Genomic DNA, 144,179 nt, shown 5'->3' with positions numbered 1-144,179 from the left:
ACATCAAGTTGCTCATATAAAAAGTATTTAGTGACCAATCAAGTTCTATAATTTAGATTGACTGGCAAGCAATTTTTTAAAACAGGGACTTATATCCAAAGTTAACTTTTTCTTCTTTACTGTCTTACTAAATTGCATATATTCATCCTAATGGATGTTTGCATGTGTGCCCAGTTGTGCCTGTCTCTTTGCTACCTCATGGACTGTAGCCCTCCAGGCTCTTCAGCCCTGGAATTTTCCAGGCAAGAGTACTGCAGTAGGTTGCCATTTTCTCCTCCAGGGGATTTTCCCAACCTAGGACTCCAACACACATCTCTTACTCCTCCTGTACTGGCCAGCAAATTCTTTACCACTGAGTTGCCTGGGAAACCCATTCTAACGGGAATTAAAATAAAATGCAATATGGAATTATGATAATGTAGCAAAATATGAAAATTAATAATGATTCATGAAATATTTGTCATGATTCACAAGGAGATAAAGAGCTTGTACAAAAATGTAAATCGCTTTGCATTAAACACACCATGTATTTCAGCGGACATTTTTTTAATATCAAGACTTTCTCGAAAAAAGGAAGCAATGATTTATGTTTTCTCTCAAGTGCCTAGCTACTCTTGGACCAATAACCCACGGTTCAAAGTGCAGCTACTCTAAATAGCATTACTTCGTATAATTCCTAACATAGTCTTTAATTTAATGACATTCTGTCCAGCTAGATTAATTTGATGTAGTAAAAGACAAATTTATCAAAAGATCATTCTTAATTTATATAGATTTCCAAACTTCGTTTCTGTATAAGACCCCGTGAAGTGTTTTTAAAAAACAAACAAGAAAATGCCAGGAGCACTATTAGGTCAGCCTTAGGCAAAAAGTGGCTGATTCTGTCTTATTCTCTCCTAGGAAGTATATTGCAGTCACTAAATCTAATAACCTGAGGCGATGATATCAAATTCCTTAGGTTAGAAAGTTTCGAGAACAGTTTGTGTGAATTCATTTCATTTACAATTTGACAAAGATTTTGTTGTTTGTATATTTTAGTACTTGATTTTTAAGGAGTAATAACTATGTTTTAAATTGATGCTGTTATTTGAATACTGTTGGATAATATTACTAAAATTGGATATCCATTCATCCTAGGAAAAGGAAATTGCAAAAAGTAATGCTTTTTAGATCTGACTTCTTTGAATCATTGAAGCTTTAGCATAAATGCAACAGAAAAAATGATGTTCAAGTATACCATAATTTCTATAAATAAATTATATTACATGGGAAACCTAAAATACATTGGAATGACTAGAGTTCAATAAGATCTTGTTTTCAATTCAAAGTAAACTGTAAAGTGAATTATACATCTTCAGTTCAGAGATATCAGCATTCATGAAGATAACAGATAAACTAATTGTGTTGAGATTTCAGTGACATTAATATTGCACTTACCAAAGAACAATGGCTGATATTTCTGATTATGGATTCTTGATAAAATAATATACTCCCCAAAGAGGAGTAATATTGTGAAGTTTAATTGCTTGTTATTAATAATAAAGGATATAACAATCATTGTAAGTAGAGTAGGAAAAATATGACATCAGCAAGTGCATGTTTAAAGTGGGAAATGCTAGGAAAAATACCTTCCCATACTTCTCAAGTTAACACAACATAGTAGATCTAAAAATATTTCTTAAAATTATTATGTGTTAAATTCATTTTGGTAATTCTTTTTTACTTGAAAATTTAGGAGTTTAGGTATATGATAAAGATTGCACAAAACAATCTCAAGATTTTTTTTTTTTAATTCCTAATAAAGAACAAATCAACAGGGACTGTCTTTGTTCTGATTTAATTAACAAGTTGTCAATTAACTCTCCCATTTCATCACAGTATATCAGACATTAATAACTTTTTAATAGTCATACCCAATGCAGTAAATACCATCTTTCGGAGACAATGATCACAGACCAGCAAATAAACAAGAGAACTATAGTTTAAGCATCTACCTGCTCCAAATGGGACTATGGAAGACAATCTTTTGATCACAATATAGCAATGAACAGAAATCATTCATGATCTGTAATGAACCTATGATGAAGTAGAAGTAGTTGTGATATTAATTTACATAGAATCTTCATTAATTACATTGTAAAACAAATACAACATGGCAAAGCATAAGTGAATGATAGAAATGCTCAGCTCACACTCTTTAAATATTTTATTTTTATATGTGTAAATCAGTAGTTTAATAGTCAACCAGTATTCAATTTTTTATATTTTGAAAATTTTTCAAAAGTAACAAATCTAGCATCTAGAAAATATATCTTCTTGTAAAACAGTTTTGCCAGTGCCATAGAGAAACATCAAAGCAAATAATAAAAATAGTCAATACTTCACGATTATTATTTTGTCTACTTTATTTAATAAAAATATCATAAACATAACCTAAGAGCAGGATTAAATCAACTTGAAAAATTATTTTTCCAGAAATTATAATACATTAGTTTGGTGATTTATTCAAAACAATTATATTACAAGCTTTAGTGTTCTTGCAGTGAGTCCCACTTAATCAACAAATGAGTCAGGGAGCTTATTATTATTGAACTAATATAATACTGAATTTATTCAGAGAGAACATTCTTTTCTTAACATATTTCAAATAGTCTGCAAAAGGTAAAGTGGATCTAAGTAATCTTTATATAAGATTTGAAAGAAATATGTATCTTCTAAAGGATATGTAAAGTACCTTCTCTATGTAAGGTACTGTTCTGGGCTTTGTGGAGAACACAAGGAGGAGTCAGATGTGGTTCTTGCTTCAAGAAACATATACTATACTAAAGTTTAATAGACAAAGGAGCATCTTTTCTCTAAGAAAAATACTGTGCCTATTCTCTTTACTGAAATTTCACTGCTTTCATTCTCAACCATATTATTCTAGTAAATTCAACCTGCTATAATAGAAATATCACAGATTTAGAGGCTTAGAAACACAGAAATATGTTTCTCACAAGACTGAGACTAACAATTCCAAGGTCAAAGTATAGGTATATTTGGTTTCTGGTGAGAGCACACTTCTTTATAGATGGCTGTCTTCTCATGATGTCCTCATGCAGCAGTAGTGTGGGAACCCTCTGGGGTTGCTTTTGGACACTGATCCCATCCATGAGGGCTCTATCTTCATGGCCTACTCATCTCCTCAAACTCTCTTTTTAGTACCCTCACTTTGGGGGTTAGATTTCAAAATTTCAACATGTGAATTTTGGAAAGACACAAACATATAAATCATATACACATATAAGCAGGTCAAGACACAGAAACAACACAGAAACAAACAAAATTCTACTTTTAAATATCCTATTGTTTTCAACTGCAGAAAGATTGCAATTTAATTTTCCTCTTAAGTGATTCATTGGAGTAATTCATTCACATCCAATGCATCTAAACCCAAGACCATTCAGTGTAAAGTTGGTTACTCAACATATACAAAGAAGTATTTCTTCAGAATGTTCCATTTGTTTTATTCACAAAACTTAGTGCGGTTATTGGAGAGATATATATATATATATATATATATATATATATATATATATATACATATACATATACATATACACCCACAACTCCTTTGATAACTCCGATGGCAGAGCAGAGGACCTTAGGTGTTTAAAAATGCAGGAGATGTGGGTTTGATCCTTGGGTCAGAAAGGTCCCCTAGAGAAGGAAATGGCAACCCACTCCAGTATTCTTACCTGGATAATTCCAAGGACAGAGGAGCCTGGTGGCTATAATCCACAGAGTCACAAAGAGTAGGACAGGACTGAAGTGACTTAGCATGCATGCCTGCAAAGTTATTTAAATAAGCATCTGTGAGGCAAGTAATTTAAGTCCACTAAAAGAGTTGAAAATTTTCTTGGGTGTTCTTTGGAAGGAATGATGCTAAAGCTGAAACTCCAGTACTTTGGCCACCTCACGCGAAGAGTTGACTCATTGGAAAAGACTCATGCTGGGAGGGATTGGGGGCAGGAGGAGAAGGGGACAACAGAGGACGAGATGGCTGGATGGCATCACTGACTCAATGGACATGAGTTTGGGTGAACTCTGGGAGTTGGTGATGGACAGGGAGGCCTGGCGTGCTGCAATTCACGGGGTCACAAAGAGTAAAACATGACTGAGCGACTGAGCTGAACAAGTGAACTAAAAAATGAATTCCCTGAACTGATTATGTCCAGGTTGGTTTGTTTTGCTTTGCAGTTTGGTTTGGTTGCTTTGCACTCTACCAGTTAAAAAAAGAGAAATGTCTGGAATTTATGTATATCTTTGTTAAAAACATATTCATGTACTATTGTTTTAATACATTGTGAACACTATTAAAATAGATAAAATAAATCTAAATAGAAAGTTCTAGCTTGTTTTCTGTATCCTCTGGACTATCTTACAATATATACACCTTCGTTGGAAGAACACTGTCCTAGAGCACTATGTTATCAAACCATGGTATACAGAACAATCCCCTGAAATGTTTGTTAAAATGAAGATTCCAAGCATACACAACAGAGATTCAGTGAGTCTGGGATGAGCTCAGGAATGTGCATTTCAGCAATCATTCCAGGTGGTTTTGAAGCAAGTTATTTGATCCCCACACTTTGGAAAATACCACAAAACATGATAGAGACTATCTCTACCATGCCATGAGCATAGCAACACCAGCAGAAGAGGGAGATAAAACAATGCTCTGTTCTGTACGTGTATCATCCACAAACTCCGTTTTTCCAGGAAAATGCTAATTAATTAAAATATTGTTTCTATTAGAAAATGCATTCTAATTACTACAACGCTGGACTAAGAAGAAACAGTTGTCATCACCATACACCCCAAAACACACATAACTTATAGTACAATGGAATTCACCTATTTAAATGACATTGTATACAATGGAATATTACTCAACCATAAAAAGGAATGCATTTGAGTCAGTTCTAATGAGGTGAATGAACTTAGAGCCTATTATACACAGTGAAGTAAGTCAGAAAGAGAAAAACATATATCATATATTAATGCATATACATGAAATCTAGAAATATTGCATTGATGAATCTATTTGCAGGGCAACAATGGAGATGCAGACATAGAGAATAGACTTATGGATACAGGGGATGCAGGGAGGAAGGAGAGGATGGGACAAATGGAGAGAGTAACAAGGAAACATATACAATACCGTATGTAAAATAGCCAGTGAGAATTAGTTGTATGATTCAAGAAGTTCAAAGTGGTGCTCTGTCACAATCTAAAGGGGTGGGAGATGGGAGGAAGATTCAAGAGGAAGGGGAAATATATATACTTATGACTGATTCATGCCGATGTATGGCAGAAACCAACACAATATTGTAAACCAATTCTTCAATTAAAAATAAAGAAATTTTTAAAAAGAAAAAAAAAGAAATTTCTTGAATGTTCTGTTTAAGCAAACTGCATGCATTGTATTTTTTTTTAAACAAACAGTATCAGATCAGATCAGATCAGTCACTCAGTCATGGCCGACTCTTTGCGACCCCATGAATCACAGCATGCCAGGCCTCCCTGTCCATCACCAACTCCCGGAGTTCACTCAGACTCACGTCCATCAAGTCAGTGATGCCATCCAGCCATCTCATCCTCTGTCGTCCCCTTCTCTTCCTGCCCCCCATCCCTCCCAGCATCAGAGTCTTTTCCAATGAGTCAACTCTTTGCGTGAGGTGGCCAAAATACTGGAGTTTCAGCTTTAGCATCATTCCTTCCAAAGAAATCCCAGGGATGATCTCCTTCAGAATGGACTGGTTGGATCTCCTTGCAGTCCAAGGGACTCAAAAGAGTCTTCTCCAACACCACAGTTCAAAAGCATCAATTCTTCAGCACTCAGCCTTCTTCACAATCCAACTCTCACATCCATACATGACCACAGGAAAAACCATAGCCTTGACTAGACGAACCTTTGTTGGCAAAGTAATGTCTCTGCTTTTGAATATGCTATCTAGGTTGGTCATAACTTTCCTTCCAAGGAGTAAGTGTCTTTTAATTTCATGGCTGCAGTCACCATCTGTATAGATTTTGGAGCCCAGAAAAATAACAAACAGTATACCCACTCCAATATTTTGCCTGGGAAATCCCATGGACAGAGGATCCTGGTGAACCACAGTCCATGGGGTGCAAAGAGTTGGACATGACTGAGCACATACACATGCATACACACACCCACACGTGTATATAGGTATATATACTTTTTCTGTGTAATGATACCCATGTAAAGAAATTTTAATCTCAAGGAAAGAAGAAGCTTGTCTTGTTTGTTACTTAATATTCAGTTTTTAACCAAGATTCTGCCTTATAACAGAAAATTCAGTAAAAAGTTTTGGAATTCGTTAATGGACAAATAAACAAGAGAATAAATAGTTAATGGATGAAATTATCTATTCTGGTATGATTTTGTATTTTTGGCTAGCATCTTTTCCTCTCCTTTAAGCTTCCTTTGTTTTATTTTGAATCATTAAACAGAAATTTCCTGAATGATATGGACATTTGTCTCAAAATGCTTTGAACAACAGTATGAGATTGGGAATTGAGTCCAACAGAAAAAAATGTAGACCAGACCTTTTATCTTGTCTGTAACTGATGAATGCACAGTACTTCCACAGGTGCAGCTGTCTGTGACCATTGCTCCAGTTTAATTGTGTTTGTTCATATGTTTAGAGGTTGATAACACTATCCCAAACTGTAAAGGGTCTGAGAGTTATTTTCACTTAACTTGCAAGCTAAAAAATGAGTCAGTCATGGTTTCACAGGTGCTGATAAAAAACACAGTCTCCTGATTTTGAAATAAAAGACAATTTCTTGTTCACAGCAATAGCTGGAGTCCTAACAGTGTGTGTGTGTGTGTGTGTGAGAGAGAGAGAGAGACAGAGAGAGAGAGTTCTCTGAGCCCTAATTTCCACATGAAGACACAGAAAAGGCAGAGAATATCTGTAACACCATGAGTTGTATTAGAAGAGAAGGAAACATGCTTGTACTTTGACCTGAAGGAAGATACTGTCTTCCAAGTCTGTTCAGTACACAAACGTCCTTCAACAGATAGGATAGGACAAATAATAAGGGCAGAAACATAACAGGCCAATATAAATTGTCTCCCCAAAACACAAAAATTCTTAGAGATTCCCCATCTGGAACAGAGTTTGAAAATACTGCAGGATTGTTACTGACAGAGGAGGGGTCCTACTGCTTGCTGCTCAGAAGCCAATAAATAGGCCAGGTTGCTGGAAAGGAAAGTTTGCTTTATTTCAGATGCAGGCAACTGGGGGTGGGGGGTGGAGAGGGATGTGGGTATCTGTCCAAAGACCTACTCTCTCCACACTGGCAACCAATGGGGCAAGAGGTTTTATAGACAGAATGAGGGGGCTATATGCAGGAAACAGCACTGTCAGCTGTGACAGTCATCTTCAAATTGGTTATCAGTGGTCTGACCAGTGTCATCTCATTTGTTTGAGGTACAGTTAATCTTCAGTTCCAGGTTCTATTTGTTTGCATTTCGTTGAGGTTAATTCTCAGTGTTGTGGCAGCTTATGTCATGGGTACAGTCTGGTCATCATGTAATTAACTTCTTCACCCTGGTTTTTTAGTACCTATAAGACAGCTCACAGGATGTGGCTCAGAATATTACCTATAGCCCTTGAGAAAGAACTAAAGGTCCTTGACTATGCTTAATGACTACATTATTATTATTCAGTCTCCTTTGTCTGTTTTTGTTTGTTTCTGCTTTTCTCACTTATCTGATTAAACTTACTCTTTTACTAAAGTTTTCCACAGATGAAAGGCAGGCAGAGGACATGGAGTGGGGTTGAGGGGAAGCAAGGTCCTTGGGATCCTGCTCTGTTTCAAGATGTCACATGGATAAGATAAGATGGATCATAGCCTGCTAGGCTCCTCTGTTCATGAAATTTTCTAGGCAAGACAACTGGAGCAGGTTGCCACTTCCTTCTTCAGGGGATCTTCTGGAACCAGGGATCAAACCTGTGTCTTTTACATCTCCTGCATCAGCAGGTGGGTCCTTTTCAGTGCCACCTGGAAAGCTCTGATTAAGGACTGTGAGGGATCAAATCTTATTAGACAATTCTGGCATCCAGTAAACCTCAGCCAAGCTTTATAAAATTGAGACAAGAAGCCATCAAAATCTGAGCTCAACTATACAAGATGTGTGATTATAATTCTAGTCCCTGTGGGGCTACCCCCAGAGGCAGTTTCTCTAATTAAGTTGGAGTAGTTTCCTAAACAGCACAACCCCATTTACTCTAAAAGAGAAAATATATGCAAGAGGCAAAATGACACATGGAAGCATCCTGCTCTTTAGTCGAGTATAGAATTAATTCTTTTAGGATGGACTTATTCCACATTTGACTTCCCACTTGAGAGAAGACTAAAGTGACTCTGACCTAACAGAATTCCTGACCTAATTCCTAATAGAATTTAAATTGGAGATATGGCAAAAGGAAGATTACACAAGACTATAAAATCATGGGAAATTTCAATTAGACAAGCAATAAATTTCAAAGTACTTTTGTTCTTGTTAATATAACAGACTCTTCACCTAATCATAATTTTATTTTGATACTGTATGGTGACTTCAAATGCATTAAAAATTTAAGAATTTACCCTATCAGATCACAGGGAGTCTGGTAGTTAATGATGAAAATACTTTAAAAAGGATGCCTTACCAATTATTAATAAATTTGGAGTTGGTAATGAAACATGACAACACTTAGAACAACAGGGCAAAGAAGTAGGACAAAGCTGTAAAATACGATCAAAAGATAATGCTTTTAGGCCTGGTAAAGAAAAAGTCATTCTTTACAAGATGAACTTGTGGCTCTTGATATTTTATAACTAATTTTCCAAATAAGGACAGAAAGGATAACCTAAGCTGCAGCCAAAATCTTATACAAAGCAGCAGGAGAATGATCTTTTCCTACAGAGTAGATTTTTCTAAATGGCCATGTTAAAGGGTAGGATAGATGATTCATTGAGAGTCTCTAACTATAAGATTTATACACTGACTTACAATGTTTTCAAAATAATGGATATTAATCATTAGCTTTTATCACAGACAAGAAACAAAAATCATTAATGGGCTTTTTTTTTTTTAAAAGGAGGTAAACAACAACAAAAAACTAGGGAAGGCATATTAAAATAAAAGCAAAGATTGAACATAGGTATTGTTAAAGCATGAATACAGAGGATAGAAGTTCTGGTACAGAACGAGGGAAGTGTAGCCAGGTGGGAGAGTAGAATAAAACGAACTCAGTTAGTAAATTTAGAATTACTCATCATCCAGAGATTTTAAGGAGTTGGGAGTGGGCGTGGGGGATGGGGAGAGCAAGAGCGAGCAAGACAGATCTTAAAAGCAAAGATAGAAAACAGGTAGACCAAAGGAGAGTTTACAACATTTTAACCTCTAAAGGGAGAACTCTCAAGGCAGAATAGGAAAAGTAATAAAGATCTTCATATGATTAAACACAGATAAGTCACTTACTACCATAGGTGTCACTTCAAACTCACACAGAGTTGTAATGAGGAAAATTACCTGAAAATGAAAATTTTAAAAAAGTTTTTACTTTGTTTAATTAGTTCTACCAGATAGTAGATGGAAGTGAAGACAAAGCATGATGTCACACCAGGGAAGAATGTGATTTCCGTTTTAAAAAAGAAGGTGAATTGCAAGCTACATTACCTGGGATTGCCGCCCCCACCTTGATTCATATATGAATCTTATAGTTACAAATCCACAATGCATCATTTATTCTCTTATTTAATGCTACCATTTGGAAGGGTCCATGATTTAAGACAAGACTTATTTTCCTGTGCCTTTTAAGGATTGTCAGTTACTACTTAGCTTGCCCACTCTCCTCTTAATCATGACCTTCAAGAGTTGGGCCTACCTGGAGGAAGGAGTAGTAGAGGAAATCAGCAACTTTTCAGAATCTCTTTAAGAAGCAGGTTATAAAACAGTGATTTCTTTTTCTACAAAATAACAAATTCTTGCAAGAATGACATCATATAACTTTACACACTATAACAGCATTATCCTCCTGGACCCAGAATCACTTGCATTTTTTTTTTTTAATCACTGAATAATATAGTTATCTACACAACTGAAACCCAGACCTTTGATATAATGATTATTAACTAATGTCACCAACATTATTTCAAAGCCTCTTTAAGGCTTCTGAAATACCTCTGTTCTGCAGTTACTAAGCATCCTCTACCTACCAAACCCTCTGAGTCTCTACCTTGATGAAACTTTGAGTCTCAGGAAGATCCAGGCAATATACAAGGAAATAGCAATGCAAATAAAATAATTACATCTTTGATTATATATATAATCTATGGATGTCACAGTAAATTGATGTAAGAGCAATGATAAGAGTCTGGATTTCTTTATAAAGAATTCTGCCCTACATAGAAATTGACACTTAGGGAAAATGATTACTGGAAGATGTCTTGTACCATGTAAAAATATTCCACCACGGGGTGACCAAATGTTCCAGTTGTGATTATTTCTTTGTTCAATTGTCATGAATTAAGCCTGGGTTTTAGTCATTGTGTTAAAACCTGGTAATAAAAATAACCACATATACCTTCGCCCTTTCTTAACTTGGCTAATAAAACGTGTATATAAGACAACTGTTTCAAGTGTAGTCGATGTGAGAAAATTTTTACTTGAGAGCTTAAATTAACATTACGAGCTAAAGGTTAGAGCTCTTTGTGATAGTATACTTTTCTTACAATGTTAAACATCTAGTTCTGGGACGGTTATTCTACTCTGTGCCATTCACATCAGAAATGACTGCATTACTTGCTCTCGTCAATGTGTCATTTGGACAGAAGATTTGAGAGCCAACTTGTAGTTAGTCATGTCTTTTTCCTTTCTGTAATAGACTGTCAGTGTTCTAGACAGAGGTGATCCCTCAGGTTGGTCTTGGTGGGAGAATGGCATTAATGGATGGATACTTAGCATAAGTAAGGAAACAAAACAAACAGAACAACCACTAGTTGTTGCAATCCACTGAGATTTAGAGTTTACTTGTTTCATCAGTGTGGCATAGTATCTTTTGATTGATAAACTCTACATAAGCTTAACTGGCTTAAAAAATATTCCCCATATACTCCCTCTTGAATTCAGGCCTCTTGTTAAAAACAAATAGAAAACATATATAACCTTGGAAATTCAACTGAATAACTGAATTCTCCCTGACACTCTAAGCTTATTTAATCAACTAAACTCAACAAGTTTGTATTGGTTTCAACACTTCTAAATGATATTTGCATCTCAACCTAGACTATCAACTTCTTAAAGGTAAAAAACACAGTTTATACCCCCAGTAGTTCCACAGACATTCCTAACACTGTCCCTAATAAGCACTTTTTGATGTAAAATACTAGTAAATAAGTTTTTTCTAAAAAAATAAGAAGATATACTTAGTTGAAAAAGAAAGTAAAACATAAGACTATGTGGAATAATAAGTACAAAGATTATAGGAAGAGAAAATAATTAAAATAGATAAAATAGAATTTCCATTTAAAGGAGAAATGACTAAGACAATGAATTTAAAAAATTATCATGGGAGACAAGAAAAAAATAAATAAGGCATTTTTGGAAAATAGCAACAGATGAGCAGAAGGAAAATTAATGCTACCTCTGTAATAATGGTAGTTATTTTTGTGTTGTACCTTACTTATTTAAACTATTAAATGTACAATGGAGACATTTATATTTAGGATTAAGTTTTCAATATTTTTTTCTGCTTGAAAATGTGTCACAGAAAGAATGTCAGCCTAAAGATATAATGGAAATATGTACTAACCTACACTGTTCGAATGTCTAATTTGTAAATGCTGTTAAAGCAAACTTGTCAGTGGCTTTATAAGGAATTAAATATGTTCACTAATGAAGATTTGTTTGAAATTCTAAAGTAAATGGTTGTGGACACTTTTTCTAACTCTGCCAGCTCTTTCCAGCTCTTTTTCTTTTAGCTCCCCTTAGGAATAGTCTTTTTATTAATCAAATTAAATTTTGTTATTGTTTTGGTAGCTTTTGGCCTTTCTTTCCTCCTTTACTTTTTCCTTTCTTCCTCATCCTCTTCTAGCCTAAATACTTTCTCCAATTAAGTTTTCATTTAGCAGCCAAACTGTCACTGCCCCATTATGAATCTTTATCAACAATTTGCTTACCCAAGATATGAGACTGTATCAATATAATTTAAGTATACATTTAAAAAATTTGTTGAAGTATAAATTAATTGAATTTAGATATTTATAAAATTGATCCCAGATACTCAAGCTTTCAACATCTTCAGAACACTTATTTTTGTTCAGTGCGCAAATTAAAACATGGTTATTTTTAAAATAATAAAGAAATGTGAAGAAAAATTATACCATTGCTTTTAAGTTTTGAAATTTATTTTATTGATTAAAAAATAAAAACTAACTTAACATTTTGTCTTAAATGACAACAGTGGAGTTTTCTGAGTTGTGTTTCATTAAAAGAACAATGTGACCTCAGTTCTTTGTTTAAATTATCAGCTTAAAGGGTAATCATGGGAAATAGTGAACCTTTGAATTAGTTATGAATGTATCAGTTATTAATGCATCATATGGTCTAAGGAGTTCCATATGGAGTTGCTCCTTCTTTTTGGTTTTGTTTTGTTTAGTGAGCAGTAGCCAACTATACAAAGGAAATTAAACCTAAGAACTTTCACAGAAATTTTTAAGAATTTTCTGAGAAGGCAGCAAGGGCAAGAAAAACTTCAGCAAGGCTAATTACAAGTTTAAAATGGTCACCCCTTAATTATGAGAGGTTTTAAGTTCAAGTAATACATCTTTTTATAAATCTATCATATTTTATTAATTACCCCAAACTTCTCTCTTGAAATCATGGATTACCACTTAAATTCTTTTCACATAGTTCATATACTTAGTACTCAAAATGACCATTATGATTTATAGGTAAATGTATTTTACTAATTGGCTTATTTATATGTATATATAAATAATTGTGTAAATTATATGTTTATATATGCAAATTCTGAATATACATGTGTATGTATTCAGTAAAAAGTCTTCTTAGGTTAACATTTTAAACCTACTATACTTGTTATAAAAAGACACAGACTTTATGGACTCTACAAATCTCTGATTCTCAAATTCATATTGCATTGTGAAATCATCAAACTAAATACATCAAACATAAGTCCATCATATAATAATGATTAATGCACTACAGAACATGTATAGGATGTTTCAGCCTCAAGCGTTGTGGACTGTGTGTGTGTTAAGTTGACTCAGTCATGTCCCACTCTTTGTGACCCTATGGACTGTAGCCCACCAGGCCCCTCTGTCCATGTGGTTCTCCAGGCAAGAATACTGGCGTGGGTTGCCATGCCCTCCTCCAGGGGATCTTTCCAACCCAGGAACTGAACCCATGTCTCTTATGTCTCCTGCATTGGCAGGTGGGTTCTTTATCACTAGCACCGCCTGGGAAGCCCTAATTGTGGATTACTGAACTCAAATTTCTATTCCAGTAGTGTTTTGTATGTGTCTGTGGTTTATATGCCATGATCAAGTGGAAATGTTCTTTTGCTCAAAGCTTCCAGATGAATATATGTGCATGACAGTTTCAGAATAGGTAATCTATAGACTGGTGACATAACATTATAGTTTAATGTGTAGAGCACTATAAATGTTGCTGCCATTTTACTTTGCTTAGTAAAACATCTCTTCCTTCAGTTATCAAGTATTTTATTTATACTGAAGTGACAGAGTAATTTTATAGAGTAAAAAACATAGCATAAATCCCAGAAGGCTTGATCATTTTGTTCTGTCAATTTTGGAACATAAAATTAAGGTTTAAATGCAATATTAGTGGCAGTTGAAGAAAAGCTAATTAAGAATTTGCTTTAGTTTTAACACTTTAATAAGGTGATGAACAGTAGAAATCAGTGAAAATAGGGAGTTTACAATGAAAACAATAATCTTAAGTATATAATGACCCACAGTGTCTTAATAGAGTGTGTGTGTGTGCGCTCAGCAGTGTCTGACTCTCTGCAGTCTCATGGACTCTAGCCTGCCAGACTCCGTTGCCCATGGAATTTTCCAGGCAAGAGTACTGGAGTGGGTTGCCATTTCCTACTCCAGGGAATCTTCCTGACCCAGGGATTGAAGCCCTGTTTCTTGTGTCTCCTGCATTGGCAGGCAGATATCTTACCACTAGCACCAAGGAAAGTATCAATAGGATCTGCTCAGTTCTGTGCCCATTGGATTAAGGCTTATCCACATTGTCTCCTGCTCTACAGTAAATTATCTAACCAGATTTGCAAAAGCTAAAGATAATATGATGGGAACAGTGGAAACAGTGTCAGACTTTATTTTTGGGGGCTCCAAAATCACTGCAGATGGTGACTGCAGCCATGAAATTAAAAGACACTTACTCCTTGGAAGGAAAGTTATGACCAACATAGATAGCATATTCAAAAGCAGAGACATTACTTTGCCAACAAAGGTCCGTCTAATCAAGGCTATGGTTTTTCCAATGGTCATGTGTGGATGTGAGAGTTGGACTGTGAAGAAAGCTGAGCACTGAAGAACTGATGCTTTTGAACTGTGGTGTTGGAGAAGACTCTTGAGAGTCCCTTGGACTGCAAGGGGATCCAACCAGTCCATTCTGAAGGAGATCAGCCCTGGGATTTCTTTGGAAGGAATGATGCTAAAGCTGAAACTCCAGTACTTTGGCCACCTCATGGGAAGAGTTGACTCATTGAAAAAGACTCTGATGCTGGGAGGGATTGGGGGCAGGAGGAGAAGGGGACGACAGAGGATGAGATGGCTGGATGGCATCACTGACTGGATGGACGTGAGTCTGAGTGAACTCCGGGAGTTGGTGATGGACAGGGAGGCCTGGCGTGCTACAATTCATGGGGTTGCAAAGAGTTGGACACGACTGAGGGATTGAACTGAACTAAAAGATAATATGATATTGGCTAAAGACAGGGTACAGAATCTAAGATCACTTAGTACTGAGTCCTTTTTATGCTTTGCTCCTTCGCCCAGCTCTCTTGCTCTTCTATGCTATGCTATGCTAAGTCACTTCAATCGTGTCCGACTCTGTGTAACCCCATAGACGGCAGCCCACCAGGCTCCACCGTCCCTGGGATTCTCCAGACAAGAACACTGGAGTGGGTTGCCATTTCCTTCTCCAACGCATGAAAGTGAAAAGAGAAAGTGAATCGCTCAGTTGTGTCCAAATCTTAGCGACCCCATGGACTGCAGCCTACCAGGCTCCTCTGTCCATGGGATTTTCCAGGCAAGAGTACTGGAGTGGGGTGCCATTGCCTTCTCCAGCTCTTGCCCTTCTAGACATATAGTTTTTCTCTCTTCCTCTGAAAATGTGATACATTTCTCTCTCCTCATGTGTTTTCTTGTCTTCAGAAAAATAAAATCTTGCTTTACCAAAGTGAATTTATATTTCTCTCCTACTATTAATGGATTTTTTGGAACTTTAAGCACTTCTTCCATGCCACTTTAGGGTACTAGAAAGAAAGCAGAATGGTAAAAGAAGAATATTCACAGATTTGTAGCTTTGGATGTAACTGTGCCATAATACAGAATAATGTAATTAAATCAGAGTATTGCATATTATAAGTTTTTAAATACTTGCTGGCATGTTGTAGACAATGTTTTTATTTCAATGACTTCAATATTAACTATTTTCTATTATTTACTGATCGTACAAAAACATCTCAACAAAATACACAATACTATGAATGGATATTATGCTTTTCCAATCACACCTTGCAAAATAAGCTCTTAACAATTAGAATTTATTTAAATCATAAAACATGACTAAATCAAGATTTCAACTTAGATATAAATAATTTTTATGGCATAATTCTCTCCACTTTGATCCTCTGCCTCTGACAGCTTTTCATTTTTAATTGAGGGTAGGAGGTACCATTTAGTTTGCTTGGCAAATTTCTGTTTCTTTTGTCAAATAATGATAACCTTAGTTGACTTTATGATAGTAATATCACAAAGACCATATCATTGAAATAGAATTACCAACAACTGTTGTATTGCTATATGTAACAACTAATTGTAGGAAGGATTAGTTTGTTGCTGATATTGGTATATTAACTTATAATTTTTTATTGTCCAGATACTTTTTTTCATCCCTCTTGGTCTTGGTCTTGGCTGTTGTTTAAGAAGTTTCTTTATACTCAATATAGATGAAATTACCAATCACAGTGCCTTACCTTTGAAGAAAATGTGGACTTAAAACACATACAGATTTTTTTTTTTTTATCTACATGATAAACCAATGAGATTCTTCCCTGAAACATCTTAAATAAACTCAGTAGAAAAGAAATGTTAACTTCCTCTTTGACAACAATAACATTAAACACAATTTACCTTAAACTTCTGTGGTTGTATTGCTGGATTTCAAGGAGAAAAAACAGCTATAAGAGAAAACCGGTATACAGAGGGAAGGAGAGACTGATGAAAGGCTCTGAAATGACCGTCTAAGGCACTACATGCATTTGTTCCTGAAGTCATTCCTTGGGCATAACTGGCAAATTCCTAATTTTTTTGTCTAAATTGCATTGTATTATTTTGCCACAGGTAACTGAAAGAATTTTGATAAATATAGAAATCATTTTTTGAAAGTATGCTTTTTTTTAAATTTTATTTTATTTTTAAACTTTACATAATTGTATTAGCATGCTTTTAAAGTGACAGTACATAAATATGGTATGGACTAGGTGGAATTGAGGACAGAGAAGGTCTCTCTAATTCTCATTGAAAGTTAATAATCTTCACATAATAATTAAGCAAATGGTAATTTATATTAATGTATGATGCCTTTTGGGATTCAGACTTTCTCAAGCCTGAAATTTTAGAAAAGTAGCAAAAAGTATCTGAATATAGGAGTGGGATGATTATTTATGAAATTCTCTTTATGCAAAATAATAGAGACACATGGAATTTGTGTTCAGTTTCTTTTAGCTTTGTATTTGGGGAAAAAATGGAAAAGTACAGATGACACTAAATTCTCTCAGGGAAGAAAATACCAAATTCATTAGAACAAATAATATGAAGAGTTCTCGACTCTGCAAGTAAGCAGAAAAGTGATTTTCATTGATTTTGAGATGTACAAGAAGTGTAAGATAATTTATCTAAGAACAAAATTCACATTACAATTTTTTTAAAGGCCATAAAATAAAATAACATAGTAGCTGACTTTATCAAGCTGCTTACCTAGTCCAGAAAACTTCTTTTATATCTGCTGTCGTATTTCTGCTGAATGGACTGCATTTCACAAACTTCCTGTCCTGGAATTATAAGGGTTAAAATAGGTTAAAGAGAAGGAGGTAATGGGCAGTTGGTGGTGAAGTTGAATTTACAGTTACACTTTTTGCTTTAGGTTCTTTGCTATACCCTTGATTCTTTAGTTTCATTATTTTTTACATAAGTCAACTACATTAGATTTTGATTATATACAGTTTGTCCCAGCTGGATTGATCAGTTATCAGAGGCATAAAATGACACTACTTGAGTCTGAAATTAATGCATTCTTGGTTTCATCAAATTACCACTTTTCTTTAATGGTTCCTTCATTTTAAGTGTCTAATATTCTTTCACATTTCTGCTAATTTTATATCTTTTTTAATTTTAAATTCCAAATTTACTGAGAAAATTTTAAAAGTCATAAAAATAAAAATGTACTGTGATATAACCCAACAGAGATAATTAGGTTATTAAAGTCTCTTGATCCTTCCTCTCATATATATGTCCTACTTCCATTTCCAAATTAGGATCTACTGAGATTATGATGACTATCCTCTTAGTCAAGAACATTTCTGGCTATAAATACTGCTTACACTAGAACAACAGGGTATAAAATATAAAAGATATTTGATCTACAAAAAAATGTCCTTTAAGTTTGGTCTTATCCAAAACTACCATGAGCATATTTGGTCTATGCCTAACGGTTTTGAGTGGGAGCAAATTATCAAGGATATTTTGACATAGATGAATTATCCAAGGATGTTTTAGCCAGAAGTAAATTGTCCTGCCAATATCAAGGACCCTTTGGCATGGACCAAATGCCCTACTGACCAAATATTCCGTGGATCAAGTGTCTTATAGATGTTTTGGAATAGATCAAATGTCTCTGTTGTTCAGTAACTCAGTCTTGTCTGGGTCATTGTAACTCCATGGACTGCAGCATGCCAGGCTTCTCTGTCCATTTCTGTCTCCCAGAGGTTGCTCAAACTCATGTACATTGAGTCAGTGATGCCATCCAACCACCTCATCCTCTGCTGTCCCCTCCTCCTCCTGCCTTCAATCTTTCCCAGCATTAGGGACTTTTCTAATGATTCAACTTATCTCATCAAGTGGCCAAAGTATTGGAGTTCCAGCAACACTCCTTCTCTGGATTAATTTACTTTAGGATTGATTGGATTGATCTTCTTGCAATCCAATGGACTCTCAAAAGTTTCCCCCAATATCACAGTTCAAAAGCATCAATTCTTTGGATTTCAGCTTTGTTTATGGTCCAATTCTCACATCCACACATGACTAACAGAAAAACCATACCTTTGACTATATGGACATTTGTTGGTAATGTAATGCCTCTGCTTTTTAATCCACTATCTAGGGAAGTCCCAATGCATTAAATCTTGAAATTTCTAAGTTACCTGGAGATCCAGATGAGGATAATAATTTTAAAGGTCCTCAAATGTCTTTATACAATGTGATTTGCTCATTCCTAGACATTTCATCCTGATCGGTGTTTAAAGATTGCAACATACTGGTAGTAAAGATTTAACTGAAAGCAAACAATCAGAGATAAAGATATATTCTTCATCTTAAGAGTCAAAGATTTTTAAAGGTAAAATTCACAGAGTGATAAATGTAAGAATTACTGCAAATATTGAAACCAGAAGATCGAACATGGACCCTATAGAAGACACCATCAAGTGTTATTTTAGTTTTCTCCAGTGAAGTTCTATAAAAGACTAAAATTTTTTATTATTAAATAAATTTATGCAATAAATAATACAGAAAAAAATTAATGAGTTAGAAAAACATAAATATTAATTCAATTCAGTTCATTCACTCATTCGTGTCTGAAGCTTTGGGACCCCATGAACCGCAGCACGCCAGGCCCCGCTGTCCATCATCAATTCCTGGAGTTCACCCAGACCCATGTTCATCGAGTTGGTGATGTCATCAAACCATCTCATACTCTTTCCTCCCCTTCTCCTCCTGCCCTCAACCTTTCCCAGCATCTGGATCTTTTCAAATGAGTCAGCTCTTTGGATCAGATGGGCAAAGTACTGGAGTTTCAGCTTCAAAATCAGTCCTGCCAACGAACACCCAGGACTGATCTCCTTTAGGATGGACTGGTTGGATCTCCTTGCAGTCCAAGGGACTCTCAAGAGTCTTCTCCACTCCACAGTTCAAAAGCATCAACTCTTCATCACTCAGCTTTCTTTATAGTCCAACTCTCACACCCATACATGACCACTGGAAAAACCATAGCCTTGACTAGATGGACCTTAGTTGGCAAAGTAACGTCTCTGCTTTTTAATAGGCTGTCTAGGTTGGCCATAACTTTCCTTCCAAGGAGTAAGCATCTTTTAATTTCATGGATGCAAGCACCATCTGTAGTGAATTTAGAGTCCAGAAAAATAAAGTCAGCCACTGTTTCCCCATCTATTTCCCATGAAGTGATGGGACCAGATGCCATGACCTTAGATTTCTGAATGTTGAGCTTTAAGCCAACTTTTTCACTCTCCTCTTTCACTTTCATCAAGAGGCTTTTTAGTTCCTCTTCACTTTCTGCCATAAGGGTGGTGTCATCTGCATATCTGAGGTTATTGTTAGTTCTCCCAGAAATCTTGATTCCAGCTTGTGCTTCTTCTAGCCCAGTGTTTCTCATGATGTACTCTACATATAAGTTAAATAAGCTGGGTGACAATATACAGCCTTGATATACTCCTTTTCCTATTTGGAACCAGTCTGTTGTTCCACGTTCAGTTTTAACTGTTGTTTCCTGACCTGCATACAGGTTTCTCAAGAGGCAGGTCAGGTGGTCTGGTATTCCTATCTCTTTCAAAAATTTCCACAGTTTCTTGTGATCCACACAGTCAAAGCCTTTGGCATAGTCAATAAAGCAGAAATAGATGTTTTTCTGGAACTCTCTTGCTTTTTCGATGATCCAGCCGATGTTGGAAACTTGATCTCTGATTCCTCTGCCTTTCCTAAAATGAGTTGAATATCTGGAAGTTCACAGTTCACTTATTGCCGAAGCTTGACTTGGAGAATTTTGAGTATTACTTTACTATTGTGTGAGATGAGTGCAATTATGTGGTAGTTTGAGCATTCTTTGGTATTGCCTTTCTTTGGGATTAGAATGAAAACTGACATTTTCCAGTCTGTGGCCACTTCGGAGTTTTCCAAATATGCTGGCATATTAAGTGCAGCACTTTCACAGCATCATCTTTCAGGATTTGAAAGAACTCAACTGGAATTCCATCACCTCCACTAGCTTTGTTCGTAGTGATGCTTCCTAAGGCCCACTTGGCTTCACATTCCAGGATGTCTAGCTCTAGGTGAGTGATCACTCCATCGTGATTACCTGGGTTGTGAAGATCTTTTTTGTACAGTTCTTCTGTGTATTCTTGCCACCTTTTCTTAATATCTTCTGCTTCTGTTAGGTCCCTACCATTTTTGTCCTTTATTGAGCCCATTTTTGCATGAAATGTTCCCTTGGTACCTCTAATTATCTTGACGAGATCTCTAGTCTTTCCCATTCTATTGTTTTCCTCTATTTCTTTGCATTGATCACTGAGGAAGGCTCTCTTTTCTCTCCTTGCTATTCTTTGGAACTCTGCATTCAGATGGGTATATCTTTCCTTTTCTCCTTTGCTTTTCACTTCTTTTCACAGCTATTTGTAAGGCCTCCTCAGACAGCCATTTTGCTTTTATGCATTTCTTTTTCTTGGGGATGATCTTGATTCCTGTCTCCTGTACAATATCACGAACATCCATCCATAGTTCATCAGCACTCTATCAGATCTAGTCCCTAAATCTATTTCTCACTTCCACTGTATAGTCATAAGGGATTTGATTTAGGTCATACCTGAATGGTCTAGTAGTTTTCTCCACTTTCTTCAATTTCAGTCTGAATTTGGCAATAAGGAGTTCATGGTCTGAGCCACAGTCAGCTCCCAGTCTTGTTGTTGCTGACTGTGTATAGCTTCTCCATCTTTGGCTGCAAAGAATATAATCAGTCTGATTTCAGTTTTGACCATCTGGTGATGTTGATGTGTAGTCTTTTCTTGTGTTGTTGGAAGAGGGTGTTTGTTTTCTATGACCGTGCGTTCTCTTGGCAAAACTCTATTAGCCTTTGCCTGCTTTATTCTGTAGTCCAAGGCCAAATTTTCCTGTTATTCTAGGTGTTTTTTGACTTCCTACTTTAGCATTCCAGTCCCCTATAATGAAAAGAACATCTTTTTGGGGTGTTAGTTCTAGAGGGTTTTGTAGGTCTTCATAGAACTGATCAACTTCACCTTCTTCAGTGTTACTGGTCAAGGCATAGACTTGGATTACCATGATATTGAATGATTTGCCTTGGAAATGAACAGAGATCATTCTGTTGTTTTTGAGACTGCATCCAAGTACTGCATTTTGGACTCTTTTGTTGACCATGATGGCTACTCCATTTCTTATAAGGGATTCATGCCCACAATAGTAGATATAATGGTTATCTGAGTTAAATTCACCCATTCCAGTCCATCTTAGTTCTCTGATTCCTAGAATGTCGACGTTCACTCTTGCCATCTCTTGTTTGACCACTTCAAATTTACCTTGATTCATGAACCTAACATTCCAGGTTTCTATGCAATATTGCTCTTTACAGCATGGAACCTTTTTTCTATCACCAGTCCCATCCACGACTGGGTGTTGTTTTTGCTTTGGCTCCATCTCTTCATTCTTTCTGAAGTTATTTCTCCACTGAGCACCAGTAGCATATTGGGTACCTACTGAACTGGGGATTTCCCCTTTCAGTATCCTATCATTTTGCCTTTTCATACTGTTCATGTGGTTATCAAGGCAAGAATGCTGAAGTGGTTTGCCATTCCCTTCTCCAGTGGACCACATTCTGTCAGACCTCTCCACCATGACCCGTCAGTCTTGGGTGGGCCCACATAGCATGGCTTAGTTTCATGAGTTAGACAAGGCTGTGGTCAGTGTGATCAGATTGGCTAGTTTTCTGTGATTGTGGTTTCTGTCTGTCTGCCCTCTGATGCCCTTTTTCAGTGCCTTCTGTCTGACTTGGGTTTCTCTTACCTTGGATGTCGGGTATCTCTTCATGGCTTTTCCAACAAAGCATAGCCACTGCTCCTTACCTTAAACTTGGGGTAGCTCCTCTCGGGCACTGCCCCTGATCTTGGACATGGGGTAGCTCCTCTCTGCCTTGCTTCTGAGCTGTCCAATATAATGTAAATTATATCAGTGATTAATAACCAATATTGGTTGTTGTTTAGTCACTAAGTCATGTCTGACTCTTTGCAATCCCATGCCAAGCCCCTCTGTCCATGGAATTCTCCAGGCAAAAATACTGGAGTGGATTGCAATTTCCTTCTCCAGGGACTATACAATGTTACCTTATACTAAAATCAATAAAAAGAAAAAGTTGATATATATTGAGGTTACATAACAAACATGAAAAACACTGAATAAAAGAAAATTATTATGAAAATGAATCATTTCCAAGTCACAAAATATACCATCAACTTTATTTTTATTGATTTATTTTATTCCTTTTTACTGATTCATATGGATTGTTTTTATTCTTCAAGCATAATTCCTCCCTGGATTCTATAAGGAAAAATTTTAATAAAATGTTATCACCTGAAATAAATATTCTAAAACTGACTTGAATGCTGAATCTATTTGAATGTATTTCAAGTCCAGAGTCTGTGAATAATAGGCTACATCTTTAAGAATTTTTTGAAAGAAAACTGGCTTTCAGTGTAGGTTTTCATCAACATCAAAGAGAATAAAACCATATATATTTTAGCATTAAAGGAGAAGTGTGAGAAATCTGTACTATAGGCAAATTTAGCACATATTTTACATATAAATTTAATTTAGCTGTTATAATAAACTAAATCAGAATGCTGGTAGTCTGTGATTAAGCATCAAATATGATACATTCATGTCTGGTAAAGAAAAAAATTGATTAGCTAATAAGGTATCTCTCTCTTCACACATTTAATCATTGATCCCTTTTCTGAAATGTTTACTTAGCTTTTTCCTGAATTTTGAAGTACTAATTTCTTTATAACTACACAATATGCTCTCAAAATCTTTATTAAATATAGATTTGGAAAACTAAAGCATAATTGTATCTCTTCTGTAGTTGAGTTTTAAAATAATTTTAGATCATTTTGCTGAGGACAATAAAATATAATATTTTTTAGTTTCATATTGTCTCTATAGAAAATTACCACAACTTGGCTTGAAACAACATAAATTTGTTACTTTATGTTGCTGAAAATCAGAAGTCAGAATGGAACTCACAGGGCTAAATTTCTTTCTGAAGCCATTAATGTTGAATTCATTTCTCTCCTTTAACAGCTTCTGAAAAGCATTCCTTAGCTGCTGGCTCCTTCCTCCAGCTTCAAAACCAGCAATGACCATTGGAGGTTTTCTCACAGTGTCAGCTCTGTTTCTGATTCTTCTGCCTCTCTTCCCAGATTAAGGCCCTTTCAGATAATTTTAAATAGTTTTTTTACCCTAAAATCAGTAGATTAACAACACTGATTTGATTCTGTGACCTTAATTCTCTTTTTCCGTGTTCTATAACATTTTCATAGGTTCCATTGATAAGAATATGGACAGCTTTAAGGTGTGAAGTAGCATTATTTTTTCTCCCTCAATTCTCATTATAAAAATGTAAATCAATTATTATGTTTGTTATTCATTAAAAATACTGATTATCTACAATGGGCAGGGCACTATGATAGGTGTTGATGATAGATTAATAACATGGTTCTTACTCACAAGATATATGGTACATAATGAGAGAGTAAGGGTTGTTAATAGACCATTAAATGTGCTAAGTTGCTTCAGTTGTGTACAACTTTTTGCAGGCCCATGGACTATAGCCCACCATGCTCCTCTGTCCATGGAACTTTCCAAACAAGATTACTGGAGTGGGATGCCATTTCCTATTCCAAGTGATCTTCCTGATCCAGGGATCGAACCACACTTCTTGCATCTCCTGCATTGGCTGGAAGATTCTTTATCACTAGCACCACCTAGGAAGCCCAACACCATTAAATATTATGTATTAAAAATATATTGAGAAGGGCAAGAAAATACACCAAAGAGGTCCTCATTATCCACTAGGGATGACATTTTCTTGCTGAAGATGGTGTCTTTTAAACTGAGGTTCTGGAAAAAATATAAATATCCCATGCGTACCTATGTGCATGGATATGTGTATATGTACATGTGTGGCTATACATGCTTGTAATGCATGTTCATGTAAATGAAGATTTTGTGCAATGAAACTGAGGTGGAATGGCACAAAAGACAAATTTTAGGAAATAAATTATAGAAAACCTCTATATTAGCATACAGGAAATAGATGATATTGTTGGTGGTAAACACGGGGATTAAGAAATAAATCAAATGGGTAGGAACATTTTTGTCTGTATAAAGAGATCAAGAATATCTTTAACTCTGAAAACCTGATGGAGAATTAATTTCATCAGACCTGTATTTAAGAGGATTATTCTAACTGCTATTGGAAAATTAAACGGAGGTTGGCATAGAATTATGAAGGATTAATGACAAGCTCACAGTTTGTTGCAATTATCAAGAGAGAAGAGAATGAGATACTCCAAGTAACTGAAGCAACCTGTTATGTGAAACAAGCAGGTTCGTTTTAACCTGTGAAATCTTTAGTGTATGAGTGCCTATCAACAGTTTCCCAGCGTAGACACATCCACCTCTTCATGGAGAGATGCTCAGTCCACAAGAAAGTGCAAGGTTTTATGTCATATCATATTATACAGTCTGGATTTTCAAAGAAGTGTGAAGTGCAATACTTATAAATGTATCTGTTCAACTCATGTCTGCCATAGGAAAGGTGGTTTTTAGTGTCCACAGCTCAGAAATTTCTAGAAACTTCAGTTAATGTATGTGTAACATATATATAATATATATATTTAAATTTTTCCTAACTGCATATGTGGACACTGCCTTCATTTTCTGAGCCAACATTTCAGTAGCTCCTTGCCCCAAACAAGCTTCTACAGCTAAACCGCATGCTAAATTATTTAGCAATTAACCTATTGAGACCATTTCCCCCATTTTCTCTAGAGAATCACAGCACTTTCAGAGAGACAGGACAGTTATTTTTATTGTTATGGATATCAAAGGCTTACAACACTCAACACAAGAATTCAACTTCATTATTTTCTCTATTAAGTGCAATCTCCTTTCTAATTTACCTTTAATGTATTAAGGGAGGGTTCTCATGTTAAAAAAATAATAATCATGACATAAGTAAACAGTTAATATGTCAAGATTTTATTGATAAACAGATGGCATTAGCATCATAAAAATGGATTTCTGCCAGATTTTGGACAAAATTGTTAAGAAATGAATACAATAGTAGAATGAGTAAACCACTCTAAAGTTACCAAGAAATATGTTCAAGCCATGTACTGCAAATCCACCAAGCAGGAAAAGAGGAGGTCCACTGAAAGGGCAGTCAGATTTCACATAGGGAAGAAGTTGGAATGGTTGTTCTGTGAAGATTTTTTTTTTTTAATTTAACTCTTGGGGCTTCACCGATAGCTCAGTTGGTAAAGAATCTGCCTGCAATCCAGAAGAACCTGGGTCAGGAAGATCCCCTGGAGAAGGGATAGTCTATCCACTCCAGTATTCTTGGGCTTCCCTTGTGGTTCAGCTGGTAAAGAATCCACCTGCAATGTGGGAGACCCAGATTAGTTCTCTGGGTTGGGAAGATCCCCTGGAGAAGGGAAAGGCTACCCACTCCAGTATTCTGGCCTGGAGAACTCCATGGACTGTATAGTCCATGGGGTCGCAAAGAGTTGGACGTGAATGAGTGACTTTCACTTTCACTTTAAAAAGAGAGATTTGCTTTTAAGGCACAGTGAATTGGGTCAGGAGAGACACAAACTCACAAAAAAATAAAATGGGAGGAAAGATGAAAATCATAAGAATGGAAGCTTGAGATAGGAAACATGACTACTGAATTGCATTTGATATAGCATAGTACCAAAGGCTAATAGAAATGAGAACTATCATGAATTGATCTTGAATAGTAGAATCAAAGAAATTTTTTTTTCCAGTTAGCAGCTGAGGTCTTCATGTAGGTTTTCAAATAGAGCATTGATAGGAAACTGTTCAATGCATTTGAGGATTATGCCAATAATGACACAACATTTTTATTAATATTACAGATAGTTCCCAACTTATGATGGCTCCATTTAAAATTTGTCAACTTTATGATAGTGTGAAATTGATACACATTCAGTACAAACTCCACTTTGAATTTTGAACTTTGATCTCTTCCCTGGGCTAGCAATATGTACTAAGGTACTAGAGCCTCAGCTTGCAATCAGTTATATTATTATGAGCATGAATAACCAATACACTTAACAACCTTTCTATACCCAGACAACAATTCTGGTTTTTACTTTCAATACAGTATTCAATAAATTACATATTCAACACTATAAAATAGATGGTGGTTTGATTATTTTGCCCCAATTGTAGGCTAATATAAACATGTTCTGAGCATGTTGTAGGTAGGTAGGCTATGTATGCTGTGCTTAGTCGCTCAGTCATGTCCAACTCTTTGCGACCCCATGGCTGTAGCCTGCCAAGCTCATCTGTCCTTGAGGATTCTCCAGACAATAATACTGGAGTGGATTGTCATGCCCTCCTCCAGGGAATCCTCCCAACCCAGGATTGAATCCAGGTCTCCCACATTACAGGTGGGTTCTTTACCATCTGAGCCACCAGGGAAGCCCAAGAATGTTGGAGTGTATAGCCTATCCCTTCTCCAGGAGAGCTTCCTGACCCAGGAATTGAATCAGGGTCTCCTGCATAGGTTAGCTCTTTTGTATTTCCCTACAAATTGATGAATTTTCTCTTCTTGAAAAAAATCTGATTATAGTAGGATTTTGTACAATGTTGAAGATATTTTGTATGATGAGACTGGCAATTCAGGATTAATATTTTCATCTTGGCAAGTATATTGGTCAAATGGAGGAGGATGGAACTCAGAAAAGGCTTCTAATTGATTGTAGGCACATAGACTTCTCTGTTTAATGACATGACACTGGTAAAATTTAAGGGCTATAAATTTGGAACTGATTGGAGGAAAACCTTCCCATGGTGTGGTGACCACTGGCAAAATACTCTGTATCAGGAAATCAGAAAAATACTATAACTTCCCTTTAAAATGGACTATATAATTTTATGGCTGGTGTAACATGTGTAGCTATGAAAGTTAAAATAATGATGGGTAAAGTAAAAAGAGGTAATTAAATATCACACTTCAGTGCATTAACCATTTATCCACAGGGACAAAAGAAGTGCTTCTTCTCTAATTGATGCTAGTAAAATATGTTTGAGTTGCTATGCTTTAATAAGATCTATTTTATTTTGCTATTGCTGAAACATCATTTATGGTTTTGTGTTAAAAATGGATTGCTATTTGGAAGGACATGGTGTCTATTACAACACTTGGCATAGTACAGATATTCAGGCAACTTGTAGCCTTCCTTTGTATTTCAGATCATAGCAGCTTGGGGGTATAAAATGGTTTACAATCTCACTTATATCCTCTGTTTCTCTCCATTATAAATCTTTTCAATACTTTCAAAATTTCATGCAGTTTTCTTTTTCTGAGAGCAACAAGTGATTATATAATCCTGATATAAATTATGACCAATCTTAGGAAGTTTTCAGAGTATAATTAAAAATTGTAATTTAAAAGAAGCTCTACTTTTGCTTTTTAAGGCCTCCAGTTATGAAAATAAAAGGGAAAGTGTTTGAAATACTGTAAAACTAGTCTGAGAATAGGTAATGAAGTTGGCCCAACACTAGGCTTTCAGTCAGCCTCTATTATTTCATGTAACATTGTAATTCAGGATGATCTTAACAAAATTTTTAATGCAATTGTTCAATCAATTTTAGGATCAATTTTCCTCTCATCTTTTCAGATTCTTCTGGTTGGCCTGATAATTAACTTGACATGGAACAGATCAAAGGAAAAATCAAACAAAAGTTTAGTAATAGGTGTACATGGAAGTGACCCTCCAAAATTGAGTAATTCACTAAAATGTCTGAAGCAATTACCTTAAAATTATCTTTGGCAAAAGACAAAAGATGTTGGGGATAATGGTTTTGGGTCTCAAAGGTGAGGAAGGCAATTTATATAATAAAGCAAATGTTTGGTAAATGAAAGTTTGTTGAGCCATGCAGAAGCAATAGGACACAAAGTAGACTCTGATTTTTAAGCCCTGCCAAGTTTTTCCCACCACACCTAGCCTATATTTTTTGCAGATATCTCAACTAATGGCTCTACTTCAGGAACAGATCCTCCATCTAAATTCTTTTACACAGTTCGAGGGAAGGTTAAAATTTCTTTCTCAGTCTTTTGAGCTTTGATTGTTTTCAGCTTGAAATAATCTGCATGCTGTAGAGACACATTTCAGGGTGGCAAATTTTAGTTCCCTAGAAATATAAAATAAAATCATTTAAAATTAAAATTACATGTGACAGTTAAATAAATAATAGACTAAATTGAATAAACTGTATCTCTGGTGTGTCACTAAATTAGCTTCAGCAATGAGTTTATTATCTCTCTTATGACTGGTTATTGCACTATTTCAAAAACATTTTATAATTGCAATTTTTCTATATTGAATCCTAGTTTTATGTGAGAAGCTGTATTTGATAATATATATGATTAACTCACTTAATTACCACAATACATTTCCATTATCAATATATTGCCTTAACTTTATAGTTAAGTGAATTAAAGCAAAGAAAGGTAAGATCACTCAGAGATCACCAGTTACTTCAGGGGAAATCTGGGATTCACTCTCAGATTGGATTCAAAAGCTCTTATTCTCAGTTGCTGTGTTTGAAAACCTATACCAAAATTACCTCACTGTGATACAGTTCATGTGTAGACACAAGTATCACAAAGTAGTCATTAAATTCTTTAACAAAAGACACTACAATTTGCCCAACTTTATATGCCTGTTATCAATAACAGTTGTTCATATATTGTGCTTCTGCCACTTGTTGGCTGTGCAAGATTGGGAAAGTCAACTTACTTCACTCCGCCTCAGCCATCGGAAAAGGCAATGGCCCCCCCCACTCCAGTACTCCTGCCTGGAAAATCCCATGGATGGAGGAGCCTGGTAGGCTGCAGTCCATGGGGTTGTGAAGGGTTGGACACGACTGAGCAACTTCACTTTCACTTTTCACTTTTATGCATTGGAGAAGGAAATGGCAACCTACCAGTGTTCTTGCCTGGAGAATCCCAGGGATGGGGGAGCCTGATGGGCTCCGTCTATGGGGTCGCACAGAGTCGGACACGACTGAAGCGACTTAGCAACAGCAGCAGCAGCATGGGATGAAGATGACGCCTAACCGCCCCCACATATTCTGTGAGGTCAAATGGCCCCCCGTGGGAGTAGGATGGCCACCAGAGAACAACATGAACTTAAAAATAATGGAAGCAGTCTATACAGTAGTACAGGAGAGTCAGGAAACCTGGATCAAAATCCATATATTGACTCATGGCTAGGGTTAGCTCAAGACCCTCTTATTTGGACAAGATTCTGTATCCAGAAGGGAAAGGGAAAAATATTAATGGCACAAAAATTGACTAGTGGTAAAAAAGGAAATTCTACAGGATTTGGACGGGGATGACCTTCCCCCTCCCCCATACTGGATAATAACGGGCTGCCTAGTTCTGCACCAGGACTGGAGGCGGGCTTAATGCCTGATCCACGGCCAGATGAAGTCCTGCGGCAGCTGCTGCTTCTCTGCCAGCTCTCCCAGAGGTCGTAGAGCTGCCACCTCGGCAGGCTCCAATCCCAGTGACAGAAGCCTCTGACCAACACTTCCAGGATCCGGCTCCAGCTGAACAGCCCAAGTTATACCCGCCTCTCCGGTGAGTACTGACAGAAAGTGGAGGGAGACGTTGAAAGTAAGCAGAGACTGTGCTCTGCTAGAGAGCCAGAGGGAACAAAAGAGAACAGACAAGAGACTTACAATGCTAGCTACTGCTCTGGGAAAGTCTATCTCAGGCCCTCCAGAAAACCTTCTCTGCCCCAAGGACAGGACAGTCCTTCAACCAGTCCCACCGGAAGCCCTGGACCCCGTTACAGCCAAACCAGCGTGCCCGGTGCCAAGGTTTTGGCCACTGAAATAATGAATGCTCTAAGGCAAGGAAGGAGAAGGAAGCTCCCACAGTTGTGGGGCTTGCTGACTTGCAAATCAAATAGGGTTGCCGTGGCTCAGAGATATTAGGTCCCTGAGAACCCATGGTAACCTTAAAATGTGGGACCAAACATCCTTGAGTGACCCCTGTTGGGAAGAGACTTGCTGTCCATACTAGGAGCACAAGTGACTTTCTCCCCGGAGGAGAGGCCCACCTTCCAGATGGACACTATGACTTATTTGCTCTCTCAAGATGAGTGGAGGTTGCATGAGCCTCCGAAAGAAGAACCAAGTGGGCCAGAAGAGCATGAAAGAGAGCTAACTCAATTATTCCCTGAGGTCTGGGCAGAAAACAACACCCCGCCCACCCCGGCCTCAACTAGGCTGGCTAAATAGAGGCCTGAGCTTGCATATCACCCCACATCAATAGATTGAAACAAGCAGGCATTCTGGTAGAGTGCCAGTCGGCTTGGAATATGCCAGTCCTGCCATTCAAAAAGGAAGGAGGATAGGACTATAGACCTGTACAGGATCTCAGGCTAGTCAACCAGGCTACTATGACTTTACACACCACTGTTCTAAACCCCTATACCTTACTTAGTCTCCTCCCACCGAGGACTAAAGTTTATACTTGCCTAAATCTCAAGGGTGCCTTCTTCTGCATACGCCTCACCCCAGTGTCACAGCCCATCTTTGCCTTTGAATGGGAAGATCCAGTCGGGGGCATCAAACAACAGCTCACCTGGACTCCCCGACTAGGGTTTAAGAATTCCCCAACCATCTTTGGGGAAGCCTTGGCTTCTGACCTGAACTCATTCCACCCGGAAAAGTACAGATGTTGGCTCCTACAGTATGTGGATGACCTGCTTCTGGCTGCCGAGACCAAGAAAAAATGCTGAGAAGGGACAAAAACACTGCTCCAGCTGCTGATGGAAGTAGGTTACCGGGTGTTGAAGAAGAAGTCACAGATTTGCAAGGAGGAGGTAAAATATCTGGGGTTTGTTTTAAAGAAGGATACAAGGTTCCAGACCCTAATTGGGTTCTATATACTGATGGCACTAGCCTGATAAAACAAAGACAATGGCTGTCAGGTTAGCCAAAGTGGAATTATTGGTATTGGAGGAGCTGGCACACACTCTGGTAAGCCAAACACACTGGTAAGCGACCCACCTAGGCCATACTGCCTCCCCACAGGTTAATGCTGCCTCTCAGGTATTCAGACAAAAACCTCTGGGTATTTAGCTGAAAGGCACGCTGCCCTTTGAACACCTGGGAGTGGACTTCACTGAAATGAAACCTCACCGACACCACTGTTACCTGCTGGTCATGGTATGTACGTTCTTCGGATGGGTAAAAGCTTTTCCTACCTGGACTGAAAGAACATCAGAAGTAGCCCAGTGCCTGCTTAGGGAAATAGTTTCCAGATTTGGATTTCCTACTAGCATTAGACCAGACAATGGCCTGGCTTTCATAGCTAATTTAGTACAACAAGTAAGCAAAACTTTAAACATCAAATAGAAAATGCACACTGCATACAGGCCCAGAGTTCTGAGATGGTGGAATGAACCAACCGGACACTTAAAGAGACTGTCCAAATGGATCATGGAGACTGACTGCTCCTGGGTGGACTTGCTTCCGATGGCTCTTCTCAGACTCAGGATGACCCCATGGTCCCAAGGCTATTCTCCATACGAAATTGTGTATGGGAGGCCCCCTACCATAATAAAACACATGTCAACAAATTTGCGTCAGGTAAGGGGAGATGGGATTTCACAGCAGATGGAACTGGGTAAGGTAATAAATCGGGTAACTAAGTTTGTACAAGAAAGGGTACCGTTCCGCCTTGGGGAACAGATTCACAAATTTGTGCCTGGGGATCAGGTGTGGGTCAAGGACTGGAAACATGACTCCTTGGCCCCACATTGGAAGGGTCCATATACTGTTGTTCTAACCAGCCCTACTGCAGTTAAAGTTGCAGGTGTCACTCCCTGGATCCTCCATATGAGGGTGAAGAGAGCATACCACGCAGACCTAGAAGACGCTGAGTGGACTATACAAAAGGACCGCACTGATCCCCATGAAACCAAGATCATCTTAAAGAAGAAGAGGTGAAGCTCTACAATTAACTGCTGCTACGAAGACTTGCCAGTATCATCTTGAAACTAACCATAGTTTCAGCACAAAGAGGGACCTGTGCTATAATTAATGTTGAATGTTGTGTATATATTCCTGATTTATCCGGCAACATATCAGCCACCCTAGGTGACATGAAAGGTCAGGTAAAAGCTATGTCTGATAATGATCTTTCTTTTTAGACTTCAGTCCTATCTTGGGTGAAGGGTGATTGGTGGAAAACTATGTTTACCATTGTTAGAGTTGCCTTGATAGTTCTGCTTTGTGGATCCTGTATTTTACAATGTATTATGAACTTTGTAACCCAGAAGTTGGTGTCGTTCTCCCAAATTGGCAGTCAGAGAGCCAGGGTGCAATATATCCCTATGAGTGATGCTCATACTATGAATTAAGAGTATCAAGAGGCGGGAATGAAGGAGGAAACAGACAGAACAGGCTCCATCTTGAAAGCAGGACTCCATCTTGAGCCAGACTATGGACTTTGAGCTATATGCTCAGTATCTATGGAAACAACATACCAACTGGAAAACCAGGCCCCCCAGATGGAAGAACCTGAGGGCTCATACCTAGACTCTCCATTGCCTAAAAGAATACCCTAATTATCTGTGTAACAAAATAGAATCATAAATTCTATTATGCTTATTGGGGTATGACCACAGGCCTATTGATAATTGTCCACTGTTAACTACCTAGGCTTAAGGCATATGAATCACGGGTTAACTTTGATTGTATCTTTCTCTTCCTTTGTTCAGACTAGTTTCAGGGAATTTGGGGAGGTGGGTTTGGGCACACACACTTAGGTATATAAGGTTTTCACAAAAACCGGTTGGGGTCCTTGGCTAAGAGGAGACTCTGCCTTGGGCCCGCCGGTGTAATAAACTGCACTTCCCTATCTGCATTGTCCTTCTGAGTGAGTTTGTTTCCTGGAATGCGTGGCTACAACACTATTGTTTGTGTAAAAAAGTTACCATAAAATTAGTGGCTTACACAATACAAATTTACTATCTTAAATTCTGAAGGTCAGATGTTCATAATGTATCTCTAGTTTAAAATCAAGGTGTGGGCAGGTCTGTGTTCCTTCTAGGGCCTAGGAGAAAATCTTCATCTTTTCTAGTTTCTTGAGGTTGCCCGCATTCCTTGGCTTATGACCCATCTTCTCCCTGTTTTCAAAGCCAGCAAAATTTGGCCAGGTCCTGCTCATGTGGTAATCTCTCTGGTTTTCCTCTTCTTCTTATCTCTTCTCCTTTTAAGGATTGTTTGGGGTTATAGTGGGCCCACTGAAATAATTCAGGATAATCTCCCAATTTTAAGGTCATATTATTAGCAACACAAATTCCACGTACAAGAGAAAGTCATTTTCCTTTTCACACAACCTCACATATGCACAGATACAGGCCTTAGCCTCTTTGGGGACAAATTTTTTGGACATCTTTGGAGACTACTATTCTGCCTACCATTGAGTAATACTCACATGTTGAAAAACTGCTTTGAAATCTATCCTTTCTATTTTAAGAACTAAAAATATGCTCTCCAGTGCTGAGATACCAAAAAAAAAAAAAAAAGATTTAAAATTCACAATACAGCATGGTCTTTTAAAGTCAGAATTTTTAATTCCTTAGGAGAGTTTAATTGTGTGGAAATCAGGGAAGTATGATTGCTCCTTTCTTAGCACAATTGTTACTACAGACAAATGATTTAAATGAAAGATCAAACTCATTATATTTGTAATTGCTTGATTTGCTTTTGTACAGTCGTTCTAAGATATTTGACTAAATGATGAAATCCTGAAAACATCAAATTTGCTATGGTCTTGGAAATAAAAACAATAAAAACATTTGATCAGCATTATTTTTGTTAATCTTGACTATTAACACTTCAGTTTTATTGTGTTGGTTAGTAATTCAAGAAGAAAATCCTTTACAAGGAAGGAGGGGATTAAATTTCAAGAAACTTCTTTAACTCTATTCATTTATGAGTTCTGACAATTTGTCAACTCCATTTATGCTGAAGGTACACAATGCTAATATTTGTCATGACATGTACAGAAGAAAAGTGCTTAGTGATACATTTTCCATATAATTTTAATACTATTTTTTAAGAGATATGAATTCACAAGTTAAATGTCTAGATGTATAATCTCAATCTTTTTAATAGACATATTAGTTTTCCAGAATTGGATGCTTCTGAGCGACTAAATTGACTGAATCAATTAAGTCCATTGAGGCTATGGCAGAGGAAATATTTTTAAATGTAAATGCAATCACAAATGTGTAGAAAATAGTGAAAAAAATATATTGAAAATATTTCTTTACCCACTAGCAATATTAAAAATGTAAGGTTTTTATTCAGACCTGAGTAAAATTCTTTCCAAAAATTGGGTAATTAAATATTCAAAGACACATTAAATGAAACTAATACATGCAAATATAGTTGCTGCTAATATGATTTAAATTTGACTAAATTAACAGTATTAGTGGATCAGCAAGTAAATTGGTGATAGAAATAAAGGCTACCTGATTTTAATCAGAAATTATGTTTTCTGTATGTTGGTGAACAATTACTTTGAAAGATAAATGTGTTTAAAGGCAGCATATTTTAGGAAGTTTATTTACTTCCAGTTTAGTCATAGATTTGCATGTCTGTTTCCAAAAATACCCTCATCTATGGTTTAAATATTTAATAGAATACTCATCAACTCTAGGGGCTTCCCAGTTAAATGGTAAAGAATCTGCCTGCAATGCCGGAGACACAAGAGACATGGGTTCAATCCCAGGGTCAGGAAGATCCCCTGGAGTAGGAAATGGCAACCTACTTCAATATTCTTGGACAGAGGAGTCTGGTGGGCTACAGTCCATGGGTCACAAAGAGACAGACACAATTGAGGGACTGAGCATGTGCGCGTGCTCACACACACACACATACACACATCAACTCTAAGACTTCTCCCAATAGTACTCACTGGAGTGCTTTCAGAGTATATTACTAAAATATTCAGTAAAGGTAAAGACATGCATATCCTATAACCCAGTTACAGGTTATATAATTATGTAAACACAGAGAAACATGGAGGCTTGTAATAAAAAGTTCAGTTCAGTTCACTTCAGTCGCTCAGTCATGTCCGACACTTTGTGACCCTATGAATCATAGCACGCCAGGCCTCCCTGTCCATCACCAACTCTCGGAGTACACTGAGACCCACATCCATCGAGTCAGTGATGCCATCCAGCCATCTCATCCTCTGTCGGTCCCCTTCTCCTCCTGCCCCCAATCCCTCCTAGCATCAGAGTCTTTTCCAATGAGTCAACTCTTTGCGTGAGGTGGCCAAAGTACTGGAGTTCCAGCTTTAGCATCATTCCTTCCAAAGAAATCCCAGGGCTGATCTCCTTCAGAATGGACTGGTTGGATCTCCTTGCAGTCCAAGGGACTCAAAAGAGTCTTCTCCAACACCACAGTTCAAAAGCATCAATTCTTTGGCGCTCAGGCTTCTTCACAGTCCAACTCTCACATCCATACATGACCACTGGAAAAACTATAGCCTTGACTAGATGAACCTTTGTTGGCAAAGTAATGTCTCTGCTTTTGAATATGCTATCTAGGTTAGTCATAACTTTCCTTCCAAGGAGTAAGCGTCTTTTAATTTCATGGCTGCAGTCACCATCTGCAGTGATTTTGGAGCCCTAAAATATAAAGTCTGACACTGTTTCCACTATTTCCCCATCTATTTCCCATGAAGTGATGGGACCAGATGCCATGATCTTCGTCTTCGGAATGTTGAGCTTTAAGCCAACTTTTTCACTCTCCACTTTCACTTTCATCAAGAGGCTTTTTAGTTCCTCTTCACTTTCTGTCATAAGGGCGGTGTCATCTGCATATCTGAGGTTATTGATATTTCTCTCGGCAATCTTGATCCCAGCTTGTGCTTCTTCCAGTCCAGCATTTCTCATGATGTACTCTGCAAATAAGTTAAATAAGCAGAATGACAATATACAGCCTTGACGTACACATTTTCCTATTTGGAACCAGTCTATTGTTCCATGTCTAGTTCTAACTGTTGCTTCCTGTAGGAGCGATAAAGTGAGGGAAGGGGGACTAAGTTCACACCAGTGGAATAGGTAAGCATACTGTAGAATATTTATGCAGTAGAATAGTAGACTGAAGTCAAAATAAAAACAAACTGTAGATGTAGCCACTGGCATAAATAAGCATTAACAAATTAGAAGTGAAGAAAGTTTAAAATAGAGATATAATAAACTTAGATAAAAAATGCAAACAGTGCATATTAATCAAGGATATATTAAATTCATTAGGGATGAATTTAAATGAATAAAATATGAAGATATGCATGAAAATGCATTGGAATAAGGGTAATCACTATTTCTTGCTTCTTGGATGGCTCAGCAGTAAAGAGTCCACTTTCAATGCAGGAGACACAGGAAGTGCGAATTCCATCCCTGGGTTGGGAAGATCCCCTGGAGAAGGAAATGACAACCCATACCAGTATTCTTGTTTAGAGAATCTCCAGGGACAGAGGAGCCTGACGGGTTACAGTTTAAAGGGTCGCAAAGAGTCAGACACAACTGTGACACTAAGCACATATTTCTTGCCAGACAGGAGAATTCATTCAGGAAAGGAATATATAAGCCTTTCAGTATATTTGTAATGGGTGAATTCTAATGTTGGATGCTGACTACATCAGGTTTTCTAAAAATGCACTTCAATACATTTGAATTGTATAAATTGTCATATAAAGCACCCTTCCATTGCACAAATCTGATCTGTTAGTTCATACTTTCTGTGGTGCCACTTGTCTGTGTATGTATAACAAAACTCTGGAAAATAAAGTTAGTAGGGATATTCCTTTCCAGAGGTTTTTGCCTCAAGCAGAATCTCCAAGGTGCCAATCCTGATACAACTTGTAGGGTGATTTCCTTTAGAAAATAGGCCAAATTCCGTCTCCATCTCCCTTAGATACTGATGAGGGAATGTGGCCAGCAGTACATTCACAAAATGGAAAGAGTTGGGTGTTGGCTGTCCCTTAACAATTTACAGTCTGCTCTCTCTGAGACAGACACTGGCCTCTTAGCATACTAGAAACTCTAATTCCTCTGCAATCAGGTAATTTGGGAACAAAAATTGTCACTCAAAGTGTGACATTGAAAATCACTGATCTAAAAGATTCTTACCAGAATGTTATATTGAGGTCATAGCAAACTCCTTCCCTAAATACCAGCTTCTATTATTTCTATTAGCAGTTACATTGTCACTGTATTTCTCATTTCTTTGAGTCCCACTGTTATCTATACATATGTGAAAAATTCTTTTGTATGCAACAGATTTTTTTTTTGTTTATTTCTAAGTATGTTTAGTGAATACTGGATGAATAAATAAATAGGAACCTCTGGAGAATAAGCTTGTCTACTTTGAGAATCCCTGGTGCCAAAACTGAATATAGTTACTAGATTCTATCTTAGGTGAGATTTCAACACAGGAACATACTTGTCTTAGTCTATTCAGACTTCTATAACAGAATACCATAGGAAAGGTAACTTATAAGCAATAGGAATTTATTTGCCATAATTCTGGAGTCAGGGAAGTCCAAGGTGTACTGATACGGTTAGGTTGTAGTGAAGACATTTTTCTAGGTTGTAGACTTCAAACTCCTCACTGTTTCCTCACTTTGTGGAAAGGGCAGGAGAATTCTGTGGTTTTTTAAAGGGTAATAATCCCACTCATGAGGGCTTCCTTGGTGGCTCAGTGGTAAAGAATCCTCCTGCCAAAGCAGATGACAGATTTAATCCATGGGTTGGTAAGATCATCTGGAGGAGGAAATGGCAGCCCCCTTGAGTACTCTTGCCCAGAAAATTCCTTAGACAAAAGAGCCTGGCAGGGTATAGTCCACAAGGTCCCAAAGAGTTGGACATGACTGAACAACTAAACAAAAACAACAATCCCATCAATGAGGACTTGACCCTCATAACCTAAGCACCTCCCAGAAGACTCACCTCTTAATAACAATACATTGGGCATTAAAATTTAAACATGTAAAATTTGGGAGTATACAAATATTCAAGCCATAACAACCTTTGTATGATGATACCAGGAATAATAAGCATCATTGCAAAATTATGTATCAACTTATATTTATGAAATCATTAACTCAAAGCCATTGTCAATGAATCAAAAGTTGTCTTATAAGCATGTAGTTATATGTATTATAGTACATTTAGAATTTGGACCTTAAAAACTATATAAAGTTGGTATGGTAGACCTTAATGATTAGGCTGTAAATAATTTCAGAGCAAAAATACTTTATGTTGTAACTACTCTATGATATAACTCTGCTAAGACAGAATTGATGTAGTAATAGTACATTGTATTTTTTCTTGATGTCATTACTCGAAAACACAAAACAGTTTCCATTCCTTGTCCTCTTCCTCCACCTCTTCCTACTAATCTTTCATTTACTTGGACTTTAAGAACAGTTAAATCAAGCAAAACGAATATTATCAAAGATTCATTCCATGTTTTATTTGTCTTTGGTTATAAATATTTGAAAAGGAGATGAAAATGTAGTACAGCAATATCCATTCTGTTATATAAAGATGTTCAGAGAAAAAGAGATCTCTTTTTCTCCTTGAATCAACCAAGTTACAACTGAGAATTAATTTTAAATTACTTTTCAATGTAGCATTGCTTTTTCAAGATAATTAAAATTCATTATATTATGCACAATACTTAAATACTATGCTTTTCTAAATCTCATAGGATAAATAGAAAGTTTAATAGATTGACTACAAAGTTCTTTTGATTGTATAGCTATCCGATAGAAAAATCCAATTTCGTATTCTAACTGCATTTGTTGAAAAACGCAACAATGATTTCTTTAAAATTCTTCCTGGGATGACTACAGGCACCCAAATTCCATTCTGAAAAGGCTATAGTACTTGTTCCTTGACATTTGCAAAGTTCATGTGATCCTGAGAAATGATTAAAGGTTATCTCTAGAGCATATTGTTGATGACAGTTTCCTTAGTTTGCTATAGTTCATAGGTAGCAAAGAATGCATTGTTTTAAGAATTTTTATTTTCTCTTTTACTCCATCCCTCAAGACACAGTTTAAGCCATTCATTGTTCCATAAGCTGATGTAGACTCCTATTCACTGGGATAGTATATCACCTACAGTGATACAAACACATAATTTGAGTCTTTAAGAAATCATTTTATTTCTATCACTCTCTTTGATGTTCCATGTAAATGATGTATTACTCCTTTACCATAAACAAGAAAAATAGAACCCAAGAATAATCTTGTAATAAATTACCAGTTGTTTTATTTGTACAAAGGCTATATAAAAGAAAACTAATGGAATATATTTACACTAGAGATGCTTTCATTCTTAACATGCATTTTTATTCTATTATAAACTTGTTTGCTTTATTAAAGCTCATTTAAAAATCAGATGATAAATGTACATAAAGTTGATTAATTATTTTAAATTTTAAACTAAGTACCTATAACACTAAATATGTTAATGTGAATAGAATTTCCAGAATTTTCTTCTCTAGCCCAAGGAGTGAAATGGTTCCTACTTTAGAGACCACCAATCAATGGTCTCTTGTCAATTTGCAACTGTTAACTATTGTTTAATCAACCCCAAGATTTTATGCTCTGCTTAGTTAATAATTGGTGTGGTTGTTTAGTCATTTTTTCTGACTCTTTACAACCCTAGAAACTATAGCCTGCCAGGCTCTTTGTCCATGGGATTTTCCAGTCAAGAATACTGGAGTGAGTTGCTGTTTCATTTCCTTTTTCAGGGGATCTTCCTGAACCAGGCATAGAGCCTGCATCTCCTGCACTAGTAGGTAAATTATTTCCACTGAGCCACCAGGTTATCCCTAATTAATAATTGTATTTATTAGTTGCTCAGTTGTGTCTGACTCTGTGTGACCTGGAATTATCCAGGCAGGAAAAGTGGAGTGGATTGCCTTTCCCTTCTTCAGGGGATCTTCCCAACCCAAGGATTGAACCCAAATCTCCTGAACTGCAGAAACTCTTTACCATATGAGTCACCAGGGAAGCCCAATAAATAATTAATATATGTTAATTCTCTCTTTCTCTTTCATACTTTCAAATGTGAGTTTTCAAGAGAAATAGTCTCTTTAGCCCATGGAAATACTGTGGCAATATTTTTATTACATAGTAAATTCAGCAAGACAGTTTTTAAAATATTTTACACTCAGATATCTGCTGATCTTTTTTTTTTTTTTTTCCATTCTTTCTCTCCTTTCTCTTATCTTACCCTTTGTTATATGATGCATACTTTAAACTGTTCTCATTTTACAGATGATATAGCTGAGGCTGCTGCTGCTGCTAAGTCACTTCAGTTGTGTCCAACTCTGCGACCCCAGAGACGGCAGCCCACCAGGCTCCCCTGTCCCTGGGATTCTCCAGGCAAGAACACTGGAGTGGGTTGCCATTTCCTTCTCCAATGCATGAAAGTGAAAAGTGAAAGTGAAGTCACTCAGTCGTGTCTGAATCTTCACAATCCCATGGACTGCAGCCCACCAAGCTCCTCCTTCTTTACATTTTTAATCATGCACTCCAATACAGTTGTCTTAGATTCACTTCCCCCCATCTTGCTTACCTTCTTCAACCTTCTACTTTTCCTTTTTGTTCTGTCTATGAAGTTCTTGTTACCCTATGTATTTCTGGTAGTTCCACTCAATGAAACACTTAAATTGCCATTCCGCCTCCTTCCTAATTGGGGTGAGAAGAGCCTTACCTGCTAGATCCCAAAGTGAGAAGGGGGATCAGTGTGTCTTCACCTGACGGTCAGCATGGCCGAACCAGAACACCACATGGTCCAAGACTGTTTCTCCCTTAACTTTCAAAATCCATTCTGCTTTGGTGGACTTGACCAGGTGCGGATGAAAACACAGATGGGTTAAATATTCCACGTCCTAGGCCATCTCCAGAAAAGCCAATTCGTACTCACTTATGTATCCCCTTCCTTCTGGCCTGACAATTCCAAGGGGGTCAAGAATTTCACAGCAGATGGGACACCTCCTGGGGGAGCACACAAGGAGCACACAAGGACCAAGTTTCTTCCCCTAAAAATCCCCTGGCAATTGCTTAGTAATAATTTTCCCCAAGATGGCATGGACAACATCTCCTAAATGACCTTCACAAATTTCCTTCCTAAGCCCTAACACACTCATCGACCTGTGCACCAAGTAACTGCCACCTGTCTATTCCAGGCTTCTGTGGGTCCCCACTCCTTCTAGTCCCTCCCAGGGGGGTGATCAGGCCCTCTCTTCCACCATGACGGGTGGGTTCCTCCTCACCTGAGCACCCAGTTCCCTTGCTGCTGTTCACTACCTGCCAAAGCGAAGAAACTGGGTGTTGAAAGGCTGAATTCTTCCAAAGGGGTGAGGCGCCTTCCCTGCTTTAGGAAATTCAAGCCACAAAGCCTTGGGGTGGCCTCAAATGAGACCTGTCTCTTCAAAGTGAGGAGTTTCCCAGCCAATGCACCAAATGTAGCCACGCATTCCGGGAAACAAACTCTCTCAGAAGGACAATGCAGATAGTGAAGTGAGGGCCCAAGGCAGAGTCTCCTCTTAGCCAAGGACCCCAACCAGTTTTTGTGAAAACCTTATATACCTAAGTGTACGTGTCCAAACCCACCTCCAAATTCCCTGAAACTAGTCTGAACAAAGGAAGAGAAAGATACAATCAAAGTTAACCTGTGATTCATATGCCTTAAGCCTAGGTAGTTAACAGTGGACAATTATCAATAGACCTGTGGTCATACTCCAATAAGCATAATAGAATTTATGATTCTATTTGGTTACACAGATAATTAGGGTATTCTTTTAGGCAATGGAGTGTCTAGGTATGAGCCCTGGGGTTCTTCCATCTGGGGGGCCTGGTTTTCCTGTTGGTATGTCGTTTCCATAGATAGTGGGCATATAGCGCAAATCCACAGTCCGGCTCAAGATGGAGTCCTGCTTTCAAGATGGAGCCTGTTCCATCTGTTTGCTCCTTCAATAGGAAACCAGCTCTACCCCAGAAGATATTTAAGGTTTTTCATGTGTGTAATTCATGGTATTTCAATGAATAGAATGTCAATCTACAAATATTTCATATTTTGGAATGTATATATGCGTCAGGAAATGTATCCCACTTTCAGTCAAAATTCACAGACATGTTTTACTCAGAAGCTTGGATTACCAAATAACTATCTAAATTAAAAATAGGAAGCACATTAATTCTGGGTAAATCTATCTTTTGTTTTTAGCATTTCTTTGTTGATGCTTCTTTTAGGTAGATAGAACTCACTTGCTGCTCTGATATTCTCTAATTCTTTTGCTTTGTGTGTGCCACTTTGATATAACTTTCCTTCAATTATTCCTACCATTTAGATTTAAACATTTCTACACACTTATCTTATTTCAGATTGTAAAGCTTGTATTTTATTTTCTCAAGGATCGCTTTTTTGCTACTAACCACCAAATCCAGGATAAGGCAGTAGTAAGAGCAAATCTTTTTTTTTTTTTTTTTTCTGTGATTAGATACGAACACTGTTTCTTCAAGTAAGTTATTCAAATTCAGCCAGCATTGGTTCGTGTATAAAGAGTTCATTCCTGAAGAAATAAGTGTCTTCTGCTGCTTTTTTTGAAGGGAGTTAAAATTTTTGTTTTTTATTTGAAGTATAGTTGATTTACAGTGCTGTCAGTTTCAGGTGTACAGAAAAGATTCATTTTTACACATATATTTATCTGTTCTTTTTCAGATTCTTTTCTATTATAGGTTATGATAAGACATTAAATATAGTTACATGTGCTAAAGAGTAAGTCCTCATTGCTTATCTAATTTAGGGGGATTTTTATTAATTAAATTGATTAGTTCAGGAAGGCTGACCAATTTCATCTAATCTTGCACATTTCTGAGTCACTTCAATCTACTTAGTCTTTTTTTTCAGTGGCTATTTTACACAGATGTTTTCTCTCATTGTCATGTCAAATGGTTCATTTGCCTGTTAGAGAGCCATGGATTTCTTTTATGTTAATTCTGACTATGTTAATTCTGACTTTGGTCGAGTGGCTAATGCTTCCTGCTGCTTAGAACTACCTTTAACTCATTCTGGAGAATTTACCTAGCACTGGATTGCACTCCTAGAAGAGATTGGTTTTCCTTGCTCCTCCTATTAAAAAAAAAAAAAAATTATAAGAGTATAGTTGTTTTACAAGTTTCCGCCGTACAGCAAAGTGAATCAGCTATAGTTAGTGTTAGTCACTCAGTCATGTCTGACTCTTTACAGCCCCATGGACTGTAGCCCATCTGGCTCCTCTGTCCATGGAATTCTCCAGGCAAGAATACTGGAGTAGGTTGCCATTCTTCCCCACTCAGGGATTGAACCCAGGTCTCCTGCACTGAGGCAGATTGTTTACTATCTGAGCCATGAGGGAAGCCTGAATCAGCTATACGTGTATATACATATATTTACTGGTGTTGACCTGAAGATCCTGGCACACTTGAGCCAGGTAATTGTAGTCTTTCCATGAACCTCCTACAACACTGTACCGAATCGTGTTGGATGTGTCTCTAAGACTAGGAAATGTGAGCTGAAGAAGAGTCTTTTTAGGGAAAATGAGCTGCAAGCCTCCCTCCATCGAGGCGGGGGAGGGGGGGGGTGAGGGGGCAGGGAGTAATCAAAGTAAAATGAAACTTTAAAAGAAAAAAAAATAAATTTCTATGATTAAATGGATTATTTATTTAAATAAAGGAAACAGTGTTTTTGAGTTCTGTGGCTTCAAATAAATCATTTATCTTCTTAAATAGGAACATCTCATTAAATCTGTTGGGAAAAAGTGAACTAATCAAGGATGGCGACCTGGAAACAGGCAACTCAGCAGACCTGGGTTGTAAAAACCAAACACATTCCAAAGAAAAACCTGTCTTCAGAACGAGCCCTTGGCTATATCTGAACCTAACCTCTGATCTCTTAGGATGCTCTGCTTGGTAAGATTATTATTAATTTTTTAATGCCTGAGGCCTTGGACCAAGCCTTACCAGTCTGACCAGATAAATTTATCCTAACGGTGTGATTTGTGGTGAATGCCTAGTTTCTCTTTGGCATTCATCAAACATCCATGAAGTCTGGATGCAGTCTGAGAAACTGAAGTCAATCACGTCAGTACTTCATGTATACTATCACTGCTGCTGGGAGAATTAAATCTATGCCTTTATGATTCCACTGGTCATGGACACCTGAAAGCTTGTACCTGGTTTCTTTGGCCTTCTCCCCATCTGCCTTTTCACTTTGCTGGTTTTGAACTGTGTCCTACATTATGTAATAAACTGTAACCATGGAAATAACAGATTTATATGACTAGTAAAGTCTTCAAGTAAATTATGGAGGCTGAGATGAGTCTTGGGACCCTGATATAGATGAGAAAAAGAATGTTATTGTAGAAAAATACATCTTGTTTAATAAAAGTCCTAGACTCCAATTACAGTTGCCATGAAAGTATTAGCACCAGTCAAAATAAAATTAGCAATAACAAAAAATTAGGCAGTGCATTTTCCTAGTTCTTTTTGTTATATAAACAGCAAAGATGATCCTATTTACTCAGAAATAGAAACATTAAGGAAATTAGGGCTACAGAGTCTATCTGCCTCTTATAGTTTACGATTTGATATGATTTTTTTCTATTATTCACAAAAATTCATCTTTAATCATATAATTTAAGTAAGTGAAATCAGGGTCTCATATGTTTAATTTTGATTTATAGTAAACTTTACAAAATATGGTTAGAGATATGACAGGTATGTAATATGTATTGATGCTTAAGATGTAGTTGAATTTTCTTTTAGCATGCATTCGTATACATGCATGCTTAGTCACTCAGTCGTGTCTGACTCATTGCAGTCCCATGAACTGTAGCCCACCAGGTTCCTCTGTCTGTGGGGATTATCCAGGCAAGAATACTGGAGTGGGTTGCTGTTTCTTCTTCCAGGGGCTCTTCTCGACCCAGGAATGGAAACTGCATCTCCTGTGGCTCCTGCATTGACAGGTAGATTCTTTTCTACTGAGTCACCTGGGAAGCCCACATTCATTTACAGAAGATGCTGAGGATCTGAAATTATTTCTCAGATGTCTTTGCAGCTAATTTTCTGGATATACTTTGGTTACTCAAATAGTATAAATTTAGATTTGAATTACTGGAACAGGGAGGTAGGAGTTGAGATGTCCCTTGTATTGACACAGATGAGGAAAGAAAAACAATGCAGTTAGGTCAACTCTGCTTTCTAAGTTTTTTTAATTTTTATTATTATTTTTTTTCTACAGTGGAGCTTATGATCATGGTAGAGGCAGTTTTATTTGGAAGTGAAATCAATCCTGGAAGTGTGGCCAGAACGTTTATTTTAATATACTTCTAATGATTTTGTATCCTCCTAATGGCCAAATTGAAGTGAAAGCCACTCAGTTGTGCCTGATGCTTTGCAACCCCATATACTATACAGTCCATGGAATTCTCCAGGCCAGAATACTGGAGTGGGTAGCCTTTCCCTTCTCCAAGTGATCTTCCCAACCCAGGGATCAAACCCAGGTCTCTTGGCATTGCAGGCAGATTCCTTACCAGCTAAACCACAAGGAAGACCCAGGGATACTGGATTGGGCAGCCTATCCCTTCTCCAGGGGTTCTTCCAGATCCAGGAATCAACCCTGGGTCTCCTGCATTGCAGGAGGATTCTTTACCAGCTGAGCTATCAGGGAAGCCCTAATACTGGCTAATAAATCCCTTTTGATTTAAATTTGCCAGAAAATGTTCAGTTGCCTGAAAATGAAATCAAGGGATTCAATAAAGGGAGGAAAAGAGTCACCTTTAATTTATGATGCTTCACAGCTTTACTTGAAAAAAGTTTTCAAAAAAGAACATCAATATTTCACAGAATTTTCATGTTTTCTTTTTCTTCAATAGAAGACAACCATTGCAGTGTCAATTCACCTAATAAATCCCCAACCTACCAGAGTGAGCTCTTCTCACATAAAAGGCACTGTCAAAACCTTTGTTCTGAAAGGCTCTTTATATTTTAGTTCAAGTATGCAGGAAACAACATAAAAATGATATTATTAACTGGATATAGATAGTTTTCTGTTAAAACCATAAAATGGTTATGCCAACATGAGAGTCACTTTTAATATACTCACCTCAAATCATTTATTTCTTCATCTCTGTCAGAATCTCTGGAGAGTATCAATATCAGTATGTAACAAATGCATCTCATTTTCTGTAGTTGACAATAAAGAAATAGCCGGGAGCACATGCTGAATCATAGCCCAACAAAACTTGTGCTATTCACTATAACTCCTCCATGCCCTAGGTGCCTCCTAATCTAGAATTCTGAGTGAAGGACAATTATCACTCATAATTTCTCTTCAGGTATCTCAAAGAATTTAAGAGCTAAGTAAAGTTAACAGCTAAGTAAAGTTAAAGAGTCTCAGTCTCCAGAACTTTTTGTTTGCAAAGTTATTTACATTTCTGTGCCTGTAACCTGTAAGTAAAACTGAAGAGTCACTTAAAGAAAATCACATTGTCTTGGGAAATTATTTTACAAAACAGACACAAGAGAGACCTGAAGGATCCTTACCATATTCTAATGTGTTTATAATCTTTGTTGCAAAGGAAAAAACCTTCTTGGTATTCTGTCCTTTACTTATATAAGAATTATTGTTAAAATTCTATTCTGAAAATAATAAACACAAAGCTTTAACCTTTTATAAATATTTAATTCCATTGAAAAATGCAAAAAAACACATACGTAAGAAGTAAATGTAGTTTTAGTTACCAAATAGTGAAAAATGGTAACTGTACCAAAAACTATAATCAAAGCAGTGATAGCAAGTAAAGCTGTAATCTTCTAAATAACCCAGGTAATATATGTGTGTAAGTTGAAAGAAATAGTAGTGGTAAAATATTTTGAAATACTGTTTCAATTGTAAGTTTGTGCCTCTAAATAATAAAAAAAAATGTAGGAAAATTATAATTGTGCATATTCTCAACTCTAAGAAAAAGTATATGTGTGGTCTTTCTTAGTTCTCAGTCATCTGAGTCATACTGTAAATACCTCTCACCCCCATGTAAGTTTCATTTAAATGACTATAAAAATCACTCGGGTACTTTTAATTTGGATCTCCCTGAAGAATTTAAGGAATTATAAAGAATTGACCCTTGAGGAGGAAATGGCAACCCATTCCAGTATTCTTGCCTGGAAAATCACATGGACAGAGGAACCTGGCAGGCTACAGTCCATGAGGCCACAAAGAGTCAGACATGACTGCACACACATGCAATAGATGAATAGATTAAAAATGCCCTCTCCTACATAAATTTCTCCTCTACTACACTTTGTGTTTTCCGATCACATAACAAGAGTTCAATTTTGGCAAGAATCCTGCTAATGCAATTTGGAGAGAATTTTCCTACCCCTGTTATTAGATCATCCTCAACATCTAATTAAATTCTTCTGTCCCACATCATCTCCTAGGTGATACCTGATCACCATGACATACCTTCAAGGAAGAATTGTGTTAGGTCAGTTTACAGTGAATCTCTCTACTATTTATGCTTCCTCTCAGTAATTTCCCATCTAACAAATCACCTAACAAATCCCATCTAACAAATCACCTCTCCCTCCCTCCCCCACCACACACACCAAATTCTCCTTGGCGATTAACCCCTATTTTTCTTTTTTGTTTTTAAAGTTGAGCCTGATAGCTCTCCCCTACTGTGATACTCTTGACACCTATGGTGATAGGCCTTACTTTTTTAACAGACATCAAAATAAGTTTTTCTTTAACCCCGCTACCTAAACAAAACAACTAAAAACTATCTTTCTGTTTCTTACTTTGGCAAAGTTCCTCATGGGATAGTCTACATTTGGTCTCAAATTCTTCTTTACCACTTTTCTTTTCAGCCCACTTTAATCAGCATTTTACACCTAATATTCCACCAAAACTGTCTTTGTCAAGATCACTGAGATGGAGACATTTGATCAAAGTCTTAAAGGAGGAAACGGAGAAAAACTACTCAAAACTGCGGACCAAGAAAAACAAAGGAGACAGTAAGGCTCAGTGTAGTAGAAGATGTGTTCAGAAAGGAAAAGATCTTAGATGGAGGAAGGATTGTAGGTCATGAAGATAAGGTCAGCTCTACACTGCCCTTAGAGAATTTGAAATAGAGCACGGATAGGGTAAGGAGATGGGCTTCCCTGATGGCTCCATCAGTGAAGAATCTGCCAGCAATTCAGGAGACATGGGTTCCATCCCTGGGTCAGGAAGATCCCCTGAAGAAGGAAATGGCAACCCACTCCAGTATACTTGCCTGGAGAATGTCATGGACTGAGGAGCCTGGTGGGCTACAGTCCATGGGGTTGCAAAGAGCTGGACACAACTGAAGTGACTGAGCACACATGCATGGTAAGGAGATTACCCTGGCTATGGTGCTGGTGCTGTCAACAGACAGAAAAGGAGATGACTGGAAGCAGGGAAACCACTTAGGCCATGAGAATAACCAAGGATCTAGATAACATTGCCTTTGGTCCCAGTGTTTGTGGTGGATGAGAGCAGTAAATTGCTGATAAAAATTGGAAGTATTTCCAGGGTTGAGTCGACAAGATTTGCTGAAGAAATTGACATAGAGTATGAGGAAATGAATCTAAGATAATTCAAGGATCTCATTGTTATCAATGAAGAATACAGTATTCTCATTTTCAGTCCTATAAGGGGATTGGATTTATAGGGAGACTTGAGATTTCAGTGTGGGAAATGTGAAGACAAGAATGATATGAAGTTGGGGGAGGTAGCTTTTTCTAAGAAATTGAAGCATGCTTCATGCTGAGGATAAGGATTCAGTTAAAAAGGGTGGATGGGGGAGAATGAATCAGAAGAGAGATGGGAATATTGCCTGAGAAATATCACTGTGGAGGAAAGTACAGATGGAATGTAATGTATAAAATATGAGTTTTGGGCTTGAAGAAATGCACAGGAACACAGTAAGGGGCTGTGTTTTCATCTTAATTGCTCTTTCTGGAGCACTTTTCTTAGAATGTCCTTATTGAAATATCTTCCCAATGCTTTGCTTTGTTGAGATATATGTTGCATACTTTGAAATCAATAGATATTAAATATAAGTACTATATGCTTTGGTAAATGCATATATCCATGCAGAATGTGCTTTTATTGAAATATAGACATAACTCCCTTTATCTCAGTTTCCAATCAATAATGTCTTCATTTTGACTAAATCATTGGAAGCAAATTCTCTTCTGCTTTTTTTCACCATAAAATAGCTTTGTCAGGTTTAAATTTCAGAAATATGTTGTTCAGTTGCTAAGTTGTGTCCAACTCTTTGTGATCCCATGGACCACAGCTGGCTAGGTTCTTCAGTCCTTCACTATCTACCTAAATTTGCTCAAATTCATGTCCACTGACTCAGTGATGCTGTCTAAACATCTCATCCTCTGCTGCCTCTTCTCCTTCGGTCTTTGATCTTTCCCAGTATCCGTGTCTTTTCCAATGAGTTGGCTCTTTGTATCAGGTAACCAAGTACTGGAGCTTCAACTTCAGCATCAGTCCTTCCAATGAATATTCAGGGTTTATTTTCCTTAGGATTGATTGATTTGATCACCTTGCTGTCTAAGGGACTCTCAAGAGTCTTCTCCAGCACCACAGTTCAGAAGCATCAATTCTTCTATGCTCAGCTTTCTTTATGGTCCAACTCTCACATCTGTACATGACTATTGAACAAACAATAGCTTTGACAATATGGACCTTTGTAAGCAAAGTGATGTCTCTGCTTTTTAATATGTTATCTAGGTTTGTCATAGCTTTCCTTCCGAAGAGCAAGCTTCTTTTAATTTCATGGAAGCAGCCACTGTCTGCAGTGATTTTGGAGCCCAAGAAAATAAAATCTGTCACCATTTCCACTTTTTCCCCATCTATTTGCCAAGAAGAGATGGGACTGGTTATCATTATCTTAGTTTCTTAATGTTGAGTTGTAAGCCGGCTTTTACACTCTCCTCTTTCACCTTCATCAAGAGGCTCTTTAGTTCTTCTGCCATTAGCGTGGTATCATCTGCATATCAGAGATTGTTGCTATTTCTCCCAGCAATCTTGATTCCAGCTTGTGATTAATCCAGCCCAGCATTTCACATAATGTAATCTGCATAAACGTTAAGTAAGCAAGATGACAATATGCAGCCTGTCATACTCCTTCCTTTTAAATTTCAGAAATATTGAATGATAAACTATGAAGTCCTCTGCTATTGTGAATTTTAATGTTGTGGATTTATAATGTTATGTGTGTGTTAGTCACTCAGTCATGTCCAACTCTTTGCAACTCCATGGTCTGTAGGCTGCCTTGCTCCTCTATTCATGGAATTCTCCAGGCAAGAATACTGGAGTGGGTTGCCATTTTTTCTCCAGGGGATCTTCCTGACCCAGGGATCAAACCCAGGTCTCCAACATTGAGGGCAGATTCTTTACTATCTGAGCCACTAGGAAACCTGTATATTAGAGTTGGACATGACTGAGCAATGCACACATAACATTATAAATCCCACAACATTAAATTTCACATTAGCAGAAGAATTCATATTTTATCACTCCATATTTCTGAAATTTAAAAGAAAGGAGTATGATAAGGCTGTATATTATAAGGTTATAGGAATCAGTAATTTGTCCTTTTTAACTCCATAGTTGTAGTACATTGTATGAATATATATATTTATACCAGATAAGAGACATTTAGGTTGTCTTCTGTTTCATGTTTGATTATGAATAGATTTGCCAGAAATCTTATTGTAAAATTCTTTATGTTGGCATTTGATTTTATTTCTCTTGGATATATGCTTAGTGGTAAAAATGTTGAGTTATAGAAAAGGTATATTTTTAACTGTATAATAAGTTACCATATTGCTTGCTAAAATGATTGTTTTACACTCCCTCAAGCAATGTAGAGTTCTGGTTGTTGCATTCCTTACCATCATTCAGTTGGATGTGGTGCTCTGTCTCATTATGGATTTAATTATATTTCATTAAAGGTGTTGAATATTTTTTTCATATGGTAACTTACTTATTTGCCATTTTCCTCCATAAAATGTTTCTTCATGCTATTTTAATTGTTCATTTTCTTGTTTGTATCTTTAACATCAGAGTTATTTTGTTTAAACTTAAATATTTTGGGATTCACATGTATGTTATAAACATTTCTACCAATATGTTACTTGCCTATTCTTTAAATATATATATGTGTGTGTATATGTATATATATATATATATATATATATATATATATTTATATATATATTTGACTGGATTGGGTTTTAGCTGTGGCACACAGGATCTTTCTTGTAGTGTGCAAGCCCAGTGATTGCCACATGTGGGGTTAATTGCCTAGTCCATGACATCTGGGATCTTAGTTTCCCAACCAGGGATCAAATCCATGGCCCCTGCAGTGGAAGGTAGATTCTTAACCATCTGATCACCAGGGAATTCCCTCCTTAGTATTCCTTTTTTTTTAATGTAAATTTAAAAATGATTTTTTTTTCTTTTTATACCTGATATTTCATTGGTAGTATAAAGAAATGCAAATTGATTTCTGTGGTTTAATCTTCTATCCAGCTACCTTAAGGAATTTATTTATTGAGTTGGAGTAGCTTTTGTATGGAGTCTAAAAATAATCATGCCTTTAAAAGAGCATTTCTCTATGACCCAATCTTAAGGATGCTAGCCAATTTAATTTTCTGTCTCCGAACAGTATTTGTCTCAGTATTCTATGTTCTAAAAAGCAGTTAACATGCACTTTAAAATATTTATTTTCTTGATTATTGACCCAGCTATATCTATACTTCAGGGACTATATTTGTCATTTTCATCTTGGTAGTTTCCACTCTCCATAAAATGTCTGGAATATTTTAGTCACTTCATAAATAATTTTAAAGCCAAATCATACACTAAAAAATTATTATTGCTGTATTATGTAAGCATTCAAATGATCACTACTGCAGTCTTAAAAAAATGGATTTAAATTGTAGCTTAATGGAAGAGTGAAGCTTAAATGACAAAATGGAAAAAAGGAATTTCAAACATGCTATATACACATACACATTCTAACTTTAAATCAGTGTAGATAGGAGAATAGATCATGTCAATTATGGTATATGGGGAATAATGTCTGAAGTTTAGGGGAGAAACAAAAATAATTAGTAGGGATAAAATTAGATTTGAAGAGACTTATGAACATGCAATATTATGTTGAATGGAAACACATAATTGTTCATTTATTCTAAATGAGTTTATGTTAATACAGATAATTATATCATATCAACTATGTGATTAGAATCAGTCACCTTTTTTCCTCACTTGTCCTGTGTCAACACTGTATGTGACATAACTTAATTGATGGAAGTATACTCTATCTTAGATAATTTTTCATAACTTCAGTATCTGATATGATGTTATGGATCTTATATTTACATTTCCTCTTATGCTTGAAAGATGTCATTTATAGTTTCCCTTTCTTTCATGACAGCACATTTTATTATCAAAATGAGATTCAGATTATGTGATATGATATATTGAGTTCAGTTCAGTTCAGTCGTTCAGTGACGTCCGACTCTTTGTGACCCCATGAATTGCAGCACACCAGGCCTCCCTGTCCATTACCAACTCCCGAGTTTCACTCAGAGGCTCATGCCCATTGAGTCAGTGATGTCATCCAGTTATCTTATCCTCTGGTGTCCCCTTCTCCTCCTGCCCCCAATCCCTCCCAGCATCAGAGTCTTTTCCAATGAGTCAACTCTTCACGTGAGGTGGCCAAAGTACTGGAGTTTCAGCTTTAGCATCATTCCTTCCAAAGAAATCCCAGGGCTGATCTTCAGAATGAATTGGTTGGATCTCCTTGCAGTCCAAGGGACTCAAAAGAGTCTTCTCCAACACCACAGCTCAAAAGCATCAATTCTTCGGCATCAGGCTTCTTCACAGTCCAACTCTCACATCCATACATGACCACTGGAAAAACCATAGCCTTGATTAGACGGATCTTTGTTGGCAAAATAATGTCTCTGCTATTTAATATGCTATCTAGGTTGGTCATAACTTGCCTTCCAAGGAGTAAACATCTTTTAATTTCATGGCTGCAGTCACCATCTGCAGTGATTTTGGAGCCCAAAAAAATAAAGTCTGACACTGTTTCCACTGTTTCCCCATCTATTTGCCATGAAGTGATGTGACCAGATGCCATGATCTTAGTTTTCTGAATGGTGAGCTTTATGCCAACTTTTTCACTCTCCTCTTTCACTTTCATCAAGAGGCTTTTTAGTTCCTCTTCACTTTCTGCCATAAGGGTGGTGTCATCTGCATATCTGAGGTTATTGATATTTTTCCTGGCAATCTTGATTCCAGCTTGTGTTTTTTCCAGTCCAGCGTTTCTCATGATGTGCTCTGCATATTAGTTAAATAAGCAGGGTGACAATATACAGCCTTGACTGTATATTGTTAGGGTTAGGGTTGGGAAGATTCCCCAGACAAGGGAATGGCAACCCACTCTAGTATTCTTGCCTGGGAAATCTCATGGTCAGAGGAGACATCTATAGCCCATGGGGTCTCAAAACAAGTACTCCTTTTCCTATTTGGAACCAGTTTGTTGTTCCATGTCCAGTTCTAACTGTTGCTTCCTGACCTGCATATAGGTTTCTCAAGAGGCAGATCAGGTGGTCTGATATTTCCGTCTCATTCAGAATTTTCCACAGTTTACTGTGATCCACACAGTCAAAGACTTTGACATGGTGAATAAAGCAGAAATAGATGTTTTTCTGGAACTCTCTTGCTTTTTCAATGATCCAGTGGATGTTGGCAATTTGATATTTGGTTCCTCTGCCTTTTCTAAAACCAGCTTGAACATCTGGAAGTTCAGGGTTCACGTATGGCTGAAGCCTGGCTTGGAGAATTTTGAGCATTAGTTTACTAGCATGTGAGATGAGTGCAATTGTGTGGTAGTTTGAGCGTTCTTTGGCACTGCCTTTCTTTGGGATTGGAATGAAAACTGACCTTTTCCAGTCCTGTGTTACCACCTGCCAATTGAGTAGACATGGGTTTGATCCCTGGGTTAGGAATAGTCCCCAGACAAGGGAATGGCAGCCCACTCTAGTATTCTTGCCTGGGAAATCCCATGGACAGAGGAGACATCTATAGCCCATGGTGTCTCAAAACAAGTCAGACATGACTTAGTGACTAAACAACAATAATAACATATTGAGCTATCTCCATATAAATATGTGTGTGCTCAGTCATTCAATCATGTATATAAATTCAATAGACACATGATATTACAATACTTAATTTTCTTAACTTGTCTAATTTAATAAAGAAACTTAGGTCATGAAACCACAGAAGTTTGGATCTGGTGAAACATTAAAGAAAGTTTATGCTCAAAGATGCTTTAAAACATTGATTCTTAAGGTAATTAGGCCCCAGTACAAAGCTCTACTTTTTAATTTACTAATTGTATGACTTTGGCCAATGTAGTCTTTTTGACTCAGATTCCAAATATGGAAACTGGTGATAAAACTCCCTCTGTCATGTATTAATTAAATAATTATTAAAATTAATTTTAATTAAAATTAAAAGAAATAATATACATAAAAATTTTTGCCCAATGTGTGATATGTAGTAGGCCTTGGTCAATGGTTTTCATTAATATTCAAAAAAATCACTTCACTATAGTATCATTTTTTCCAGTTATTTCATTCATCTAAAATCTTCCATCGTCTAGAGGGAGTTTTGAATCCTGTGCTTTAGAGCAAGGCTATATATTATTATACTAAAAGAGTATTTTCATTACTAAAAGTTGTATTTTTCAGAGAACATAGTGTAATCATTGATTTTCTATAAACAAAGTTGCTAGGTGCAGTGAAAATTTAACATTTGAAAATGCAGGCTACAAATAACCAGTTTTGCCTCAACAAGGCACATCAAGTTGGCTAATTTAGTTTGCACTGACCTTGTGCCTTTGTGTTTCTTTTCCATTCTCTTCCATCAAACTGACAAACTCATTCACACTCAATATATTTTTTTCTGGAATTTATATATAATGATTTTTAAAATATTAGGTAAAACACACTAGAATACCAAACTTAGACTAAAGGCATGTGTGTGCTCAGTGGCTCAGTTGTTTCCACCTCTTTATGACCCCAAATGGGATTTTCTAGGCAAGAATACTTGACTAGGTTGCCATTCCCTTCTCCAGGAAGAAAAGGTATAATTCCTGACAAAACTATAGAAAAATAAGGACAAAATGTTGAGAAAAATACATCATATAACTTCAATAGTTTTCTTGGCACTTCCCAAAATATTATTACATAGAAGACTGCTGGTTCTAAGCACAAGTAACAGAAGACTAGAAGGAACTTTTGTATTGATGTCTACATTATCTACTTAATTGTTTTACTATACATTAACCTACTTCAACCATATAATGATTATATCTTAATTATTTAATATTTAGATTGTCTGGATTCTATAGAGCTAATATGTTCCATTTAGAATCTTTGATAACAAGTGCTTAATATTCAAAGATATTAATTAAAAAAGTTGTCTTTGGTAAAAGTTTTTCTCTAACATGTATTTAATTTGTCTGTGTGACCATAATGATTGCCTTCTGAAATCGGGCAACTTTTATGAGGAGTCCAAAGTAATCAATGCTTACCTTGAATATTTTGCTCTTTTGTTGACCCTGGTTTTACAGTATCAAATGTGACTACTCAGCATCACTCATTAAGTATGCACTTATTTTAATAACATATTTCAATAACACTTATGTGGTAGAGACTTTTATTATTTTTTCTTTCCTAATTACAACTGTGTTTCTTTGCATTTAACAGAATACGTTGCAATTATTAAAAATGGTACTGCTTATTCAGCCTGCATCTTCAATCATGTGTGAAGACTGTCACAGGGGAATGAACAAATTACTTAATTAAAGTTGTTTTATATAAACCACTTTTATGAATGACTTTTAATTTCTGAAAATAATAAAAGTTGTATGTATTTAAAAATATATTGCATACTAAATTAACTTATAATGGTCTTGTCAGATCCTAGAATATTGGAAATATTTCATACATGTTTAATGGGCATGAGCTCATGACAGGTCACTAATGGAGCCCATTTAATGTATGACTTAGGAGTATATATATACATATACTTCATATAAATCAACCTCAAATTAGATATGTTTCCCTATGATTAGTCATGGAGAGCAAGCATAACTAAATTAGATGGGTAAAAACAGGTTATGTTTACTCTCACATAATATTATCTACATATAAATTATAATCAATGTGTCCCAGAATACTATCCTTTTACTTTAGGAGGGAAAAATCTTAAAAAGGTCTTCTTCATTATCAACCTCTGCTCTCCCCAGCCACCATAGTTTATAAACTGGTTATTTTTAGAGGGAGAAACATATGAATTGAGCAATTAAACACTGATTCAGCTTCAGTTCAGTCACTCAGTCATGTCCGACTCTTTGCCACCCCATGGAATGCAGCATACCAGGCTTCCCTGTCCATTACCAAAAGCCAGAGACTACTCAAATTCAAGTCCATTGAGTCAGTGATGCCATCCAATCATCTCATCCTGGTGGGCTGCCATCTCTGAGGTTGCACAGAGTCGGACATGACTGAAGTGACTTAGCAGCAGTAGCAGGCATATTGAGTGCAGCACTTCCACAGCATCATTTTTTAGGATTTGAAATAACTCAACTGGAAATCCATCACCTCAGCTAGCTTTGTTTGTAGTGATGCTCTTAAGGCCTGCTTGACTTCACATTCCAGGAAGTCTGGTTCCAGGCGAGTGATCACACCATTGTGATTATCTGGATCATGAAGATCTTTTTTTGTGATTTTTCCTACTTTCTTCAATTTAAGTCTGAATTTGTCAATAAGGAGTTCATGTTCTTAGCCACAGTCAGCTCCAGGTCTTCTTTTTTCTGATAGCACAAAGCTTCTCCATCTTCGGATGCAATGAATATAATCAATCTGATTTTGGTATTGACCATCTGGTGATGTCCATGTGTGGATTCAGCTCATATTGGAAGAGGGTGTTTGCTATGACCAGTATGATCCCTTATAAAACTCTCTTAGCCTTTGCCCTGCTTCATTTTGTATTCCAAGGCCTAACTTGCTTGTTTCTGCTTCTTGCCTGTTGCCTTTTTTTTTTTTTTGCCAACCCAAAAAAGGCAATGGCAAAGAATGTTCAAACTACTTCACAGTTTCACTCATCTCACACCAGCAAAGTAATGCTCAAAATTCTCCAAGCCAGCCTTTAACAGTATGTGAACTATGAACTTCCAGATGTTCAAGCTAGATTTAGAAATGGCAAAAGAACCAGAGATCAAAGTACCAACATTCATTGGATTATAGAAAAAGCAAAAGACTTTCAGAAAAACATCTACTTCTGCTTTATTTACTATGCCAAAGTCTTTGACTGTGTGGATCACAAAACTGTGGATAATTCTTAAAAAGATAGGAATATCAGACCACCTGGGCTGCTTCCTGAGAAATCTGTATACAGGACAAGAAGCAACAGTTAGAACCAGACATGGAACAACAGACTGATTCCAAATCAGGAAAGGGGTAGGTCAAGGTTGTATACTGTCACCTTGTTTATTTAACTTATATACAGAGTACATCATGCAAAATGCCAGGCTAGATGAAGTACAAGCTGGAATCAAGATTGCTGGGAAAAATATCAATAACCTCAGATACGCAGATGACACCATCCTAATGGCAGAAAGCAAAGAACTATGAGACCCTTGATGAAAGTGAAAGAAGAGAGTTAAAAAATTGCCTTAAAACTCAGCATTCAAAAAACAAAGATCATGGCATCCAGTCCCATCACTTCATGGCAGGTAGATGGGGAAATAATGGAAATAGTGAGAGACTTTATTTTCTTGGGCTCCAAAATCACTGAAAATGGTGACTTCAGCCATAAAATTAAAAGATGCTTACTCCTTGGAAGGAAAGTTATGACCAACCTACATAGCATATTCAAAAGCAGAACCATTACTTCATCAACAAAGGTCAGTCTAGTCAAGTCTATGTTTTTTCCAGTAGTTGTGTTATGGATGTGAGAGTTGGACTATAAAGAAAGTTGAGTGTCAAAGAATTGATGCTTTTGAGCTATGGTGTTGGAGAAGACTCTTGAGAGTCCCTTGGACTGCCATGAGATCCAACTTGTCAACCCTGAAGGAAATTAGTCCTGAATATTCATTGGAAGGTCTGATGCTGAAGCTGAAACTCCAATATTTTGGCCAACTGATGGTAAGAGCTGACTCATTGGAAAAGACCCTGATGCTGGGAAAGACTGAAGGCAGTAGGAGAAGGGGATGACAGAGGCTGAGATGGTAGGATGGCATCACTGAACTGATGGATATGATTTTGAGCAAGCTCAAAAGTTGGTGATGGATAGAGAGGCCTGATGTGCTCTAGTCCATGGGGTTGTAAAGAGTCAGACACGACTGAACAACTGAAATGAACTGAATTATTTTACTAAATTAACTACAGCAAACCTTTTCAAATTAGAAATTGTGTGTTAGTAAGCATTAGTTCTATGTATCCCACAAGAGGTAGCTTGTTAATTATCAGGAAATAGTTTAGAGAAGAAAGATATTTAAATTGCTGATTAATTAATTAATACCTCCATCTCCCTCCACCAAGGAAAACTAGTCACCTCTAAAATTATATGTGGTATGTGAATTTTAATTTGTTTTATGCAATGTAGATTTTTATAATGTTATTTAAGGTTCAACTGGAAAATAATATTTGAGTACTAATTAAAATGATTAGATGAAATTTTAGGTGTGGTTTCACACAAAATGGATAAATTTATTTACTGTGTGATAAGTACTTAATTATGCCTTATATGGTTGTTCAATATGTTCCTGAATTCTTAATTCAGCAGTAATTATGAAAATGATAACTTGAATTATTGTACTCTTGGAAAATATTTCATAACTTTTGATAGCATATTGTTTGCTATTTAGTTATTTTAGAGTAAACCCAACAGTGAGTTTGTCACTTTTTATACATTCCATACTTGGCTATTTATCTAATTTAAAATTATAGGTAGTGTAGACATACATGTACTGGATCCTCCATAAATAAAAATAAAAATAGGCTTCATATTATAAAGTTATAAAATGATATACATTCTCTTGCTGTCCTCACATTTATGGTTGGATATAAGATTTGGAATATCAGTTTTTATTGTGAATAGCAATAATCTTAAAAGAGTTTTTACTTTTAAAAATATAACTATATTAGAGATATACTGTAAATATTGTACAATTTTTAAGATATCTGAACTTGAAGACACCTATAAGATCATCAAGAAGTCCAACCAAAATTCAAGATACAAATTAAGATGTTTTTCTTTGCAAATCTAATGAACTGATTTGGGAAACTAACTCTTTTCAAACTTTGTTTCTTTTGACTTGAACTTTTACTGCTCTGCACTTTAAGATTCATCCTCATGTAACAAAGTGGTAGGAGTTTACAGTTTAAAAAATATCAACAGTGAAGGAAAAAAAGAAAAAAAAAAAAAAAAAACCTCTAGCCAATCAATCAAATACTCTTTAAAGGAAAATGGTAGTAAGTGTTCTGAATTTGAGCCAAAAGCAATAAAACAAATAAAGTGAAGTAGTGAAGTCACTCAGTCTTGTCCGACTTTTTGCTGCCCCATGGACTGTAGCCTACCAGGTTCCTCCATCCATGGGATTTTCCAGGCAAGAATACTGGAGTGGGTTGCCATTTCCTTCTTCAAAGGCTTTCACTAATATAAACATATTTTCTGTAACTAAGAAAAAGAATCCTTGTTTAGGTCTACAATACCTCAGATAATGCCTGCAAAGACCAGTTCTTAAACCTTTGCACATAGATTAATTATTATAATCTAAATATACCTAGAGTCATAAGCAGCCATATATTTATGTATCAGAATAATAGAAGAATATTCAGAAGTGGAAGAGTAATAAGTGTTTTTTTTTTTTTTCAGTTCGGAGTCTAAAAGCTTGATTTATCTTATATGAGAAAACTCAGGCAACCAGGCCACCTATAAGTTAAGCCCCTTTTACTACCCTTCATTTTGCTCTTTTTAATGTAATTTCTATCCTTAATCAGCTATGTGAAATATAAAAAAGAAACGTTTTCCAAGCTTCAGGCTGCTGTATTAGCATCTCATTTAAAGTAGCTCTTTCATCTCCTTAAGTCAGCGTGGAGTAACTTTTTTATTATATGAGTTTCACATTATTAAGAGAATTCCCCACCCAAGCATAGCTACATTGAGTAGAAAGAAAATCAGTTTAATAGAGAAATTTGTTTCTTTCTAATCACAGGTTGCAGTCCTTGGGGTCACAAAGAGTGGGACATGACTTGGTAACTGAACAGCTACAACATCCACAAATATTGGTATACCATATATATATATATATTTTTTTATTCTATCACTTGTATGAGCTTTATTTAAAGTAACTCAAGTTACTCCTGTGAATGTGAAAGTAGAATATGAGGCATGGAATGTGAAATTCAGTAAAATGTAAAATTCAGTTCAAAAATCACATATTTATGCCAAAAATGCACGAAAGGATTGAATGAAATGAAATGATCTTGTGGTCTGTTTTACCTACTAATAAAATTAAACAATGTTGCGATTCCTTCAAAAAATTAGACCATGTTACTCAGAAGCTTATGCAAAGCACAAGATAATAATCCTTTCAAGAACTCTGAGCATATTAATTGCAAATAATATTCTGTAATCCTATCATCTAGTTTGGGCTTCTCCAGTGGTTAAGCAGTAAAAAATCCACCTGCCAATGCAGGAAACACAGGTTTGATCCCTGGGTGGGGAAGATCCCCTGGAGAACAAAATGCCAACCCACTCTAGTATTCTTCCTGGGTAATCCAATGGACAGAGGAGTCTTGTGGGGCTACATTTCTTGGGGTCGCAAAAGAGCTGGACAAGACTTAGAGACTAAACAACATCTAGCTTATTTACAGTATCTACAAATCTGGGATCATACTACAAGAGCTCAGCCTAGACATGACCACCTCTTTACCTAATATATTAGGCAACTAACAACTAATTTTAGCATTCAATTCTCATTTCCCTGATTATAATATGAGAATATTAAACTTTGCCTTGAGTATTGTGAGAAATAATCATATAATGTTTATAAACTTCCTTCCAGCTCCAAAGTAGAAAAGTCACAGATGTATTTCTTATAGTCACAATGGATGTTCTCATAAATGCAAATCAGGAAGTGTTATTTTTAACTATAATCAAAATTTAAAAATGAGAATGAGAAACAGAGTCAAAGATAAAGATGATACAGTGCACAATGTATATTTTAGCTGTTAGAGGAGTGAGTTTCCATGTTTTATAATTTTTACCTCCAGCCATGCTAAATAAAACAAATGTAAAGAATGTGTCAGATGGTCTAACGTACAGTTGAGTAACAGTAGTCCCTCCTTATCCAAGGATTTCCAAACTGAAGGCTTCCAAGACACAGATTCAACCAACCTAGGATTTGGGGTTGGTTGAATCTGTGAATGGGGAAACTTCAGATAGGATAGGAAAGGCCAAATGAAGTATTTGAGGACTTTGGTATTCCCTGGCATCCTGGAATTAGCATTGCAGATAAGGATAAGGAGGGATGATGGTACTTCTGTGAAACTGGAATCACTCAATGAAAACCAAATTAAATTGAGTCACATAATATAACTTTACAATGGACACCCGTGCAAGTTAGAATCTGTCAGAGGGCGACAGGGAGGCTTATCTGGACAGGGTTTTAACTACATTTTGGGGGCTTCACTGATAGCTCAGTTGGTAAAGAATCTGCCTGCAATGCAGTATATCCCGGTTTGATGGGTTGGGAAGATGTGCTGGAGAAGGGATAGGCTACCCACTCCAGTATTCTTGGGCTTCCCTTGTGGCTCAGCGGGTAAATAATCCTCCTGCAATGCCAGAAGACCTGGATTTGATCCCTGGGTTGGGAAGATCCTCTGGAGGAGGGAAAGGCTACCCAGACCAGTATTCTTGCCTGGAGGATACCATGGACTGTATCTTCCATGGGATAGCATAGAGTCAGACATGACTGAGCAACTTTCACTTTCACATTCATACCAAATAAAGTAATATTATGATACTCTTTCTTACCATTATGTTATAGAGAGAAAAGTAATACAATTGAAGTAAAGACAAGGAAAACTAAACACAATTCATATTTTAATAGTTCTCCAAATTCAAAATATATTAGAAATTTTGAAAAACAATATATAGAATTAACATATGTATTTGGGCTATGCCAAAATTTGGTGAGTTGATAAAAGTTTTAACCTTTCTCCTTCAACCTTTCTATTGGTGAAATTGGGCTATGTTATCACATTGAATTTTTGGAGTCATAAATTTAAGAATAATCAATAATGTGAAGCCTGTAGTGCTAATCTCATTGTTCTTTCAGAAAGATTGATAGAAAGGCCTGGCTTTAAAACACTAAGCTGTCCAGTTTTGGCCCATGACAAATAGCATCAACATGATTATATCTGCAATAAGAAAATAAAACTCCTCCCAAAAGCTTAAAGTCTGTGCTAAATAAAACACTGGGAACCATTCAGCATTTTGTGTTCCTAAATGACTAAATTTTACTTAAGCAAAATTGATGAAAAAAGGAAACAATGGCAATTTTAAAAATCTGATTTAATTTAAATGGCTTTTGATCAAATATCCAGCTTTGAGCAGCAAATATTCCCTACTTAGTAACTTTGCCAAATATCTTGCTTTGTGTTTGGCCACTGCAACATAAAAGTGCTTATGTTGGCCGTAAAACTAAAGGGGATTAATTAAGCTGTATAAACAAATATAAATGTGGTATTATAGTGCTTCAAGAAAATCAAGTTTTGTTTTATTTTTCCCATCTAACCCTGGTCTCCAAAACTGCCTATTAGAAGTACATATATCTTACATAAATTAAACATTATGAGCTGGATCTTTTTTTTTAAACTAAGCTATTTGAAAATCAATTTACTTGCCTCATTTTTCTTTTAAAAGCCCAACTAGAAATAAGTAAAATTATATTTTAAAATTTTAGATATAAATGACAGAAACATAAATTAAAACCTCCTGTGTGTGTGCTAAGTCACTTCAGTCATATCTGACTCTAGGATATGTAGAGTGTAGCCTGCTAGGCTCCTCTGTCCATGGGACTCTCCAGACAAGAATACTGAAATGGGTTGCCATTTCCTCCTCCAAGGGATCTTCCTGACCCAGGGATTGAACCCACATCTCTTAAATCTCCTGCATTAGCAGACAAATTCTTTACCACTAGCTCCACCTGAGAATCTCCAAACCACCTGAAGTTCCCTAAATATAGTGTACTACTTCTTTGAGTAAACTCTAACCAATACATATTGGGGCTTTCTTTGGCAAGGATTCTGTGTAAATATTAAATTAATACTAAATATTTTGTCATTTTATTGAGTTTTTTTGAGACTGAGTATTTTTGTTGTTTTGTTCAGTCACTCAATTATATCTGATTCTTTGCAACCCCATGGACTGTAGCATGCCAGGCTTCCCTATCCTTCATCTTTTCCCAGAGCTTGCTCAAACTCATGTCCATTGAGTCAGTGAGGCCATCAACTCATCTTGTCCTCTGTCATCCCCTTCTCCTCCTATCTTCATTCTTTCCCAACATCAGGGTCTTTTCTAAAGTGTTGGCTTTTCGCATCAATTGTCCAAAGTATTAGAGTTTCAGTTTCAGCATCAGTCCTTCCAATGAATATTCAGGGTTGATTTCCTTTAGGATGGGCAGGTTTGATTTCCTTGAAGTCCAAGGGACTCTCAAGAGTCTTCTCCAACACCAGAGTTTAGAAACATCAATTCTTTGGTGCTCAGTCTTCTTTATGGTCCAACTCTCACATCCATAAGTGACTACTAAAAACCCATAGCTTTGACTATACAGACCTTGGTTGGCAAAGTAATGTCTCTGCTTTTTAATATGCTGTGTAGGTTTGTCATAGCTTTTCTTCCCAGTAGCAAGCATCTTTTAATTTCATGGCTCCAGTCGGCATCTGCAGTGCTTTTGGCATGTAAGAAAATAAAGTCTGTCACTGTTTGCATTTTTTATCCAACTATTTGCCAAGAAGTGATGGGACTGGATGCTATGATCTTTATTTTTTGAATGTTGAGTTTTAAGCCAGCTTTTTCACTCTCCTCTTTCACTTTCATCAAGAGGCTTTTTAATTCTTCTTCAATCTCTGCCATCAGCATGGTGTCACCTGCATATCTGAGGTTATTGATATTTCTCCTGGCAATCTTGATTCCAGCTTGTGCTTCATCCTGTCTGGCATTTCTCATGATGTACTCTGCATAGAAGTTAAATAAGCAGGGTGACAGTAAACAGCCTTTACATACTCCTTTCCCAATTTTGAATCAGATTGCTGTTGTGTTGCTTTCTGACCTGCATACAAGTTTCTCAGGAGGCAGATAAGGTAATCTGGCATTCCCACTTCTTTAAGAATTTTCCACAGTTTGTTGTGATCCATACAGTCAAAGGATTTAGCATAGTCAGTGAACCAAAAGTAGATGTTCTGGAATTCTCTTGCTTTTTTGATGATCCAGCAGATGTTGGCAATTTGATCTCTGGTTCCTCTTCCTTTTCTAAATCCAGCTTGAACATTTGGAAATTCTTGATTCACATACTGTCAAAACCTAACTTGGAAAATATTGAGTCTTGTTTGCTAGCATGTGAAATGAGTACAATTGTGCAGTAGTTTGAACATTCTTTGACATTGCCTTTCTTTGGAATTGGAATAAAAACTGACCTTTTCTAGTCCTGTGGCAGCTGATGAGTTTTATACATTTTAGATACAATTTATGTATTCAATATATGCTTTGCAAAAATTTTCACCCAGTCAGTGTTTGGTGTTTTCATATTTTCATTCTTTTAACAGTATCTTTTAAAGAGCAATCATTCTTATTTTCCCTCTCTGTCTCCTCTTTTTGTTGTTGTTGTTTTTTCCCTTGATTGAAAACTGGATTGTGCTTTTGATGTCTTGGCTAAAAAAAATTTCCCATAATCCAAGAACACATTATAGTTTTGTTTTGCATTTCTTTAATAATTATTGATGTTGAGCATCTTTTCATGTGCCTCTTAGCCATCTGAAAGTACAGATTTTTTTTAACTCCCCAAAAATTAAATATTTTGAAGACACAGTTCTGGTATAAATATCCACACTTTTGAATACTCTGAGTTTGCAATATTAGCATATTAAAATAATTATGTCATAAAATTAATGATAGTATATCATGTTTCATAGAGAGAACAAAATTTTATTAGGTAATTTTATCTAAGATTAAAAGTAACATGGAATTTACAATGAGAATGTAAATAGCAAATGATGACTATCTTAAACTTATATAAATTTTAATGCCACTCTTACACAGTTTCTTTGACATATTTTGTTAATAGTATGAAATAATTAGTGAAAAGAGAAAGAACATTTTAGTATAAATGTTAAAGTACAAAATATACTTGAAGCATATACTATTATGTATGACTTTTCAATATTTATTTTACAAAGACTGACTGTAAAATGAAAAAATAATGACATTTTATGAAAATATTCAGAATTTTTATGTTAAGACAAGAGAAAAGGGAAAGTTGGTTTTTTTTTTTTTGGTGTGTCTATTGTATTTTCAAGTACTATAAATAGAATATCAAAAATAAAAAGAAGAATTTTAAGAAGCACAGTAAAATATAGAACTTACCTTTTTTTGTTGCTAGAATGCTTGGAAGTTATAACTGAAAGAGCTCTTGACCTTATGAGCACCTCCATCTTTTATGAGAGCAAAAATATCTCAAGTGGTACAATGCTTCTCTTTCTACCCCTAGTTTCATTAATTTAGATATACAGTAAATGTTCTTTTTCAGTATTCTTGTTTGGTCAAATCAAAAGAAACCGTAATAACTGTGGGATCACAGGGAAAATGATGATGGATTGGTCAAAGTAAAGTAAATTGGTTGCAGTATTGTTCCGTCAGTAGAGATGAGTGAGGATACAGCAGCCTTTCCTTTTAATTTTTTTTTCCCAAAAAAAAAAAAAGAATTTTATCCTTGAAGCAAGTACTGCCTCCAAACTACTATTGATCTTATTCACTGTTAATAGAAACATACAGTTCAGGAAATTCTAGAAACTAAGTGTATATTTTAAATGTTTTAGTTAAAATGTATTTGGTATATATTTCAATGGGAAAATCAGAGTGCTTGCACCCTTCCCTAAGTTCATAAAAGTTTGCTAATGCATTATTTAATAAGCATATCCTGCCATACAGAAAAAAAGCTAGATAGGTACCTAACCACGATTAAGTTGTTATTTTGAGGTGAAAGTAGCAAGGAAAATAAGCCACCAAATTTTACTTTTACCTTTAATTGACTAACTACTAGAAAATAGGTTTTTATTTCCTTCAGCTAGCTCTACAATTCTGTTGTCATTCTCTTTGGTTTCTACTATTAGCCCTAACACAAGAAGGAGATACAAAATAAACAAATCTAAGTTCCTAGGGGCTTCCTCATGGATGGCTCAGCAGGTAAAATCTCCTCCTACAGAGCCAAATACCACTGAACACACAAGTTCCTAACCTCTCCAAAATATATTAAATCTCTCAAAATTAAATTAGCAACCAGACTGTGCTCAAATTAATAACCTAAAAAGAATACAGGACTTTTCTTTTCTTTCTTTCTTTTTTTTTTTTTTTTTTTGGTAAAGCATTTTGAGAGCATATGCAAAGTTTCTGAGTGGTCTGTTCCTCAAAGAAATAGGTTTTTTGCACTTTGTCACTGATTTACAGCTTTGCTTACTTTAAAATTTTTTTCTAGCTTTATTGAGGTATAATTGACAGTTTCCACTCCAGTACTGTTGCCTGGAAAATCCTATGGATGGAGGAGCCCGGTGGGCTACAGTCCATGGGGTCGCTAAGAGTCCGACTTGACTGAGCAACTTAACTCTCACTTTTCACTTTCATGCATTGGAGAAGGAAATGGCAACCTACTCCAGTGTTCTTGCCTGGAGAATCCCAGGGATGGGGGAACCTGGTGGGTTACCATCTATGGGGTCGTACAGAGTCGGAATCGATTGAAGTGACTTAGCAGCAGCAGCAGCAAACATTGTATATATTTAAGTGTACAACTTGATGATTTGATACACTATATATAGTAAAATATTCACACAGCTAATTAAGATACCCATAAGTTCACATAGTTACTTTTTCCTGTTTTTTGTGTGTGCAGTGATAAAATTTTGATCTACTCCCTTAGCAGATTTCAAGGGTACAGTACAACATTGTTAATATAGTCACATGGTTGTCCATTAGATCTCTATGACTTATCTTCTTACATAACTGAAACTTTGTAGTTTTCCTTACTTTTTAACATGCCAAGAATTTTTAGTTTTTCTGAGTCTAGGAGTAAGATAACTAAATGAAATGGGAACTTTAAAACTGAATCAGGCTTCATTGGCCTTTCACTTAATGCCTTGAAGATTTAACATACAATGGTCTCTACTAAAATGCTAACTACATAAAAAGATGGAAGAGAATAATAATTAATCACACTGATAAAAATTTTACTTTTGACTTTATTTTACTTAAGAAGTCCAATTCTTAAGATTTAGATAAATTGTCTCATATTTCGTTTAATGTTTGAAGTTTTCCATGTGCAATGAAAGTGATCATTTGACATAAGAAAGGAAGAATACTATTCCTGGAAACTGTTGTAACCACTTTCTCAGAAGAATAAAGAATCTGACTAGTAGTGAAGAGTCTGCCTGGTCAAACCGTGCTAGTTAGTAATCGCTTCACCCATCTAATACTATCTTAACTTCAAAACGCTGAAGCAGATTGGTTCTGGAAAAAAAGAAAAGTGACTTGAATAAGTATGTACTCACCATTCATTTTAACTCTATTGGATTTGGAGAGTTGATGTATGGCAATTTTGAGCAATTGCCCAATTTAAGAGGAATTATTTCAGATAGTGTTCACTGTAATTTTAAAGTTCCTGTCTTTTCTAGAGGTTGCTATATCATTGATAACTGAAATTTTTCTCAGAGCTCTTCCATTGCAAATAAACAATTTGAGCTTCACTTTATTATTTATAATTCAATGATGTCAGGAACAATGAAAGAGATATTCATCTACTTGGCAGATTTCATAGAAACATGCATTTATGAAATACTGATGCTATATCTGCACTGCATAATGGCAATATGTACTCAAGAATAACCTGTTTGGAAGACTATTGTATTATAATCTCAGTCCTCTGGGGAGTTATTTAATCAAAATAGCTCTGCTCAAGTGCACTACAAGAGGAGACATGAAAAAAATGTCAGAGGATCAAGGAGAGACAAAGGACTAGCAATTGTAATACTAAAAGTAATTTAGTGCCTTGAGGAATGGTAATTTTTTTTTCTTGAAGTGGAAAAAGCTCTGATAAGTCAAGAATGTCAGAGCTCCAACTGAGATCTCAGTGAATGGCAAAGTAAATTCTCATACCCGTGAACAACTAAACACCTAAAGAAAATGTGTTAAGTGGAAATGGAAATGTAAGTCACACTGTGCTCCTTAATAATCAGTGTTAGTGAAACACTAATTGGTATCATATGATGATAAGCAACCATATTCGATCGTATTCCTCTATCTTCTTAACTCTTTTTTGCACAGCATAACTTCAAGTAGGCTTTCCAGTAATTCTATGAGCTAAATTCTAGCAATCCTCATGAGTTATAATAAGGAGTTAAAGAACACAATGTTTTTGTATAATAAATCGAGTATTAAGATATACACTCTTATCTTACTGTAGAAATCTATGGTAATTACTCTATTAATGAGTAGTATGTGTTTAACTAACATGCTTAATTATCTTAAACTTTCATTATTGAGGATAAAACAATATGGGAGGTACAGAACAGTACAGAGAGTTTAACTGCTTCTATTTATTTGTTTTTGTGTATGAATTCATTGTCACCCTTCTTCAGTCTAAATGCATCACGTCAAAATTTCCTCCAAACTATCTTCACAGAGCTTTCCTCCCATACTACAATACCAGTAATTTTTCCTCCTCCTTAGTAGTCAGTATTTTAGCATTATACAAGTATTGATATTACCATATTAATCTTTTTTAAAGTATTCTAGTTTATAGCACATGCTTGTGCATGACTACCTTTTTGAAAATTTGTCTTCTACTTCAAAGTAATTGAGATTAATGCTTTGTTGATCTTCTCTATCTCTGGCATTAACTGTTATTACTGAGCAATATATTTCTACAAATATCTCCAGATACTGTTGGTGGTAGGTGAGTTTTAAAACATAAATTTTGAATACAAATTTGACCCTCTATTTCTGGCAGGGTTTATTTGCTTGGTGTTTGATAAATAACTTGCTTCAATATATTCCATGTGTGCTCCCATCATTGCTCTGATTTCAAGAGCATTATCCACCTTTCATACAGATTAGTGTGTAGCCAGTGTTTCAACCAAACATGATTCAAAGCTTACCTCTTTTGAGAGGGTCCTACAGTCATGAATGGTCCTCCTTATGAAAAAAATCCATCCAATACTGATCTACTCCCTTTAGATATGTTTTTATATTTCACTGTTTGAAGGAAGACTGACTGTTTAATTCAAAATGTCTTTAAATGTCAGTGATAATGATATTAATAATAGACAGCATTTTTGAGTATTTATTAATTTCTAGAACCTGTGCTAAGTTATGCATATGAAATATCTCAATGCCATAATACTAAGAGATAAGTTTAGCTCTATTAATTTTTGGCAGATAACATAGAACTGGGATCTAAATTATGTCTTAGAACAACATAGATGATGGCCTACAGAAAGAAATCTTAGCTCAGTTCAAATGTTATTCTCTCTAGGAGGTCTTTCCTAACCACTGTATACAAATATGATCTCTGCCATTATCACAGCCTGCCTTCTTCGGCACAGGTAGCTATAATCTATCTTCTGTAGACAGTGAAATGTGACTGAGTTTTCTATTTATCATATTTGAGCAGGAGAATTTAAGAAACAATGTGAAGTTGGCTTAATCCCTGAAAGGCAACGTGTCTGATGGTGAAGGCTCCATCAACTCCTAGAACAAGATTGGGGTATTTAGCCAATGCAATAAATAAAACTTTATTATAAATCACCACAATGCTGGGGTTTCCTTTTTTGAAATCAGAGGCTGATTTCATTGTGCACTATTAGTTCATGTATCCATTCATTCAACAAACCACAATGCTGGGGTTTCCTTTTTTGAAATCAGAGGCTGATTTCACTGTGCCCTATTAGTTCATGTATCCGTTCATTCAACAAACCACAATGCTGGGGTTTCCTTTTTGGAAATCAGAGGCTGATTTCACTGTGCACTATTAGTTCATGTATCCATTCATTCATTCATGTGTGTACCTACTATGATTAGGAACTGTTCCAAGTACTAAGAGCATTATAGTAATCAAAACAAAAATCCATGTCTTTGAAGCTTGCTTTCAGGAAGAAAGACAGATAAGGGAGAACAAGGACAACAAATAATACTGTTTTTCAAAATTATCTGTTAATGATGATAAGTGCTGTGGGGGAAAATATGAAATTGTCATAGGGAGGGATGCTGTTGGTGAAGGAATGAGTTGCTAATACAATGACATGTGACCAAAGGGCTGAAAAAGACAAAAGAAAGCCTGGCATACAGTTATGTTGAAAAAGAACTTTCCAGGAAAAAGGGACAAACTTCTGTCACTGAAGGACAGCAAGGAAACTAACATAGTAGGAACAGAATGACTGAAGGGAAGTATAGTGAAGGCAAGATGACAAGCGCATAGGAGGGCCTTGTGAGCTCTTCAGTTTTCACCTGGTGTAACTTACTCACTGTGAACAGTGCATGGTTGTTGAATAAATGAAAGAACAAACTCTATAATGATAGGATTTGGGTATTCTGCTTCATTCCACCATAAAAGAAAAAAAAAAAAAAATCGCAGTTGAACTGACCAGGTCCACATCAAACAAATGCACGTACTATGAACCAACATAAGTAGGTATATCCTAATGACACTTCTCATTGGCACAAAATCTTAATGAAAGAAAAAAATTTAAAATATATAGTGATGCCTATAAAAATGAGTTTCATTAGTTTTAACTTAACCACTTATAATAAAGAACCACTGGCTAATGTTTTATTTACAGGGATATTACAGATTTTTTTCCACTAAATAGCTTCTAAAAACTATCTTTACAAAAATTGTTATAGAAGAAGAATGAGATTATCAATAAACATTTTGTACGAAACAACCGTGTAGCTCAAATGGTAAAGCATCTGCCTGCAATGTGGGAGACCTGCGTTCAATTCCTAGGTAGGGAAATTTGCCCTGGAGAAGGAAATGGCAACTCACTCCAGTATTCTTGCTTGGAGAATCCCATGGACAGAGGAGACTGGCAGGCTAAAATTCAGACTATAGTTCATGGAATTGCAAGAGTCGGACTTTTTCTTTCTTATTCTTTGAAGTAGCCAGCTACACTTTGAGATATTTTCTTTCATGATTCTTAACAATTTTGTTTCAGTTATCTAATGTTATGTAGATACAACAATGGATCACCAACATTAGAACAAATCATCTCCAAACTTAGTTTATTATGTACTCACAAAATGTGAGTCAGAAATTTGAGCTGAATTCAGCTGAGAGTTTCTTCCAACTTGTTTATAACAGTCCTTAGATGGAATGGATCCTGATTTTCCACACACCTTTTCATCCTCTAGATGCTAGACTGCTGCTGCTGCTGCTGCTAAGTCGCTTCAGTCGTGTCCGACTCTGTGTGACCCCATAGACGGCAGCCCACCAGGCTCCCCTGTTCCTGGGATTCTCCAGGCAAGAATACTGGAGTGGGTGGCCATTTCCTTCTCCAATGCATGAAAGTGAAAAGTGAAAGTGAAGTCGCTCGGTCATGTCCGACTCTTAGTGACCTCATGGACTGCAGCCTACCAGGTTCCCCCATCCCTGGGATTTTCCAGGCAGGAGTACTAGATTAGTCTTTTTTAAATGTTTGTAAAAGCATTCAGATGTTGCTGTTTAAAGACAATTCCCCATGAATCCCTTATGTTTCTACATGGCTAGGCATTTATGGACAATTTAAGAATATTTGTAAAAGGAGTTATGGCAACTTAGTACTTTGTTATCAGGGAAGACTTCCTTACATTCTAGAGTAATACATACAGTATCTCCTTTGAAGCAAACTTTAGGCAAGTTTTTAGCCTCACCTAAGAGTCTTCTCCAACATCACAGTTCAAAAGCATCAATTCTTCAGCGCTCAGCTTTCTTCACAGTCCAACTCTCACATCCATACATGACCACAGGAAAAACCATAGCCTTGACTAGATGAACCTTTGTTGGCAAAGTAATGTCTCTGCTTTTGAATATGTTATCTAGGTTGGTCATAACTTTCCTTCCAAGGAGTAAGCATCTTTTAATTTCATGGCTGCAGTCACTCTCTGTAGTGATTTTGGAGCCCAGAAAAATAAAGTCTGACACTGTTTCCACTGTTTCCCCATCTATTTCCCATGAAGTGGTGGGACCAGATGCCATGATGTTTGTTTTCTGAATGTTGAGTTTTAAGCCAACTTTTTCACTCTCCACTTTCACTTTCATCAAGAAGCTTTTGAGTTCCTCTTCACTTTCTGCATAAGGGTGGTGTCATCTGCATATCTGAGGTTATTGATATTTCTCCCGGCAATCTTGATTCCAGTTTGTGTTTCTTCCAGTCCAGCGTTTCTCATGATGTACTCTGCATGTAAGTTAAATAAGCAGGGTGACAATATACAGCCTTGACGAACTCCTTTTCCTATTTGGAACCAGTCTGTTGTTTCATATCCAGGTCTAACTGTTGCTTCCTGACCTGCATACAGCGCCGAAGAATTGATGCTTTTGAACTGTGGTTTTGGAGAAGACTCTTGAGAGTCCCTTGGACTGCAAGGAGATCCAACCAGTCCATTCTGAAGGAGATCAGCCCTGGGATTTCTTTGGAAGGACTGATGCTAAAGCTGAAACTCCAGGACTTTGGCCACCTCATGCGAAGAGTTGACTCATTGGAAAAGACTCTGATGCTAGGAGGGATTGGGGGCAGGAGGAGGAGGGGACGACAGAGGATGAGATGGCTGGATGGCATCACTGACTCGATGGATGTGAGTCTGAGTGAAGTCCGGGAGTTGGTGATGGACAGGGAGGCCTGGCATGCTGCGATTCATGGGATTGCAAAGAGTCAGACACGACTGAGCGACTGATCTGATCTGATCTGAAGAAATTGGGTGTTTCCTATCCTTGGGGTTCCAAAGCTGGATGCATATTAGCTGTGTGTTTAGAATTCCCCTAGGCCCATGTTAAACTGCCCCTATGGGACTTGCAAGGTAAGAGAAATAATGAAAGCAAGAAGTTCAAGCTGCCTGCTCTACTAAACATTATAAACTGTCCAAAATCATTTGGTCTGACTGTCTCCTTACTAAGTCTGTGGAAGTGTGACATGTTGACCAAGCAGCTGCTTGCAGTTTAGGGGCTACTTGATTGCAAGGCTTTCCAATAGTAGACTTGAAAATAAAAACAGTATCATTTTTGCACATTCTATTGGTCAAAGAGTGCCCCAGGGCCATACCAGATTCAAGCCTTGAGGGACTAAACTCTGCTCTGATGAGAGGAGTGGCAAAGATACATTAGAAAGATGAATGTGTAATTGTAGCATTCTCATTTTCTTCTACATATCTTGTAAACTCTTATTCATAATTTTATCTCTTTGAATCTCTATGCTGTAAACTCATAATTACTTAAATTCATATTTATTCTACTAATCCTCTTCAGCTCTATCTAATCTGCTATAAACAAGTTCACTGAGATTTCCAACTTCTAACTGAAATATAACAAATGTATTAAAATGTGCATAAATCACAAGTATAAACAGCTTAATGAATTTTTACAAATTACCAATTGCAAGTAGAACCTTGATCAAGAAGGAAAATATCACCAGCATTGTCAAAATCTCCATTATGCCTTCACCTAGTCACTACATACTCTCCAAGGAGAAGCAATAGTTTGGCTTGTTTTAAACTTTATATATGAATGGAGTCATAGGTATGTTTTATCTTGTGCCTGTCTGACTTACTTCTATAGTACATTTGCTGTTGCTCAGTGGCCCAGCTGTGTCCTACTCTTTCTGACTCTATGGACTGCAGTGAGAATCATCTATATTAAGATTCAGTTTACATTCTCTGGACACAATGCTATTATGCTAGAAAATATATCTAAAAGTTAAGATATTTCAAATACATTTTTAAAAATTTAAAACACATTAATAAATAATTTATACAAAAAAAGAAAGAACCTATACTTGAAATTAGAAAATCTTTATACTTAAATATACAAAAATGTTAACTTCTCAAAACTTATGAGATGAAGCTAAATTATTATTATATAGGAATATAAATATGCTAATGTGTAGGAAAAGAATAATAACAGCCAATTAAGTAGACCCTGAGGACTCAGACAGTAAAGAATCTGAATGCAACATAGGAGAGCTGGGTTCAATCCCTGGGTCAGGAAGACCCCTGGAGAAGAGAATGACTACCCACTCCAGTATTGTTGCCTGGAGAATTCCATGGATAGATGAGCCTGGCAGGCTGCAGTCCGTTGGGTCACAAAGAGTCAGACATGACTGAGAGACTAAAACTTCAAGTAGATAAGCATCAGACTTGACTATTACTAAACTATTAAAATATCCCAAAACAACTATATAAAGAAAAATTTAAAAATAGGACAGAAATAAAAGACATACAGACATAAAATTGTTAAGATTGTCAGAGACAATTCAGTTCAGTTCAGTCACTCAGTCGTGTCCGACTCTTTGTGACGCCATGAATTGCAGTACTCCAGGCCTCCCTGTCCATCACCAACTTCCAGAGTTCATTCAAACTCATGTCCATCGAGTTGGTGATGCCATCCAGCCATCTCATCCTCTGTCATCCCCTTCTCCTCCTGACCCCAATCCTTCCCAGCATCAGAGTCTTTTCCAATGAGTCAACTCTTCGCATGAGGTAGCCAAAGTACTGGAGTTTCAGCTTTAGCATCATTCCTTCCAAAGAACACCCAGGACTGACCTCCTTTAGAATGGACTGGTTGGATCTCCTTGCAGTCCAAGGGACTCTCAAGAGTCTTCTCCAGCACCACCCTCTTCAAAGATTTACACATGTAAAAATATACCAAAATTAATGAAAAAAATTTCAATTTTCAAAAAAATGTCCCAGATCCTGTTTACTTCCTTGTGACTATTCATTTGATAACATATAACATGGCATTGTAACTTTAGAAGAGTTGGACCTTATTTCATGAACCTTTAAATGTGGGCTGGCTTTGTGATTTGCTGTGGTCAATAGAGTATGAAAGAAGTGCCAGTATTCCATTTCCAAACAAGACATCAAGAACGCCTGTGTTCTCACTTTTGTTTCTCTAACTGTACTCTGAGAACAAGTAAATGTGAGCCAACCTGCTAGACAATTAAAAAAAAAAATCTAATAATTTACAGTCCAGCCAGGACAAACAGAACCACCTAGTTGCCTGCTGCTAAATATAGATGTGCAAGTGGGTATCTCTGGGCCCTTAGAGACTAGGTGATCCCCTAGCCAACCCATACACATGTGAGCCTAAAAGAGCTTATTGTTTTAAGCATATAGGCTTTGTGTGTTATTTTTTTTAATAAATATCTTATGATTTTATTTATATAATTCTTATTGCTTGCTTATTACTTATCAATATAATTATTAAAGTTAAGAGATTTTTACTTATAAAATATATTCTTTGGAAATATATGCTGTTATAATGGATTAAGTGCAATTACCTACTGCCATTATAAATTTGTGTAACCAGCAATCACAATCATGCTTGGACCTAGAGTGTGTCATACAGAGTGAAGAAAGTCAGAAAATAAAACAAATATGGTATATTAACGCATATGTGTGAAATGTAGAAAAATGGTAACAGATGAACCTATTTACAGGGCAGGAATAGAGATGCAGATGTAGAGAATGGGCATGCGGACATGGAGGGGAAAAGAGGAGGGTGGGATAATTGAGAGAGTATCATTGGCATATATATATATATATATATATATATACTGCTGCTCCTGCTGCTGCTGCTGCTGCTAAGTCGCTTCAGTCATGTCTGACTCTGTGCGAACCCATTGACGGCAGCCTACCAGGCTCCCCCGTCCCTGGGATTCTCCAGGCAAGAACACTAGAGTGGGTTGCCATTTCCTTCTCCAATGCATTAAAGTGAAAAGTGAAAGTGAAGTCGCTCGGTTGTGTCCGACTCTTAGCGACCCCATGGACTGCAGCCCACCAGGGTCCTCCATCCATGGGATTTTCCAGGCAAGAGTACTGAAGTGGGGTGCCATTGCCTTCTCCGATATATATATACTACCTTTTGTAAAATAGATAACTAGTGGGAAGCACAGGGAGCCCAGATCGGTGCTCTGTGTTGAAAAAGTGTGAATGACCAACAGGAAGAGGGCCGTGGATGGAACTGGGAGTCCCTAGAAATGACTCAGTCCCACTCCAACTTTGAGCAAGGAATAGTCAAAATGATGAAGTAAAAGGGGAGCTGGGATATGACCGTGGATATGTTAGACATGGGGCCCTCTCACTACAAGAAGTGCAAAAAAGAATAGGGAAACAGATGAAGAAACAAAACCAATCCTGTGCAGGCAGGAGAAGTACGATTTTATTGATGACCTTAGGCTGAGTAATGACACTCAATACATGCCTGAGCAGCTACCCTAGGGCTGTGTGGTGTTGGTTTAATCGCTAAGTTGTGTCCGACTCTTTGCAACCTAAGGGACTGTAGCCCACCAGTTTCCTCTGTCATTGAAATTTTCTAGGCAAGAATACTGGAGTGGGTTGCCATTTTCTTCTCCAGGAGATCTCCCCATCCAATCAAAGCTGGGAAGCCCATGGTGGCTGACCCACTTGAGCTGGCTTTTTAAGGAAGAGAATGGAGAATCAGATGTTAAAACCTGGCTGGCCCCAAGGAAGAGGACTTGGAGGTGACGTGCCTCCTGGGAAAATGAAAGAGAAGCCATGAGATGAGAAGAAGGAGACCAAGATGAAGGCTCCCCTAGAGTAGCAGGAAGATCTCTGGCCTCCCAAAGGATGGATCTGCCTCAAGGCTGCTCAGGAAGCTAAGCCTCATGCAGGAGGAACAGTTGTTGTTCCTGCAGCTGCCAGACTGGATCCCAGCCAGCTGCCTCTTCAGGACATCAAGACAAAGGTGCCGAATAAGGATGGACAGATGGTGGTTATAAAGCAGGATGAAAAGCAGGAAGCCAGGTTGCCAGAGAATGCTTGTACCCTGGCTGACCTGACAGAGTGTCAATGATAAGTCGCTCACCCACACATCAGGGCAGGGGCAGTACCTCCTGGGCAAAGTCACTCTGGATGTGATGATGGGGACAATCTGCTCTTTCCTGCAGGAACTGGTGGCCATGGGCTTTGGAGACAATAGAATGAGTGAGATGACAGTCTTGGGATATGCAAAACACAAACTCATCTGCTCTCCCAATTTTGAATCCCTGTTGGATCACAAACACCAGTAAAATGAGCAGATGGAGAATGGTGGTGACTGTGCCTGTGATTGCTGCCTGCTCCAAACGTTATGTTCTCATATCTGTTCCACCCAGAAGTGGCCTGTTTAGCCCGCCCACTCTAGCCATTGTCCCAGTTTGCTCTACCCCATGTAGCTCCCTCCTACAGCAGTTGTGAACAAGGCATAGCCTTCCCATGGCAACTGTGAACAAGGCATAACCTTCCCAAAGCATGCACCCTCACTGCTGGAGGGCTTGTCCCTGCTATTTTCAACAGGCTGCATCCTCCCAGGTGGTGAGGTGTCTGTGGGAAAGAACAGGATCCTTCTCTTGGGGTGGTTCCCAGGTAGGAAAAGTAAGAAGGGCTGCAGCATCTTTGGCTCCCTCATCCCTCCTGAGAGATGACAGAGAGTCTCTTGAGTATCTTGAGGGAGAGAGCAGAGGTCTTTTGAGTCTGAGACTCAGTCCCTGCTCTCTCTGTTACTAAGTGTGTAATTGGACAAACTCTGTAAACTTTCTGAACTTCATAGTCCTCTTCTGAAAAAAAATGAGGATGATATCTACCTCATCAAGTTGGTATGGGGATGAAATGGAATAATCTCAATGAAAACTCCTTGCTGAAGCCAGACATACAAGTAGGTGCTCAATTAATGTTAGGTTAGTTTCTCTTACCACCCCCCCCCAAAAAAAATAGGTGATGTGTTATCAGTAGTTAATAATTCAAATATTCATAGAAAATTTCTATTGTACTTTACTTAAAATCAAAATACTGAGCAGTATGAATGACTTTTGGGAATTCATTGCTGGGATATATGATCATTCTTTATCTGAAATATTTAATATCTCAAGTAGCTGAAAGAAATTTAAGAAATGGTATATATGTGGTCAAAGGTGATCAACAGTACAAAAAAAAAAAAAAAACAAATTGTGCCTTTGTAGCCCTGTCTATGCATATAGTCTGCAGCCCAAATAGCCAAGATAGAAAGAAACTGAATTTTTGATGGCAAAAAAACAAAACAAAACATGCAGTTAGAAATATAACTTGTGCTTACCACCAAAATAAAAATTGAAAATATGACTTGATAATGTGACTGACAGTGTTTAGGAGTAGAATTTAAAAGTCACAGTAGTGATCAACTTATCAAGATGAGTGTTTACTGATAATAAAATATTGTTGTTGTTCAGTCTCTCTGTCATGTCTGACTTTGCAACTCCATTAAATGAAGCACGTCAGTCCTCCCTGGCCTTCACCAGCTCCCAGAGCTTGCTCAAATTCATGTCCATTGAGTTGGTGATGCCATCCAACCATCTCATCCTCTGTTACCCACTTCTCCTCCTGCCCTCAATCTTTCCCAGCATCAGGGTCTTTTCAAATGAGTCAGCTCTCCACGTCAGGTGGCCAAAGTATTGGAGTTTCAGCTTCAATATCAGTCCCTCTAGTGAACACCCAAGACTGATCTCCTTTAGGATGGACTGGTTGGATCTCCTTGCAGTCCAAGGGACTCTCAAAAGTCTTCTCCAACACCACAGTTCAAAAGCATCAATTCTTTCGTGCTCAAGTTGACTTCTTTATAGTCAACTCTTTATAGTTCCACATCCATACATGACTTTTGGAAAAACCATACCTTTAACTATATGGACCTTTGTTGGCAAAGTGGTTTCTCTGCTTTTTAGTAATGTTGTTTAGGTTTATCATAGCTTTTCTTCCAAGGAGCAAGCATCTTTTAATTTCATGGCTTCAGTCAGCATCTGCAGTGATTTTGGAGCCCCCAAAACTAAAGTCTGTCACTGTTTCCACTGTTTCCCCATCTGTTTGCCATGAAGTGATGGAACCAGATGCCATGATCTTAGTTTTTTGAATGTTGAGTTTTAAGCAAGCTTTTCATTCTAGCCTTTTCATTTTTAGTTCCTCTTTGCTTTCTGCCATAAAGGTGGTGCCATTTGCATATCAGACTTTATTGATATTTCTCCCAGCAATCTTGTGTCCAGCTTGTGCTTCATCCAGCCTGGTATTTCACATGATGCACTCTGTATACTTTAAATAAGCAAGGTGACAATATACAGCCTTGACATACTCATTTCCCAATTTTGAACCAGTCCGTTGTTCCATGTCCGGTTCTAACTGTTGCTTCTTGACCAGCACACAGATTTTTCAGGAGGCAGGTGAGGTGGTCTGATATTCCCATCTCTTCAAGGATTTTTCAGTTTGTTTTGATTCACACAGTCAAAGGCTTTGATGTATTCAGTGAAGCAGAAGTAGATGTTCTTTTGGAATTCTCTTACTTTTTCTATGATCCAACTTATTTGGCAATCTTATCTCTGGCCTTTTATAAATCCAGCTTGAATATCTGGAAGTTCTCAGTTCACGTACTGTTGAAGCCTAGCTTGAAGAATTTTTGAGCATTACTTAGCTAGCATGTGAAATGAGTGTGGTTGTGTGCTAGTCTGAACATTCTTTGGCACTGACTTTCTTTGGGATTGGAGTAAAAATTGATCTTTTAGAGCCATGTGATTACTACTGAGTTATCCATATTTGCTGTCACATTGATTGTAGCACTTTCACAGCATCATCTTTTAGGATTTGAAATAGCTGGAATTCCATCACTTCCACTAGCTTTATTTGTAGGGATGCTTCCTAAAGCCCACTTGACTTAGTATACCAAAATGTCTGGCCCTAAGTGAATGATCACACCATCATGGTTGAGTACAGTTCAGTCTGCCTCTTTATGACTCCCATGGACTGCAGCACGCCAGGCTTCTCTGTCCATCACCAACTCCTGGAGTTTACTCAAACGCATGTCCATCAAGTCAGTGATACCATCCAACTGTCTCATCCCTGTCCCCTTTTCCTCCTACCTTCCATCTTTCCCAGCATCAGAGTCTTTTCCAATGAGTCAGTTTTTTTAGGTGGCCAAAATATTGGAGTTTCAGCCTAAGCATCAGTCCTTCCAGTGAATATTCAGGACTGGTTTCCTTTAGGATTGACTTGTGGTTATTTGTGTCATTAAGATCTTTTTTGTATAGTTCTGTGTATTCTTGCCACCTCTTCTTAGTATCTTCTGCTTTTGCTAGATTCATACCATTTCTGTCCTTTATTGAACCAATCTTTGCATGAAATGTTCCTTTGGTATCTCTAATTTTCTTGAAGAGATCTCTAGTCTTTCTCATTCTTTTGTTTTCCTCTATTTCTTTGCACTGGTGACTTATGAAGTCTTTCTTATGGTTTCTTGCTATAATAAGCAAAAGAGATAGGATATTTCTAATTATTTTTCTGTTAAGCTATGGGTTTCATAGGTTGACATAGATTATTATACGCTCCTGAATAAAATGGAAACATTCCCACTGACAAAATTAGGTCAAGATTTCTAATATGAAAATAAATTTTCCCTTTCATACTTGCCTTAATAAATGCTCTTAGGAACTTTACTTGCAAATTTCCATTGTTTGTCTCTGCTAAATACAGGCTTTATTTTCTTGGGCTCTAAAATCACTGCAGATGGTAACTGTAGCCATCTGCATGAAATTAAAAGATGTTTGTTCCTTGAATTAAACCTATGACAAACCTAGACAGTGTATTAAAAAGCAGAGACATCACTTTGATGACAAAGATCCATATAGTCAAAGCTATGATTTTTCCAGTAGTCATCTATGGAAGTGAGATGACTTCTCACCTATGAAAGTGAGAGTTGGACCATAAAGAAGGCTGAATGCCCAACAATTGATGCTTTTGAACTATGATGTTGGATAAGACTCTTGAGAGTCACTTGGACTGCAAGGAGATCAAACTAGTTAATGCTAAAGGAAATCAACCCTGAATAAATTGGAAGTACTGATGCTGAAGCTAAAATTCTAATAATTTGGCCACCTGATGTGAAGAGCTGAGTCATTGGAAAAGTTTCTGATGCTGAGAAAGAATGAGGGCAAGAGGAGAAGAGAGTGACAGGATGAGATGGTTGGATGGCATCATTGACTCAGTGAACATGAGTTTGAACAAAGAGAGTGAAGGACAGGGAAGCCTGGCATGCTGCAGTCCCTGGGATCTCAAAGTGCCACACATGATAGAATAACTGAACAACAGAAAATTCAGTCTCTTTGATGCTTTCCAGGAGAGCAGGAGCAAAATAAAAATAAGGAAGTTTTTATTGTTGTTTCTATCTTGCTATATTTCAGACACTATCTTCTTCAAAGTGTAGTATTTTTTGGATTAAATGTGAAGGTTGAGTCAAGGACCTAGTTTATAGCACAGGGAACCCTTCTGAATAGTCTGTGGCAGCCTGGATGCAAGTGGAGTTTGGGGGAGAATGGATACACATATATGTATGGCTGAGTCCCTTTGCTGTCCACCTGAAACTGTCACACTGCTGTGACTCAGATATACGCCAATACAAAATTTAAAAATATAATGAAAAAAGACAGTAAAATATTTTTTATTTTAAAAGAGTGAAGTTTGAATACACTTCTGACATAGATCAAGTTTTTGTGTCTTTGCCTCACTACACCTGCTTTCCTTCATTTGTAGATTAGGGTGTCTGGTGGTACCATAGAAGTCTCTTATGAACATTAATGGGAAAATGCATATGAACAATTTGGCACAATATCTAACAAATAGCAAATAATGACTAAAAAAGTTAACTATTTATTATAGATCATTCCTGAAGGAGAAGCATTTCTGGGTTAGTATATCCCATTCATTATATACTGACTTTCATAACCTTTTGTTTTAAAAGATGACTTTTTCTTATCTTCATACCCATCACTCAGTAACAGTGGTCTTACCTGAGCCATTGTTCCCCAAAGAGCAATTGCATTTTCTGCTCCATTAAAAGAGAACTACATCAAACTGCACTAGCGGATTCATCTAATCAGTAAATATTTATTGTGCATTTAATGCATCTTAGTACTCTATCAGATTCCTCAGGTCCTGGGGAACCAAAATGATATGGCTTTTTCAGACTCTGTAACTTATTAACCACCCCACTATGCTCTAAGTAAACAGCACAACCATAATTTTATTAAAAACTGATCTAAAATGTTCCTTTCCCATGCCTTTCCTGCACACCCCAGGTTCAGGTTATCCCCCACCCCTCTGAACTCTCAGAGCAGCTAATCCAAGCCACCATTATGACACATTTCATTTGCAAGGTGTGTTATGGTCTCTAAATATTTGGTCTGGTTTTCAAATTACAGAGAAAATATGATCACAGCACTTTACTAGCACAGGTCCATGAAAGGAAAAATAAAGGCAGGATAAATCAGTTTGTTCACTTCAAGTGAAAAACTAATGGTGTGCTAAATACACTAATTTGAAATGCATGGGTATGAGGAAGCAATAATGTTCTCATCATCAAGGTGAAGATACCTTCTTGGAAAACAAAATGGAAGTAAACAAAACACTACCAGGTGTCAGCGGGGAAAGAGAAGAAACAAAAGAAGTTGAATCCTTACCAAAAATGCATTATTTATGAAAAGATGCATAGCAGCTGTTGCATAAAAGATAGCATGACATCAAGAGTTCTCAAGAAGCACAGAAGTAGAGGGGGAAAGAGTGTGGCTTCAATATTTCTGAAAGCAACTGCTGAAAGTATCAAGCCCAGAGAATGCCAGCTGTTGGTTCTTTGAGCAGTGCCATAGACTTCACATACTAAGAATTGTAATGCCTGGAGAAAACTTACATTTAAAGCAGGTATTGATGAGGAATAGAAGTCAAAGTTAACAGACAAAAAAAAAAAAAAAAAGAAATCTGGTTCTTTAAGATAAATTGGATATCTAGTTCCAAATTGTGTTAGGATTTTGTAGCTTGGGGTAAATCACTTAAAACTTCCTACTCCCTTCAGTGTCATCTTTTACACAATAAAAAGAGGAACTTAAGACTGCCTATTTGTAGGTTTTCTGTGTGGATAATATAAATTATTATTCTAGAATTATTATCAATTTTGCTCATTATTTTTACTACATATTCGGAAGAAGAAAATTAACTCTTTTATTATTTAACCTTTTATTTTATATTGGAGTATAGCTGATCAACATTGTTTTGATAGTTTCAGGTGGACAGCAAAGGGACTCAGCTGTACATATACATGTATCCATTCTCCCCTTAACTACCCTTTCATCCAGGCTGCCACATAAACACTGAGCAGAGTTCCATGTGCTATACAGTAGGTCCTTATTGGTTAGCCATTTTAAATGTACCAGTGTGTACGTGTCAATCCCAAACTCCATAACTATCTCTTACCCCTCTCCCTCCCCCGATAATCTTAAATTCTTTCTCTACATCTATAAGTCTGTTTCTATTTTGTAAATAAATTCATTTGTATCATTTATTTTTAGTTTCCACATATAAAGCATAGCAGGATATTAACTATTTTAAAACATTGTTTTATTAAAGAATAATTTATTTTTGGAAAACAATTTCTGCTTTGAATCCTAAAAAAAAAAAAAAAAAAAACATGATCTTAAAACTCACCTAGTTGAAACCATTTGGAATTTTTCTCCCATTGTTAGTTTATCACCTTTTAGAGGCCCTAGTTTATTTAGCAATTGTTAAAAGAGTTGTGAGCTGGACTGGACCAAATTTGCCAGCTGGACAAAGTAGGATTTTTATGCAATATATCAATAAATTGCTAGACTAAGGAGACCTATGGCCCAGAGTATGAAAACTGTTTTTGAACATTTTAGATAGTGGTACTTTTCTCAGGAAAATTCTTTGATAAGACTTATCCCAAGTGCTAAAGTCATCCTTTCCCTGAACCCAACCTGGGATAAGTCATGCGTAACCATTTTAAAGTTTCTTTTGTAGTTTTTATCATAAATGGTCCCTGCTTGATCTCCCTGTAGTTCCCAAACTCCAGCCGTGTGTTCTCTGCCAAGCAAGTCTTGCCTATTGTGTAAATCTCAACACAGTAAAATCCATGCTCTCAGGCTCTAACTCAAGATATACACTTGCTGAGCAGGATTACCTAATGGTCTCATCCTATCATTTTATAGAGGAGGAAACAGAGTTCTCGAGATTCACTCAGCAGCAGTATTGTAGAAACATACTTTATATCTAAATTAACATTTATTTCCATGAGAGGCTACTTCCAAAGACTCCTTCAAAACTACTCCCAGAATTATGTTGCTAAAAAAGCAAATAAAAGAATGCAGTCTTGTCACCCTTCTTTATAAACAGTGAACCTTTAAAAGGACCTCAAAGAAACTTCTTGGTTTTATCGAGTCTAAGTCCAATGCATCTATCAAGCCATGTCTCCATCTGTCATTCATCCATTAAATGTGTATTGCTTGAGAGGCAGACAACATTGAGGTAGATGCTAAAAGGAGAGTAAATGACACACAAATAGTCCCTGCCATCAAGTCCCTGCCTTAAAGTTTAGTGTATGAGAAAGATTGCAATTATGATCCCAACTGCATTGTTAACACAAATGACCGAACTTCTGGATTTCTCCCACCCACACTCTCAACACTAGTCACACTACGGTTGCCACATAACTCCCACCTTTCCTAATTAAGCCCAGTTGTTTCATATGGCCTTCAATTTTCATATGTTGTATCTTTCTTGTCTAGAATATTCCAGTTTCTTTCTTACTTCGGCAAACTTCTAAATATTCAATTTGTTGAGTTATGACCTCTCTGAAAGCCCTCTTCACCAGAGTTGATTGAGGCACCAGGGTTTTGTAGGTATATCTTGTGTATTCTGCTAAGAAGTCATCTTTAAATAAGTGGGTTTTGTTCACCAGTCAAAAGCAAAATTCTAACATGCATGGGTTTATCTCTGCTAATTTCTCACAAGGCCCTTGCAGAAATAATTTAACTTTTCCAATAATCAGCTTCCTTACCTTTAAATGCGTTTATAGTGTCATTTACCTTTGTTGGAACAAGTGAATGAGTTAATTAATACCTGTAAAATATTTCAGCAGGGTTTAGCATATCTTAGGTGGTTTATTAATATCAGTTTTTTATATGATTATCAAACCAAATGTCCTGACTCACAATAATTCTCAGTAAATGTATATTGAAAATGTGAAAGTGTGAATTTATGATTAATATAAGTCTTTGCATTGGACTTTAAATAAATTAAAAAGGAAAAAGCTAGAAATTAAAACTAAGCCTAAGACTACCTGCCCTAAAGTCAAAAAGTATTTAATGAAAATCAACATTTTTAACAAATAGACTTTGCAATTCTAACCATATCAAATATGAAAAATGCTACAGATATATAAATTTTTATTGCATTCATTTGTCTTAGGTTGACTTGGATAGTTTTAATAAGCTAAATTCTGAGTGTTTCAAAATATTTTTCCTTCATTATTTGGTTAGGAGTCTAATGAAGCAGCACAACAGTGTTTCATTTTTTTACTGTTCCTCAAGAGGCAACTCATTTAATCATCTGAACACTTGGAAATCCATTGTGATACAAATAAATAATTATGTAGTACTCCTTTAAAATAAATCACTGAAAATTTTATTGAAAACATGCAAAATGAATTTAAAGAATGTATACTTTGCTGTAAAATTATATTACTTGACTTACTCAAATATTACTACATGTACACAAAAAATAAATACATAAATAATACAAGGCAAGAAAAATAAATTATGTTGTCATTCCAAAAATGCATATTTCTACTCTGGTGGTCAAAGAACAACAAATAGCAGCTTTACAACCACATCAGTGTCGTAGGTATCTCATTCTGAAGAGTAGTCAGTACCCTAGAATAGAAGTGATTGCAATTTAAAATGTCACGAACCATATAGGATGCTTTTGGTCCCAGAAACTAAAATTTTTACGTGATGAGACTGTATGATTTTTTCCCCATATATCATTAGAAATTACCATATCCATATTGAATATTCTCCAACAAGGTCTATTTTCAGGTTTCAAAGTCACATATTTGTGGATTATATTCTTCAGATTGTACATTAATATGGATCTGAAAGAGATAGAATGCTGCCAGGCCTTAAATACTGATCTTACATCATTACATTTACTTATTTAAAAGTTTTTTATTTTATATTGGGGAACAGTTGATTTACAATGCTGTGTTATTTTCAAGTATTCAGCAAAGTGATTCAATTACACATATGCATATATCTATTCTTTCTCAGATTCATTTCCCATATAGATTATTATAGAGCATTAAGAGTGCCTTGCGCTATACAATAGGTCCTTATTGATTACCTAGTTTCTATATAGTAATGTGTATGTTAATGCATCATTATATTTTTAAAAAAACAATTAAAAAAAAACAAATCTGAACAATTTAAGTAATTTTAGCGAAAGCCCTATAAATAATGTTTGAATGAATTGAACAATTTATAAAGATGAAAAAACAAAATTTAAAGAAGTGGACAGAGTAATAGATTATGATCACTTCATCAGCATCCTGAAAGAAGAGACTGATTACTTGATGATTAGAGTAGAACATTAATTAACAATGAGATTAAAACAATTACTTTAAAGATTATATTTATAGGAGACTATAACAATCATACAGGAAATGCTAGCCAGTATTAAAAATCCACTGATACTGTTTCAAGAAAATTACAAGGAGCTTACAGTACATGGTGGTTACCTATCATCACTATTTTAAAAAGGAACAATCCTCAACAGCACGGTCTACACACAAAAAATTTTTCAAAATGAAATGGACATAACCATGACATCTCATTCTTTGACACCTAAAGCTGAGGTTCACTGCCTGTTAGACTGACATCAGAAACTAAATGCCTAACAGCTGCCTTCCATGTGAAATCACAGGAAAAATAATACCAATTATAGCAATGTGCACAGCATCTATATTCATCTGTTCAATGTTCATTTGGCAGATGTAATCCTAGTCAACATCATCATCATGTAATATCCCTGCATCAGCACTGGCTTAGCAGTTTTACCATGTCCTTATCCTAGTGAGACTATTCTAGGTGGAATCTGTCTTAGCTTGGGCTGTCATAATAAAATACTGAAGACCCTGTGGCTTAAACTACGTAAATTTATTTTCTCAAGGTTCTGAAGGCTGAAAGTCCAAGATCAGGGTTTCAGCATGGTCAGATTCTGGTGAAAACTCTCTTTTGAGGTTGCAGAGCCATCCTTTTAGGTGTCCTCACACAGTGGAGAGAGAGAGGCTCCCCTCTGGTGTCTCACGTTATGAATTCAGGAATCCCTTTGTGTGTATGGTCCAGTGGGGTCTCACTCTCCTGACCTCTTCTAAACCTAATTACCTCCCAAAGCTCCCACCTCCAAATACAATCACAATAGGGATTGGGGTTTTGGTATATACATTTGAGGATTTCATGAACATTCAGTCCATAATATAATCCTAAATACACAGGTTTGCAGTTTCCTTTTTTGCTCATTAGTGGTTCTCTAAAAACATCAACATTACATTTTTATACATGAAAATGATTGAACGGAAACTATGTGTGAATTAACACTGAAGATCAGATCATTAGAGGATTAACAAATCAAGGATCTTACCCACTGTATTTTACTAACAATATCAAAGATAAATTAATTGTAAACACCTACAAAGCAGAGGGCGGCTTCAGATCCCAGGTTTTTTTTTTTTTTTTTTTCTGGCCACATTAAGGCATTCTGTGGCTCACATCAACATAAAAGGTCGCTAAGCTCCATATGCCATTACATCAGTTGCACAGAAAGGAGTTGTTTCGGTAATGACATATCTCCATTTTATATTCTGATAGGTACATTGGTTTGGTGACATTTTCCACATTAAGCCATAGGTGAATTTAATGAGTAAAACTTTAAAGCCTTGACCAGTGTGTGTAGTTGAGTTGAAAAATGTAACATAATCATGCATTTTTAAGGGTTCTGTGCCTCCTAATGTAGCAGAACAGTTTTATTTCCTAACATTAGTGTCTCTAGCAAACATATTTTTTCCTGTAAATCCATAGATTTGTTATTTGGTTACAGTAAGTCGGGGTTGGCAAATTTGTTTTCTGCCAAGGGCCAGACAGTAAATATTTTAGGCTTTGTGGGCCACTTTTGGTCTCTGTTAATCTTCGTATTCTATTTTTACAATACTTGAAAGTGAAAGTGAAGTCGCTCAGTCCTGTCCGACTATTTGCAACCCCATGGACTGTAGCCTACCAGGCTCCTCTGTCCATGGGATTTTCCAGGCAATAGTACTGGAGTGGATTGCCATTTCCTTCTCCAGGGGATCTTCCCGACGCAGGGATCTAACCTGGGTCTCCCGCATTGTAGACAGGCGCTTTACCGTCTGAGCCACCAGGGAAGTATGTTTACAATACTTAGGAAATGTCAAAATATTTTTAACTCATGGGTCATGGTTTGCTGACCCCTACATAGGCAATCATAGACAAATCTGATAGATTCTGCTAAAAGCATGCCTTAGACAAGGACTCCCCTGCTAGAAAATATTATTTATTTGCCTGGTATACTATATATATATATATATATTCTCCAGCACCACCCCCCCCCGCCCCCCGCCCCCGCCGTATATTATGGTGTTTTGACATCTTAAAAAAAAAAAAAATTGTCTGGGAAGACTATTCCTCCTGGGCTAGCCAATTCTTAGAGATAGCAAGGGATTTGGCCTGGAGCAAACCTTTGATATGCAGAGTAACCAATACAAATCCCTCCTTTCTCCAGCTGGTTTATACACCCCAGCAGGCAGTGTCCTTCTGCCTTAATTGTCCCAGAGCCAGGTCCCAGGGAACTGGAAGTTAGAGACCACCCGTATAGCCCAAAGCCAGTCAACGTTATTCAAACTGCCCAATCCTAAACTGTTTACTCTGTCTTGCTTTGTCTTTCCCAATGAAGACAAGTCTTTCCCTCACTTCTGCTTCTGCCCTGTGATCCAAACCTGGTTTCTCCTGTGGACCTGTGTGATGAGCCATGTCTCTTGTTTCTATGGGAAACAGAAGTAACATTAAATTTATCTCTCAGTGGAGTTGATATCTCTGTGAGATCACTCAGTCATGTTTATAAGTTAAGACCTGAGTACAAAACACCAGAAGGTCTGACTTCAGCATATTTACAAGGAGACTCTCTACATGAAGTTACTTGCCTTTCATTTTTTTCCCAGGAATGTCACCCAGTAAAGGGAAGGAATGATTTGAGAGTCTGCATTTAAACATCTCTTTTCTCTACTTTGTATGTTTTCACATGTATGGGACTAATAATGATTTTAAAAACCAAGTTATCAATACTATACTTGCATTGCTTTATTAATGATTTTAATTTTTTTAATCTAACATTGTATTTACTTCCTGCTTATTTTTATTCTCCAAATTCTCTGTTGAGAGCTTATGGGTGAAGTGGAGGGTTTAAGTACACAAAATGTACTAAATGTTATTCACAAAAGTGTGCATCTAGTCCCTTGGTGGTTTCTATACCAAAGCAAACCTGAGTGACTTACAAATTGCATGGTTAACCAATATACAATATAATATATAATTTAAGAATATGGACTCTGGAAAGAGATTCACTTTGTTTTCATTCCCATCTTTACTATTAAAATATTTGATATTTTGGTATACTTCATTACTTAATGCCTTATTTCTTTCATATATTAAATAGATATACACCTCTCTGTAGTTATTATTAAATAAAATTATTCATAAAATGCACTTAATACAATGCTTGAATCATCAGATCAGATGAGATCAGTCGCTCAGTCATGTCTGACTCTTTGTGATCCCATGAATCGCAGCACGCCAGGCCTGCCTGTCCATCACCAACTCCCGGAGCTCACTGAGACTCACATCCATCGAGTCAGTGATGCCATCCAGCCATCTCATCCTCTGTCGTCCCCTTCTCCTCCTGCCCCCAATCCCTCCCAGCATCAGAGTCTTTTCCAATGAGTCAACTCTTCGCATGAGGTGGCCAAAGTACTGGAGTTTCAGCTTAAGCAGCATTCCTTCCAAAGAAATCTCAGGGCTGATCTCCTTCAGAATGGACTGGTTGGATCTTCTTGCAGTCCAAGGGACTCTCAAGAGTCTTCTCCAACACCACAGTTAAGCAATATATTAAGGTTGTGTGGATCTAGCCCTAGTAGTTGTCTACTGTTACTTCCCAGGAATTTGGGAGTCTATCTTCTCAAAGTAGTAATCTTAAATGGGGACTAGAGCCTTTTCACTATTACCTTATATTCAATATATTTCATTGGCAGTGTTTCTAGAAAAACAAGTAGATCAGAGAGCAAAATTCTTCCACTACACTAGGAGGTACAAAGAAGTTAAAAATGCACGATCATGTTCCATTTTTCACCTTAACTCTACTGCACACTGATCAGGAGTTTCAACTTTTACCTAATGAATTCACCTTTGCATCCAACCCCAGTTGAAGTTAACATCATCCTTTTTCTCTGTTGGTGACTGATGAAACAAAGGCCATTCTGGAATTCTTCCTGGGCCTATCTTCTACACTTCAAGGTCAAAACTGCACTCCTTAAAGCCACCTGACACTCTTAATAAGGATTGTTTCTCTTTGCCTGGGTCTCTTGCCTAGAAACTTCCCTGGTGGCTCAGAGGTTAAAGCATCTGCCTGTAATGTGAGAGACCCAGGTACGACCCCTGAGTTGGGAAGATCCCCTGGAGAAGGAAAAGGCAACCCACTCCAGTATTCTCACCTGGAGAATCCCGTGGATGGAGGAGCCTGGTATGCTACAGTCCAGAGGGTCGCAAAGAGTTGGACACAACTGAGCGACTTCACTTTCTTTCACTTGCCTAGAAACTTCCTTGAACTGCCTTTTTTACTGGCCCAAAGCCCAGTCCTGTTCAAAAGTTTTCTCTCCTTTTATATCTCTTTTTCTTAGTTTTCTTTCTTTCTTTTTGTATAGAAGTTTCTTCTAAGTAGCTGCTTGCAGATTTCAAGTCATTGTGGCCAACTTAAAGAGAGAAGCTGCCCTTTCAACTTGTGCAAAACATTCTTTTTTATCGTGACCTTTGAATCCCCTTTCGTTTACACATCCATATTCTAGGAGTTAGTAGGACCCTTATGGCATTTCCAAACTCAGCCAATTTTAATATCATGTTTATCTGTTATAAATTTATATTAACATAGTTTTATCCTATGATTTCAAGGGGTCAAAACACTTCCAAGAACTTTTGAAACATGAATGAGAGATATAGAAGATGATTTGTGATTGGAGTGTGGGGATGATGCAAATATTAATACAATTACCCAACCTTCTTTCCTATTACCATTAATTTGAGTCTCTTTTTAGGCATTGGAAAATAAAGAAATTCTCCTCTCCATCACTTCTTTTGCCTCTAAATACACAATAGACTATTTATAGGAAGACAAGATCAAAAGAGGAAAAGGTACAAAACAGTTAAAATTAACCAAATGATTTCATCTGTGTCTGTGGTTCCAGAAAAGCTTACAGACACCTCAGCCCTACCAAAGATAGAACATTTCTGATGCAGATCTCTTGTATCAGTCTTGGCTGGTGGCTAAACTGTACCAGCTCAACTTTAATTCTGATACTGAAACACCATGAACCATCTCTCCTTTGGTATATCATGGCATGCAAAATTAATCTTTTGTGTCCTGTAAGTTGCAGTGTATGCTCTGCGTGACATGTCTTTGTGATGCACAAATATTTCAATTGTTCCTCAGTTATGGTCTTCAGCTGACTATTTTCCCGTTCCAATTAGGATATTAGAAACAAATATCAATGAAGTGTCTGATCTGGAGACAGAATATTATTATATTCTTCAAACAAAGTCCTAGTGTGATGTAGTGTTGTCTAAGTTCCTTCCTGAAAGTAGGGAATAAAGAAAGTCATGGAATCTCAGTGTATTTTCCCTAGTTCCTCCCTTTCTCAAACATTAGGAGATAATAGCAGGAAGAATTACAAACCTTCTGCCTGTGTTACCCATTTTATCCCTTTCACATTTATCTTAAACATACTGATAAGTCTATAGTAAATGGTATGGTTATCAGTCATGTTTTTTCTCCTGTCTTCTTTCTAGAGCGGTCAGTCACTCCAAAAGGTAGTCTTCATAAGACCCTAGGATATTTTTAACTTTCAATTTGGATGTTTGGTCCCAAGAGCTATACAGTGAAATTTTACAAATGAAATAGTACTTGAAACACTCTGACACTGGCTACACCAAGGAGCCTTGTTTTGTGTCAGAATTATTCTACTCATATTCATGTTCATGAGTATTAGAAACATTCCAGGTGTTCTACAAATTATATAAAATAAATGATCATTTAATCCTGAAATACACACACACATACACACATATGTGGCGCAGTTAGTAAAGAATCCACCTGTCAGTCAAACATGGTTTGATTCTGGGTCACAAAGATCCCCTGGAGAAGGAAATGACAACCCACTGCAGTATTCTTGCCTGGAGAATTCCACGGACAGAGGAGCCTGGCGGGCTGCAGTCCATGGGGTTGCAAAGAGTCAAACAGCAGCATATGTGTGTGTGTGTGTATGTATATATATAATTGTTTAGTATCTGTCTATTGCAATTTGGCATACCTTGCACATATAGCAAAAAACCCAAAAAGCATGGAATAAATGAGCCAGCCAGACAATCACATGCCAAATTTGGCATACACTAAATCAAGGAGGAAAGCACAAGCTGCTTAAGCTATAGTGGATAATTAAAAAAAAAAGACAAAAACCTTCTAAATGTATTACATGTAAAATAACCAGTTGCAGATGAGTCATCACAATCAGCATACCAATGGGTATGATCATCCTCATTCATTTAAACATTTATTCAGCACTATTATTTGTGCCAGGCACTATGCTAAGAACTGGGGGTAAAGTAATAAGTGACAAATATCTGACTTATGATAACTTAATTTCACATTTAAATGTCACTAATTTAATAATCCATTTCTTATCTTGTGACTGAAAAAAAACCCTATATATATTATTAATGTTTCTTTCTTTAAAATTTAAAGAAATGACAAGAACAAAGAAATTGCTGTTAAAATCTGTATTTTGAATTTGGCCCTCAGATGACTGAAGCACACATACTACTATTGAGACTTCTCTCATGTATCACGAATGTAACAGAGTAGAGTGTTTCAAGGATGTCTATTACTATGCAACTATTATGCAATTATTTCAAAGCAAATGAGTTTGTGTTAGGCTATTTATATTTCTAATCAAATCTCTTGCTTTGATCTTGCTGAGTCTAATTTTATTTGGAATTCCTAAAAAGAATCCTTAGAATAGTTTTGTAGTCTTGTGTCTTGTAGTCTTGAGTTCTTACTACATTATAAGTCATCTTAAATTTTAGATTCAGATTCTAATGGGAAACTTTCAGCATAAAAGCCACAGCACTCAAATTATTGCCATGAATAGAAAATTATTCATATTACCATATTAATATCAATAAATTATCTGATTTTTCTACTCAAACCATTTTCAATTAATCCCTCATCAGGGCAATCAGAACTGTTTTGCCATTCTAGAATTAGAGGATTTACCAATGTGTTCTCCATTTCCACTACATTTTCATCATCCTTACTTTTAATCTTTTTTTTGAAATGTTATGTCTACAACAGAATAGATTCAGGAACAGTTGAGGAAATCAAGCAGTGTTGATATGAATCTTTCTGTTTAATACAAGGAAAGAATCCCTGATGGACCAAATGCTCATTTATCATCATCTAATAAAGATTTTGCATCAATTCCACTTACGTTTTACAAACAAATAATTTCACTCTTTGCTTTCTTTAAAGCAATTTCTCAATCACAACACTACTACATTTGGGACCAAAGATGTTTAGGGGTAAAGGAGAATCCTATGCATTGTAGAATGTGTCAAAGCATTCCTTCAGTTCAGTTCAGGTCAGTCACTCAGTCGTGTCCGACTCTGCGACCCCATGAACCATAACACACCAGGCATCCTTGTCCATCACCAACTGCCAGAGTGTACCCAAACCCACGTCCTTTGGGTCTGTGATGCCATCCAACCATTTCATCCTCTGTCATCCCCTTCTCCTCCTGCCCTCAATCTTTCCCAGCATTAGGGTCTTTTCCAAAGAGTCAGCTCTTCGCATGAGGTGGCCAAAGTATTGGAGTTTGAGCTTTAACATCAGTCCTTCCGATGAACACCTAGGACTGATCTCCTTTAGGATGAACTGTTTGGATCTCCTTGCAGTCCAAAGGACTCTCAAGAGTCTTCTCCAACACCACAGTTCAAAAGCATCAGTTCTTCAGTGCTCAGCTTTCTTTATAGTCCAACTCTCACATCCATACATGACTACTAGAAAAACCATAGCCTTTACTAGACGGACCTTTGTTGGTAAAGTAACATCTCTCCTTTGTAACACACTGTCTAGGTTGGTCAAACTTTCCTTCCAAGGAGTAATCGTCTTTTTTTTTTTTTTAATTTTATTTTTAAACTTTACAATATTGTATTGGTTCTGCCATATATTTATTTTTAATTTAAATGTATTTATTTTAATTGGAGGCTAATTAATTTACAATATTGTATTGGTTTTGCCATATATCAACAGGAATCTGCCACGGGTGTACAAGTGTTCCCCATCCTGAACCCCCCTCCCACCTCCCTCCCCATACCATCCATCTGGGTCATCCCAGTGCACCAGCCCCAAGCATCCTGTATCTTGCATCGAACCTGGACTGGCGATTCATTTCATATATGATCTTATACATGTTTCAATGCCATTCTCCCAAATCATCCCACCCTTTCCCTCTCCCACAGAGTCCAAAGACTGTGCTATACATCTGTGTCTCTTTTGCTCTCTTGCATACAGAGTTATCGTTATCATCTTTCTAAATTCCATATATATGCATTAGTATACTGTATTGGTGTTTTTGTTTCTGGCTTACTTCACTCTGTATAATAGGCTCCAGTTTCATCCACCTCATTAGAACTGATTCAAATGCATTCTTTTTAAGGGCTGAGTAATACTCCATCTTGTATATGTATCACTGCTTTCTTATCCATTCATTTGCTGATGGACATCTAAGTTGCTTCCATGTCCTGGCTATTATAAACAGTGCTGCGATGAACATAGGGGTACACATGTCTCTTTCAATTCTGGTTTTCTCGCTGTGTATGCCCAGCAGTGGGATTGCTGGATCATAAGGCAGTTCTATTTCCAGTTTTTTAAGGAATCTCCACACTGTTCTCCATAGTGGCTTTACTAGTTTGCATTCCCACCAACAGTGTAAGAGGGTTCCCTTTTCTCCACACACTCTCCACCATTTATTGCTTGTAGACTTTTGGATCGCAGCCATTCTGATTGGCATGAAATAGTACCTCATTGTGGTTTTGATTTGCATTTCTCTGATAATGAGTGATATTGAGCATCTTTTCATGTGTTTGTTAGCCATGTGTATGTCTTCTTTGGAGAAATGTCTATTTAGTTCTTTGGCCCATTTTTTGATTGGGTCATTTATTTTTTTGGAATTGAGCTGCAGGAGTTGCTTGTATATTTTTGAGATTAGTTGTTTGTCTGTTGCTTCATTTGCTATTATTTTCTCCCATTCTGAAGGCTGTCTTTTCACCTTGCTTATAGTTTCCTTTGTTGTACAGAAGCTTTTAAGTTCAATTAGGTCCCATTTGTTTATTTTTGCTTTTATTTCCAGTATTCTGGGAGGTCGGTCATAAAGGATCCTGCTGTGATTTATGTTGGTGAGTGTTTTGCCTATGTTCTCCTCTAGGAGTTTTATAGTTTCTGGTCTTATGTTTAGATCTTTAATCCATTTTTAGTTCATTTTTGTGTATGGTGTTAGAAAGTATTCTAGTTTCATTCTTTTACAAGTGGTTAACTAGTTTTCCCAGCACCACTTGTTAAAGAGATTGTCTTTTCTCCACTGTATATTCTTGCCTCCTTTGTCAAAGATAAGGTGTCCATAGGTGTGTGGATTTATCTCTGGGCTTTCTATTTTGTTCCATTGATCTATATTTCTGTCTTTGTGCCAGTACCATACTGTCTTGATGACTATGGCTTTGTAATAGAGCCTGAAGTCAGGTAGGTTGATTCCTCTAGTTCCATACTTCTTTCTCAAGATTGCTTTGGCTATTCAATGTTTTTTGTATTTCCATACAAATTGTGAAATTATTTGTTTTAGCTCTGTGAAAAATACCGTTGGTAGCTTGATAGGGATTGCATTGAATCTATAGATTGCTTTGGGTAGTATACTCATTTTCACTATATTGATCCTTCTGATCCATGAACATGGTATATTTCTCCATCTATTAATGTCTTTTTTGATTTCTTTCACCAGGGTTTTATAGTTTTCTATATATAGATCTTTAGTTTCTTTAGGTGTATAGAAATCAAAATATGCATTGAAACAAATGAAAATGAAAACATAACAACCCCAAACCTGTGGGACACTGTAAAAGCAGTGCTAAGGGGAAAGTTCACAGCAATACAGGCATATCTCAAGAAACAAGAAAAAAGTTAAATAAATAACCTAACTCTACACCTAAAGCAACTAGAAAAGGAAGAAATGAAGAACCTCAGAGTTAGTAGAAGGAAAGAAATCTTAAAAATTAGGGCAGAAATAAATGCAAAAGAAACATAAGAGACCATAGCAAAAATTAACAAAGCCAAAGGCTGGTTCTTTGAGAGGATTAATAAAATTGACAAAGCATTAGCCAGACTCATCAAGAAACAAAGGGAGAAAAATCAAATCAATAAAATTAGAAATGAAAATGGAGAGATCACAACAGACAACACAGTAATACAAAGGATCATAAGAGACTACTATCAGCAATTATATGCCAATAAAATGGACAACTTGGAAGAAATGGACAAATTCTTAGAAAAGTAAAACTTTCCAGAACTGAACCAGGAAGAAGTAGAAAATCTTAACAGACCCATCACAAGCATGGAAATTGAAACTGTAATCAGAAATCTTCCAGCAAACAAAAGCCCAGTCCAGATGGCTTCACAGCTGAATCTACCCAAAATTTAGAGAAGAGCTAATACCTATCCTACTCAAACTCTTCCAGAAAATTGCAGAGGAAGGTAAAATTCAAACTCATTCTATGAGGCAACCATCACCCTAATACCAAAACCTGATAAAGATGCCACAAAAAAAGAAAATTATAGGCCAATATTACTGATGAACATAGATGCAAAAATCCTTAACAAAATTCTAGCAATCAGAATCCAACAACACATTAAAAAGATCATACACCATGACCAAGTGGGCTTTATCCCAGGGATACAAGGATTCTTCAATATCCACAAATCAATCAATGTAATACACCACATTAACAAATTGAAAAATAAAAGCCATATGATTATCTCAATAGATGGAGAGAAAGCCTTTGACAAAATTCAACAACCATTTATGATAAAAAAAGAAAAAACTCTCCAGAAAGCAGGAATAGAAGGAACATACATCAACATAATAAAAGCTATATATGACAAACCCATAGCAAGCATTATCCTTTATGCTTAAAAATTGAAAGCATTTCCCCTAAATTCAGGAACAAGACAAGGGTGCCCACTTTCACCACTACTATTCAACACAGTTTTGGAAGTTTTGGCCACAGCAATCAGAGCAGAAAAGAAATAAAAGGAATCCAAATTGGAAAAGAAGAAGTAAAACTCTCACTGTTTTCAGATGACATGATCCTCTACATAGAAAACCCTAAAGACTCCACCAGAAAATTACTAGAGCTAATCAATGAATATAGTAAAGTGGGAGGATATAAAATAAACACACAGAAATCCCTTGCATTCCTATACACTAATAATGAGAAAATAGAAAGAGAAATTAAGGAAACAATTCCATTCACCATTGCAACAAAAAGAATAAATACTTAGCAATATATCTTCCTAAAGAAACTAAAGACCTATATAGAGAAAACTGTAAAACGCTGGCGTCTTTTAGTTTCATGGCTGCAATCGCCATCTTCAGTGATTTTGGAGCCCAGAAAAATAAAGTCTGACACTGTCTCTACTGTTTCCCCATCTATTTCCCATGAAGTGGTGGGACCGGATGCCATGATCTTCGTTTTCTGAATGTTGAGCTTTAAGCCAACTTTTTCACTCTCCTCTTTCACTTTCATCAAGAGGCTTTTGAGTTCCTCTTCACTTTCTGCCATAAGGGTGGTGTCATCTGTATATCTGAGGTTATTGATACTTCTCCTGGCAATCCTGTTTCAGCTTGTGCTTCATCCAGCCCAGCCTTTCTCATGATGTACTCTTGGAACCAGTCTGTTGTTCCATGTCCAGTTCTAACGCTGCTTCTTGACCTGCATACAGATTTTTCAAGAGGCAGGTCAAGTGGTCTGGTATTCCCATCTCTTTCAGAATTTTCCACAGTTTATTGTGATGCACACAGTCAATGGCTTTGGCCTAGCCAGTAAAGCAGAAATAGATGTTTTTTTCTGGAACTCTCTTGCTTTTTTGATGATCCAGCAGATGTTGGCAATTTGATCTCTGGTTCCTCTGCCTGTAGCATTCCTGGTCTCTATTAAATAACAGTAGCTTTTGTCCAGTAATAACATTCAAAACTGTCTCCAGACATTTCCAAATATCCACTAAGGGACAAAAATCCACTAAGGGATAAAATATCCACTAGGGGACAAAATCAGCCCTGGTTGCATTATAAAGGAATAAAAATATAATACCAAAATATGAAAAGAAGAGTATTGTTTAGCTAACCATTTTATTTTGATTGAATATCCACTCTTTGAGATCTATTGAGGAAGATATTAAGATGCATAAAATTTGGATTTTAGATAACTCTTACCTTAGATTCCCTCCAAAGCTCAATATATTAATTGTCATTTTCAAGCTATTTACAGATATATTTTATTGAAAATTTCTATTTTTTGTGAATTTTTACTAATTTTTTTTCTTAACATGCCTATTTTATTTTTAGAATATTTTACCTAATTAAGAAGCCCATACTTTTCTTGATTTTGTAGTAAATGAAGCCTATGTAATTATCTATAGTTCGGTTTTAATTTTTCTCATCCATGAAGATAATACCCAATATGGACTTAAATCTACTATAGTGTATGTCCTTTAGATATAGAGTTCCTATTCCCTCTGGAAGATAGCACTGAGCATAAATTCTACTTTGAATCTTGAAACTTAGATTTGAGTCCATGGAGAGTTCAGTCATTGACTGTAGTTTCTGTGGAATCTTTGAATATATTCAGCATATGATCCAGAGTCCTTCTAGAATCACATGCACATTCTATTATTGCCAGTATTATAATTAAGGAGCAGTGCTCAAAGACACCAAAGTTTTTAGTAGTATCACTTCATGTCTTCCACTTCTATTAATTTTGAGGTTAAAAAGAAAAGTTTAAATATATGTGAATATTGCTGGTGTAATATATATTTTTAAGGTATATAATGTCATGTCAAAATTTGGGAGTTTCTTTGTTATTATTTTATGACACCATGATCTCTTTCCCAGTCATGAGTCACAGCCTTGTCATGGCGAAGAAACTTGCATAACTCAATGAAGCCATGTCATGCTATACAGGGCCACCCAAGACAGATGAGTCATAGTGGAGAGTTCTAACAAAACATGGTCCACCAGAGGAGGGAATAGCAAACCACTCCAGTGTTCTTGCCATGAGAACCATATGAAGAGTATGAAAAGGCAAAAAAAATATATATATATATGACACCAGAAGATAGTCCCCCAGGACTATCTGCTACTGGGGATTATCAGAGAGAAATTACTAATAGCTCCAGAAAGAATGAAGTGGCTAGGAAAAAAAGAAATAATGCTCAGTTGTAGATGTGTCTGGTGGTAAAAGTAACATCTAATGCTATAAAGAACAATATTGCATAGGAACCTGGAATATTAAGTCCATTAAAAAGGTAAATTTGATGTGGTCAAACAGGAGATGGCCAGAGTGAACACTGAAGTGAAATAAAATGGAAAAGAATGAGTGAATTTAATTCAGATAACCATTATGTTTACTACTGTGGGGCAAGAATCCTTTGGAAGAAACGGAATAGCCCTCAAACTCAACAAGAGTCTGAAATGCAGTACTTTGGTGCAATCTTAAAAATGAAAGAATGATCTTGGTTCACTTCCAAGGCAAATCATTCAGTATCATAGTAATCTAAGTCTATGCCCCAACCACTGATGCCAAAGCAGCTGAAGTCAAACAGTTCTACAAAGACATACAAGACTTTCAAGAACTAACACCAAAAGAAGATATCCTTTTCATAATAGAGGATTGGAATGAAAAAGTAGAAAGACGTGAGATACCTATGCCAGGGTCCAGCCTCAGCAGGATCCAGGGGTACCCTCAGGATGACGGCTTAGGCAATAAGGATAGCAAAGTGGAGAGCAGGGCTTGATCTCCCTTGATAAGCACAGAAAGACAATAAAGCTCCTGTGTTCCAAGGAGTCATCCTGAAAGAAGAACAGAGAGAAAAGGAGGGAAAAGGAAAAGAAGAACGACACAGGGAGACCAAGCTTCGGTGAGCGAGGCCCATAACTTTATTTTCAAAAGGAACTTTTATACCTAGACTTGTACATAGAGGGAAATGAAAGATGCAAAGTCATACAGAGTCAGCCCAAACATTACATCTGTTTATCAAAACCAGGATTTTTTCTGCACACCTTTCCCATAAACAATGTTGTGTAAAACATCTTCTGGCCTTGGAGGCCTGTGGACATTTTATGACCCTCTTTTGATAAAGGCTGCTCACGCAGAAAACTTATTTTCCCTTGAAGTGTTTTTTCTTTATATTTCTAATCTATGTCAGCCTCAGAAAGTGTTAAACAGAGTTACATTCTCACAGACAGAGCAAAGGTGCAGTCAGATCAGATCAGATCAGATCAGTCGCTCAGTCGTGTCCGACTCTTTGCGACCCCATGAATCACAGCACACCAGGCCTCCCTGTCCATCACAAACTCCCGGAGTTCACTGAGACTCATGTCCATCGAGTCAGTGATGCCATCCAGCCATCTCATCCTCTGTAGTCTCCTTCTCCTCCTGCCCCCAATCCCTCCCAGCATCAGAGTCTTTTCCAATGAGTCAATTCTTCACATGAGGTGGACAAAGTACTGGAGTTTCAGCTTTAGCATCATTCCTTCCAAAGAACACCCAGGGCTGATCTCCTTCAGAATGGACTGGTTGGATCTTCTTGCAGTCCAAGGGACTCTCAAGAGTCTTCTCCAACACCACAGCTCAAAAGCATCAGTTCTTCGGTGCTTAGCGTTCTTCACAGTCCAACTCTCACATCCATACATGACCACAGGAAAAACCATAGCCTTGACTAGATGAACCTTTGTTGGCAAAGTAATGTCTCTGCTTTTGAATATGCTATCTAGGTTGGTCATAACTTTCCTTCCAAGGAGTAAGCATCTTTTAATTTCATGGCTGCAGTCACCATCTACAGTGATTTTGGAGCCCAGAAAAATAAAGTCTGACACTGTTTCCACTGTTTCCCCATCTATTTCCCATGAAGTAATGGGATCAGATACCATGATGTTCGTTTTCTGAATGTTGAGCTTTAAGCCAACTTTTTCACTCTCCACTTTCACTTTCATCAAGAGGCTTTTTAGTTCCTCTTCACTTTCTGCCATAAGGGTGGTGTCATCTGCATATCTGAGGTTATTGATATTTCTCCTGGCAATCTTGATTCCAGCTTGTGTTTCTTCCAGTCCAGAGTTTCTCATGATATACTCTCATGTAAGTTAAATAAACAGGGTGACCATATACAGCCTTGACGAACTCCTTTTCCTATTTGGAACCAGTCTGTTGTTCCATGTCCAGTTCTAACTGTTGCTCCCTGACCTGCATACAAATTTCTCAAGAGGAAGATCAGGTGGTCTGGTATTCCCATCTCTTTCAGAATTTTCCATAGTTTATTGTGATCCACACAGTTAAAGCCTTTGGCATAGTCAATAAAGCAGAAATAGATGTTTTGCTGGAACTCTCTTGCACTTTCCATGATCCAGTGGATGGTGGCAATTTGATCTCTGGTTCCTCTGCCTTTTCTAAAACCAACTTGAACATCAGGAAGTTCACGGTTCACATATTGCTGAAGCCTGGCTTGGAGAATTCTGAGCATTACGTAACTAGCATGTGAGATGAGTGCATTTGTGCAGTGGTTTGAGCATTCTTTGGCATTGCCTTTCTTTGGGATTGGAATAAAAACTGACCTTTTCCAGTCCTGTGGCCACTGCTGAGTTTTCCAAATTAGCTGGCATATTGAGTGCAGCACTTTAACAGCATCATCTTTCAGGATTTGGAATAGCTCAACTGGAATTCCATCACCTCCACTAGCTTTGTTCGTAGTGATGCTTTCTAAGGCCCACTTGACTTCACATTCCAGGGTGTCTGGCCCTAGGTCAGTGATCACACCATCGTGATTATCTGGGTCGTGAAGATCTTTTTTGTACAGTTCTTCTGTGTATTCTTGCCACCTCTTCTTAATATCTTCTGCTTCTGTTAGGTCCATACCATTTCTGTCCTTTATCAAGCCCATCTTTGCATGAAATGTTCCTTTGGTATCTCTGATTTTCTTGAAGAGATCTCTAGGCTTCCCCATTCTGTTGTTTTCCTCTATTTGTTTCCATTGATCGCTGAAGAAGGCTTTCTTATCTCTTCTTGCTATTCTTTGGAATTCTGCATTTAGATGTTTATATCTTTCCTTTTCTCCTTTGCTTTTTGCTTCTCTTCTTTTCACAGCTATTTGTAAGGCCTCCCCAGACAGCCATTTTGCTTTTTTGCATTCTTTTCCATGGGGATGGTCTTGATCCCTGTCTCCTGTACAATGTCACGAACTTCCATCCATAGTTCATCAGGCACTCTATCTATCAGATCTAGGCCCTTAAATCTATTTCTCACTTCCACTGTATAATCATAAGGGATTTGACTTAGGTCATACCTGAATGGTCTAGTGGTTTTCCCTACTTTATTCAATTTAAGGTGCAGTAAGTTACAACAAAGAAAGAACCAATTAGCTCAAAGGTCTGATGTGGTTAATTCCAAGGCTGCTACTTGTTTTTCTTACATTCCAACTATGTTAACTACTGCACTCCCATGTGCACAATGGATAAGGGATATGGGCACTTGGCAGCAAGCACTGGCCCAATAATGAAGCCCTTTACCAGTACTATCTATTCTAATAATTTTTCATCCCTTAAAGGACTCTATGCTCATTAGGACTTTTAGAATGTTTTGGCTTCCCGTGCCTTTCAAGGTTGGGGAGTTGTGAACAATCATGTGTGTTAATTGCAAGAGTATGGATAAACCTGTCAGGCAAGCTAGAATGCCAACAGAGGGGTTAAAATAGAAATATTCTTTTCATGCCCATTAACTAAAGCCCTAAGTTGATTTTTTGCAGAGAAATTTTGTTGGGGATAGCCCCCTGTTAATGTCAGAAGAGTTGGTGAAAGGCACAAACTAGTAAGACAGACAGATTTTGGTTTTGGGGTAGATGCTCAAGCATATTCAGGGGGGTCCCTTGAGGCCTGATCCGCTTTTGCCTGTCAGGTCTCTTCTGCATGACCTTTGTCATGGTTGGGATCTCCTGTGGTGGCTCCCGGCATACCTGGAATAACAGGCAATTTTGACCTTAGAGTACAAAATGAAGCAGGGCAAGAGCTAATAGAATTTTGCCAAGAGAACACACTGGTCATAGCAAACACCCTCTTTCAACAACATAAGAGAAGACTCTACACATGGACATCACCAGATGGTCAATACCAAAATCAGATTGATTATATTCTTTGCAGTAGAACTTGGAGAAGCTCTATACACTCAGCAAAAGCAAGACTGGGAGCTGACTGTGGCTCAGATCGTGAGCTCCTTATTGCAAAATTCAGGTTTAAATTAAAGAAACTAGGGAAAACCACTCAGCCATTCAGGTATGACCTAAATCAGATATCTTACAATTATACAGTGGAAGTGAGAAATAGATTCAAAGGATTAGATCTGGTAGACAGAGTGTCTGAAGAACTATGGACGGAGGTTTGTGACATTGTACAGGAGACATGGATCAAGACCATCCCAAAGAAATAGAAATGAAAGAAGGCAAAATTGTTGTCTGAGGAGCCTTTACAAATAACTGCGGAAAGAAGAGAAGCAAAAAGGAAGGGAGAAAGGGAAAGATATACTCAGCTGAATGGAGAGGTCCAGAGAATAGCAAGGAGAGACATGAAGGCCATCTTCAATAAACAATGCAAAGAAGTAGAGGAAAACAAAAGAATGGAAAAGACTAGAGATCTCTTCAAGAAAACTGGAGATATCAAGGGAAGATTGCTTGGAAGGATGGGCATGATAAAGGACAGAAATGTTAAAGACCTAACAGATGAATGCAAAATGTATTTATAACTCTAAGTTGCATTTGGAACAAGGCAGCTAAAAAAATCATAAGCTCATCAAATCACAGTTCAGTTCAGTTCAGTCGCTCAGTCGTGTCCAACTCTTTGCGACCCAGTGAATTGCAGCACGCCAGGCCTCCCTGTCCATCACCAACTCCCGGAGTTCACTCAGACTCACGTCCATCGAGTCAGTGATGCCATCCAGCCATCTCATCCTCTGTCGTCCCCTTCTCCTCCTGCCCCCAATTCCTCCCAGCATCAGAGTCTTTTCCATCAAATCACAGCCTGAAGAAATTTTCATGGGAACAGGTTAGGTATGTACACTTTCTGTATTCAATGCAAGCATTTGCACACACACACAAAAAATGCAGGTTTTAAATGTCATTCCAGTAACTGACTGCCAGTGAGTGTAAAACAAAGATAGCAATAACCTAATTAAGAAAGAATGCTGGTAAATTATTGCATTGTTATTTTTTATTATTTTAGTTGATTTTCTAGATATCACTATTATTTTTCTTCACGGTAAGCAATTACTTCTATAAAATAAGCCTGATAATCAGTCGTACTTCTACATATTCAAAAATCAAAATTAACTTTCTGAGAAAATGTTATGTAAGAAAGATGAGGACAAATACGTTTTCCCTGGAAAGTTTAAAAAAATTAACATTTTCCTTCATGAAAATTCTACAAGAAATTGTAAATATTTTCTTATATATGGTAAACTTTATACAAATAACTGTATTAACATGGTACATAATGAAATTTCAGTTAAAAAAAAATAATAGCAAAACGATGCTGAATAACCAAAGAGATCATCCTTCTTGTTGTTGTTCAGTCACTATCGTGTGCTACTCTGTATGACCCTGTGGACTGTCACACACCAGGTTTCCCTGTCCTTCATTATCTTCCAGTGTTAACTCAAATTCATGGTTTATGATGCCATCCAGCTATCTCATCCTCTGCTGTCCTGTTCTTTTGCCTTCAATCTTCCCAGAATCAGGGTCTTTTCCAATGACTCAGCTCTTTGCATCAGGTGGACAAAGTATCAGAGCCTCAGTTTCATCATCAGTCTTTCACAATATTCCTTTTGATCCCCAGAGATGCACATCCCTCCTACTAGTCACCCTATCAGAAGTTTCTCAAAGTTTCCTACTATTTCAATATCTGCTCAATATGCTTGATTTCATCATATAAACCAGATACAGGTACAGATGAGGCTTTAGGATGTAATCTATCAAGTACTGATACTGCAGCAAAATTTCTCCATCAGTGACCTGTAAAACTAAAAAAGCAAAATAATTGCCCCTCAATAAACCTCACATACAATGGTGAAACAAGTCTAGGAAAAGAACATTCTAAATCCAGTTCAAAGGGGGACAAATAGAAGGTAAAAACATCCTGAGTCATTGAAGTTCTGAACTCTAACTCTGAGCTCTAACCTGAAAAAAGTTGGGGGTTTTTTGATTAATTTTCTAGTTCACAGTGATCCTAGGATCCAGTTTCTAGAATCTTGTTCCTATTTTCTCATTCATTCTTTCTTTTTCATGAAAGATATTACAGTTTTGCTGCTGAATAATTTTATCAACTTTCTCTTGTTAGTAGAATTTTGGATGTCTTTTAGTTTGTACTCTTTTCGTCCTTTTCAGCCCAATTTGGCAGTATATTTCTGCATTTTGGATGTTCCATGGATTTTACTAGCTTTCATTCAATTAGATGAAAGTCACTTCCACTGATTGTTTCAATATAATCCTTTATTTACTTTGTCCTTCTATTGAGATAAATCAGGAATAGTATTCTCAAGACCTCTAGAGTCCCATGGTTTGATTAATAGCTTCAAAGAGGTTTACCCTTTTTCTCTTATAAAGAGCCCTGTGTGTGATTCAATATTCTGGCTTTAAACTTTTGATCATATGAAGTTTCTGCAGAAGATTTTATGGTCACACTTTTGGCCCTTTCTCTAGAATATGGTACGTTGACAATAAATCTCTCATTGTCTCTCTCTCATTTTGTTGTTGTTGTTATTATTGTTGTTACCTGGAGAAGATTTTTCAAAATCAGTGACTTTAGGTCTTCTTTGGTGTCTCAGTTTTTCCCCAAATTTTTCTCTCTGTTCTGCCATTTTAGTATTTCTTACTAGAAAGAAATTATTATGCCCACAACATTCAGAACTAAGATGCTGAGACTCAAACCCAGAATCACATTCATCAAATAGCTTAATTACTACTGAAATTTAGTATCTAACCTCACAGGATGTCTGTTGCCAAATTGAATACGTTGATTAGAAAAGAACAAGATCCTGAAAATTGGAATGGGGACATATTAGGACATCCTGGTGTCCTGGGGACATTAAGCCCCAAATTCTGATGAATGTTTGTTAACAGAGACAGCTGTACTATCTCTGAATGAGGAGATTCATTCTACTTCTTCTGAATAAAATATAATGCCTCTCCTGAGGTAATTGACTTGCAAGACACAGTTGATTCTCCTCAGGACCCACTTTCCCACTCCTCTTTGTATCTAGACTTATAACTAAACATGAGTCCCAGTGGTTTCCTAAAGGTGAGGTACAACATGTGACACATGAAGAAGTGTGCTATAATAAAAAACACTCTGTGAGTTCTCCAGTTTACAGAGATGAAAATCTTTGGACTATGTATAGAAATAGATATTAATTAGAAGAAACATAAGGTTGAGTCAGGCTGAATTTATTGACTTGGCCCCACTAAGCAAAGATTCTGGATTTAATGTTGCAAATTGGGTGATCAAAAAAGGATCTAAAAGCTTGTTTAGTTGATTGATTCAAACATGGACCAAAAACTGACTTACCCTAAATAATGTTTAAATATCAGAAGTGTCACAATATACATACTGTAGTGGAAAAAATCCAAAGGTTTAGAGAGATTGGAATGTTAGAAAGGATTATTTAAGACCTGTTAAGCATCTTGAGAGGGACTAGAGGACACATATTTTATCAATACTATGAGGAATAGTTTTGTGAGGGAGCTCCAGCATCCTTGAAAAGCTCTGTGATCACTCATCTAAAGGCAAGAAATTATGTTGGGCTCTCCTGCCATTGAATTGGTAAATCTGAATACAGTGGGGATAACTGGATTCCTGGGTGTCAGGGGCCAAGTGTCAGCACTTAGTCCCAAAGGCAAGGTGGCAAGGTTGCCATAATGGATAGTAGAATCAAACCAGTAATCAGAATAGTTTGACTTGCAGAGACCTGTGGTGTTGTCTAGTTAATCAAGGTGTTCCTAGAATTCTTACACAATCTGTATAAGCATAAAAACTCTAGAACAAGTGAACCAAAGTTCAACTTGAATCATGAAAGCAGAGAATCATGGCCTACTTAATTAGTTCCTAGACTTGAGCCAGTTTACAGAGTTCCTGTTAATAAAGGAGAAGCCTTTAATAAAAGGTTTCTTAATGAAGGACCCACTACACTGCCAAAATTTTACACAGTTATTCTTTCTCCTATACTTCTATAAAGGGATTTATAGGCTGTTACCAGGGTGACTATACAGTGGTAAAATAAAATAATCAAACTCTTCAAGGACTACTGAACACTGACTATGGTTTGACACTAATTCTAGGAAATTCATTATGTCACCATGGTGTACGAATCAGATTAGGGATTTATGGAAATTATCCAGTGAATTGAAGATATGATGCACACCTATCTTGATTTTCTCTAGTCAGGCAGAAAATCTAGAAGAGTGAAAGTTATGGAAGGTTATTTAACTATTTCTCATTAAGAAGTGGAGGCTAATGAGTGATCTATGGAAAGACTCTTCTGTTCTGATTCACTAAAATAGGCATACATCCTTGGAAAATGAATCTGGACCTCTTATTCTGTGAGTTGACATTTAACATACTGACTCCATCAAAAAGTGGATATAAAGTAGGGTAATTTCAAATTCTTATTAATCAAAGTATGTAGTCTTCCTCATTTCTGGAAAAAAACTGAAGAGATTGCATTTTGCACAGAGATTAGAAAAACAGAAACCACTTACCTTAGGGATACATGAGGATACAGCATATGCTTTCTCTAATAATATCCTTTTCTCTAATCTTGAATTGCATTACTAAAACTAGTTACATACCTATTTCTCTCATGGGTTGGATCATTGTTCTCACTCCTTCACTTCCTTCTATTCTTCAGTGATGTGATTTTCTACTCAAGACATTTAATATAACTGAGAATTGCTGCAGCTTCTGGAGAGCATTTGAGAACAACCTGCTTTAGTGCTTCGTGTTGAGCTTCTCAATTTTGGTTCTAGTGACTTTCTTAAGTATTTGCTGATTTCTGAAGCTCTTCAGAGAAAGATGTTAAGAGGGATGTCTTTGAAACAGGGTAAAATTCTAGATTGTTGTTGTTGTTCAGTCACCCAGTTATGTCCAACTCTTTGTGAACCCATGGACTAGAGAACACCAGGCCTCTCTGTCCCTCACCATCTCCTGATGTCTGCCCATGTTTTCAGATAAAAAAATGGAGGTATGGATGTGCTATAAAGGAGAGTAATTGCTAAACACCAGGTTCTCTGTTGAAAGACTGGAAGGATATGTTCTAAGAGTAAGAATAAAATGAAAGTAGATACAGTCTTTCAAAATCTACAAACAAAAATCTAGGTATCTAATGAAGTTGAAATTATCTTTTCACTGTGTCTTTCTGGTTGAACTCTCTTGGAACATATTCAAAACCTCTAAAATTTTCTGTTACAGATTTAAGCAAAATCTGTTACATCTAATGAAAAATTACCAAGGGTCCCAAGAATAAAGATCTAAAATAAAAATACATGAAATAAAAATAAATCCACAGATAATTCAGGTTTTGAGAGTATCAGACATGCAGTTTAAGTTTAAAACAACTGTGATTAGTAGACTCAGAAATATATGATCAGATAAATAATTTTATCATAAAAGTAGAATTATAAAAAGAAAAAATGAAATTCTAGAACTGGAACAGCACTAATTAAAGACTAAAATAAATATAGTTATAATTAATATTAATTCCTTCAATTTGCTTCAGCAAAGTTACTGTAATAAAAAAAGAACTGTAAAATTTTTCCGAAGAGAAGAGTTGGGGAAAATGCACCAGGGATTTTAGATTTGGGTATTTTAGTCTTAACAAGGATTACTCAGGATTGATGAACAAGGCAAATTTCATGAAAAATAAATGTTTACATTAAAATATATAAATCTATACTGCTGCTGCTGCTGCTAAGTCACTTCAGTCATGTCTGACTCTGTGCGACCCCATAGACGGTAGCCTACCAGGCTCCTCTGCCCATGGGATTCTCCAGGCAAGAACACTGGAGTGGGTTGCCATTTCCTTCTCCAATGCATGAAAGTGAAAAGTAGACGGCAGCCTACCAGGCTCCTCTGTCCATGGGATTTTCCAGGCAAGAGTACTGGAGTGGGGTGGCATTGCCTTCTCCAAATCTATACTGTTTCTATTAATTCAGGTTGTTTATTGTCTAACCTATTTCTGCTTTATTGACTATACCAAAGCCTTTGACTGTGTGGATCACAAGAAACTGTGGAAAATTCTGAAAGAGATGGGAATACCAGACCACCTGATCTGCCTCTTGAGAAATTTGTATGCAGGTCAGGAAGAAACAGTTAGAACTGGACATGGAACAACAGACTGGTTCCAAATAGGAAAAGAAGTTCATCAAGGCTGTATATTGTCACCCTGTTTATTTAACTTATATGCAGAGTACATCATGAGAAACACTGGACTGGAAGAAACACAAGCTGGAATCAATATTGCCAGGAGAAATATCAATAACCTGAGATATGCAGATGACACCACTTTTATGGCAGAAAGTGAAGAGGAACTAAAAAGCCTCTTGATGAAAGTGAAAGTGGAGAGTGAAAAAGTTGGCTTAAAGCTAAACATTCAGAAAACGAAAATCATGGCATCTGGTCCCATCACTTCATGGGAAATAGATGGGGAAACAGTGGAAACAGTGTCAGACTTTATTCTTCTGGGCTCCAAAATCACTACAGATGGTGACTGCAGCCATGAAATTAAAAGATGCTTACTCCTTGGAAGGAAAGTTATGACCAACTTAGGTAGCATATTCAAAAGCAGAGACATTACTTTGCCAACAAAGGTCCGTCTAGTCAAGGCTATGGTTTTTCCTGTGGTCATGTATGGATGTGAGAGTTGGACTGTGAAGAAGGCTGAGCACCGAAGAATTGATGCTTTTGAACTGTGGTGTTGGAGAAGATTCTTGAGGGTCCCTTGGACTGCAAGGAGATCCAACCAGTCCATTCTGAAGGAGATCAGCCCTGGGATTTCTTTGGAGGGAATGATGCTGAAGCTGAAACTCCAGTATTTTGGCCACCTCATGCGAAGAATTGACTCATTGGAAAAGACTGTGATGCTGGGAGGGATTGGGGGCAAGAGGAGAAGGGGATGACAGAGGATTGGATAACTGGATGGCATCACTGACTCAATGGACGTGAGTCTGAGTGAACTCTGGGAGTTTGTGATGGACAGGGAGGCCTGGTGTGCTGTGATTCATGGGGTCGCAAAGAGTCGGACACGACTAAGCGACTGATCTGCTCTGATCTGATCTGATGGTCTAACGTTATACATGTAATTCTGAACAAACTGGTCTAAAAGGAATTTGACCTCAGATAGTGTTTGAAACCGTGGTTTGTGTGTTTTAAGTGACTGTAGTCATGCCCAACTCTTTGTGACACTATGAACTGTAGCCCACCTGGCTTCTCTGTCCATGGAATTCTCCAGGCAAGAATACTGGAGTGAGTTGCATTTCTTTCTCCAGGGGATCTTCCTGACCCAGGGATCAAACCCAGGTCTCCAACATTGAAGGTGGATTCTTTACCATCTGAGCCACTAGATAACCTGTATATTAGAGTTGGACATGACTGAGCAACGCACACATAACATTATAAATCCCACAACATTAAATTTCACATTAGCAGAAGAATTCGTATTTTATCATTCCATATTTCTGAAATTTAAAAGAAAGGAGTATGATAAGGCTGTATGTTATAATGTTATAGGAATCAGTAATTTGTTCTTTTTAACTCCATAGTTGTAGTACATTGTATGAATATATATATTTATACCAGATAAGAGACATTTAGGTTGTCTTCTGTTTCATGTTTGATGATGAATAGATTTGCCAGAAATCTTATTGTAAAATTCTTTGTATTGGCATTTGATTTTATTTTTCCTGGATATATGCTTAGTGGTAAAAATGTTGAGTTATAGAAAAGGTATATTTTTAACTATACAATAAGTTACCACATTGTTTGCTAAAATGATTGTTTTACACTCCCTCAAGCAATGTAGAGTTCTGGTTGTTACATTCCTTACCATCATTCAGTTGGATGAGGTGCTTTGTCTCATTATGGATTTAATTATATTTCATTAAAGATGTTGAATATTTTTTAATATGCTAATTTATGTATTTGCCATTTTCCTCCATAAAATGTTTCTTCATGCTATTTTAATTGTTCATTTTCTGGTTTGTATCTTTAACATCAGAGGTCTTTTGTTTAAACTTAAATATTTTGGGATTCACATGTATGTTATAAACATTTCTCCCAATCTGTTACTTGCCTATTCTTAAAAAAAAAAAAAAAATATATATATATATATATATATGTATATATATATTTGACTAGATTGGGTTTTAGTTGTGGTACACAGGATCTTTCTTGTAGTGCGCAAGCCCAGTGGTTGCCACATGTGGAGTTAATTGCCTAGTCCATGGCATCTGGGATCTTGGTTTCCCAATCAGGGATCAAACCCATGGCCCCTGCAGTGGAAGGTAGATTCTTAACCATTGGGTCACCAGGGAAGTCCCTCCTTAGTATTCCTTTTTTTTTAATGTAAATTCAAAAATGATTTTTTCTTTTTATACCTGATATTTCATTGGTATTATAAAGAAATGCAAATTGATTTCTGTGGTTTAATCTTCTATCTTGCTACCTTGAGGAATTTATTTATTGAGTTCGAGTAGCTTTTGTGTGGAGTCTAAAAATAATCATGCCTTTAAAAGAGCATTTCTCTATGACCCAATCTTAAGGATGCTAGCCAATTTAACTTTCTGTCTCCGAATAGTATTTGTCTCAGTATTCTATGTTCTCAAAAGCAGTTAGCATGCACTTAAAATATTTATTTTCTTGATTATTGGCCCAGCTATATCTATACTTCAGGGACTGTATTTGTCATTTTCATCTTGGTAGCTTCCATGCTCCATAAAATGTCTGGAATATTTTAGTTGCTTCATAAATAATTTTAAAGCCAAACCATACACTAAAAAATTATTATTGCTGTATTATGCAAGTATTCAAATGATCACTACTGCAGTCTTAAAAAAAAATGGATTTAAATTGTAACTTAATGGAAGAGTGAAGCTTAAATGACAAAATTGAGAAAAGGAATTTCAAACATTCTATACACACATTCTAATTTTAAATCAGTGTAGATAGGAGAATAGATCATGTCAATTATGGTATATGGGAAATAATGTCTGAAGTTTAGGGGAGAAATAAAAATAATTAGTAGGGAGAAAATCAGATTTGAAGAGATTTATGAACAGGCAATATTATGTTGAATGGAAACACATAATTGTTCATTTACTCTATTAATGAGTTTATGTTAATACAGATAATTATATCATATCAACTATGTGATTAGAATCAGTCACCTTTTTTCCTCATTTGTCCTGTGTCAACACTGTATGTGACATAACTTAATTGATGGGAGTATACTCTATCTTAGATAATTTTTCATAACTTCAGTATCTGATATGATGTAATAGATCTGATATTTATATTTCCTGTTATACTTGAAAGATGTCATTTATAGTTTCCCATTCTTTCATGTCAGCACATTTTATTATTAAAATGAGATTCAGATTATGTGGTATGATATGTTGAGTCCAGTTCAGTCGCTCAGTCATGTCCGACTCTTTGCGACTATATGGATCGTAGCACACCAGGCCTCCCTGTCCATCACCAACTCCTGGAGTTCACTCAGGCTCACGTCCATCGAGTCAGTGATGCCATCCAGTTATCTAATCATCTGGTGTCCCCTTTTCCTCCTGCCCCCAAATCCTCCCAGCATCAGAGTCTTTTCCAATGAGTCAACTCTTCGCATGAGGTGGCCAAAGTACTGGAGTTTCAGCTTTAGCATCATTCCTTCCAAAGAAATCCCAGGGCTGATCTCCTTCAGAATGGACTGGTTGGATCTCCTTGCCGTCCAAGGGACTCTCAAGAGTCTTCTCCAACACCACAGTTCAAAAGCATCAATTCTTCCGCACTCAGCCTTCTTTACAGTCCAACTCTCACATCCATACATGACTACTGGAAAAACCATAGCCTTGACTAGATGGATCTTTGTTGGCAAAGTAATGTCTCTGCTTTTCAATACTATCTAGGTTGGTCATAACCTTCCTTCCAAGGAGTAAGCATCTTTTAATTTCATGGCTGTAGTCACCATCTGTAGTGATTTTGGAGCCCAGAAAAATAAAGTCTGACACTATTTCCACTGTTTTCCCATCTATTTCCCATGAAGTGATGGGACTGAATGCCATGATCCTTGTTTTCTGAATGCTTAGCTTTGAGCCAACTTTTTCACTCTCTACTTTCACTTTCATCAAGAGGCTTTTGAGTTCCTCTTCACTTTCTGCCATAAGGGTGACATCATTTGCATATCTGAGGTTACTGATATTTCTTCCAGCAATCTTGATTCCAGCTTGTGCTTCTTCCAGTCCAGCGTTTCTCATGATGTACTCTGTATAGAAGTTAAATGAGCAGGGTGACAATATACAGGCTTGATGTACTCCTTTTCCTATTTGGAACCAGTCTGTTGTTCCATGTCCAGTTCTAACTGTTGCTTCCTGACCTGCATACAGGTTTCTCAAGAGGCAGGTCAGGTGGTCTGGTATTCCCATCTCTTGAAGAATTTTCCACAGTTTATTGTGAACCACACAGTCAAAGGCTTTGGCATAGTCAATAAAGCAGAAATAGATGTTTTTCTGGAACTCTCTTCCTTTTTCCATGATCCAGTGGATGTTGGCAATTTGATCTCTGGTTCCTTTGCCTTTTCTAAAACCAGCTTGAACATCAGGAAGTTCACGGTTCACATATTGCTGAGGCCTGTCTTGGAGAATTTTGAGCATTACTTTACTAGTGTGTGAGATGAGTGGCTTAGTTTGGTACAATTTTCAGTTTTCATGAGAGTGGTTTTGAGAATATAATCTATTTTGTAAGTTGTAATTTCTGATTTAATACTCAATATAAGCTAAATGTAGACTGCTAAGAGAAATATCAATAACCACAGATATGCAGAAGACACCACCATTATGGCAGAAAGCAAAGAGGAACTAAAGAGCCTCTTGATGAAAGTGAAAGAAGAGAGTGAAGAAGTTAGCTTAAAACTCAACACTCAAAAAAACTAAGGTCATGGAGTCTGGTCCCATTGCTTCATGGCAAATAGATGGAGAAACAATGGAAGCAGTGATGGCCTTTATTTTTGGGGCTCCAAAATCACTGCAGATAGTGACTGAAGCCATGAAATTAAAAGACTCTTGCTTCTTGGAAGAAAAGCTATGACCAATCTAGACAGCATATTAAAAAGCAGAGATATTAATTTGCTGACAAAAGTCTGTTATAGTCAAAGCTATGGCTTTCTTGTAGTCATGTATGGATATGAGAGTTCAGTCAGTTGAGTCGCTCAGTTGTGTCCAACTCTTTGTGACCCTATGAATCGCAGCACACCAGGCCTCCCTGTCCATCTGACAGAATGTGGTCCCCTCAAGAAGGGAATGGCAAACCACTTCAGTCTTATTTCCTTGAGAACCCCATGAACAGTATGAAAAGGCAAAAAGATAGAATACTGAAAGATGAAGTCCCCAGGTCAATAGGTGCCCAATATGCTACTGAGATCAGTGGAGAAATAACTCCAGAAAGAATGAAGGGATGGAGGCAAAGCAAAAACAACACCCAGTTGTGGATGGGACTGGTGGTAGAAGAAAGGTTTGATGCTGTAAAGAGCAATATTGCATAGAAACCTGGAATATTAGGTCCATAAATCAAGGCAAATTGGAAGTGGTCAAACAGGAGATGACAAGAGTGAACACATTGACATTCTAGGAATCAGTGAACTAAGATGGACTGGAATGGGTGAATTTAACTCAGATGACCATTATATCTACTACTGTGGGCAGGAATCCCTTAGGAGAAATGGAGTAGCCATCCTGGTCAACAAAAGAGTCTGAAATGCAGTACTTGGATGCAATCTCTAAAACGACAGAATGATCTCTGTTTGTTTCCAAGACAAACCATTCAATATCATGGTAATCCAAGTCAATGCTCTGACTAGTAACACTGAAGAAGCTGAAGTTAAACAGTTCTATGAAGAGCTACAAGACCTTCTAGAACTAACACCCCAAAAAGATGTCCTTTTCATTATAGGGGATTGGAATGTAAAAGTAGGAAGTCAAGAAACACCTGGAGTAACAGGCAAATTTGGCCTTGGAGTACAGAATGAAGCAGGGCAAAGGCTAATAGAGTTCTGCCAAGAGAACGCACTGGTCATAGCAAACACCCTTTTCCAACAACACAAGACAAGAATCTACACATGAACATCACCAGATGGTCAACACTGAAATCAGATTGATTATATTCTTTGCAGCCAAAGATGGAGAAGCTCTATAAAGTCAGCAAAAATAAGACTGGGGTGGACTGTGGCTCAGATCATGAACTCCTTATTGCCAAACTCAGACAAATTGAAGAAAATGGAGAAAACCACTAGACCATTCAGATATGACCTAAATCAAATCCCTTATGACTATACAGTGGAAGTGAGAAATAGATTTAAGGGACTAGATCTGACAGACAGAGTGCCTGATGAACTATGTGAGAGTTGGCTCCTAAAGAAAACTGAGTGCCAAAAAGTTGATGCTTTTGAACTGTGGTGTTGGAGAAGACTCTTGAGAATCCCTTGGACTGCAAGAAGATCAAACCAGTCAATCTTAAAGGAAATCAGTCCTGAATATTCATTGGAATGACTGATGCTGAAGCTGAAGCTCCAATACTTTGGCCACTTGATGTGAAGAACTGACTCATTGGAAAAGACCCTGTTGCTGGGAAAGATTGAAGGCAGGTGGAGACAGGGACAACAGAGGATGAGATGGCTGGATGGCATCATTGACTCGATGGACATGAGACTGAGCAGGCTCCGGGTGTTGGTGATAGACAGGGAAGCAGGTATGCTGCAGTCCATGGGATGGCAAAGAGTCAGACATGTCTGAGCGACTGAACTGAACTGAACTCAAAATAAATTCTTTAGAATCTCTAAAGGAAAACAAGAAAAATAATTATAATAAATAATAATGGTTTTCGTGAATTCTAGATTTATAGCTTGGCTGCAAGGAAGAATGATCATTAAGTTAATTAAAATAGCAAATCCATGATGAGGTCAAGGTTATGATTAAATAGATAATCATTCATTTTCAAAGTGTTAGTTTTGATGTTATTAAAGCATATCCAGCAGTAGTGGCATATCCTGATAAACTTAAGAAGCTGATCCTTCTTATACAGTTTCTAGTATGAAGATGGTATAAAAAATCAAATTCATTTAAATGTGTAAAGCTTATTTTATCCAACTGTTCTCTGTTCTTAGGTTTTCAACAAACTATTTTTTGTACATTATACAGTTTCTGTCCATACTTTAATGCAAAGTTGAATCATTGTACTATAAATCTATCCCCATCTTGTCTTATATCTGTTGCTTTATTAATAAAACATGCAATAGTAAAGTTTGAATAAACACTATAGCAAAAATGAACTGATCTAGATATGAAACATTCTTCTAGTTTTCTTAGATGTTTTAAATAATTCCTAAAATTTGTTTACTTGATTATAGATCATCCTATGGGGTTTTGATAATGAAGTAAATCAGCAAGACTCGGGATGATGTGCTGAGTTATTAAATTAGCCTCTAAATTAAATTTTAAGTGTATCTTAGCTTAATTTGGGCACCACATAAGTTTATTCTGCTCAGAAGTATTTTCAAGTACAATTTAAATGGTTTCATATTTCTTTGAGAATAATGAAAAAATTATGTGTAGAATTCCACTTCTTTTTTTTAGAACTTGGGAATTGGGATCTACATTAGTTTAGGTGACTTATTATCTATATGAAATAAGAAGGAGTATCTCTAAAAATTTTGTGGCTAATAATCATGCAGGGTGGAACTCTCTTCACAGTTCATGTTTAACCCAACTTAGGTAAGAATATGGACAATTTATTTTCATGATTGTATCATCCATGCCCTGTAATCTACTTTTCTGTTTTGAGTGTTATTTTTTTTTTCCCCTCTCTTAGGTTTCTGTGTATTTTCCTCTATTGCTCATTGTATTTTTTATTTACTCCATTTCAGTTGTAGTCAACTACAATTTACTCATTGTCCAGTGTTTGGAATCATGTGCAAGAGTCATGTTTGAAATATGTAAGATAAAGTCTTTACTTTTTACAAACGTATGAACTAGTGGTACATAAAGATCATGAACTTCTCAGCTTGCTCCACATGCTTACCAAGCACAATACAAACAAGTGCAAATATACAAGGTGAAAACCACACTCATGAAGGCCAGAGGCAACAAGAAACAGAGTGTGATAGTTAGAAACATCTGATTTAAAAACAAACAAAATATCTTGGAGAAATTTGGAAGGGAACTAGCTGTCTAGAAAGAGAGAATAATATCAAATGGGCAAAAGCACATGCACAATTTTGTCTAGCACTATGTCACAAATACCATCTGTTTGTTGAATTAGACTCAGGTGGAGATGAGCAAGTGATGTGTAGGCAAAATCAATGAAGTGAATCTTGCAGGAGCAGGGAAGTTACAGTGGGGAAACAAAATTTAAAAGGTAAAGTGAGGGAATGTGGAGACAATTCCAAAATCCTAGAAAGATTGTACGGATATTGCATTATTAAACAACCACATTTGGAACATGATAACGTACTATTTAAAGTAGATATGTTGGAAGAAGTGATTCTTGTGGTAATCTACATCTAAAATACTGTAATTTTGATAAGAAAGTACTATGAAACCAAATAGCAACAATTTTTTACTTGCATTAATAAGGTATTTGCATAAGTAGTAGGCTAGCTGTTGCTGCTGCTGTCGTTTCAGTCGTGTCCAACTCTGTGTGACTCCGTAGACAGCAGCCCACCAGGCTCCCCCGTCCCTGGGATTCTCCAAGCAAGAACACTGGAATGGGATCCCATTTCCTTCTCCAGTGCATGAAGGTGAAAAGTGAAAGCGAAGTCGCTCAGTCGTGTCTGACTCTGTGCGACTGCATGGACTGCAGCCCACCAGGTTCCTCCGTCCATGGGATTTTCCAGGAAACAGTACTGGAGTCGGATGCCATTGCCTTCTCTGAGTAGGCTAGCTAACAGGAGCAAAAGAAATTGAATTAAAAATAATTCCAATTAAATGCTATCATTGTCAAGAATGGGCACAAAGTTATGTTTAAACCAAGTGGGACAAATAATAATCACATGAGTGCAGCCCTATTATATGGTGTTACTTTTAAAAATGTGAGATTAATGCTGTTTCCTGACATTTCTGTAATGTATTCAAGCATTATAATCACACAAGTACCACATGAAATGTAGTAATTAAGAAAATTCCAGCCCCTACCTCTTGGGTTCATATCCTTTTCAAACACTAGCTTTTTGGAAATCAGAAACATTACTTAATCTCCCTGTACCTTGGTTCCTTTACATGTTAAACGGAGGTAATAGTAGATGTCTGTTAGTATTTTTATGAAAATTAAATGCGTTAACATTTGGAAGTTGGAAATATTTGTCATTTAGTAAGCCACCACTAAATGTTAGCTATTTTGCTATTGATACTGTTGCTATTAGATAAGATTAAAATAATATCAAAAATATAAAGCACAAAATTTACTCTTTACTAATATCAGATCAGATCAGATCAGTCGCTCAGTCGTGTCTGACTCTTTGCGACCCCATGAATCGCAACACGCCAGGCCTCCCTGTCCAACACCAACTCCCCGAGTTCACTGAGACTCACATCCATCGAGTCAGTGATGCCATACAGCCATCTCATCCTCTGTCGTCCCCTTCTCCTCCTGCCCCCAATCCCTCCCAGCATCAGAGTCTTTTCCAATGAGTCAACTCTTTGCATGAGGTGGCCAAAGTATTGGAGTTTCAGCTTTAGCATCATTCTTTCCAAAGAAATCCCAGGGCTGATCTCCTTCAGAATGGACTGGTTGGATCTCCTTGCAGTCCAAGAGACTCTCAAGAGTCTTCTCCAACACCACAGTTCAAATGCATCAATTCTTTGGCGCTCAGCCTTCTTCACTAATATAGAATCGCCCTATTATCCTTTCCCAAGTGGAGAAGTTTTATTCCTTTCCTTTCTATACTTTTATTATGAATTTACCTAAAATTATGTGTTTATGCATGTTTATTTAGCCTTTTAATGTAAATTGAGGTCATATTCTGTGTTTAACTCTGTCTTCTCATCTCATGGTATGCCTGGATATTGTGTTAGCAATAAAGCTTTAAATATCTTAAAATATCTACACAGTAGTTCATAATATTCATGTGCAATGATTCATTTAATCAGTTTCCTTTAGCTAGTATTTAGGATATTTTCTTTTATTTTTTCCTATTATGAACAGTTATAAAGGAATTCTTTTGCAAACAACTTAATATACACATGATAGTAAAAATTTTTAAACAATCAAAGCAAGAACCAAATAATCAGCATAGTTACTAGATGAAAGTGTTATAGTAAGAATCAAACAAAAACTAGCAATTAAAAAATACATAAATATAAACTATGATAAGTAGTTCTGTGAACTACATTCTAAGAAGTAATATTAGTTGTTTTAAAAGGGTAGCCTTAAAAATTTTTAAAGATATCATCAAATCTCTCCTTCTAAAATCATTTTACTAACAAAAAAATTCCTAACTAAATTAATATAAGTTTGCTGTGCTAGTGGTAAGGAACTTGCCTTCCAATGCAGGAGACATAAGAGACATGGGTTCAATCACTGGGTCAGGAACATCTCCTGGAGGAGGGCATGGCAACCCACTATTCTTGCCTGGAGAATCCCATGGACAGAGGAGCCTGGAAAGCCACAGTCTATAGGGTTGCAAAAAGTCAGACATGACTAAAGTGACTTAGCACTAATGCAATATTGTATAGACAATGAAACTATAGTGATAACAGAGTAATAAGAAGCCATGAGTATTAAGAGAGTGACTGACATTTTGTAAAATTTACCAAATAACAATGTTGTACACTCCATTTAATGACATTCCTTATTGAGTTAATGGTGGCAAAATTAAAGGAAATTTTAACACCTATTAAAATGTCTAATATAAGTATGTATTTCATATAGCACTTGATTGTCTATTAATCACAAGTCAAGACTTTTAGTTTTATATTACAGTGTGAGTGTTCTCAGTCATTAAGTCATGTCTGACTCTTTGTGGCCCCATGTACTGTAGCCTGTCAGGCTCCCCTGTCCATGGAATTTTGCAGGCAAGATTACTGGAGCAAGTTGCCATTTCCTACTCCAAGGAATCTTCTCCTTCCAGGAATTGAATCTGCATCTCTTGTGTCTCCTGCATTGGCGGGCATGTTCTTCACCACTAGTGCCACCTGGCAAGCCCTTTTGTAATAAAATCAGTTATTTAATTGCTAGAGTATGTAGTCAACAAAGAGTGGCCAGCAAGACTTTAACTCTTTGTATGTCAGAGCTAAACCTTAAACCAACAGGGTAGTAAGTTTTTCAGAGGAATTTTGTATCTCTTGTGTATATTAGTCAAATAAATTCAGCAGCCACAGTGGCCAGAGCTACAAAATGGTTTTTCAGTTTGACTGTGATTTGAATCAACATTTGACAAATATTGGAGAAGGCAATGGCACCGCACTCCAGTACTCTTGCCTGGAAAATCTCATAGATGGAGGAGCCTGGTGGGCTGCGGTCCATAGGGTTGCTGAGGGTCGGACACGACTGAGCGACTTCACTTTCACTTTTCACTTTCATGCATTGGAGAAGGAAATGGCAACCCACTCCAGTGTTCTTGCCTGGAGAATCCCAAGGACGGGGGAGCCTGGTGGGCTGCCATCTGTGGGGTCGCACAGAGTTGGACATGACTGAAGCGACTTAGCAGCAGCAGCAGCAGTTGACAAATATTGACTAAACTTACTTTATGTACCTGGTACCATTTTTGATCCTGTGAATTAAAAGGTGAGAAAAATAAAATGATTCCCCTCAAGGATTTTAAAGTCTGGAGACATATAGACACATTAAATAGACTTCAATGCAAAATGCTGGTGGGCTTACCTATAAGAAGCACTTAACCAAATATTAGGTGGAAAGTGAGCAGGTTTTAAATAATGTTTTCTGGAAGAAGTAATTGTTTTTCAGAATTTTAAAAAGAAAGGAGGACTAGGCCAGTTGAAGCAAGGAAGAGACTGGTGTAGATACTAGTGGAGGAGCTGTGACATGAAAGGAGTCTGTTTCCCCCAATGGTCTTGTGGGGAAAAGCAACTACTAGCCAGGAACATCAGAGAGAAATAATCTTCCACCAAATTTTTCTTCATTGCAGAAGCCAAGGTTACAATAACTAAGACAAAAATTGGTCATTTAAAGGGAAATTCTCTGAAAAAAAAAAAAAAAAAAAGCCTAAAGTCAGTGGCATTGGCTAGGTAGTTGGTAGACAGGCAGTCAGAAATGCATGGTCCTGCTTGGGATGATGTAGACCTGTCTCCTTCTTTAGTTTGGAAAGCAGAACCTATTGAGACTGTCTCTGGTGGTGATTGGAAACCCAGTGTGTTAGTGTGCATTGCCTGGTTTTTACTGCTGAAAACAATATGAAATAGATCAACTCAGGTGGCAATTATTCACTTTGCTAGAAAAAGCTGAAATGAAATACAGTGAAGAATTTTAAGCCCTCAGGTTTTACAACCATAAAGGTCTCTTTGTACATAATAGCAATGCTGAAATAGTTTAAAGATGTAAGATTCACAAAAATGTATCAATTTAAAAAAGGGATCCAGCTGTGAAAAAAAAAATGTTAAGGTGTAATCTTTCTATGAAACCCCACTGTTTAATATGCCTACAGTTTGAGGATGAGAGGATCATGCATAAAAGATAGCCAAAAAGTTAGTAAATAAGTATGTAAAAAAGGTAGACATTAGTACTATGTCTGGGAAGGAATTATAGGTGCAATTGACACATGAAAAAGACATTTCCTTCTGTTATTCTTTTATTATTTTTGAACATGGTATTTTTAAGATTTACGCAGATTATAAAAGCATCTTTTATATTATATGACTATAAAATAGCAGTGCAAATTCTCAGCACCATATTTAAGAATTATATGTCATGATATAAACATTCTAAAATAATACCCATTGTATTCAGAATCAACCCCAAATCATCTATTAGCTTTTAGAGGCTCTTAACTGGAAATTCTGGCATCTTCCCTTTGGATGTTGATATAATTTCTAAGAATTAGAGTTTCTGGAGAGTATAATATTATTACCATATAGGATGGGAATGCTAAATTCAGCAATCTGACTGCTTGTAAGCTGGTAAGCTGACTGTTTACTGTACTCTGCTGCTGCTGCTGCTGCTAAGTCACTTCAGTCAGTCGTGTCCAACTCTGTGCGACCCCATAGATGGAAGCCCACCAGACTTCTCCATCCCTGGGACTCTCCAGGAAAGAATACTGGAGTGAGTTGCTATTCCCTTCTCTGTTACTGTACTATATCATACACCTAGAAGAACCTGACTAAAAATTAGTTTTATATACCAAAATTGATTGGAGAAATATATTCATAAAATCTATCTAACACTAATTCACTGAAAAACACACACATAATTTTGAAACCCTCCCAAATAAACACAGTATACAATTTGGTGTCATTTTGAAATATACAATTCACTTCTGATTTATAAGAAAATTGTTTTTTTTCTTATACACAGTTGAAGAACAGTAGTATCATCTTCCAAAAGGTCATTACTTATTACCAAACTCAGATTCATGGCTAAAATCAATAACAAACAGGAACTGTCACTATAGAAAGGTCTCAGTAATATAATCAGCAAAAAATGGTGAAAACATAATCACAAAATATATAGCCAGAGGGAAAAGATGTGACAAAGCTGACAAGCAAGTGGAATCCAACATAACTCTTCTCCATGAGTGGCTTACTTCCAGACAGATAACAACCAAGGAGCAGCAATGTTACCACCTCCTTTGAGCAACATCATTGTCTTGTGAGTAAAAAGAATGACAGAATTGAATATATTCATAGATATGTGAGGATGTAGGGTCTGCTATGTGTTTTGAAAGGACACCAAGGTGTAACTGATGGCATAAGAGCACTATATATTTAAAGTGTGGGGCAAAGGTAGACAAGACTGAGAATATATTTGCCCAGCTACTTCCAAGGATAAAAGTGAGTAAAATCAAATGAGACAAACAGCATGACAATATCTTAGAGAATAAGTTATTTAAAGCTCTCTTTTTTCCAGTGCTTATACATAAGCTTCTGTGATCATGAATGAGTATTCTCTAAAATGTATAGGCTATATTAGACGATTAGAGAATGATTTGCTCTTAAAAGTACAAGGAACATTTTGTAAATGCACTAACCATGAATTAGGAGACCAGTTTCTGTAAGTTCTATAAGTGTACTATTATCTACAATAAATTTATTATTTCCATGTGCTGATGTAAAAATAGAGGTATAAAACAGAGGTAGAGAGAATGAAAAAATAAATTTTAAAAAGTAGAAAATCACGAAGATTTTTTGAATTTTACACTTCATTAGAAATAAAGTTCAAGAAGAATGCTTGCTTTGTTAAAGCTTCGAAGTGTGTGTTAGCTGCTTAGTTGTGTCTGACTATTTGCAACCCCATGGACTGTAGGCTCCTCTGTCCTACAGGCTCCTCCTCCTCAGGCTTCTTTGTCCATGGGATTATCCAGGCAAGAATAATGGAGCGGGTAGCCATTCCTTTCTCTACAGTTTCTTCTCAACCTGGGGATTGAACCCTGGTCTCCTGCATTGCAGAGATACTCTTTACCATCTGAGCCATGAGGGAAGCTTTAACAATTAGATTTAATTGCAACAACTTACTGATTAATTTACATAGTTCCTTTTAAAATATTTATTTTCTTAAATAAAACCTTTGGCAACAACAGTATGTGTGTGTGTGTGTGTGTGTGTAATTGTGATCATGGCATCCCAAACATAACTTATTGTTAAATCTATTGTCATACTCAAAAGTTAACTCAGTAATTGATTCATTACTTCATATTTAGGCCTGAAGTAACCTCAAGAGTCTTCTTGTGAGTATTTATTGTTACACTAATAAAAAGCAGAGTGGTTAGAAGTCTGTTTTGGTGTTAGGTGTCTCTAGGTTCAAATTCAGGCTGATCCTAAACACATTTTCTTTTACTGGACAAGCTAGTTAATCATTTTGAATTAATGTATCCTCATCTTGAAATCTCTGTAATCATACTTACTTAGCAGGCACATTGTGAAGATTAAATAAAATACTTTAGAATAAAATCCTTACCATGCTTCCTGTCATAAAATTTGCACTTCAAAACATATGTTTTGAATATCCATATAAAAGATGAAGATTCTTCTGCTGTGGTAGGTAAGATTTTGCCTGTCAGATCTTTCTGTCTGCCACTGATTGCCTCTTGTTATGCATACAAATGTGTCTTCCACCTCAAAAGAGACTTTGTAAACAGCATTAAGGTTACTACTGTCCTTCTGATGGATAAAACAGTGAAATAATATATTTATGGGTTTTATAAACCACTAAACATGTGGTCATTTGTTACAACAGTAATAGCATACTAAAACATCCGTGCTGATATGCATACTCTATGTAGGTACAGATACATAATCCCATAAATATGTTTTTAGTTAATTCAAGTACATAATAAATGGCATCCTAGAGGACTGGAAAAGCTAATTCCTCTTCAGTTATTTCTCTCAGGGAGTATATTGCATATTAGAATGTAATTTAATTTAAATATTTGAGGCTACCTGCAGGTTCATTGTTCTTTAGGGTTAACTGACTTCTCATCTTCTGATGCTCATTTTGCTCCAGAGATGGTGACTTTGCATTATTCATGTTTGCCTGCATGTATACCATATGAGAATTTCAATACCTCTGGTGCTGTGTGTGTGTGTGTGTGCGTGCTCCCATGCGTGCACCTGTCTGTATTTTAGTACTCTTCTCTGTTTAAGTGTAGAGATTATTTGGAAACAGAACAAATGAAATCATTTTATAAACCTCTCCACTTACAGTGACTGCCAACTAAATTTGTGAAGTAGGAACCAAAACTGAATTTGAAGTGTATTCTTAGTAATATTGAGAATGTTCACTGATATCATGTTATACATAGAGAAGGACTGAAATAACAGTCAGAAAGAGAAAATGATACTTTTCAAATAAGGTGTCATGGCTGAATTACCAAAAAATTTAGAGAACAGTTATAGCACATGGGGGAGATTTAACAGAAGATATATATAGAAAGGTTCAGAAATTTTGCAAATAAATATGTCAAATTCCCAACATCTGCTGGATCATGGAAAAAGTAATATGGTTCCAGAAAAAAAAATCTATTTCTGCTTTATTGACTATGCCAAAGCCTTTGACTGTGTGGATCACAAGAAACTGTAGAAAGTTCTGAAAGAGATGGGAATAGCAGACCACCTGACCTGCCTCTTGAGAAACCTATATGTAGGTCAAGAAGCAACAGTTAGAACTGGACATGGAACAACAAACTGGTTCCAAATAGGAAAGGAGTACGTCAAGGCTGTATATTGTTACCCTGCTTATTTAACTTATATGCAGACTACATCATGAGAAAGGCTAGGCTGGAAGAAGCACAAGCTGGAATCAAGATTGCTAGGAGAAATATCAATAACCTCAGATATGCAGAGGACACCACCCTTATGGCAGAAAGTGAAGAGAAACTAAAAAGCCTCTTGATAAAAGTGAAAGAGGAGAGTGAAAAAGTTGGCTTAAAGCTCAGAATTCAGAAAACTAAGATCATGGCATCTGGTCCCATCACTACATGGCAAATAGATGGGGAAACAGTGTCAGACTTTATTTTTCTGGGCTCCAAAATCACTGCAGATGGTGATTGCAACCATGAAATTAAAAGACACTTACTCTTTGGAAGCAAAGTTATGACCAACCTACATAGCATATTCAAAAGCAGAAACATTAGTTTGCCAACAAAGGTCCATCTAGTTAAGGCTATGGTTTTTCCGGTGGTCATGTATGGATGTGAGAGTTGGACTGTGAAGAAAACTAAGCACCGAAGAATTGATGCTTTTGAACTGTGGTGTTGGAGAAGACTCTTGAGAGTCCCTTGGACTGCAAGGAGATCCAACTAGTCTATTCTAAAGGAGATCAGTCCTGGGTGTTCATTGGAAGGACTGATGCTAAAGCTGAAACTCCAATACTTTGGCCACCTCATGCAAAGAGTTGACTCACTGGAAAAGACTCTGATGCTGGGAGGGATTGGGGGCAGGAGGAAACGGGGATGACATAGGATGAGATGGCTAGATGGCATCACTCACTCGATCCACATGAGTCTGAGTGAACTCTGAGAGTTGGTGATGGACAGGGAGGCCTAGCGTACTGCAATTCATGGGGTGGCAAAGAGTCGGACACGACTGAGCAACTGAAATGAACTGAACTGAACTGATGTTAAAATAAATTTTATTCTACAACTCATTATTATTAACCAAAATATACACTTCAAACATTTATTATAGTTTTTGTTAGTCAATTTGTTTATATGGCAAATTGGTGGATTTTTAAAAAATAACCAGTTATGTGATTCAGTAAATACTTTGAATGAACTATATTATTTAATTCCACAATATTTTTTGTGAGTTGTCTTTTCCAATTCATTAGATAAGATGAGCAACACGAATGTTAAAAATTCAAAATGAGATAGATTCAACCCTGGTGCGACGAAGTCAGAGCTCACAGGATTAACATTTGCTGAAAAATAAAGTATTATGTAAGAATTTTTTAATAAAAGGGCCATTTAGTAGGGCTATGATGCTTTTAACATAATTCTTTATAGAATTTAATAAAGTTAAAAATATGCCATGTCTTAATATGATAGAAATATATAAGGACCAGTAGTTTATAAGCATTCACAAATTATATAAAGTATAAGATCATTTGAAAAAGTATTTAAACTATAAAAATTCTAAATTAATAATATATGAACTATGACAAAGTACAAAAATGTCTATTCAATATATTTAAATTTTAGAATCAAGTAAATATATACAAATCTACCTTTGGAAAAAATAATTTAAAAGAAGGAAATATACCAGTGTTTACTAAATATTTATATTAGACTATGGGATAATTATTTTTTTCATTATATATTTAATGTTTTCCAACATTTTACATTGCATACAGAAGTTCTTAAGAGGAAAAAATTCCTGCTTATAAATAAAGAAATGTGAAACTATCAGTAATGTCAACCTCTATTGAATGATTCAATATCATTCAATATTGCTCTATGTCTGATACTTCACTAAACATTATACACAATTCACCAAATTTCCACAATTTATTTGCAGTTCAATCAAACAACACAGGGCTGAGGGAAGGGACACATACAGGCGTTAAGGATGAGGGGTGGGTATGGAGAGAAAAATCTTAAATAAAGTCAATACTGTAACAATTAAAATAACATAAAAATAATAAAATCACATATAATAAGTTATATCACTATTTAGGAAAACAGTTTAAATCTTCATTTAAAATAACTTTCCTACTCAAATATTTCAAGATTATTCTGATAATCAAGATTTCCAGCAACGTTCAAAAGTTTTGTTTCCTAGAAATATTCTCTGATTTCAAATTGTGTCAATTTTCAATAAAAACCTTAGGTTTCTATATTCCCTTATTTCAAAGCTTTCCATTTTTGTATACAGCCAGATATAGGTGTCTCTTTTCTTCCTCCTCCTACTTCATCCACTTACTCTCCGTTCCCTGCTTCTTCCTTAGTTTGAATATGTGTGTTTAGAATAAGTTAGATTTAAGAATAGAGGGAGAATTTTGAATATAAGCATTTTAAAAATGTTAAATCAGTAGTATCTTAGAAAAAAAATCTAAGGTCTATCTCTGTAGATGATGTCACATAGATACTTCATTGGTGTGTGGAGGTTCTCAGATCAGATTCCAAGCATCCTGAATTGGGCATCACTTCAAGTATTTATTTATTTATTTATTTTCTTAAATTGTTGAGGATAACTGTGGACCCCCATGGACAGAGGAGCCTGGTGGGCTGCAGTCCCTGGGGTCGTGAAGAGTCAGACATGACTGAGCGACTTCACTTTCACTTTTCCCTTTCATGCATTGGAGAAGGAAATGGCAACCCACTCCATTGTTGTTGCCTGGAGAATCCCAGGGACAGAGGAGACTGGTGGGCTGCCATCTATGGGGTCACACAGAGTCGGACATGACTGAAGCGACTTAGCAGTAGCAGCAACAGTAGGGGTATATCTCCTGCCCTGAAAGTGAAAGTGAAAGTCACTCTGTTGTCTCTGACTCTTTGTAACCCAATGGACAGTCCATGGAATTTCCAGGCCAGAATATTAGAGTGGGTATTTCCCTTTCCCTTCTCCAGGGGATCTTCCTAAACCCCAGGAATGGAAACCAGATCTCTTGCATTGCAGGCAGATTCTTTACCAGCTAAGCCACAAGGGAAGCCCATCTCTTGCCCTCTGTATCTGTGTGTGTGTGTGTGTGTGTGAGAAAGTTGCTCAGTTGTGTCTGACTCTTTGTGATACCATGGTCTACACAGTCCATGGAATTCTGCAGGCCAGAATACTGGAGTGGGTAGCCTTTTTCTTCTCCAGGGGATCTTCCCAACCCAGGAATTGAATCTAAGTCTTCCACATTGCAGGCGGATTTTTTACCAGCTGAGCCACAAGGGCTTATGGAAGCTTCCCGATGGGGGAGACTGCCTGAGGGGGATACTGGTCTTGTTCTGATGGGTGGGGCTGTGTTCAGTAACCTTTAACACAATTTTCTGTTAATGGGTGGAGCTGTGTTCCCTCCATGCTATTTCAGTTCAGTTCAGTTCTGTCCCTCAGTCGTGTCCGACTCTTTGAGACCCCATGAATTTCAGCATGCCAGGCCTCCCTGTCCATCACCAACTCTCAGAGTTTACCCAAACTCATGTGCATTGAGTCGGTGATACCATCCAGCCAACTAATCCTCTGTCATCCCCTTCTCCTGCTACACTCAATCTTTCCCAGCATCAGGGTTTTTCCAATGAGTCAGCTCTTTGCATCAGGTGGTCAAAATATTGGAGTTTCAGCTTCAACATCAGTCCTTCTAATGAACACCCAGGACTGATCTCCTTTAGGATGGACTGGTTGGATCTCCTTGCAGTCCAGGGGACTCTCAAGAATCTTCTCAACACCACAGATCAAGAGCATCAATTCTTCAGTGTTCAGCTTTCTTCACAGTCCAACTCTCACATCCATACACGACCACAGGAAAAACCATAGACTTGACTAGTCAGACCTTAGTTAGCAAAATAATGTCTCTGCTTTTCAATATGCAATCTAGGTTGGTCATAACTTTCCTTCCAAGGAGTAAGCACCTTTTAATTTCATGGCTGCAGTCACCATCTGCAGTGATTTTGGAACCCAGCAAAATAAAGTCAGCCACTGTTTCCATTGTTTCCTCAAATATTTGCCATGAAGTGATGGGACCAGATGCCATGATCTTCGTTTTCTGAATATTGAGCTTCGGGCCAACTTTTCACTCTCCACTTTCACTTTCATCAAGAGACTCTTTAGTTCTTCTTCGCTTTCTACCATAAGGGTGGTGTCCTCTGCATATCTGAGGTTATTGATATTTCTCCCAACAATCTTGATTCCAGCTTGTGCTTCATCCAGCCCAGCCTTTCTCATGGTGTACTCTGCATATAAGTTAAATAAGCAGGGTGACAATATACAGCCTTGACGTACTCCTTTTCCTATTTGGAACCAGTCTGTTGTTCCATGTCCAGTTCTAACTATTGTTTCCTGACCTGCATATAAGTTTCTCAAGAGGCAGGTCAGGTGGTCTGGTATTCCCATCTCTTTCGGAATTTTCCACAGTTTCTTGTGATCCACACCGTCAAAGGCTTTGGCATAGTCAATAAAGCAGAAATAGATGTTTTCCTGGAATTCTCTTGCTTTTCCAATGATCCAGCAGATGTTGGCAATTTGATCTCTGGTTCATCTGCCTTCTCTGAAACCAGCTTGAACATCCAGAAGTTCATAGTTCACGTATTGCTGAAGCCTGGCTTGGAGAATTTTGAGCATGACTTTACTAGCGTGTGAGATGAGTGGAACTGTGTGGTAGTTTGAGCATTCTTTGGCATTGCCTTTCTTTTGGATTGGAATGAAAACTGACCTTTTCCAGTCCTGTGGCCACTGCTGAGATTTCCAAATTTGCTGTCATATTGAGTACAACTCTTCCACAGCATCATCTTTTAGGATTTGAAATAGTTCAACTGGAATTTCATCACCTCCATTAGCTTTGTTCATAGTGATTTTCTAAGGCCCACTTGACTTCACATTCCAGGAGGTCTAGCTCTAGGTGAGTGATTATACCACAGTGATTATCTGGGTCATGAAGATCTTGTTTTGTACAGTTCTTCTGTGTGTTCTTGCTACCTCTTCTTAATATCTTCTGCTTCTGTTAGGTCGATACCATTTCTGTCCTTTATCGAGCCCAACTTTGCATGAAATTTTCCCTTGGTATCTCTAATTTTCTTGAAGAGATCTCTAGCCTTTCCCATCTGTTTTTTTCCTCTATTTATTCTCATTGATCACTGAGGAAGGCTTTCTTATATCTCCTTGCTGTTCTTTGGAACTCTGCATTCAGATGATTATATCTTTTCTTTTCTCCTTTGCTTTTTGCTTCTTTTTTTCACAGCTATTTGTAAGGCCTCCTCAGACAGCCATTTTGCTTTTTTGCATTTCTTTTCCTTGGGGATGGTCTTGATCCTTGCTATTTACCTGGGGCCAAACTATGGTAAAAGAAATGCAAAAAAGCAAAATGGCTGTCTGGGGAAGCCTTACAAATAGCTGTGAAAAGAAGAGAAGCTAAAAGCAAGGGAGAAAAAGAAATATATTTCCATTTGAATGCAGAGTTCCAAAGAATAGCAAGGAGAGATTAGAAAGCCTTTCCCAGTGACCAAGGCAAAGAACTAGAAGAAAACAATGGAATGGGAACGACTATAGATCCCTTCAAGAAACTTAGAGATACCAAGGGAACATTTAATGCAAAGATGGGCTCAATAAAGGACAGAAATGGTATGGACCTAACAGAAGCAGAAGATATTAAGAAGAGGTGGCAAGAATACACAGAAGAACAGTACAAAAAAAGATCTTCATGACCCAGATAATCACTGTGGTGTGATCACTCACCTAGGTGATCCTGGTGTGAAGTCAAGTGGGCCTCAATAAGCATCACTACAAACAAAGCTAGTGGAGGTGATGGAATTCCAGTTGAGCTGTTTCAAATCCTAAAAGATGATGCTGTGAAAGAGCTGCACTCAACATGCCAGCAAATTTTGAAAACTCAGCAGTGGCTACAGCACTGGAAAAGGTCAGTTTTCATTCCAATCCCTAAGAAAGGTAATTCCAAAGAATGCTCAAACTACTGCACAATTGAACTCATCTCACACGCTAGTAAAGCAATGTTCAAAATTCTCCAAGCCAGGTTTCAACAATATGTGAACCATGAAATTCCAGAAGTTCAAGCTGGTTTTAGGAAATGCAGAGGAACAAGAGATCAAATTCCAAACATTTGCTGGATCATTGAAAAAGCAAGAGAGTTCCAGGAAAACATCTGTTTCTGCTTTATTGACTATGCCAAAGCCTTTGACTGCGTGGATCACAAGAAACTGTGGAAAATTCTGAAAGAGATGGGAATACCAGACCACCTGACCTGCTTCTTGAGAAACCTGTATGCAGGTCAGGAAACAATAGTTAGAACTGGACATGGAACAACAGACTGGTTCCAAATAGGAAAAGGAGTATGTCAAGGCTGTATATTGTCACCCTGCTTATTTAATTCATAGGCAGAGTACACCATGAGAAAGGCTGGGCTGGATGAAGCACAAGCTGGAATCAAGATTGCCAGGAGAATTATCAATAACCTCAGATATGCAGATGACACCACCCTTTTGGCAGAAAGTAAAGAAGAACTAAAGAGCCTCTTGATGAAAGTGAAAGAGGAGAGTTCAAAAGTTGGATTAAAGCTCATCATTCAGAAAACTAAGATCATGGCATCCGTCCCATCACTTCATGGCAAATAGATGGGGAAACAGTGTCAGACTTTTTTTTTTTTTCAGCTCCAAAATCACTGCAGATGGTGATTGTGGCCATGAAATTAAAAGATGCTTACTCCTTGGAAGGAAAGGTATTACCAAGCTAAACGGCATATTAAAAAGTGAGATAACAAAGCCAACAAAGGTCTGTCTTGTCAATAATATGGTTTTTCCAGTGGTCATGTATGTATGTGAGAGGTGAACTATAAAAAAAGCTGAGCACCAAAGAATTGATGCTTTTGTATTGTGGTGTTGTAGCAGACTCTTGAGAATCCCTGAAATGCAAGGTAATCCAACCAGTCCATCTTAAAGGAAATCAGTCCTGTTCATTGGGAGGACTGATTTTGAAGCTGAAACTTCAATACTCTGGCCGTCTAATGCAAAGAGCTGACTCATTTGAAAAGACCCTAATGCTTTGAAAGATTGAAGGTAGGAGAAGAAGGGGATGATAGAGGATGAGATGGTTGGATGTTATTACCAGCTTAGTCGACATTAACAGTTTGGATTTGGGCAAACTCTAGGAATTGGTGATGGACAGGGAGGCCTGGCGTCCTGTAATCCTTGGGGTCACAAAGTGTCTTACATGACTGAGTGACTGAACTGAGTTGAACTGAGCCGTAAGGGAAGCCCGTCTCCTACCCTGGCTCTTCCCAATTGCCTTTGCCTTTTAGTTATCTAAATATACAACAACCACTTGGATAATGCAAGCTGGCTCCATCTTGAACTCTTGATAGAGTAGAGCTGTTTATTGCTTACTGTGATGAAGTATTGCTTACTTTGATGCAGGCTTAATAGCATCCTAGAATGGAAAGGGCAGAGTCTGCATACTTATGGTATTTGATGGTTTGACTTAATAAATTCTCTTTCAGTCCAAAGACTTGATAGACTTCAGGTAAGAATCATGATATAATAGTTTAGGAATAGATGAATATAGCAAGTTTTTGGGTTTTGGAGCATCTTGATGTATAAATGATTACTTGATTCTCTCTCTTGGAAAGGTGAGCAGTCTCAAATGGCTTATCGGGAGTTCCTTAAGTTATCAAGTAAGTGATTTTCAACTATCATTACCCTGATAAAGAGTTCCTTAAAATAAAAATGTCATACGTAGTAAGACAGTGAACTAGTACAGTTCAGTTCAGTTCACTCACTCAGTCATGTCCGACTTTTTGTGACCCCATACACTGCAGCACACCAGGCCTCCCTGTCCATCACCAATTCCTAGAGCATGCTCAAACTCACATTCATCACATTGGTGATGCCATCCAACCATCTCATCCTCTGTCATCCCTTTCTACTTCTGCCTTCAATCCTTCCAATAATCAGGGTCTTTTCAAATGAGTCAGCGCTTCACATCAGGTGGCCAAAGTATTGGAGTTTCAGCTTCAACATCAGTCCTTCCAGTGGATATTCAGGACTGATTTCCTTTAGGATTGACTGGTTGGATCCTTGCAGTCCAAGGAACTCTCAAGAGTCTTCTCCAACACCACAGTTCAGAGGCATCAATTCTTTGGTGCTCAGCTTTCTTAATGGTCCAACTCTCAGGTCCATACATGACTATTGGAAAAACCATAGCTTTGACTAGACAAACTTTTATGAGCAAAGGAATGTCTCTGCTTTTTAATATGCTATCTAGGTTGGTCATAACTTTTCTTCCAAGGAGCAGATGTCTTTTAATTTCATGGCTGCAGTCACCATCTGTAGTGATTTTTAAGCCCAAAATATGACTAGGACATCTGTAGTACTATTCACACTGATAATCAAATCATGTAACTAATAAGGCCTCGTGTGTGTGTGTGTGTGTGTGTGTGTGTGATCCTTTTTTTCTCAATGTGAACAGCTAATTCTGAATTTCAAATTGACTTTTCCCTATAATTCAGCTTAAGCCATATAAAATTAAAAGTGTATAATTTATGACAAAATGAAAAAGAAAGATTTGGTAGATTAAAACATGTTCATCATTCCTGCAAATGTTTGCATGTGATGTCAAAAAAAGTGAAGGTTTACTGAAATTTTAATAGGTATCATATAACTTTATGACTAATTCTAGGTGATTTCTTTGCAGTGCTGAAGTTAGGAAGTATAACAACTGCTTAATATACTCAAAGCATCAATTTGCAAGGATGCACTGATCTCATAAGAGTGCCTAATGATTATTACAATGTGCATGTTTCTGTATGTCTATATATATATATAAACATACCACACACATATGTATTCTAACAGAGTTGGAAACATGAAGAAATATGCCTACAATTAAATGTTGTCTAGAAAGTATATACTCTGAAAATAGAATGTTATGTCCTTTGCTCTGTTACTTTGCTCTATCTTAGCACTTCTCCTTTGCCACTTCTGTGAGAGAGTATGCTCATACACACAACTAGAGAGGTTTGCTTTTTGCTGTTTGGAGGCTATTTAATTTTAATTGCTCCCCAAGCATAGGCCAATTCATGATGGCAAGAGCAGAGCAAGAATCCTTCACAGATCCTTTGAAATTTGAAGAGCTGCTGTTCACACTGCCTCAGGCTCCCATTCCCACATTTGTGTGAAAATGTAAGCAGGGGAATACCTCTGTCATACATGCCCAGTGCTCTGAAAATATCACATGCAGATTTGTTTAAGATTCTTAAGTTATCCATATAGCATTTAAAATAAAGCTATTAAACAGATGTTGTTTTGCTACTTGCATTTTAAAATGGCATTAATAATGCATGATTATGAAAGAATACAGTGCTTGAAGTAATTAAGCTAAACCGAATATACGCATTGAAAACTGTGTGTGTGTGTGTGTGAGAGAGAGAAAGACTTAAGGGGGTGTGAAAGAATTGTAAGTCATCTCCCACACTGGAGAATAAAAGCATTAACTGTACCTTATAATTTTCATATTTAATATATATAAAAGTGTACTAAATATCACTGATCTTTTTTTTAAAGAGCAATAATTTCTTAAAGCATTTGATTTCATGGTTTTTGTATAAAGCAAAAAGCAAGTGAATTTACTTGCCCAGCTGTTTAAATGTAAAGCAGTATGTAAACCACTTTTACCCTGTATTTGTGGAAGATAGACTGAAAGTAGGTAAGCACTTACTTCAGTAAGTAAGGGCATATTGAAATAATAATTATTATTATTTTCAAAATCCATTTAAAAATCATTCAACAGAAGAAATTTAGAGATAAGGGAAAATCATTTGAGACACATCCTTTGTTAATACTTTGATAAATGATCCTTTTCAAATGGAAGAGATACACTTGAAATTTGAAGACAAATTTTATTGGAGTGTTGACTTGAGAAACACACACACACACACACACAACGTAAGAGCTATGAGTTGAGTTTAGTGTCTTACTGAGGATGATAGACCAGGGGACAGGCTCTCAGATAGCTCTGAGAAAGAAGTGGCAAGAGGGTACGTGAGGAGATCATTATATGTATGATTTTGGGAAAGAGTTGCTTGTATTAATAATCATGCATACTTCTTGATAAAAAGTTACTGCTTGTAACAAGGAACAGATATCTCAATGAATGATTTTAGTGCTTTTCTAAGTATGGAAGGGTGTAAGAATTCAGGTTTATTCAGATTTATCCTGTGTTTCCAGAGCACAGAGTGCCTTATCCTGATCTCCACCCTGTATTTATTTCAGGGTGTGTTGTATGTCAGCAACTGTAGTAGTTAATGACTTGATTCTTGTAGAACTGAATGGTGGGCAACATTCTTTTTTTATATAAGAAGATCACAAGGAACTTATCATAGTTATTAGAGACGTTCCCTTGACATTGAATTCTAACATGGTTTCTTTCCATTTCCATCTAAAAAAGAAACTGGAAAAAATGAATCACTCATATGTATATAAGCCAGTCAAGTAAGGCCTATTGACTCTAAAACTGGATGTTCATTTTACTTTGAAGATAAAGATTCAGAAGAATTTGCATGATCTTCTCGAAGATGTATTATCATCTTCCAGGAATGTGAATTGCTCTTTCTTTCCAGGAAAAAATTGGAGAATATTTTGGTTAGCCTTTTCCCTCAGTAGAATTTTCCTGGATTATAGTTAAAGTCTTTGATTTAGAGATATCTAAGGCATGTTTGTTTCCTCCTCCATATTATATTTCAATTGGATATTCCATTAACTTGATATTTTTACAGTAAGTAATCAATAGATTAGCTGCTTATACAATGTACCCTTATGCCTCCTTGTATTTCCCTTCCTGATTCCTCACCTCTGCTCCTTGGGACATAAGTGAAATTAACTACCTTAACTCAAGTCTTCTCTTTATGTTGCTTTTGGGGAAACATGATCTAATAAAAGGGACTTTTCCTCTTCAAACTCAGCAATCTAAGTTTTGATTTTTAAAGTGTTTTTGGTTTTGCTTTCAGTGATATTTTGTTGTAAATAAATGCAGTATGGCTAGAAATAAAATAATCACAGGCATCACTCCACGTGTTTGCTTTCTGAGAACACAGAAAAATATTTCTTATTTTCATATTCTGTTATCTCCTGTTAATGTTGTGTTCATTGAGTTCTTTATTGTGCAATCAATATCTTACACACCAAATTGAAAGTAGAGTCTTGCCACACTTTCTTCATTACCCATTTTTTCACCTTTGGTCAAGCCTGCTAAAAGCAGCAATGGTTTAAACACAGATATGGGAGAAGAAAATAAGTTTACTAGGTAATATATAGTAAAAAAAAAAAAAAAAAAAGCAAGGAAATATCTCTGCATATAAACATGGGAGAATTTGGGGGGTTTACTTCTGAGGAATGGGGTACCATTCCAAGACCATTCTGAGGTTTGGAATGAAATGTGAAAGAAGAGACCATGTATCCAAACACCACTATGGTGTGATAAAAAGTTACTTATATTTTAAAATATTTAAATTTCTCTGCTACACAAAATACTGTGTCCTCCTCCATCCTTCACAAATAACCTTCTCTTCTTGATCCTTAGAGACAATGTATGAATGTATGAGAAGGATATGGTATTCCTGATTGCATACTGTAAAGGAAATATATAATTTCATATATATATATATATATATATATATATATATATATATATAGGAGAAGGCAATGGCAACCCACTCCAGTACTCTTGCCTGGAAAATCCCATGGATGGAGGGGCCTGGTGGGCTGCAGTCCATGGGGTCGCTAGGAGTCAGACACGACTGAGTGACTTCACTTTCACTTTTTCACTTTCATGCATTGGAGAAGGAAATGGCAACCCACTCCAGTGTTCTTGCCTGGAGAATCCCAGGGACGGGGGAGCCTGGTGGGCTCCTGGAAATTCTATTTTTGGTTATATCAACTACAAAATTCTTGCATGTATGCATGAGAAGACATGCACATCACTGATTAAAATAGTAAACAAGAACAGAATAAAACAAAACCCAGAAACACAAGCTACTTAGTCATAAACTGAAGAGAGGGTAAAAAACTGTGGACTTTATACAGCAGAGTTTTTTACAGTCTTGAAAAAAGTTGAATATAACAACATGCTGGAATCTTAGAAATATAAAGCCTAGTGAAAAATAAATTTCTGTAGACTGTTATGTGTATTGTTATGGTGGTTGAATCACTAAGCTGTGTTCGATTCTTACAATCCCACAGACTATACCCATCAGGTTCCTCTATCCAAGGGATTTCTTTTTTTTTTTTTAATTTTTTTAAATTTTATTTTATTTTTAAACTTTACAATATTGTATTAGTTTTGCCAAATATCGAAATGAATCCGCCACAGGTATACCTGTGTTCCCCATCCTGAACATACCCTCCCTCTGGGTCATCCCAGTGCACCAGCCCCAAGCATCCAGTATCATGCATCGAACCTGGACTGGCGACTCATTTCATACATGATATTATACATGTTTCAATGCCATTCTCCCAAATCTCCCCACCCTTTCCCTCTCCCACAGAGTCCATAAGACTTATCTATACATCAGTGTCTCTTTTGCTGTCTCGTACACAGGGTTATTGTTACCATCTTTCTAAATTCCATATATACGCATTAGTATACTGTATTGGTGTTTTTCCTTCTGGCTTACTTCACTCTGTATAATAGGTTCCAGTTTCATCCATCTCATTAGAACTGATTCAAATGCATTCTTTTTAATGGCTGAGTAATACTCCATTGTGTATATGTACCACAGCTTTCTTATCCATTCATCTGCTGATGCGCATCTAGGTTGCTTCCATGTCCTGGCTATTATAAACAGTGCTGCGATGAACATAGGGGTACACATGTCTCTTTCAATTCTGGTTTCCTCAGTGTGTATGCCCAGCAGTGGGATTGCTGGGTCATAAGGCAGTTCTATTTCCAGTTTTTTAAGGAATCTCCACACTGTTCTCCATAGCGGCTGTACTAGTTTGCATTCCCACCAACAGTGTAAGAGGGTTCCCTTTTCTCCACACCCTCTCCAGCATTTATTGCTTGTAGACTTTTGGGTCACAGCCATTCTGACTGGCGTGAAATAGTACCTCATAGTGGTTTTGATTTGCATTTCTCTGATAATGAGTGATGTTGAGCATCTTTTCATGTGTTTGTTAGCCATCTGTATGTCTTCTTTGGAGAAATGTCTGTTTAGTTCTTTGGCCCATTTTTTGATTGGGTCATTTATGTTTCTGGAGTTGAGCTGTAGGAGTTGCTTGTATATTTTTGAGATTAGTTGTTTGTCAGTTGCTTCATTTGCTATTATTTTCTCCCATTCTGATGGCTGCCTTTTCACCTTGCTAATAGTTTCCTTTGTTGTGCAGAAGCTTTTAAGTTTAATTAGGTCCCATTTGTTTATTTTTGCTTTTATTTCCAATATTCTGGGAGGTGGTTCATAGAGGATCCTGCTGTGATGTATGTTGGAGAGTGTTTTGCCTATGTTCTCCTCTAGAAGTTTTATAGTTTCTGGTCTTACATTGAGATCTTTACTCCAAAATCAACACACAGAAATCCCTTGCATTCCTATACACTAGTAATGAGAAAACAGAAAGAGAAATTAAGGAAACAATTCCATTCACCATTGCAACGGAAAGAATAAAATACTTAGGAATATATCTACCTAAAGAAACTAAAGACCTATATATAGAAAACTATAAAACACTGGTGAATGAAATCAAAGAGGACACTATTAGATGGAGAAATATACCATGTTCATGGATTGGAAGAATCAATATAGTGAAAGTGAGTATACTACCCAAAGCAATTTATAGATTCAATGCAATCCCTATCAAGCTACCAACAGTATTCTTCATAGAGCTAGAACAAATAATTTCACAATTTGTATGGAAATACAAAAAACCTCGAATAGCCAAAGCTATCTGGAGAAAGAAGAAGGGAACTGGAGGAATCAACCTACCTGACTTCAGGCTGTATTACAAAGCCACAGTTATCAAGACAGTATGGTACTGGCACAAAGACAGAAATATTGATCAATGGAACAAAATAGAAAGCCCAGAGATAAATCCATGCACATACGGACACCTTATCTTTGACAAAGGAGGCAAGAATATACAATGGATTAAAGACAATCTCTTTAACAAGTGGTGCTGGGAAAACTGGTCAACCACTTGTAGAAGAAGGAAACTAGAACACTTTCTAACACCATACACAAAAATAAACTCAAAATGGATTAAAGATATCCAAGGAATTTCCTAGGCAAGAATACTAGAGTGGGTTGTGACACTATTTTTATGTTTTTTAGTCTTAATATACTTAAGATTACATACATAAGTGATAATTTAGATCAAAAAAGTTGAAAAAGAATAAGTACAAAAATTCAAAGTTTGGAGGCAGAGGAACGAGATTTGGAGAAAGAATATAGGTAGCTTTGACTGTTTTCATTAGTTTTAATTTTTATCTTTGTTCATTTTATTATTGTGATTTATAGCTTATTGCTGTATTACAGATATTTATTTTATATGTATAGATTATTATGATGCAAAAAATCCAAATCCAAGAAAACAATAAGGCTGAACTGCAATAAAAGTAACAATCAGGGTAAGTACAAATTAAAAATACCAAAGTCTAACTATATGAATTAAAAAGAATGATGGACAAAGTTGATGAGTATATTGTGTGCTGAGAGTCTGTGCTGTGGCATTCTCTAAGAAGCAAGTGCAAAAACCAAAGTGTGAAGGTTGAGACAAATGTAATGACAAAGAGAGAGACTAGCTTCTCTCATAAACATCTAAAAGAAAATTCCAGGAGAGGAAAAAAAAAAAACATGGTTAGAAGGAATCCACTGTAATAATAAATAATAATAATAATAATACATGCTTGGAACTACTGAGGCCTAGATAGGTAAAGTTGCAGACACCAAGTACAAAAAAAGAAAAAGAAAATTGTCTGAAATGTATCAAAAATTAGATTAGTACCAGCTCTTTTTTTTTGTTAGTCATGAAGTGATAAAAGATAATAAGTTGATATTTCAGAGATATTCTCTTTGAAAGAGAATTCTATGTCAAACAAACCAAACAGTCAATTCAAAAGGAAAAATATATTTTCATTGAGGCAAAGATTCCAAAATTTACCATGTACTCTGAAATAATTATTCACAACTGTGATGTAATAAAAATGAAAAATTGATTCAAGAAAGACAAAGATGTGGAATATTTTTAAATGATATTTTCACATTAAGAAATACTTTTGTATAATTTATTAAATTAAAACAATTATTATATAAAATGTAAATATAATCACTCTTAATAAGTTATCAAAAGAAATTTATCTAGTCTGACAAACAATACTTACTAGATTCCTAAATAAAGATGAAGGGGATAAAAAGAACAGAAATACCTCCACAGTAATTAAAAAGAAATAAAAAATCTTAGCTAAGAAATAGGGATAAGATATATAATATGGTTATCTGTAATTGTTTCTATCACTTTCAGGATGTTGTTTCTATGGAGATATTGTGATTATTCATATTAAAAAACCCAGAATGATCATTATGAAAACTACTAAGATGATACATGTAGTATGTCGATTGCATAGAAAACCAATACATAATAAAAAAACTAATGAAAGAGCATATGACATTTATTATAACAACTATTAAAACAGGAATGAGCTATGGTAGATTTATAAATAAAATCATTATTATAAAAATTTTAATCATATGGAAGTTCATAATAAATTAAGGGATATATCATACCATAAGAAGGCAATATTTTCAAACTAATTCATAATACAATTAAATTCCAACAAATATGATTTTTCTGAAATATATGACCCATACATTGAAGCACAGCTTGTCTTAAATATAATTGGCTAATTATTGGGAAAAAAATCAAATTAAATACTTAATGTACATCAAATATAAAAACACTTTTCAAATTTAAAATAGAAAAATATGTAAAATGTACATTTTCAGAAAAAAATGGAAGAATATGTTTCTGTAATTTTAAGATGGTAAAAATTATCTAGATTAGTGCTGTAGAATGAAACTCTCTGCAATTATGGAAATGTACTATATGAATATCCTTTTGCAAATCTCTCATCATCCTCACATCCAAGCTACCAATGTATCTTCATTTACACACATATCCTCTGCTTTCAGTTTTTTCACTATAGATTCATTCCCTTGCTCCTGTCAACAACATCTGTCTTGCCTCAGCTCTGGATCAAATCTTTTTTTGCCGTCTCAATTTATGCCCTCAGATTATTCCTTCTCATGCATTCCTGATTTTGTCCTCTTCATGCCATAATTTCCATCAGCATACAAATATGTACTAGAATCTCCAATTAAGGTAAAAGTATATTTGGCCTTACATTTCTCTTCAGCTATGGCCCTATTTTTCCCGTTTCATTTCCTAGCTGAAATTATTTAAACAGTTGTCTTCATTTTCCCTCCCCATATATATGATTTTTTCCAAAGTCTTCCACTGAGAGCACTCCATTTAAACTGTCCAGACAGTGGACCCCAGCTTTATCCTTTACATACTTTCTTTTCCTGGCTTTGTTAATTTGTTGTTTAGTTGCTAAACCATGTCT

General features: G+C 36.8%; 1 pseudogene; it reads left to right on the top strand.

Annotated features, from left to right (window-relative positions):
• The first annotated feature begins 77,455 nt into the window (after nucleotides 1-77,455).
• On the top strand, nucleotides 77,456-78,512 carry LOC788223 (DNA-directed RNA polymerase III subunit RPC4-like; annotated as a pseudogene).
• Nucleotides 78,513-144,179: the final 65,667 nt, after the last annotated feature.

Source organism: Bos taurus, chromosome 6 (genome assembly GCF_002263795.3).
Source record: "Bos taurus isolate L1 Dominette 01449 registration number 42190680 breed Hereford chromosome 6, ARS-UCD2.0, whole genome shotgun sequence".
NCBI classification, from domain to species: domain Eukaryota; kingdom Metazoa; phylum Chordata; class Mammalia; order Artiodactyla; family Bovidae; genus Bos; species Bos taurus.
Note: the sequence above shows the minus strand (reverse complement) of the source record. Positions and strands in the feature narration are given on the sequence as shown.